The sequence below is a fragment of the Rhipicephalus microplus genome, unplaced genomic scaffold, assembly GCF_043290135.1.
Source record: "Rhipicephalus microplus isolate Deutch F79 unplaced genomic scaffold, USDA_Rmic scaffold_71, whole genome shotgun sequence".
Taxonomy (NCBI): Eukaryota; Metazoa; Arthropoda; class Arachnida; order Ixodida; family Ixodidae; genus Rhipicephalus; species Rhipicephalus microplus.
Genome location: NW_027464644.1, coordinates 290,116 through 414,005, shown reverse-complemented (window position 1 = coordinate 414,005; position 123,890 = coordinate 290,116). Strand labels below are relative to the sequence as shown.

At 47.6% G+C, this 123,890-nt stretch overlaps 3 long non-coding RNA genes across 4 annotated transcripts; 2 read left to right on the top strand and 1 right to left on the bottom strand.

Annotated features, from left to right (window-relative positions):
- The first annotated feature begins 39,236 nt into the window (after positions 1-39,236).
- On the top strand, positions 39,237-42,738 carry LOC142790101 (uncharacterized). Its single transcript, XR_012889377.1, has 2 exons — positions 39,237-39,304; positions 42,476-42,738. It is a non-coding gene; the product is annotated as an uncharacterized LOC142790101 (long non-coding RNA).
- A 919-nt stretch (positions 42,739-43,657) lies between these two features.
- Positions 43,658-107,000, top strand: LOC142790099 (uncharacterized). Of its 2 annotated transcripts, none has more exons than XR_012889374.1 (4): positions 43,658-43,692; positions 68,561-68,644; positions 105,302-105,370; positions 106,942-107,000. It is a non-coding gene; the product is annotated as an uncharacterized LOC142790099 (long non-coding RNA). The 2 variants fall into 2 exon arrangements; XR_012889375.1 differs by lacking the exon at positions 43,658-43,692 and adding an exon at positions 43,746-43,812.
- Positions 101,645-108,703, bottom strand: LOC142790100 (uncharacterized). Its single transcript, XR_012889376.1, has 3 exons — positions 108,583-108,703; positions 102,290-102,766; positions 101,645-101,867 (listed from the first exon to the last, which is right to left on the bottom strand). It is a non-coding gene; the product is annotated as an uncharacterized LOC142790100 (long non-coding RNA).
- Between the last annotated feature and the right edge of the window lie 15,187 nt (positions 108,704-123,890).

Below are 123,890 nucleotides of genomic sequence, written 5' to 3'. Positions count from 1 at the left end.
ACGAGTTGCACAACCGATGTGGCGAACTTTCTGGTATATGATATTATTTTAGTACACGGAGCTCCACGTCAATTTCTCACTGACCGGGGCCGGACCTTCCTATCAGCTGTCGTTGATGAAATCCTGCGCTCTTGCTCTGCAAAGCACAAGTTTGCCACTTCGTACCATCCGCAAACGAACGGTCTTACGGAGCGCCTCGACCACACCATAACCGACATGCTTTCTAAATACGTAGCGGCCGACCACCAGGACTGGGACGTTCATTTGCCATTTGTGACGTTCGCATATAATTCGTCACGTCACGACACTGCCGGCTATTCACCATTCTATTTTCTATATTTTGAGCATTGCCAGTGGGATGATGCAATAAGTGCGCGTCGCCAGATCACGACGCTGTGGCGCGTGCTCTCGTCTTTCACGCGTACTTTGCCCTGCGAAAGGGGGAATGGACGCTCAGGCGTGTGCGCGCTTATCTTACGGTGGTGAGAATCGTATGCCTTGGTCTTCCACTTGAAATATTTTGTTGTATTTATTGGGTGCACAAAGGTCACTACACTCGCTGCACAGTCTCTACGAAAGCGCCATGCTTTTCAGACACTGGGAAGTAACAATTGAGGTGCTTATTTGCGTTCATCTGTACCTGCGCATACGTTTCGTGCGTCATTTGTATGTGAGCAACGTGGAACACCTTTCGATGTGCTTGCCTAGCGCCTTTTTTCAATGCCTGGGTGAAGGAGCAGATTTCAATGGGAAGCGGCCGTCTTAGTGTGGCATTTTGCTGCCAGGCACCACTACCGGAGTAGGCATATCACCGCGTCGTCTCTCGCGCAAACAACGCCGGGGGTGCGTTCGAAGCTGTATACGGTTCGGCCTTCGGCTGTATTGGCATTGTTTGAGGTATAATAGTTGAGATGTGAAACACTTGTTGTTCTAGACACCTAGCTCGTTTCCTAGGCATGTGTCGTTTTCGACTTCTTCATTGAGGCAATCGCTTGTCCTCTGCTAAGCCGATACCAGATAGCTCATGCCAGGGCAGCAATGCGCCGAAAATAATTTTTTCATTGTTTTGTTTGCTCTTCTGAGAGTTGCTTTTTTGACTTACTGAAAGTTGATTTTTGAGAGTATTAGCTTCTGTGCAAGAGGCCAATTCTAAAGCCTTGGGTGCTTTATGTTCTCTGATGCTTGCTACTGTACAGTGGTGTAGCACATTATATGCAACCACGGAGTTCATGCGCTAAATGGCATGAATTGCCACTGAACTGCTTCCAGGAATATAAGTGATCATCCATTTCCTTCGTAACGCTTTTGAGTATTACATGTGTTTACACTGAGAGAAAGCAAGTGCGAGAAAATGAGAAAATATGCCATTTGAATTCACCATTTGACAGAAAGGTGTTGGTACGAAAAACAAACAAAAACAGCTCCATGTACGGCACGATTCCTGCAACCGTGGCCGATGTTTTGAACAGGCGTGGTCGTTAGTGTAAAGTCTGATGCCGATCCACATCTTGAGCCAAGGTGACAGGCGAGAAAAATGCTGGCTGTTGTCAATTCCTGGATTTCGTCTGTGTATTCCTGGACAGATTTATTTGGCTGCTCGGTTCTGTTTCTTTTTTCTTTTCTTCGGCCGTTCAATTCGGTAGCGAGCACAGTAGAGGTTGAATGGCTGTAGACACGGACGCTTTCACCACGGGGGGCACCCTGTTCAGCCTTAGAAGGACGCATTCATTACGACACAGTACATGATAACTGTCGCGTGTTTCGCGTGTAACTCATGTTTTGCCCTAGGGCTCCCATTCAGCTTCGGGGCGTAATGTAAGCGTTGCACTCTGGAGTGATCGCCAGGCAGCGTAGCAACTGATAAGACTCATTCGTTGACTGTTCGGACGTAGCGCAGTGCCGCTTAGTCATACCGATTGCCATGCTTCCAAATGTGAAGTGTAGTCTTGCGCCACCACTTCTTATAATCTGCAAAATATTTGAGTTGTGAATTACGGCTACATATTTGAGTGTAGCACAAATATTGTATTACAAGATCACTTACCTTGCCTGATTACTGCAAGCACCCTCCCTCGTACACCAGTGGCAGCTGCAATTTCGCGGAATGACAGCCATACATTGTATTAAGGCAGAAGCATAAATAACAATAGTATATCCTTTATTTTTCACCAAGACAATGATCGAGGGTGAGATAAAAAGCTGACAAGCAGCTTGACTAGCTCCGCCCTCCCTCCAATTGTACACTTTGGAGCGTTTGCAGTTGCGCTGCACTTATGAAGGAGCAAGAAAAAAAAACTCGCAGCGATATAACATGAGGAGGCAATAATTAACCATGTGAATAAACGGGGCAAATAAACAGCATAAAAAATTCTCACCAAAACAGATGCAAATGCAACAAATTCCTCATGAAAAGCGAAAATGGATCGTTGGCGGCATCCGGCATCTTCTCAAGCCAGCTGCGTTTACACGATATGATGCACCAAATCCTCGTTACATGAAGAAGACGTCATCTTATGACATCACAAATCATAATGTTTTGTGATGAACCCTCCTTTCGCATTCATTTCATTGGCAACACCTGTCTTTGAACGTTAAATTCTTTTAACATTCAGAAAGTTAAATGTTAGCAAGCACACATCGCATGCTTTCATTCTCAGACACACAAAGCTGCATGCTTAACATGTTTTGTGCTAGTGGAGCTCTTGAAAAAGGTCGTTATAGTTATAGTGCGGTACCACTTATAGTGGGGATATTCTTCACTCCCGCGACTTATCTTATAAGCGGTCTATACTGTACCTCCCTTTCTGTTACAATTATTTCTAAGTGGTTGGAGCTGGGATAATAAAAAGACAGAGTCACACATGTGGCGAAGACCATATAGCATCGTTTTGTTGCCACTACAGTCAGAGCCCAGTAGAAACAGCGCGCTGCTATGTTTGTGTTACTTTTCTTCCTCGCTGTACCCGGCGAGTAGCACAAATGCAAAGCCGGTGAGAAGCACAAATTCAAATTAACTCGCTCAAAAACACGAATCCAGGAGCTTCCTTGTACTCGTGGTTGTTCAGCGCCAGCTTCGCGTAGTCTCAGGGAGCTTTTATGCACACACACCTCCCGCCCAGTTTCAGGGTGATGAAATCTGCAACAGTGCAAGCACAAGTAGCCACCGAATTTGACGGGCAACCTAGTTACCATCCATAGCCGCCGCTAAATTGGGCAGGCCGCCATCTTTATTCTCACTTGCGGGTCGGCACCCGTGATATGCCAATAAAAATTTTGGCTAGCATGCAACGCTAGTGTACAGCACTATCGAAAACATGAAGGCTGGAATTTACAGCATCGTGAGCACAGTGCTGTGAGCCTTTGCGGTCTTTTCTCTGGTGATTTATTGCGTATACGTTGGTTATGCATTCGCACATGATGCAGTCGTGTTCTTCGTAAGCTGCTCGCCTTTGCTTTCATGCACGTACTGCCCAAAAGGTTTGCAGATTTCTGGCTCACAACCATTCTGGGGGATTTAATAGGAAATGGGTAGCTCAGAAAAAAATTTATATATTTAAAGGTTAGCGAATAGAATAATTTCTCGTTTTGTACAATAAAAATATTGCTTTTTTTGTAAATTATGCTTGAGAAAAGGTTAGATGAATTTGTTCATACTGAAATAGAAATAAATGAATAATATAGAAATTTTTTTTCTGTAGCTTATGCACAAGTTAGCTAAGAACTTTTAGAATTGGGGTTATTGTGTTTGTTTTTTTGGTTGTTCAATGAAATTTTTTTCGTCAGCGTGCATCCACGTTACATGCATGATGTCATCGCAGAACGCTTCAGTTCTTCTAAGTGCTGCTATTTGACTGGTCGTGTAAGGAAATATTGCTTCTGTGAAATGCTCAGGATTCTATAGAGCAAAAAGTTTTGGGTAAGGGTTTCTCAATAAAAACCGTGGCTTTCGTTCTGCACAATCCAACTTCACAGATATTTTCAATGCATTGTTTCCACTTGCACAAGACATTTCCGCACGTGCCAGCCGGTGGCCAAATAGGCCAGAGTGTACACAGCCTTGATTACTATACATTATTTTCAACATTACATGTAAACTAAGCGAATGAACGGACTTGGAAATCCAAAGGCAAGTCATTTAATTCAAAAGTAATGAATGGATACATAAACATACATGACAGCTCTGAAATAGCATATTTACAATACTTGAATTCATTTGTGATGCTTTTTTGAAGATTAAGCTTACAAGAGTCATGCCTCATGCATAGGCGTATCTCCTGGGGGGGGGGGGCAAGGAGAGTGCTGCCCCCTCCCACTAAGGAAAGTAAGGGAGGCTGAGCTCTCCCCCCCCCACTTTCGGCAGTGGCCGCTGTCGACTGCACACTGAGAAACGAACTCAGACAAAATTTTCGTTCAGCGCAGCTATCACATAAATATATATAATGATATTTAAAGATACTTTTCGTAGAGTTTTGCTCATAGGGGTTCTTTCCGTGTCTTAATTGTGACCGTGCAATGTAAGCTTTTTGCATTGCAGGCCGCTTATGCAATACTTTCGTGCCTTACGCTCGAACATTGCAAGGGAAGCCACGGCTCAGTCGGAGCTCTGGCTCTTTGAACCACTCTGTCGTGCCTTTATTGGAGTTTGTCTGACCTGAAGTTTACATTGAAGGTGACGTAGGTTCAGGTGGAAAGCAAATAGGAAACGCTGTATGGACTTCCTCCCGCCTGAAAACAACATCATGTGTCTTAGAAAATGAATTCAATCGCTGCTGCTCTATATCGCAGCTGCTGTGAGTCGAAGAGGGCGTATAGAAGTGTGTTTGAAGGGGGCCGAGTCGGAAGAACTAAAAACAGTTCGTATTGTTGTCTCCAGTTTACCAGCCTCACCTATATAACATATTGCCACGTTCCATTTCCCAAGTTTTTGTTATCATCCCAAAACACCACACGATTCTCAGCGCAAACCGCGCCTGCAGTTTTCTAGAAGGTTCCGGACTGTAGTAGATCATTTCGATAAGATCACGCCCACTGTGCGAACGGTACAGATTGTTCTGGAACCTACGCCACCGCCAGCGATAACGCTAGAACATTCGACGGCAAGAGTATAAATGCCGACGCGCTTCGCCGCCTGTCAGTTGATGATCGAAGGCCGACGCTGCGTTCGCCGCTATCAGTCCGAGACTGCTATCTGTGCAAGACTGGTGCTGTAATTAGACTTTCCCTTTACCGGGCACAGGTTCGCCCAAATAAACAGTTAAATCACAACACGAAGTTTCCTGTCTTCGGCCACGTCACGACCTCGTGACATCTGGTGGAGGTGCTGCTTCGTTCATGTACCGGACGCCCCCGTCAAGCAGTGAACCTAGCCCCCGTCGCGGAGAAGACACCGACGCCAACCAAGAGCAGCGAACAAGCCGCCGGCAGCAAGGTCTCCCACCGGAGTACGGCCTTCTACAAGACAAGGTGCGGAAGACCAAGACCATGACCTCGACTGCAGCGACAATGACAACCGGAGTGTCCCAGCCCGCGATCGTCATTCATCAACCTAGGGAACCACCAACGTTCCATGGCTCATCGTTTGAAGACCCGGAAACCTGGCTAGAAACATACGACCACGTGGCCGCCCTCAACCACTGAGACAACGAAGAAAAGCTCCGTCGTGTGTACTTCTACCTGGAAGACACCGCAAAGACCTGGCTAGAGAACCGGGAGTCCACGCTCCGAACGTGGGATGTCTTCTGCGGCGCATTTCTGCAAACGTTCGCGAGCGTCGCTCGCAAAGAGAGGGCCGCTGCTCTACTCGAGACCCGGGTTAAGCTACCAAATGAAAAGGTTGGAATTTTCACAGAGGAGATGACCCGCCTATTCCGTCACGCTGACCCAGACATGCCTGAGGAAAAGAAAGTTCGTTTCCTCATGCGAGGGGTCAAACAGGAGCTCTTCGCAGAGCTAATGAGGAATCCACCGAACACCGTCCAAGAATTTGTACCCGAAGCGACCACCATCGAAAAAACCCTGGACATGCGAACCAGACAGTATATTCGTCGCCTGTCTCCAGAATGCGCTTCTGCTCGAGCCAGTGACTCCGACGACCTGCCTGAAACGATCCGAGCGATCGTGCTGGAAGAGCTGCGCGAACTGTTGCCTTCGGCGCAGCCTCAAGTGGATTCGATCGCAGACATTGTGCGAGAAGAAGTCCGGCAATCGCTTCAAATTCCCCACGCACCGCTGCCCGAGCCGGAAGCTATGAGCTACGCCGCTGCACTGCGCCACAACGCTCCTCCCCGTCCACGCCAAAACGCCGCCCCATCGCACTTCCGTCGACAGACGCCACCGCCGCCACTACCCCCACCGACGTCATACCGTACGCCAGCAGCCCAGCGCAGTGCACCGAGGAAGACTGACGTCTGGCGCACCCCTGACCATCGCCCACTCTGCTACCACTGCGGCGAGGCCGGACACACATACCGCCGTTGCCAGTACCGACAGATGGGACTGCGTGGCTTCGCCGTCAATGCACCGCGTCCACAGCCAGGAGAACGACCACGTGACATCGCCGACTACCTGACAGGAACTCGGTGGACACCACGAAGCCCTTCGCGTTCGCCGTCGCCCAGCCGCCGCACGTCACCGCACCACCAGCAGTACTCTGGCCCAACGCGGGGCCGGTCTCCTAGCCCGTATCCGGGAAACTAAGGGCAGCAACCGGTGGAGGTGCGGTTGCTGTGCGACGAACTACCGAAGATCCTCCTCCGACGACGACGCCGCGACGGAGCTTTCCGAACACAACGCCAAACAGGCAAAGCCCTGACGGCGAAAGCTCACTTACCGAAGATGGCCTGACGACGCAACATGGAAGCAGCGGAACAAGCCGACGCAGCCGTGACCCGACGCCACGCCCTAACTGTGATGCGAGACGGCGAACTAGCGACCTCGACGTTCTTATCGACGGCCACAGTGTGACCGCTCTCGTCGATACTGGAGCCGACTATTCTGTCATCAGTGGGTCGTTCGCCGCGAAGTTAAAGAAAGTTAGGGCAGCTTGGAAAGGCCCTGAAATCCGCACAGCCGGAGGCCATCTCGTAACGCCTGCAGGAATCTGCACAGCGAGAGTCACCATTAACGGCCGTATTTATCCTACAGACTTCGTAGTCCTACAGCGTTGCTCAAGAGATGTCATCCTTGGCATGGACTTCTTATGCCTCCATGGTGCTGTCATCAACCTAAAAACAAAGTCGATAACGTTATCCACAGAAGAAGCACTACCGCCGCGCACGCCGTCAGAACACCATGCCTTGAATGTGCTGGAAGAACAAGTCACCATTCCGCCTCACTCAAGAGTCATTATTTCAGTCGGCGCTCCTAAATCACCTGACTTGGAAGGCGTCGTTGAAGGCAGTCGGCATCTGTTGGTCACCCGAAATATTTGCGTCGCAAGAGGGATTGCAGAGCTGCGGGGAGGCAAAGCAACGGTTATGCTCACGAATTTCAGGAATGAGTACAAACATGTGAACAAAGGAACAACGGTCGCATACATCGAAGACATTGTCGAAGCCACAAGTGCTTTCGCCCTCGCCGATTCTGCGGAACCTGCTCTGAGGAACCAAGCCCCTCCCATAGCTTTCGACGTCAATCCCAGACTTCCGAACGATAAGCAAGAACAGCTCAAGGCCCTGCTGCTGCAATACGAAGATTGCTTTTCGTCGTCATCGAAAATTCGGCAGACCCCAATCACGAAACATCGCATCATAACCGAAGAAAATGCCAGACCACTCCGCCAGAGTCCGTACAGGGTTTCGACGCGAGAACGTGAGGCCATGAAGAGACAAGTTGATGAAATGCTGCGGGATGACATTATCCAGCCGTCCAAGAGTCCATGGGCATCCCCCGTGGTGTTAGTGAAGAAAAAGGATGGGACCCTACGTTTCTGTGTCGATTATCGCCGCCTGAACAAAATCACAAGAAAGGACGTGTATCCTCTCCCACGAATAGACGACGCACTTGATCGGCTCCATAACGCCAAGTACTTTTCGTCAATGGACCTCAAGACTGGCTATTGGCAAATCGAAGTCGACGAAAGAGACCGAGAGAAGACGGCGTTTATAACACCAGACGGCCTCTTCGAGTTTAAGGTGATGCCCTTCGGGCTTTGCTCAGCGCCTGCAACTTTTCAACGCGTTATGGATACAGTACTGGCAGAATTGAAGTGGCAGACTTGCCTTGTTTACTTGGACGACGTCGTTGTATTTTCCTCGAGTTTCGACGAGCATCTTCGGCGCCTTGAAGTTGTACTTCAAGCCATCAAGACTTCGGGACTTGCACTGAAGCCAGAAAAGTGCAGATTTGCGTATGAGGAGCTCTTGTTTCTGGGGCACGTTATCAGCAAGTCTGGAGTTCGTCCCTATCCACGGAAAACAGCCGCCATCGCCTACTTCCCGCCGCCCACTGACAAGAAAGCCGTGCGCCGATTTCTGGGCCTGTGCGCCTATTATAGGCGGTTCGTGAAAAACTTCGCCCGCATCGCCCATCCTCTCACTAACCTTACCAAGGCCGACGTGGAGTTTAAGTGGGAAACGCCGCAGGAACACGCTTTCCAGGAGCTTAAACATCGCCTCCAGACGCCTCCGTTACTTGCCCATTTCGACGAATTAGCCGAGACAGAAATACATACTGACGCAAGCAGCGTAGCTCTTGGCGCCGTTCTTGTGCAGAGGACTGACGGACTTGAAAGGGTTATTAGTTACGCCAGCCGATCGCTATCCAAAGCAGAAGCAAATTATTCCACAACAGAAAAGGAGTGCCTCGCCATCATCTGGGCTACGTCGAAATTTCGTCCCTACCTCTACGGCAGACCCTTCAAAGTTGTGAGCGACCACCATGCATTGTGTTGGCTAGCCACCTTGAAGGACCCTTCAGGTCGCCTCGCACGATGGAGCCTGAGACTTCAAGAATATGACATTACTGTCATTTACAAGTCCGGCAAAAAACACTCCGACGCCGACTGTCTCTCTCGTGCGCCTGTCGACCAACCGCTACCCGACGACCCGGATGACGACTACTTCTTAGGAACGATAACTACCGACGACTTCGCTGAACGACAGAGGGCCGACCCGGAACTTAAGACCCTAATAGAATACCTCGAAGGCAGGACCGCCGAAGTCCCGAAGGTATTCAAGCGCGCACTTGCGTCGTTCTCTCTACGAAACGGTCTTCTACAAAAGAAAAACTTTTCTTCGAGCTAAGTACCTCCTTGTGGTGCCTTCAGCTCTGCGACCAGAACTCCTGCAGGCCCTGCATGACGATCCGACGGCAGGGCACCTCGGTGTTTCTCGCACGCTCGCGAGGATACAAGAAAGGTACTACTGGCCACGTCTTACCACCGACGTCACTTGTTATGTGAGAATATGCCGGGACTGTCAGCGACGCAAGACACCGCCGACAAGGCCAGCGGGACTTCTGCAGCCAATTGATCCACCTTGCCGACATTTCCAGCAGATTGGTATGGACCTACTGGGGCCGTTCCCGACGTCGGTTTTCGGAAACAAGTGGATCGTGGTAGCTACCGACTACCTCACCCGCTACGCCGAGACAAAAGCCTTGCCAAAAGGCAGTGCGTCCGAGGTAGCTAAGTTCTTCGTCGAAAATATCGTCCTACGTCACGGCGCCCCGGAGGTCCTTATCACCGACAGAGGAACGGCATTCACTGCCGACTTAACTCAAGCGATCTTGGCATACAGGCAAACAAACCACCGCCGGACGACAGCGTACCACCCACAGACCAACGGCCTCACCGAGCGCCTTAACAAGACGATCGCCGACATGCTGTCAATGTACGTCGATGTCAAACACAAAACGTGGGACGCCATTCTTCCGTATGTGACCTTCGCATACAACACGGCGGTGCAGGAGACGACGCAGATATCTCCATACAAATTGGTCTACGGAAGGAGCCCGGCAACGACGCTCGATGCCATGTTACCCAACGTCACCGACGAAGAAAACCTCGATGTGAGCGAGTACCTTCAACGCGCCGAAGAAGCCCGACAACTTGCGCGTCTCCGTATCAAGAATCAACAGACGACCGACAGCCACCATTACAACCTTCGACGACGCTTCGTGGAATACCAGCCCGGTGAACGTATTTGGGTGTGGACGCCGATACGCCGACGTGGACTAAGTGAAAAGCTTCTGCGACGGTACTTCGGACCGTACAGGGTGGTTCGACGGCTCGGCCCACTTGATTACGAGGTTGTCCCCGACGGCGTCACGAACTCTCAACGACGCCGATCGCGACCTGAAGTCGTCCATGTCGCGCGCCTCAAGCCGTTTCATGCGCGTTAACAAACTGAACCAGTTTTTTGTATTATTGTTGTATCGTAATTTATTCATTGTACTTTCTTGCATTATTATTGTACTTTCATCTTTAGTTAAAGCATCGGGACGATGCCTTTTTTTGAGAGGGGGGCAATGCCACGTTCCATTTCCCAAGTTTTTGTTATCATCCCACAACACCACACGATTCTCAGCGCAAACCGCGCCTGCAGTTTTCTAGAAGGTTCCGGACTGTAGTAGATCATTTCGATAAGATCACGCCCACTGTGCGAACGGTACAGATTGTTCTGGAACCTACGCCACCGCCAGCGATAACGCTAGAACATTCAACGGCAAGAGTATAAATGCCGACGCGCTTCGCCGCCTGTCAGTTGTTGATCGAAGGCCGACGCTGCGTTCGCCGCTATCAGTCCGAGACTGCTATCTGTGCAAGACTGGTGCTGTAATTAGACTTTCCCTTTACCGGGCACAGGTTCGCCCAAATAAACAGGTAAATCACAACACGAAGTTTCCTGTCTTCGGCACGTCACGACCTCGTGACAATATGTATAACTGTTGCACTCGCAGTCGTTTGCAACAGTACGATACGTAAGGCATTTGACTCGAGCACAGAGGGAAGCCCAGCTTAGAGGCTTGCCCCGCAACTTGATCAATCGACCTTAGCAGGGAGGTGGCTAGAGTACACACTTTTTTGGACTAAGAAGAGTGCCCGCCTGCAAATGCTCCCAACTTTTCTAATAAAGTTTATTTCTCCCCATCTGCAAATATTTCCCAGAGAACAGTAGAAGCGTATAAATGGCTCAGCATCGTTATATTACTGAAAATATTAATTAAACGCACATGAATTCATGTTGCCTACTGTTATAGAAGCTGCCGTCAAACTGACCAACGGTCATCTTTTTTAAATTATGCTCCAAAGGAGATACTGTCCGTCAATGCCGAGAAATATCACCTCAGCAATGCACTGGTTATTGTGCACACATAATTTTAACGCAATGAGTTTTCACAGATTTGCGATGTCGCATATCATGCAGGTGATTTTACGGAACGCAAACATTATTTGCAATCAGGGAAGTATCATCTAAGTGAGGTGGTGTGCAAAACAACAACAAATGAGGAACTAACGTGAAATTGGCGCAAACTATCAACTCAGAATTTATTGAAAAGATAACCGAAACATACTAAAATAGATATGCCGGGTTAGATGAATGCAAAAAGACACGAGCAACCAAAGATGATTTGGATGGCGCGCTTCCGAGAAGTCCAAATGTGTGCCAAGTAGTGAGACCGTGGATCTCGCGACGAGAGAATCACCTGCTCTGTAAACGGGATACGCTTGTTCAGTTTCTTGCACTACATTATCCTTCATCCTAGATTGCAATGCCGTGTAAGCAGATAAGAATGAACAGCCGTATTCTCCTCAGTGCAAAGCTTGGAACACGGCTATTTTTTAGCAAAGCTAGAGGGTACTTGAACAGGAGAATAATGCTTGGAACGGCCGCAGCACTATTGTACAGAAAGTCAAGTCCAAACACGGCCAAGCCGCTTGAGGCGCCATGACTGGTAGTCTGCATTGTGTAATAGTTTTAAGAGTTACGCACGGCTCAATTGAAATAGTGGAGAGGTAGACAGGCCACTAAAGGCCCGGGTTCGAATATCCGCTGTGCATATTTAGTTTGAATTTTTTAGTGGAACTTCTTGAAGCTGTGTTTCTTTTATTTGTTTGTTAAGATCACTTTAAGTTGGTACGTGTGGCTACAAAATCTAACTTGAAATGTGATGTATAATTTAAGAAATCAGAAGTTTAGCTTATTTGAAGTGCCGTCGCATGGCCTTAAATGAAAAGGTAAAATATGGTTCCTGGAATTTTTCGTATTCCCAAATGGAGTTGTACTTTATGTTTGTCTCGCACGCCTTACTCACCCTTGCCTCGCTCATCTCCTTCGACCGTCTTCTTTTCAAAGTAACGCAGGCACAAAGAATTATCAAAACAGCGAAAACAAGGAAGCAAGCGCGAAACAGAAAAGAAGAGGTAGGCTATAAGTAGGAAGAAAAATGAGAGCAAGAAAGAGAAATACATAAAGAGGAGAAGAAATAAATAAAAATAGGTACAGAAAAACGGCAAAAAAAAGAGAAAAAGAAAGAATTAGAGAACAAAAGATGCAAGGAAGGTTGTAGTTCGCACTTTTTTGAGGCTTTGCTCCCTAGTACAAGGCTACCTTTTATTTTTCTTGCATAAGAACACCGCAAAAGCCTCAATTTTCGTCATTTGGGACATCGTTCACTATGTGCATATGGCTCCCGATCTCCGTGAGTCAATCCAAAGTGTCCTCTGATCCAATACCTTGTTACTTACCGACAACGCTATTGTGGGTGGTGACTGCGCCTCTCCGAAAGTGTGCACTGATTTCGGCTGTGCCCGAATGACGTTTTCCTACCTTTGCGTCGTACATTTCGAGTGCATCATGCTTGGTGCCCTAAGAGGAACATAGTAACCGAGTTGCGGCCAAATTTCACGTAATCAATGCAGGTTTCGGTACCTTAAATAAGCTGGCTGGGTGAGAGAATAGGCCTGAATTATCCAATTTTTCGAAATAGCGGGGGTCGAATTAACAAGCTTTTGTTATATGAGAACTCTTATGCAGTTAAATATGAGTACACTGCCTATTATTAAGAGTCCTCCGAAATAGTTAGCTTTGTGAACTATCTGATTTATTTAGAAAGTGAAATTCAAGGTGATGGAGAAATAAGGCATTCTCCGTATACGGTCATCCTTTTTACAATGGTGAAATGAGACTCTAGTTTGCACATGGAATGGTCAGTCCAAAAAGAGCTTAAATCTGGCATACTTCGAGGAAGCATTTTGGCAGCCTTTTCTGATTGGAATTGGGGGAATTGAAACACTGATAAATTGGCTTAATTTACAATTATTTTACATGATAACAACTTATCTTTTGTGGAAAAAGTTAATAAAAACTTGACAAGAAGAGCTCATGTAAACCAAATTGGTATAATTTGCGTGAATTAAAACCTCCTCAAGTACCATGCCAAAACTTGGGTGGTATTGTTTCAGCTTGAATTGACTTGTATAGGGCTAAGTACAACTCAGATAGCAAATGTGCATACAGCGGAGGCTCTCGACTAAGAGTGTATTGAGCACAATAATAATGTGCACGCTCACGCAATTGCAGTTATGTATGTCCCTCTGAATTATGATGACATCTTTATCAGACAAAGTAGAAGGTGCGTCGATGGGAGATTATGAAGGCGTAAAAAAACGAACGTAATGATCGATTATCGAACCTGGGAGCACACCAGATAAAGCATCAATTCAAGCAACAATTTCATAATTGTTCCAGTAACCCAGTTATAGAAAGCCAGTGCTCTACTCCTTTAAACAATTTTTTTTATAAACATGTTCTCGTCAACTACAAATGTTACTCTGCCTGTATGACGGAGTGTATATATATATATATATACATATATATATATATATATATATATATATATATATATATATACATACATAATATATTGTGAAGAAGAAGATGTGCCTGCAGCGAGCAGCATCGCCAACGGCCAGTCTCTCTCGGCTCGTGCTTCGATTCGCTGCTGTGCTGCTCTGTGCTGGACGGTTCATCACGCTGTCTTGCCGTTGTCGCTAATGACTAATAAACCTCATCACATTTGGTGGAGGGTGCTGTTTATCCCCGTCGCTACACCCTGGAGCTGCGAAGCAGCACGCTACCGCCAGTCATGACTGACAACGCCAACCCATCGGTGTCGTCGCCCCAGTTCAACATTCCCGGCCATCCTAGGCTGCGGGACTCGAAGGTCTTCAGCAGTGCGGATGGGACCGACGTGAAAGACTGGCTCGAGCACTGCGAGCTGGTGAGCACCAATTACAAGTGGGATGAAGCCGACAAGCAGGGCAACGTCATCTTTTATCTCACTGGCGACGCAGAATTGTGGTTTACCAACCACAAACACAACATTCCCACATGGAGCGTCTTCAAGACGTCATGTGCCGAAGTGTTCGGTTGGCTGGCTGTCCGCAAGCAGCGGGCAGAACAGCGCTTGCGCGTCCGCTCTCAGCAGACTGGAGAAAATTTTACCAGCTATATTGAGGATGTCGTCGACCTTTGTCGAGGCGCGAATGACACCATGCCCGAGTCGAACAAGGTCAAACACACCCTGAAGGACATTGACGATGGCGCTTTTCAAATGCTCTTGGCTAGGAATCCAAGTACAGTTTCTGAAACCACCAGCTTGTGTCAGAGCTACGACGAGTTGAAGAAGCAACGCACTCTGACTCGGCAGCCTCAACCTGGTGGTGAGTCACTGTCCAGTTTCGACTCCATGCCTGACAATCTACCATTGCTTCAGCAAGTCCGAGCCTTCGTTCGTGAGGAAGTCGCCCGCCAACTTTCCCTAGTGCCCTTTACTCACGAGACCACCACCCGTCTACCTGCCCCGCTTCGCACCGCTATATCGGATGAGGTTGCACAAGCTGTTCCCCTTGTGCACTACGAGCCACCTCTATCTACCCGCGGTCACTGCCCGGGTGTCGCACAACCGGTAGGTGCTCCTGTCACCTATCCGCCAGCCGTTCAGCTTGTGGCCGCACCCCTAACCTATGCAGCGCAGCCTGTGGCTCTTCCTGTCGCCTTTTCGCAAGAGATGCAGCCCGTAGCCATGCCGCTCTCATATGCAGACGCTGTACGTAGGCTCCCGCAATCACCCTACACCACGCGCTCACAGCCTGCACACCCGGCTGCTTATACTGCACCTTGGGCGGCCGCACCAGTCGCCAATCCTTGGAGGACGCCCGATAACCGACCGACTTGCTACGCCTGCTTCATTCCGGACACGTTGCCACCTACTGCCGCCGTCGACCTCAGACGTTCGGCAACTATTCCCGGTTGTCGCGACCCGGCAGCCAACCCTTCGCCCGATACGGGCCGGTCTTGTCACCTCGCTATGCCCCTACTGACCACCTTGACTTCCAGCCGCAACGCGCACCCTCTTCTCGTCGGCGATCGCCCTCCCCGATGCGTCGCCAGCCCGGACCTTCCGACCAGGAAAACTAAGCACTGCAGTTCAAGAGGCAAGAACTGCGCCGTTTTCGAACTGTCTGAGCCCTCGCTCCTCTCCTGCTAACGCGGTTGCAGTAACTGTTGAAGGTTATTGTACTTTCGCCCTTGTGGACACCGGTGCCGCCGTTTCTGTCATTGCCGCTAATCTCTGCCGTTTATTCGCAAAGTGAAGATGCCGCTTTAGGGCTGGTCGCTTCACACCGCAAGCACGCAGCAAGTAACGCCTCTCGCAGCCGGCACTGCAAGAGTGTCCATCGAAGTCATTCTTTACATCAGGAAGTTTATTGTTCTCGCTGTCTGTTCGCATGACGTCATCCTCGGGTGGGACTTCCTATCCCGCTATTGTGACGTCCCCGCAAACACGGACTAAACCCCGCTCCTTTCAAGATGTTTTCGTTCGTTTCTCAAACTCACGCATAAAAAAAGGAAAAGAAAACCTTCGGTGTAACAAATGGGCATTCCGGAGTGAAGTACCAGAAGGATTATTTCTACTATTCTCACGGGCTCCCCCGCGCAAACACGAGGACCGGGCGGCGCCTTGTCGTCTACAGACCGTGTGACAGTGTACGGTGGAGATAATCGGCGCGCACCCTTCAGATTTGTGGCATGGGGGAGCAGCAGAGCACCTTTTGTTGGTTCGGGGAATGCGACGTTGCCGCGGCGCTTGTGCCGGGTTCAGTTTGACTTTCCGTCAGCCTCCGGGGCTCCAGGGCTCATTACTACGTTCTGCGCGGATGGCCGCCCGCGGCGGTGAATGACGAAGAAGCGGCGGCTACGGAGCATTTCGCGGGAGACAGCGAGCTACATGGAAACGTTGAGACTTGGTCTGGACATCGGCTCACCAAGTACCAGAAGCATCTGGATCATTGTTCGCCCGTAATTAAAGACTCTTAAGACGGCTCGCCCATCACTCTCCCTGAGGCTTGAGTTTGTACATTGTTACTTGCTCGGCTTTGTTTGGGAGAGGGTTGTCTACTGGTGCGGGCCGCGGGAGCGGCCGTCGGAGATGACACACACCGACTGACAGAGAACTATGCCGCGTGGATAGTGGCGATTGGTTTGGTGCCCCGGTAGGGCGGAGTCGGGTCCTATAAAAAGGGAGTCCGAGATACGATGTGAAGGGTCAGAGAGACGATGCAATGAGCTCGAGATGGTAGAGAAGTTAGGATGGAAATCACTGAGAGGCACGACGTAGGCGACGATGACGAAGACGACGAAGACGCTGACGAACTGGACAGATCAGACCTTGATGCCAAGAACCAACCTTCGGCCCCGACTCAAGCAGCCAACTCCGAGGCTCCGACTACATGGACATTCTGTGAGACGAACTTCACCTCCTTTACTTAAACGAGCTTTGCGGGAAGAGATGCGGCATATTGAGACATTGCGAGGTTTTATTAATTTATCACTTTATCATTTGTGTCGTCGTATGTTTACTCTGTATTGAGGCACCGTTGTATTGTCACCGTTACTCGCTTCTGTATCCTGTTTTGCGTGTCGCGAGTATTTGCTGATGTGTTACCATTTCGTGTAACAGAGATGTCGTTCACGGACAACATGTGTGTACGCCATTTGCACTTGTTATTCAACTAAATGCGTCCATGATTAAGAAAAGATCGTGATGTCTCTTACTTCCCGGCCCCAGCACGAATCCCTGTATGTGACAAGTGTTTGAGACACGTATCCAAGAGGGAACCGGATAAAAAGGGGTTGAGTGGTCTTCCCTCTCTTTGGTAATCCATGGCGTAGCGGGGGACGTCTCAAGTGGTGGCAGCGGTGGGATTACTGCTGGGGCAACGGTGGGAGATTTCACCCTCGTACAAGGGAAGGAGAGGCGGCAAAATGAACGAGCAGGCTACCAAGATGACCGACAGGGACGACCCACTAGAAATGAGTGCGTTAATGTGAGCGGACATGATTCCGTCGTTTACGGGAGGTGATACGGGTCCGGATGTTGGGGTCTTTAAAATTTTGGAGCAGGTTGGTCGCTTGGGTAGTTGGCGGGATAGTGAGCTGCTCTGCATAGCACGATGCAAGATGGTAGGCGCGGCGCACGATTTTGCGTGGTGGGATGATGGCGTCGCTGCGGCTACAACTTTTTCTGAGTTCAAATATTTGGCCCTCCAAAGGTTCGATATGGAGCGACTTATCTTCAAAATGGAAAGGTTTTTAAACGCGAGGCAGAAGGCAGATGAGGAAGTGCGGTCATTGGCAAGTCGCTTGCGCATCCTCGGGACCGCCACCCTTGCGAGCTCCGATAGTAAGGATCCGGTGAAAGCTTCACTGCGCCACGAAATTCTAGATGGACAATTGCTCTCCCAATTTTTATTAGGCCTGAGGGATCCGGTCCGCAGATTTGTTCTCAGTCAGGACTCGAAAATGTTTGACGAGGCCATTGCCATAGCGGCGAAGGAGGAACAGAATGAGAAAGTGTCCTGGAGCCCTTCGTTACCCGTTCGATGTGTAGAAGAGGACATGGATATTCATGAGATGCATTGCCGCCTTGACCGCCTCGAAAAACTTGTGGAGAGCTTGGCAGTACACAATAAGGTGAAACAAAATTGGCAGGAATTCCCTAAGCAGCTTCCTTATTCCGGCAGGTGCTATAACTGTGGCAGAGTTGGTCACTTTTGGCGAGAATGCTATCGGTAGCGGCGACGAAAGTGGAATTCGACGGGTGGCAGCCGCATTCACAAAGACAAGGAGATGGTGACAAAATCCGAATCGGGAAACCTAGACGCAACTCCTCCTCATGACGTTGACGCGCAGAGGTAAATCGCAGTCGTAAATATTCGCGAGGAAACAAGCTCCGTAAAAATGAGTCGCGGTTCACCGTGTGCGGAAGTGGTTAATGTAAGTTTCGTGATCGAGAAGGATGTTCCGCCATTGAGCGAGTGTGTGTTTGGGGGGAACGCTCCCACGCCGGTGCCACTGGGTGAAACAAAACCTGTTGAGGTTGCTGGAGCGGATACAGACGGTTTAGCTGCGGTTTCTACCACGAAGGTCCCACGAGACGATGAGGCATATCCAGTAGGAGTAGCAGATATGGAGTTGGATGAGAATGGGTTTTCTGAGCATGCAGCTGTTGGAGTCTTGGTCGACACGGTTGTAGACCGAACGTTAGAGGGAGAAGATGAGATTGAGAACTGCCTAGATCGAAACGGGGTGGTTTTGTGGGGCCAAAGTGGAACTGCAGCACACTCGATGTACACCGCACCAAACCCGGGCAAGCGCAGCAGTGGCTTTATAAGATAGCTTTGCACATGCCCCAGTCCGCGACTGAGTTGAGTAGGTTGAAGTTCGGACCATCTAATGAGGGTCCGGTACTCGGAGTCGGGGAAGAGGTCTGCATACGGGTAGACGCTGAGCGCTCGGGGATCGGCTAGGGTCATAGGAGTCCGCAATGTTATATGCCATTTTATGTTTTATAATTTCTACTTGGTCATTGTGCATGTTACTTTAGTAAGGACTTTCTGTCGAAGTTTAAGTTTTTTATGTTGTTTTGCTTTGGCTTGTACACTTGTTTTATATTGTTGATTGTGTTTTGAAATGAGGCCAGGCAGGAGATGGTACGCGAGGGTAATTCAGTGTTGCTGCCTGTATGACCTATGTTCTCCCGCCATCCCGCTTTTCGTTTGGTTGGAAATGTTCGATAAGATCTTAAAATTGTGTGCATGTGTGGAATGAAAGCGTAATGAAATGTGTGTATACTCTGCTTGTTTGTGCCGAGAGTGGACAGTGCAGGCGAAGTGTGTGTTGTGCTCGCATGGTAGTGAACCTTTTGCACTCATGACTGAACGCTGCGTGCTAAACCATCCGACGAGCAGCTGTGAGCAGTGTGCGTTTTGTTCACTCGTCTTCCACGAGTTTCTGCAGTGATTCTGAAGGTTTCATGTGTGTTGTGCGCAGTAGAAATACGGAATCAAACTGCTTCGTGGTGGGTGATGATTCAGCGACAATCACAGATTGGTTCCTCTCAGCGACGCGCTACCGCCAGGGCTGAATCACAAGTGTGCTGTGTTCGCATATCGTATTCCTAAGACTGCCACAATGTCTCAAATTCGCTGCGCAACCCAAAGGCGTTATGCGCCCGGAATTCTCATGTTTGAATTTCCCCGCTGGGAAAATTATTCTGCAAGATGAAGGGATTGTGACGTCCCCGCAAACACGGACTGAACCCCGCTCCTTTCAAGATGTTTTCGTTCGTTTCTCAAATCCAAGCAAAAAAAGGAAAAGAAAACCTTCAGTGTAACAAATGGGCATTCCGGAGTGAAGTACCAGAAGGATTATTTCTACTATTCTCACGGGCTCCCCCGCGCAAACACGAGGACCGGGCGGCGCCTTGTCGTCTACAGACCGTGTGACAGTGTACGGTGGAGATAATCGGCGCGCACCCTTCAGATTTGTGGCATGGGGGAGCAGCAGAGCACCTTTTGTTGGTTCGGGGAATGCGACGTTGCCGCGGCGCTTGTGCCGGGTTCAGTTTGACTTTCCGTCAGCCTCCGGGGCTCCAGGGCTCATTACTACGTTCTGCGCGGATGGCCGCCCGCGGCGGTGAATGACGAAGAAGCGGCGGCTACGGAGCATTTCGCGGGAGACAGCGAGCTACATGGAAACGTTGAGACTTGGTCTGGACATCGGCTCACCAAGTACCAGAAGCATCTGGATCATTGTTCGCCCGTAATTAAAGACTCTTAAGACGGCTCGCCCATCACTCTCCCTGAGGCTTGAGTTTGTACATTGTTACTTGCTCGGCTTTGTTTGGGAGAGGGTTGTCTACTGGTGCGGGCCGCGGGAGCGGCCGTCGGAGATGACACACACCGACTGACAGAGAACTATGCCGCGTGGATAGTGGCGATTGGTTTGGTGCCCCGGTAGGGCGGAGTCGGGTCCTATAAAAAGGGAGTCCGAGATACGATGTGAAGGGTCAGAGAGACGATGCAATGAGCTCGAGATGGTAGAGAAGTTAGGATGGAAATCACTGAGAGGCACGACGTAGGCGACGATGACGAAGACGACGAAGACGCTGACGAACTGGACAGATCAGACCTTGATGCCAAGAACCAACCTTCGGCCCCGACTCAAGCAGCCAACTCCGAGGCTCCGACTACATGGACATTCTGTGAGACGAACTTCACCTCCTTTACTTAAACGAGCTTTGCGGGAAGAGATGCGGCATATTGAGACATTGCGAGGTTTTATTAATTTATCACTTTATCATTTGTGTCGTCGTATGTTTACTCTGTATTGAGGCACCGTTGTATTGTCACCGTTACTCGCTTCTGTATCCTGTTTTGCGTGTCGCGAGTATTTGCTGATGTGTTACCATTTCGTGTAACAGAGATGTCGTTCACGGACAACATGTGTGTACGCCATTTGCACTTGTTATTCAACTAAATGCGTCCATGATTAAGAAAAGATCGTGATGTCTCTTACTTCCCGGCCCCAGCACGAATCCCTGTATGTGACAAGTGTTTGAGACACGTATCCAAGAGGGAACCGGATAAAAAGGGGTTGAGTGGTCTTCCCTCTCTTTGGTAATCCATGGCGTAGCGGGGGACGTCTCAAGTGGTGGCAGCGGTGGGATTACTGCTGGGGCAACGGTGGGAGATTTCACCCTCGTACAAGGGAAGGAGAGGCGGCAAAATGAACGAGCAGGCTACCAAGATGACCGACAGGGACGACCCACTAGAAATGAGTGCGTTAATGTGAGCGGACATGATTCCGTCGTTTACGGGAGGTGATACGGGTCCGGATGTTGGGGTCTTTAAAATTTTGGAGCAGGTTGGTCGCTTGGGTAGTTGGCGGGATAGTGAGCTGCTCTGCATAGCACGATGCAAGATGGTAGGCGCGGCGCACGATTTTGCGTGGTGGGATGATGGCGTCGCTGCGGCTACAACTTTTTCTGAGTTCAAATATTTGGCCCTCCAAAGGTTCGATATGGAGCGACTTATCTTCAAAATGGAAAGGTTTTTAAACGCGAGGCAGAAGGCAGATGAGGAAGTGCGGTCATTGGCAAGTCGCTTGCGCATCCTCGGGACCGCCACCCTTGCGAGCTCCGATAGTAAGGATCCGGTGAAAGCTTCACTGCGCCACGAAATTCTAGATGGACAATTGCTCTCCCAATTTTTATTAGGCCTGAGGGATCCGGTCCGCAGATTTGTTCTCAGTCAGGACTCGAAAATGTTTGACGAGGCCATTGCCATAGCGGCGAAGGAGGAACAGAATGAGAAAGTGTCCTGGAGCCCTTCGTTACCCGTTCGATGTGTAGAAGAGGACATGGATATTCATGAGATGCATTGCCGCCTTGACCGCCTCGAAAAACTTGTGGAGAGCTTGGCAGTACACAATAAGGTGAAACAAAATTGGCAGGAATTCCCTAAGCAGCTTCCTTATTCCGGCAGGTGCTATAACTGTGGCAGAGTTGGTCACTTTTGGCGAGAATGCTATCGGTAGCGGCGACGAAAGTGGAATTCGACGGGTGGCAGCCGCATTCACAAAGACAAGGAGATGGTGACAAAATCCGAATCGGGAAACCTAGACGCAACTCCTCCTCATGACGTTGACGCGCAGAGGTAAATCGCAGTCGTAAATATTCGCGAGGAAACAAGCTCCGTAAAAATGAGTCGCGGTTCACCGTGTGCGGAAGTGGTTAATGTAAGTTTCGTGATCGAGAAGGATGTTCCGCCATTGAGCGAGTGTGTGTTTGGGGGGAACGCTCCCACGCCGGTGCCACTGGGTGAAACAAAACCTGTTGAGGTTGCTGGAGCGGATACAGACGGTTTAGCTGCGGTTTCTACCACGAAGGTCCCACGAGACGATGAGGCATATCCAGTAGGAGTAGCAGATATGGAGTTGGATGAGAATGGGTTTTCTGAGCATGCAGCTGTTGGAGTCTTGGTCGACACGGTTGTAGACCGAACGTTAGAGGGAGAAGATGAGATTGAGAACTGCCTAGATCGAAACGGGGTGGTTTTGTGGGGCCAAAGTGGAACTGCAGCACACTCGATGTACACCGCACCAAACCCGGGCAAGCGCAGCAGTGGCTTTATAAGATAGCTTTGCACATGCCCCAGTCCGCGACTGAGTTGAGTAGGTTGAAGTTCGGACCATCTAATGAGGGTCCGGTACTCGGAGTCGGGGAAGAGGTCTGCATACGGGTAGACGCTGAGCGCTCGGGGATCGGCTAGGGTCATAGGAGTCCGCAATGTTATATGCCATTTTATGTTTTATAATTTCTACTTGGTCATTGTGCATGTTACTTTAGTAAGGACTTTCTGTCGAAGTTTAAGTTTTTTATGTTGTTTTGCTTTGGCTTGTACACTTGTTTTATATTGTTGATTGTGTTTTGAAATGAGGCCAGGCAGGAGATGGTACGCGAGGGTAATTCAGTGTTGCTGCCTGTATGACCTATGTTCTCCCGCCATCCCGCTTTTCGTTTGGTTGGAAATGTTCGATAAGATCTTAAAATTGTGTGCATGTGTGGAATGAAAGCGTAATGAAATGTGTGTATACTCTGCTTGTTTGTGCCGAGAGTGGACAGTGCAGGCGAAGTGTGTGTTGTGCTCGCATGGTAGTGAACCTTTTGCACTCATGACTGAACGCTGCGTGCTAAACCATCCGACGAGCAGCTGTGAGCAGTGTGCGTTTTGTTCACTCGTCATCCACGAGTTTCTGCAGTGATTCTGAAGGTTTCATGTGTGTTGTGCGCAGTAGAAATACGGAATCAAACTGCTTCGTGGTGGGTGATGATTCAGCGACAATCACAGATTGGTTCCTCTCAGCGACGCGCTACCGCCAGGGCTGAATCACAAGTGTGCTGTGTTCGCATATCGTATTCCTAAGACTGCCACAATGTCTCAAATTCGCTGCGCAACCCAAAGGCGTTATGCGCCCGGAATTCTCATGTTTGAATTTCCCCGCTGGGAAAATTATTCTGCAAGATGAAGGGATTGTGACGTCCCCGCAAACACGGACTGAACCCCGCTCCTTTCAAGATGTTTTCGTTCGTTTCTCAAATCCAAGCAAAAAAAGGAAAAGAAAACCTTCAGTGTAACAAATGAGCATTCCGGAGTGAGGTACCAGAAGGATTATTTCTATTATTCTCACGGGCTCCCCGGCGCAAACACGAGGACCGAGCGGCGCCTCGTCGTCTACAGACCGTGTGACAGTGTACGGTGGAGATAATCAGCACGCACCCTTCAGATTTGTGGCATGGGGGAGCAGCAGAGCACCTTTTGTTGGTTCGGGGAATGCGACGTTGCCGCGGCGCTTGTGCCGGGTTCAGTTTGACTTTCCGTCAGCCTCCGGGGCTCCAGGGCTCATTACTACGTTCTGCGCGGATGGCCGCCCGCGGCGGTGAATGACGAAGAAGCGGCGGCTACGGAGCATTTCGCGGGAGACAGCGAGCTACATGGAAACGTTGAGACTTGGTCTGGACATCGGCTCACCAAGTACCAGAAGCATCTGGATCATTGTTCGCCCGTAATTAAAGAGTCTTAAGACGGCTCGCCCATCACTCTCCCTGAGGCTTGAGTTTGTACATTGTTACTTGCTCGTCTTTGTTTGGGAGAGGGTTGTCTACTGGTGCGGGCCGCGGGAGCGGCCATCGGAGATGACACACACCGACTGACAGAGAACTATGCCGCGTGGATAGTGGCGATTGGTTTGGTGCCCCGGTAGGGCGGAGTCGGGTCCTATAAAAAGGGAGTCCGAGATACGATGTGAAGGGTCAGAGAGACGATGCAATGAGCTCGAGATGGTAGAGAAGTTAGGATGGAAATCACTGAGAGGCACGACGTAGGCGACGATGACGAAGACGACGAAGACGCTGACGAACTGGACAGATCAGACCTCGACGCCAAGAACCAACCTTCGGCCCCGACTCGAGCAGCCAACTCCGAGGCTCCGACTACATGGACATTTTGTGAGACGAACTTCACCTCCTTTACTTAAACGAGCTTTGCGGGAAGGGATGCGGCAAGGGATGCGGCATATTGAGACATTGCGTGGTTTTATTAATTTATCACTTTATCATTTGTGTCGTCGTATGTTTACTCCGTATTGAGGCACCGTTGTATTGTCACCGTTACTCGCTTCTGTATCCTGTTTTGCGTGTCGCGAGTATTTGCTGATGTGTTACCATTTCGTGTAACAGAGATGTCGTTCACGGACAATATGTGTGTACGCCATTTGCACTTGTTATTCAATTAAATGCGTCTATGATTAAGAAAAGATCGTGACGTCTCTTACTTCCCTGCCCCAGCATGAATCCCTGTATTTGACAAGTGTTTGAGACACGTATCCAAGAGGGAACCGGATAAAAAGGGGTTGAGTGTTGATGAACTCGGTAATCGAGTCCCAAAAGATCACTGTGCTTCATTACTGAATGAAACATTCGCTTCTTCTTTCTCCGACTTCATCATTACCAATCGTCCATGCATGCAGAATCTAGGCGTTCTTCCTATGGATCCCATTACCTTTAAGACAACCGGCATTGCGACACTTATTGATAAGCTAAAGCGATCATCATCATGTGGAGATGACTCAATTAACTCTAAATTTCTTAAGAATACTAAGGAATACAGTTTAATTATCTTAGGCTGCCCCGCCGCGGTGGTCTAGTGGCTTAGGTACTCGGCTGCTGACCTGCAGGGCGCGGGTTAGAATCCCGGCGGCGGCGGCTGCATTTCCGATGGAGGCGGAAGTGTTGTAGGCCCGTGTACTCAGATTTGGGTGCACGTTAAAGAACCCCAGCTGGTCTAAATTTCTGGAGCCCTCCACTACGGCGTCTCTCATAATCATATAGTGGTTTTGGGACGTTAAACCCCACATATCAATCAATCCAAACTCTTAGGCTGCCTCTTTACTAAATTGCTCCAAGATAACTGTCTACCTAAAGACTGAAAAACCGCTAAGGTGATCCCACTCCATAAGTCTGGTGAAAGACATAACCCCCGTAATATCGTCCTATTTCTCTCACATCGGTCCCTTGCAAACTAATGGAGCACATAATTTACTCAAACCTCGTTGAACATTTAGAATCAAACAACCTGTTTCATAACTCTCAGCATCGTTTCCGCAAATTTTTCTCTTGCGAAACACAACTAATACTATTTACTAATGATCTCCACGCTGCACTTGAATCAGGTGCGACTAATAATTGTATTTTCCTTGATTTCGCCAAAGCTTTTGACAAGGTTAACCATGAACTGCTCCTACTAAAATTACATTGCTTGCGCATAGACCCTTTATTACTTGACTGGATAAAAGAATTTCTTTCTAACCACACACAGTTTGTTTGCACTAACAATATTAATTCCTCTGAAGTGCCCGTACGTTCAGGCATACCTCAAGGTTCTGTTTTAGACCCACTACTATTTTTAATTTATATTATTGACTTGCCTAATAACATATTCTCCCCTATTTGCCTCTTCGCTGACGATTGTGTCATTTACCGTACAATTACTGACCATAACGACAGCGAAACCTTACAAGCACACCTAAACAACATTTTACATTGGTGTAACTTTTGGAAAATGGAACTTAACATTTCTAAAAGTAAAGCAATGAGAGTTTCACGTAACCACACATCTATCGATAACTATTCCTACAGCCTGAACGCAACCCCTCTTGAATATGTCCGGTCTTATAAGTATCTTGGTGTTCACATTACTAACTCGCTATCATGGACCACAATAATCACGTCACATCCAAGTCTAATCGCATGCTCGGTTACTTAAAACGAAACTTTCCTGTTGCGCCGACTTTTTTAAAGAAACAGCTGTACATCATTTACATCCGTCCTCTACTGGAGTACGCCGCATGTGTATGGGATCCCGGCCACATAACACTCGTTAACAAATCAGAGGCAATACAAAACCGGTCGTCACGTTTCATTCTTTGCAGCTATAATCGAACATCTAGTGTAACTGCCATGAAGGTCAGGCTTAATCTCTCTCTGCTTGTCATGCGTAGAAAAATCGCTCGCCTTTGCGCGTTTCAATAAATATACTATCACAATCACGTTCTAAAATCGCGCTTAATACAGCCTGCATCTTTCATATCATCCCGCATAGATCACCCCCACAAAGTGCATATTACTCGAAGTAACACCGTCACCTTTTCCCGAACTTTCCTTCCTAACACATGTCGCGACTGGAATCTTCTGTCAGCATCAACCGCCAGTATTACTGAACCTGACGCGTTCCGTCAGGCCTTCACATGTTGAATTCATTGACGAATTAAATTTCATGTTGCGCACGCGATAATTCCTCATCGTTTTCGTAACTTGTATTTCACACCGCATTCTCTCTTTTTTTTCTTCTCGTTTTCTTATTATTGAATCTTTTGCATCTTTTTTGCGTTGCCTAGCTTATTACGTGTATGTTTTGCTTTTTGCCCATTTCGCTTTTGCCCGTTTCGCTTTTGCTCGTTTTCTTATTATTGAATGTTTTGTAGTTTTTGTGCGTTGGCTGACTTATTACGTGTATGTTTTGCTTTTTGCCCCTCCCTTTTACAATGCTGTAAATTCCTGAGGGTAAAATAAATAAATAAATAAATAAATAAATAAAGACGAGTGGTCTTCCCTCTCTTCGGTAATCGGTGGCGTAGCTGAGGACGTCTCACTCTAAGGCCGTCATAGACTGCGCACGTGCCGAAGTTGAGATTTCACCCTTGTGTGATGTCCCATTATTCGACACTCTTCATCAGCCGCCGAAGTTGCTAGTTCATTAAGATACCGATATTCAGTTTGAAAATTTTGCACTTGTTCCCGTTTCATGCAACGCCTTCGCTGACGCTACAGTCCTTTTTATGCCTTCCGATATCTTCAAATGTCGTCGAGCTTTGCCGCTGCCTTTCGCAACAATTGAGCTTGCCGCCGGAAGAAGCAACATGTTCGTAAGCAATCCGCTTTCCACACCTGTCACTTTGCTTGCGGGGGAATGTCTCGGCTGCGTGCAGGATCTTGACCCTTCGTCTTTGGTTGATGTCCCAGATAACTACTGCGACCACCCAAAAGCACTGTCCGCAATCGGGGAGTCGTCTAATGATACATTTTCCGGTGCCATCGCCGACACTCTCACTCCCACCGAACATGCCGACCTGCTGGATCTTCTGCATGAGTTCAGGAGTTCTTTCGATGTGTCGCAACCTTAACTGGGCCGGACGTCACAAGTCAAACATCATGTTGACACCGGCCTACACCAGCCACTGCGTCAAAGACCATACCGTGTCTCCGCTGAAAAGCCCCGCGTGATTAATGATCAAGTCGAAGATATGCTTTGTGGAGACGTCATTCTACTATCTCACAGTCCCTGGGCATCTCCAGTCGTCCTGGTGCGTAAGAAAGACGGATATATCTGATTTTGCGTGGACTATCGTCGTTTGAATAAGATAACCCGCAAGGACGTCTATCCTTTGCTGCACATCGATGACGCCATTGACACCCTTCACGGAGCGGAATTCTTCTCGTCACTAGATTTGCGGTCTGGCTACTGGCAGGTCCCAATGGCTGAAGCTGATCGCCAAAAAAACGTCATTTATTACACTAGACGAACTATACGAATTTAACGTCATGCCCTAAGGGTTTTGTAACGCGCCTGCCACGTTTGAACGTCTTATGAATAATACGCTACGTGGCCTCAAATGGAATATGTGCCTCTGTTACCTCGACGATGTCGTGGTATTCTCCCATGACTTTCCTACCCACCTCCTTCGCCTCAGATACGTTTTGACTTGCCTGACCAACGCTGGCCTGCAGCTTAACCTGAAAAAATGCCGCTTTGCTGCACGCGAGCTCGTTATCCTAGGCTACATCGTGTCCAAGCACGGCGTGTACCTGACCCAGCAAAACTTCGAGTAGTCGGAGAATTTTCCAAGCCGACGACCATGAAAAAACTTCTCAGTTTTGTAGGCCTATGCTCCTATTTCTGGCCCTTTGTTCGCAATTTTGCATCTATCATGTCACCGTTAACCGAGCTTCTTCGCGGTGACGTGAACCTCTCCTCCTGGTCCCGTGCATGTGAGGCTGCCTTCACAACTCTGCGCCGTCTGCTCACCTCCGCACCTATTCTTCGCCACTTCGACCCGACAGCTCCTACCGAAGTGCACACCGACGCCAGCGGCGTCAGGCTAGGCGCTGTCCTCGCTAAACGAAAGCCCGGCTATTCAGAATACCTTGTAGCCTACGCTAGCCGCACTCTGACGAATGCCGAAACTAATTACAGCGTGACAGAAAGGGTGTTTGGCTCTGGTGTGGGCGCTTGGAAAGTTCCAGCCGTACTTATCAGCCGCCCGTTCGATCTAGTAACTGACCACCACGCACTTTGCTGGCTCTCCACGTTGAAAGACCATTCTGACCGCCTTGCGCGATGGGCATCCACATCCAGGAGTGCGACTTTCGCGTCGTGTATACCGCTGTGGACGCAAACACTCTGATGCTAATGCCCTGTCCCGCTCACCTTTACCACCAGATCCGACGTGCGGAAACACTTGCCTCCAGATCTTGTCATCGCTAAATCTCGACTCGAATGCCACCAAACAACATCATGACCCATGGATCGCCTCTCTTATCGAATATTTATCTGGCACGCCCAACCTTCCAATATCTCGATCCCTTTGACAGTTTTCCATTTCGCCATCTGCGATCAACTTCTTCATCGACGCAACTACGCTCCCGATGGCCGCCGGTGGCTACTGGTCATTCCATGCACTTTACGATCACAAGTATGTGCCTCTCTTCACGAGGATCCGCAACGTGGTCACGCCGGGGTGTTCAAAACATATGAACGCTTTCGCCATCGCTATTACTGGCGCGGCATGTACAATTTTGTTCGCAAATACGTGCAGTGCTGTCCTGACTGCCAGCGACGCAAATCAACACCGCCACGTGTGACTGGCGCATTGCAGCCACTTCCATGCCCTGCCAAGCCATTTGATCGCTTCGGCGTTGACCTCTACGGCCCCCTTTCATTGACATAAGATGGTAATCGGTGGATTATAGTGGCGCTTGACCATCTGATACGCTACGCCGAAACAGCCGCTTTGCCGAGTGCTACAGCTCAGAATGTCGCCTCTTTCATTTTACAACGCTTTATCCTTCGACAGGGTGCACTTCGAAAACTCCTTAGTGACAGAGGCCACGCTTTCCTCTCCGAGGTCGTCGAAACTCTGATTTCGGAATGCCACATCATTCATCGGAAAACGACAGCATACCACCCGCAGACTAACGGGCTAACGGAACGGTCCAACCGCACGCTGGGTGATATGCTTTCAACGTACGTGGCATTTGATCATAGCAATTGGGACCATCTTCTCCCATACGTCACATTTGCATATAACACCGCAATACAAACCATCACGGGATTCTCACCTTTCTTTCTTCTTTACGGACGCGAGCCTTCCCATACAGTTGATACCCTACTTCCCTACCGTCCTGATGCTTCCGAGTGTCCACCTATCTCCGATGCTGCTCGACAAGCCGAAGAGTGCCGCCAGCTCGCCCGTGCGTTCACTTCGGAAGAGCAACAACGCCAGAAAGAAAACCGTAGCACCTGTCTTCCACATCCCAACTATGCCCCAGGGTCTCTGGTGTGGCTTGCCATCCCATACCAAACTCCCGGACTCTCCTCGAAACTTGTCCCCCGGCACGAGGGGCCTTACACCGTTTTGGAGAAAACCTCTCCGGTTAATTTTCTAATTGAACCAGGTTCCCGATCAAACGACATACGTCGGCATGCACGTGACATCGTTCTTGTTTCCTGACTGAAACCGTACTATGAGCGTCTGCCTGAAACTTCTTAAGTCGCCAGGATGGCTCCTTTTCAGCGGGGGCGATTGTGAAGAAGAAGATGTGCCTGCAGCGAGCAGCATCGCCAACGCCAGTCTCTCGGCTTGTGCTTTGGTTCGCTGCTGTGCCGGTCTCTGCTGGACGGTTCATCTCCGCTGGACGGTTGCCGGTTTCGTTAATGAATAATAAACCTCATCACAATATATAAATATATATATATATATATATATATATATATATATATATATATATATATATATATACATATATATATATATATATATATATATATATATATATAATTCGAAAAGTAGTTCTTTGGGTCACGTGCACATATAATTAAGAAATAAAGGAGTACACTTAAGAAAATTGGATACTTTTTTACTTTACGTTTTCGCCGTAGAGTAACAAATGGGGCAGCTGTGTCATTGCTCAATCTCCAAGATTATAAGACGAACTTTTCACATATCAAGTTACTACCTTCGCACCTCGTTCTACAGAATTACTCGGAGCAAGTTATAAAAAATCATGGCTATTTCAAGGCAACAGTCTCGCACAAAGGCAACTGTGCCACGATTCCCTTCTCTGTCACCGACAAAAGAAACTCGCTCCTGGGATTAGTTGCCATCCGAGCTCTAAAAATAATCATCAGAGGTGAGACCCTCACTTGTTCTCTCGTCGACTCCTCGGCGGTTCTGGCGAATGCGCCACCGAAGTATCACCACCTGTTTTCGTCGGACATGGGCACCGTTCGGAATTACGTTCATCGTGCGTAACGTCGACCTCGTGTGCAGCCAGTGGCAGCCAAACTGGGTCGTCTTCCCTTCTTGCTAAGGCAACAAGTTTTGGACTAGCTGTAACGACAAGAGTCAACTGGCATCATTGAGAGGGTAGATGCTTCAGACTGGGTGTCTCCCTTGCTCGGTGTCTGCAACAAGGACAATTACATCCGACTGTGTGTCGATCTCTGTGAGCTGATCTGCGTGAGCCGAACTTGGCCATTGTGGTGTACTGGTTCCCTCTACCTCACATCGAGGAACATTTACAACAGTTAACAGGTGCTAAAATTTTTTTCTAACTTGATCTTGCGTCCGCATACCACCAAGTTGAGTTAGCGGAGGACAGTCGTTATCTTACTGCTTTAGTAACACATCAAGGGCTTTACAGATTTCGCATAGTGTGCTTCGGGCTGGCATCTGCGCCAGGGATTTTCAAAAAAATTATGAGCGATGTACTGAAGGGGTGTCCAGGTGTTGTCTGTTACTTGAAGGACAATATAGTTTGGGGCCGTAATTGGGAAGAGCATGATGTGCACTTGAAAGGTGTCTTGTCTAAAGTAGATTCCTGTGGCATGAAGCTTAATGACAAGTGTGTATTTGCTACTACTGAAATTACATTCTTAGGTAATAACATAAGTGCTCACGGGTTATTGCCGGTTGAGTTTAAGGTCGCTGTCATACTTGATGTCCCTGCTCCCACTGATGTTAAAGCAATCCAATCCCTCTTGGGTTTGTTGGATATTATGCAAAGTTTCCACCGCATTATGATGACGTTATTGAGCCTCTGCGCCGCATCTCCGGCAAGGTCTAAGTTTTAACTGGTCCGCTGAGGCCAATGCCAGTTTCAACCAGGTTAAAAAACTCTTGCTGACCGCCCGGTCATAAATATTTTTGATAACAATCTTCCAATGGTGGTTACCACCGATGCAACCAATGTCGGCATTAAAGCAGTGCTCCAACAACAAAGAGGAGATCAGCTGCTAGCTGTTGCTTTTGCATCTAAAACATTGTCCCCGGCGGAATGCCGGTATTCAGCAGGAGAGCATGAAGCTCTTGTTTATTTGTTTGCGGTGAAAAAATGGCTTGTTTATCTTTGTGGTCGGCATTTTAGATTACAAACTGACCACTAGGCTTTAACTACTTTGCTGTCAGCTGGCGCGGTGGGGTGACGCCCCTTGCGAGTTTTTTGATGGTGCGCCCGGCTGTTATATTAAAACTTTTCTGTACAATATTACAAAGGTGCCGATAATGTTGTAGCAGACGCGTTATCTCGGCTGCCAGCCCACCTTTCGCCAGCACAGGCGCCAGAAGAAGAGACAATTGCTTCAGTTGCTGCATGCTTAAATAAGGACGAGTTACAGGCAGCCACTGCTAATGATGGTACTTTCCAGCAGCTTATTCAATACATTGCTGAGGATTGGCCTCGAAAGAAGCCTTTGACTTCAGTACTTGTACCTTACTTTGCAGTGAAAGGCGAACTGTCTTATGCCGATGGGCTCCTTTTCTGCAGGGAACATGTTACAGTTCCAGAGTCTTGCAGGGGGCAATTGATTCAGTTAGCCCATGAGAATCATCCAGGCATAATTCGTACAAAGCAGCTGCTTCGTGACAGGTATTGGTGGCTGTGCCTTGACAAACAAGTAAAAAGTGCGGTTCGGAACTGTTGCATCTGTTAGGCTGCCAACGAATCGGCGAAACCTGTCTTTGCACCCCTACAACCAATTTCTTTTCCTGACAAACTGTTAGGCAGTTAGGCATGGACATTAATGGTCCTCTTTCAAATATTTCTTCAGATTGTCTCTTTGCAGTCAGTTTGACGATTACTCCAAATGGCCTGATGTTTGTTTTGTTCGAGACGATACGTCTGATGCAGTCATCACCTTCTTGACTTCAGTCTTTTGCCGTGAAGGCTTTCCAGCATACTTAGTGATAAACAACAGTCCCCAGTTTAGGTCTCGTCAGTTTGAAACCTTTCTTTGCGAAGGAGGTATTCAACACATCTGTTCTTCCAAGTACTATCTTTAAGCCAATGGGCAGGTTGTGCCGTTCAACAGGGTCCTGCAAGAGTACATTCAACTAGCCCAACTATAACAACATCCTCTAAAGAAGGCAATTACAGAGTACTTAGGCGCTTACCGTTTTTCTGCTCAGGCAACTACGGAATCGTCTGCCGCAATCTTGCTTCATAAGCGTCAACCTCGCACAGCGGTTGATGTGATTGATCTGCCGTTGCCTTCTACTTTGCAGTCAGTTTTGGACAATATCTTAAGGATGCGAGATTTTCATAAACGGGAGTACATAAACAACTGTGTGGATTAGAAGCGAGGAGCCAAACCTCCAGTCATTCAGGTTGGCCAAGAGTCAAAGTACGTGTTCCAGGTAAAAAACACAATATTGAGGTTCGTTTACCGTTACGTCGGGAGTGGGATCCCAGGCATTTATGCTCAGTGATGGATCGATTCGGAATGCTTCTAAACTTGTAATCGTCCGTTCCGAACGGGAACCATCTTTACACTTGCACTCTTCAACACCTTTGCAGAACCAGTCGCAATACTCTGCCTCGATTCCACCATTGGTTTCTATACCTATTCCTGCAGCATCACCATCTGTCCCTGGAAGAAACGGTATTCAGGCACCGGTTTCAAATCCAGCTGTGGTGCCCAGCCACCATATTTTACCGTGCACTGAGCACGCTTCAGAGCCCTCAGGTATTCAGGCACCGGTTTCAAATCCGGTTGTGGTGCCGAGCCACCATATTTTATTGTGTACTGAGCACGCTTCAGAGTCCTCGGGTATTCAGGCACCAATTTCAAATTCGGCTGTGGTGCCCAGTCACCATGAAGTTTTACCGTACACCGAGCATGCTTCAGAATCCTCGGACTCTTCGCAGGCTTCGTATCAATACTTGACTGACGAGCCTAGTTCCCATGCCAGTATCCTCCCTAAGACTGATGAACATGCTTCCGAACCTTCAGGTTCTCATGTTTTGCATCAGGGTTCTTCGTCCATAGCTACAGCTGAGGGAGGCTTAAGCGAATCATCAGACTCTTCAATGCTCTCAGAAGTGCCTGAGCAGCGCGTAAGCGAGCCAGTAGGCTCATCCTCACATACCGAACTTGCTGCTCGGCCAGGGAGTACTTCAGAGCGCAATGAGCTTCGGCGTTCGAAGCGTTCGCATAAGAAACCGTCCAGGTTTAAGGACTTCGTGTCCTAAATTCGTTCTTACTCGTATGTTGGAATCTCTACCATACGTGTGCATCGTTGTGTGTTGGCTGTAGATTTATTTATTGTATAAAGTTATAAGGGATACGCTGTTATGCCATGATTTTTTGTTGTATGTTGACTGTGTAAGTGCGTTCAGCTATGGTGGACTGTGTACATAGTTATGTTTTTTTCTCCTTCTCATGCCGCTTCTCTGTTTTTCAATTGGTTACTTTAGGACAAAAGGAGGGGGGATGTTGAGGTTTTAAATACAGTTCTATGTGTCAATACATTGTCCTAAAATTGTATAAGGTTATAAAAGTTACTCAGGTTTTGTTAATCATTGTATAAAGATCTTAGAGCCATATTTCCTGTTCTTTCTTGGGGGGATGGTGTGGTGTTTCAGTTCTGATTTCTTAGTTGCCAGATTCAGTTTCATGTGAAGTGTTTTCGCCCTCAGGGCGTGCTACCCTGTGTGTATATGTGCGGCATTGTACAGAATAAATCATTTCCTGTTTGGCTACCGGCAGCAGCGTACCTCGTGTCGGCCGGTGCTTCACTGTCGTGCCCTGTGTGTTCCGTGCGGCGAGTCGGCCTCACGGTACAACATATTCCAACATGAAAACTAGAGTTGAACAGAGGTAAAAGTTTCTTTCAAAATAGCATTGTAGGTCCGGTGAGTTGGAACTAGTCCACGTTATGATTGCACACGCAAAAGTCCACATTCGTGTTCACCCATGCTTGCGACAGCCCCCCCCCCCACCCCCCTCCAGCCCTTGTTTTTTTTTTTATCCGTCTAATGGTAATCTACTTTGATTGATGCACAGCAGCTTGCAGTACGTCAATCGTATAGTGTACAAATCACATCCATATGTAACTGTGGCACAGACAGCATTGCAAAACACAGTACTCACCATGCATACATGTGACGATGGCGTCACCACCAACCAGTCTCGCTTGATTTGGGTCAGCCAACTTTTCTTTCGCGTTGAGCTCGACAGGAAGCGAAGCATTCTCACTCTGTTCTGAGTGTTGTTTGAAAATTGTGGAACACAACAGCCTGTTATGCTTTGTTCGCTGTGAACAACCGTTGATGCAGTGCTAGCGAACATTGACGCGCACCACAAAGAACGTAGAATTTGCGGCATCAAGTTCCACTCAAATAAAACCTTGTTGAAACGCACAGGTAGGGCACGTGTAACCACTGTTTCTATGTCGTCACAGTGCTACATAACTAACACCGTGTGCGTGGAGACAACCTGTAACCACCTGAACATTGACTGCACTGACGTTGACCACGTTGAACCGGTTGAGTTGAAAAACAAAATGGCAACAAAAGAAGTTGGCAACAACGGCGACCATCAAAACTTGGGGGCGTCGGCATGTACGCTTTGAAAGGCTGACATCACCCTAAAACCGGGTGGAAGGCGTGTACGTAGTTTACTCGAGCAGCGCTTCCATGTGGCAACGGGGAGTGGAGGGAAAGCGTGCTGGACGGCCTGAAGAAAGCGTTTGCCCAGGCCTGAAAAAAATAGGCAGGGCGCTGGCTTGTCATTCACAGTGGGATATTCCAATTTGTTGCTATTGCATTCATTGCTTCACCTTTGTGACAAAAGTGTGACGTCTTTTTTATTTTTAAATTTAATGTCAAACTTAGGTTTTTGTGGTCCTCCTGAGACGACTATTACAAATGTTGACTAAAGAGTAGGAACGAGCAGGGGTACGCTATCTAGCGGCTGTTCAGACCCTTTCTTGCTCGGTTGCGGAAAGGCTCAAGTGGCTACTCTTTATGAAAGAATATTTCTCTATGACTGTATCACGTAAGAGCGGGAACACAGCGGGTGCAGAAGAAGGCGATACTCAACAGTGGAGCAAGCGAGTTCTAGCCGGGGCGTCATTTTGCCCCAACCAACGTTTTTAGGCCCCAACTGCCATGCCGCCAGTGGTCATTCTCGGAGCTATACTGTACATTATGTAGTGATGATAAGCATACGTACAATTGTTATATGCACAGATATGTATGTTGAACATTCGCACATGTTTTATATGACTACATGTTTGCAGTTGCATATTGATGCCAAGGGCGACATGTGTATCACCGACACCTGAAGCGGTAAGCTAAAATGCAGCGCTTGTGCTTGCGAGGATGGTAGCCCTTCATAGTGCTATGTAGACTAACTTCGGTGTTTGGTGCCTAAGTTCAATTGACACAAGCCCGACGTGACCCCTGTAAGATTGGAGACCATATGTATATGTTTTGAAAATTTGAAAATTAGGTGGGCAGCAGTGCAACCACGATTGATGTTTCCCAAACAATACGCCAGCATAGGGTCTTTTTTCACGACCTGCTATTGCTTGCCTCTCTATTAGAATACTGTGGTAGAACTCTTGGTCGCCATGGGTTCCATTGCTGCTGTGACCGTAACAAATATTATTTTTATTCGTCGCATCAGTGGTGCCAATGTCAGTTTTTTCTTAGCGCCCTTGCATTTAAATTGCCAAGGTCTGTTCTTGCCATTCCTCAGTAGATATAAACTGCCAAACACCTGTGGTGCATACCCTCATAACATGACTCGTGATGTAAGCATATGGGTCTGGAGGAAGGGGTTTGACATCGTACATGACATAATTTTATCATTATTTTTGTTTTGACCATATATTTCATAATTGTCAAACCCTCTCACCCTAACATCATAATTTGGATCCACACCAAGTTAAGGGGGAAGAACAATGAGAGTACCCAGATGAAAACAGCTAAATATATAGACAGACACACATGCTTAGTGTCTAAAGTTCCCAGAGAAATGCTTTGCATTTAAAAGAAGTAATAATCATCTCCGATGAACCATACGTCACCCTTACAAAGCCTATATTTGACCAACGAAGTGAAAAAACAGCGCGTAACACAGGACACAGGACAGAGAAGAGACGGACGAGGCGCTGACTTATTTGGGCCGGTTGGTACATGGTCAACGAAGTGAAAAAACAGCGCGTAACACAGGACACAGGACAGAGAAGAGCCTCGTCCGCCTCGTCCGTCTCTTCTCTGTCCTGTGTCCTGTGTTACGCGCTGTTTTTTCACTTCGTTGACCATGTACCAACCGGCCCAAATAAGCACTTTAGTACAGTCCTATATTTGAAGATCTTGGAATAACGTCATTGCCAATCTTGTTCAAAATACTTCTAATAAAATTATATCATGCCTACCGCAGATTGATTGACGGACTGTTTTTAAAAAGCTTGCCACTCCCCACATGCTAGAACATACACTACACAACGCAGTCACACGTGGAACTTTCTATACGCTCGTACAAACAATGGCCACCGAGTGCTGATGTACTTGCAGCCACAGGCTCTCCATGCTTAGACTAATATGTTAATCTAAGCAACTAAATAGCCTTGAAGTAATAATGTATGCACTCAAATTAACAGAGTGGCCTCTTAAACTAAAGTAACTTCATTATAACCAGAAGTTTGTTGTAAAGGTCTATTCCTAACACGATTTCTATTGCAAGACTATTCTTCAGTTACTTCGTTATAACCGATATTTAGCGAAATTCAGGGCAATGAGATCTAGGTTTGAGTGTAAGTACGATTCTGCCTTTACCATTTTCAGTCTTGTCATCTAAATGGACTTCGATTCTTATTTAAAATTGTCACCAAATTTACAGGCCTTTTTTTGCAGTTATTTCTTGTCCGTTGCTGTTTTGATTGTATAGTATTGTGTGTGACATGCTGGCCCTTTTCATGCTGTTAGACGCTTTTTGCTAGCACCCTGTCGCATCACGAGCTTGGCATTCCTTCTTAGTGAAATTTGCTATGTTATTATTATTATAATTATTAATATTATTATTAATATTATTATTATTATTATTATTATTATTATTATATATTATTATTATTATTATTATTATTATTATTATTATTATTATTATTATTATTATTATTATTATTATTATTATTATTATTATTATTATTATTATTATTATTATTATTATTATTATTATTATTAGGAAATGTGCTTGCTTGGTACATTAACACTGGCAGAAAACAGACACACATTAAATTTCACAGTCAAGGTATCAGACTTCTTTTGTGACAATGCTACTAAGGGGGCGTTACACACATATCCTGAAACTTGGCTATCACCTGAGCCTCCTGTATGTTGACGATGCTTGCCAGTCTCACTGCTATTTTAGTACATTGGTTCACAAGGTTCACAGACGCATGCGTATGCTCACTGTTGCGCAATGTGGCACACGCAGCCACTTGTAGCCGTGTGGCCTAACATTGTGACGCTGTAACAGGAGATATAAAGGAGGCACATGGGATATCGAAGTTGTCGGATATGTGTATAAGCTCACCCACAGTATCACTGCCCCCACTCTCCCCCACAAAATCAAATACCTTCACGGTGAAATATGATGCATATCTGTTTATTGCCAGCACTTATGTTACATCCAAGCATGTTTCTTGCATGTTTCTTCTGGCCGTCAGTGGTATAAAAAAGCTTGCTGCTGTCAAAATATCAGTTGTCATGCTTGTGTGTGCCAGGTTTTGAGTAAGCTAGGATTATCGGCAAAAGCAGGAACCAGACTGTAAGGGAACTGCTAGAGGAGTATTATACTTAAAGTAATGAGTGGGCTTGTGCCCACTCATTACTTCAGTCTGAGTTGTCTTCATTTATTCTATCAATCTGAGTTGTCCTTGTTTAATCGAATGCTCACGTGACGAGATGTTTGTGGTAACTATTTCACTCCAGTGTACGTGGGTGGAAATTTGCCCGTTTTTCAGCCTTTACCGGCAATAAGCAGTTGGTAGTTTGGTGCCTGTCTGTCTCTTTCCTCACCACTTTTTCTCATGTTCCTGGTATAGCGCCTGTCACGAAATGTTCAGCAAATCAGTTGTCACTCGGTGCTCCAGGTGTGTTGTGTGCCGTTTTTTTTCTGCTTTCGTCTCATGCTGTAATCATGGAAGTGGGCTAAACCTGTCTCGGTTTGCGTAAATTTCTCACTACATATGAATGTGTGCAGGTGTGCCTGCAAGACGCACTGTTTGCCTTCCTGCCACGCATGATTTTCGGCCTGTACTACAACTTGCTTTCGGTGAGTTTTCCTCAGCTACTGTGGCCCAAGTTGCCACCTTGTCAACTGTGATAAGCTTTCAATCATTAGCGAAAAATAGCACATATTTTATAAGTAGGCATAAGGCCATGTTGATGTTTCTATGCCATGTAACATTGTAAACAAGTCATGGGAAAATATGAATCTGTTTACCGCTGTATGGTCTGAGGGACATGCATCTATAATTAGGGGCCTAGGCTTACTCAAGAGATTAGAAGCCAAAAATATTTACAAGAAATGTTATTTGATGCTATCTTTATTTTACAAGCTACTGTTTATAAAGTAATTATGCAGATGTGTTTTCTATGCAATTTTTATGACCATTTCGCTTGACTTCATAGAACTAATGATTATATAAGGGATGAGAGCATGCTGAATGTGTTGAACAATCTTTTCTGATTTAAGTGCACGCTGTGCTGCATTCAAGATTTTCAGTGGTAGAGCTGCTGGGCATTGACATTTTCAATGATCACTGTTTTTACTGATGCTTTATAGTGACACACTAGCATGTTGCGCACTACTCTCGGTGCATTCTTTTTAGGTAGCAGTGTTGTGAACATGCAGGCATCTTCATAGAAGAGACTTGTGTGATTCTGGCAGCCATTAAACACTTCAAAGAATAGAAATTATCAGATACATCTTTATATAAAAGGACTCCTCAAGTGTCATAAACGTTTTAAAAGCTCCAAGGAACCACATAGATCATGTTATCGTGTTGCTGCACTCATTCCTATTCACCATTTATGCATTAAAGCATATGCTAATAAGGGTAAAGGAAACAACCGCCCTTTTATCGCATGGAGCCGGATTTCTCAGAAAGAAAAGCCTCTTAGCAAAAGTTTGTTCTAGTTTGGGGTTCGCACCCAGAATCAACACTTTTTTGGGGCGGTCCCTCTGCCAATTGAGCTAACCAGAAAACTAGCAATTGACAGGGCCAGGGCGAAGTCATTGAAAACTTGAAGCACAAGGACATAACTATCGTAAATCAGTTCTGTGGGAATCTACATGTGGCAGAAGGTTCAAGAAAGGGACAGACAACCACCATTTTGCAGCACGAAGCCACACAGAAATTCGTACGATTTCTCAGAAAGAAAAGCCTGTTAGGTGTTGAAAAATTCGTGCTGGATGTTCGAACCCGAGACCAACGCTTTTCCATGGTAGTTGCTCTGCCTTGAACGTTTCTCGGACGAAACAAGAAAACTTCTGGAGTACTTGCACGCGCCCAGTTCGCATCGAATACATGCTAAGTCGCAGTCGAAGCCTTCTGGCTTGCTGCGAATTCTTCGGGCCCTCTTTATTATATTATTAAAGAAAAGGCCACAGACTGTTCGTGGCTGAGAGAATTGACTGACGCGAAATGAAGATAACGCCCACTATTTGTGTCTTTCCTAGGAATTTTGAATACCAGACGTTGTTGGTCCCGCTGTACCACTACTTTAAAAAACGTAGACGTCCAGAGCTCTTCTCTTTCAAGGGGTTCTTATAGCTTTCTCAATGGTATTCAAGTGGTTGGTGAATGCGGCCAGGGTGCTTTTTAAGATGCAAAAGCGATCATCAACATATCGGAAGAATACTTTCAGAGAAGGGTCGAAGGAAGCCAGAGCCTGGCTTTCCACTGACTCCATAGCCAGGTTTGCCACCGTTACTGAGATCGAGGCGCCCAGAAAGGCTCCATGCAGCTGCTGTAAATCACATCACGTAAAGTAAAGTAGGTATTGTTCAAACAGAAATCCAGTTGTCTTAACATGGTGCGTTTGCCCAGTTTTTCATCAGCCTACAGGGCAGCTTTACAGGCACTTACAGCAAGTGGCACAGGAACACAGGTAAAAATGGAATTGACGTCGAATGTCATTATGATTTTATTATCGTCCACAGTGAGATGACGCACTTTGTCAATGATGTCTTGCGAGCCACGGATGATTGTGGGGCCACTTTTGAGCAGCGGAGCATGCATAGTGAAGGTGGCTCGAAAGCCTGCAGAGAGGCGAACGCGTGACAATCACGATGGGCCGTATTGGCGTGCCAAACATGAATTTCGAATAAGCTGTACAGTGCCGGCGCAGAGCCGTTGTGGCAAAGAAGCGAAAACTGAAAATCCTTGTGTTCCGGATACACGTATCAGAAAAAGTCTACCAGAAGATCCTGCAGTTCCTATTTCAACTTGAGTGTGGGATCACGTTCAAAGACGGCATAGGTGCTGCTATCCCAGACGATGTCTGACGTCTTACTGATGTGGTCAGTTGTGTTCATAATAACAGTGATATTCCCTTTGTCAGCTGGCAGTATCACTATACCATAATTCTTGGGAAGATTCCTCATTGAGTTGGGCGGTTCGGGCAATAGGGCAGTGTGCTTTTTATGCGCGAACTTGGTGAGAATTCTGATCGCACAAGTACAGGCCTTGTCTCGTTCGGCGTCATCCATCTGATCAATGGCATGCTCTACGGTGCATATCAGTTTCTTTGGTTCAAGTGGGCCACTCATGCTAAAGTTCAGTCCAAATTCGAGCACACTCATCTTGAGCTGACTAGGAGCTTACGAGGACAAATTTCATACCACTAACCTTGCTTGGTATAACGTGTTATTTTTACGACAAGGCTGTAGGTGATTCAGTTTGTTCTGATGCGTGTGTTCACAGAGAAATAACTGTAGCTGAGCCTTGCAGTTTGCGTAAAGCTCAATACTGGTGAAAACAAACGGGCACTTGTATTTAAGGTAATGGTGAGCAAAGGAGAGCTGTAATTAAGGTGACGGTGAGCAAAGGAGAGCTGATTCTGGAAGTCCAGAACTGCTCTGCAGTTCATGACTCAAGTTTTAAGTAACTGCCACTTAGCTTTCGATACTACCAGGTGTCCGAAAGCCATGTGCACCAGTCTCAGCATGCACAATGACTTCAGAATCAAGCCTTGGCCTTTGCAGAACAGGTTGAAGTTCAGGTGACCTTTGAACAAAGAGGTTCGAAATAAACTGGGAGACTTGGGTAATCTTTGGTTGGCCATATACGCCTGGCGTAGATAAACGAAGTCAAGAATTGGACGAAATTTCATGCTTCGGCCTCCCAGCATAGTGAACAAGGATACCGTCTGGAAGTACAAACATCTTTTTTGTTATATTTTCGACACCCTCTTGATTGGCGTCCTTTTTTTTCTGCAGTGTCATTACATCTCGACCGGACGAGATTGACAAGGATATTTTAACAACACTCGTTGATGAGTTGGTTGGTGCTTTGCTTTAAAAAAGATTCCAGCCAATAAAATGATGAACACAGAAAACGAAGCAGGAGACAGGAAAGCAGCTCGACTACCAACTGTTTATTCAAGTACGCGTGGCTCAAGTATATGTACCCATGTGGTCCCGTGGTGATGCTACAAGCTTCTAACAGAAATCGCATAATACAATAAACTGACGCCCAATCACTCTATGCCTTCTTCGTCCTACTAATCACTCAAGATTACAAAAAAGATTCCAGGAAAGTTTTTTCCTTCCTGTGCAACGCCATGCAGCTATCACTACAAGATGCTTCGCCAAGAATTCTTTGGAATGTGAAAAGATTAAAGTACAGTCGAATCTCGATAATTTGAACTCGAAGGGGCCCGAAAATTTGTTCAAATTAAAAGAAGTTCAAACTAATGAAAGCTAAATAAACCGAGGGCTCTCCATGCAGTGGTGCATGTGCATTGAGCTAACACACGGGGGGGAAGTTTCAGAAGACTTACATTTATTTACAAATCACAGGACATCCATTATTATTTCAAGTATTCGGTGATGCGCGTCTGCATGCGTTTGCCTTGCAGCAAGTCAATCAATTCCGCACGCAGCTTGCAAAGCATTTCTACTTCGGCTTCAGCATTCTCCTGGCAAGAGAAGTTGCACGCGGAAATGTCCAGCACCGACACTTTCTAAAGACGACGACAACAACGGCTGCGTAGTCTCTCCGCTGCGCAGCCGTAGCATGGCTAGCACATGACGAGAAAGGAGGAGCATCTCCGTCCAGGCGGAGAGAAGCAGACGGCATTTGAGAGAAAACCATCACTCCACGGCAGCTTTTTTTTCACTCTTTTCGCGCGCGTCGTTGAAAGGAGAAGGGTTATGTGGCAGGGACAGGAAAGAAGGGGGACGCGTGGCATGGGCGCGTGAAAGACCCCCCCTCCTTCCTTCAAGGCGCAGAGCCGTGCTTCCGCAAGGGGCAAAGGCCGCAGAAGATAGTGCCTTTTTCCTTTCCTTCAACCACACATTCATTCAACCCAGCAACAGCCTTTTTTTTTCCTCTCTCTCTTCGCAAACGGCGTTGGAAGGAGAAGGGTCTTTATGTGGCAGGGACGGAAAAGGGAGAACCGTGACAAGGGCACGTCGCAGATCGGCATTAGAGAGTGAGCAAACATTCCACCATAGCCTTTTCTTGCCTTTTCATTTCCTTTTCGGGCAGCGCTTAGGTGTCGCAGGTGCCGCCATGGGATTGGGCAGGGTGCTGAGAGCATTTTCGGAGCACGGTATGTTCAAAATAACCGTCGCAAGTGTCTGCACGTTCGAATTACCGGGTGTTTTTGTCCATTGGAATACACATAGCTTTGAAGAGACCTTATCATGAGTTCGAACTGACCAGAAGTTTGAATTAAGCGTGTTCGAATTAATGAGATTCAACTGTATTTCATGTGCCATTTTTTCATGGCTTCTGCCCAAAATCCTGAGTTTGTTCAGCATTGGCTTACATTTGCACTATTTACAATGAAGGGCTAATTTGGAGCCTGTTCCTTTCTCTAATAATTTAAAATGTTTCCATGCTCTAAAATTCACACAACACCTGTTTGGCTTATGTACACCATCCGGAAAGTCAGTGGAACTTCATATACCACACCAACAACACAATTCACACAAATTTGCCCTTGCTTCACTTCGTACTGTGGCTTCTTTTTTTTGCCGATGTGTGCACATAAGCCATTCAGTTTCCTTGGCGCGGAAAACACCACAGACTCATTGTACCTGGAGGCAACTTTTTTCAGGCCATGCCCAACATGGTGCGCATAAGGCACCACCTGTAGTCTTCTCTGCTCTGGACAGGTCTGTGTGTTTTTCCTCTTTCCTGTCATTTTTCGTAGCAAATATTTAGCTACAGCAGATAAAACAAATTTATTTACTTATTTATTTTATTTTCCTCAAGGGTCCCTAACAGAAGGTAGATTACATGAGGGGTGGGCATACAAGACATGGGTAAAGGCAAAGTTGGATGTGCAACAAAACATAAAACAGAAATTTCAGGCCATATCTGAAGTGGCAGAAACAAACAAAACAAGAAAAAAAAGGGGGGGGTAACAAGTACATTTGTTTGTGGACTCTAGATAAAAACATTTTACAGTGACAAAATATACCACTTATAGGGTGCAAATCATTGCCAAGTACACAAAATATACATACACGCCATACTAGGAAGATGACACTAGAAACCATTACACAAGAATTAGCATGGCAAGTCACACGAAAAAAAATTATTATGGTTCAGTGATGGTTAACAGGGAATTTTGAAAGGCTTCTGCATCCTGAATGCTAACAATGGTATCCTGTAGGGCGTTCCATTCCTCAGCTGTCCGAATGAAGAAAGATTCGGCCAATGCGGTAGTTCTGGGACGAGGGTAATATACTCGCATAGTGTTGCAACATCTATCACAGAAATAGGGGTGTTGCGTGACGCAAATGCTGGATGGGGATGCGTGATGGAATTTGTGAAATAATACGAGCCGCGCAGTTTTTTGGCTTTGACTAAGAGAAATTAATACGGCACGCTTCTTTAAGTCTGCTACACTGGTGAACGATGAGTAATTGGGAAAGGTGAATCTGGCAGCGCAGTTTTAGATGGCTTCTAGGTTTTGGATGAAATAATGCTGGTGTGGGTTCCAAATTGCTGCGGCATATTTTAATTTGGGGCGTATTATTGTGGTGAAAGCTACTATTTTTAAGTGGCTGGGAGCAAACTTCAGGCTTCTTTGGATATAACCTTCAGATCTACTCGCTGTTGAAATGACGTGATTGATCTGGAGGGTCCATGATAGGTCACTTGAGATATGTATTTCAAGGTATTTATACGAGCTAGTCGGTTATAGAAAACTGTTATATAGGGCGTAGTTGTACTTTAACTAATTAGTACGTCTGTGAAAAGACACTGATCTACATTCAGAAATGTTTAAACTCATATGTCACTTGTGGCACCAATTTTGAACGGCTGTTAGGTGTGCTTGTAAAGCTATTTGATCTTCATGACTAGTGATTTTTGCGTAAATAATGCAATCGTCGACGAATAATCTTATGTTGTTAGTAATACAGTGTGGAAGGTTGATGATGTAAATTCGGAAAAGCAGGGGGCCAAGTACTGTTCCCTGGGGAACACCGGAGAGGACGGGAGAGATTTGAGACCTAGCTCTATTTATGACGACAAACTGTTTTCTGTCAGTGAGAAAGTTATTAATCCCGGACAAGAGGAATGGGTCGAGATTAGGCAAAGAAGGTTTGGTCAAAAGGCGGTGGTGAGGAACTTTATCAAAAGCCTTTTCAAAGTCAAGAAATAAAGCATCAGTTTGGATGTTCCGGTCAAGATTTGTGTGCAAGTCAGGGATGAAGGCAGCAAGTTGCGTTTCACACTACAGGCCTTTTCAAAAACAATTTAGGGAAGGGTGAATGAAGTTGTGCTGTTAGAGGTGATTAACGATGTTGGTAAATAAAATGTGCTCCATAGTTTTGGATGGGACACTTGTAAGCGATATGGGCCGGTAGTTATATGGGAATGCTTTGTTGCCATTTTTGTATAGTGGAGTGATTTCACCGAGTTTCCAATCACTTGTCACCTGTCCCTGTGAAAGTGATTCAGAGAAGAGCAGCTGAATTTCTGTGCTAATTATCAATTGTGTGTTCATTAATATTTTGCCGTTGATGTTTTCCACTTGCAGATGACAGTTTCATTTTTCTAATTGCGTTATTTATTCTATTTGCAGATATTTCAATAGGTGACATTAGCTCACTTATATAGGCTCAAGGTTCTCTCCGGAGTTCGCAAAAAAGCTATCTTCACGCGTGAAAACAGAACAAAAGGCATTGTTTAGGGCATTGGCCGAATCTACGTCACTTAGCGATTTGTTATTAGTACCAAGAGAGTTATCGGCGAGATGTTTCATGGGTTTTTTGTTTGCCAGAATTTCTTAGGGTTATTTTTGAGCATGTCTGGTAGTGTTGATCGAAAAAAATTGCGTTTCGCGTTTTGAATGTTAATTGAGAGGCATCGCACAGAGTCGAAATATTCTTTTCATAGAGACGGTCGGTTTTGTTGTTTGGCACGTCTGAACAGGTGTTTTTTCCGGCTCATCAGTTTTTAATCGCGTTGTTAAACCAAGGGGCGGATGTTTTGTTTTTAATTTTTATGCTCTGTATACATGCATCAGTTAGTTGATTGAGTTTTTCGACTAATAACTTCCAATTGTTTTCTATGGTGCGCTTGTTCAATCCCTGGTGGTATGAATTGTAAAATTGTTCAAGTTCGGTGTTAATATTTTCATAATTGCCACGACCGTAGAGCTTTATCTGCTTTGGTGTAAGCTTATTTTCTGGAAAAGTAAAACTGAGAGAGGCAAAAATAATTTTGTGATCACTTATTTCTTTAAGGTAATGGAGAGAATGCAGGCTACTTGGATCCGACATTAGTATAAGGTCTATTATAATAGAGCTGCGTAATGTTTCTCTGGTGGCATGGGTTATAACTTGTGTTAGTTGGTAGTTTTCTAAACAGGCTAGGAAATCGCCGCATTCACCGCTGCGAAGGGAAACATTGTTTGATCATTTTCTGGATGGATAATTGAAGCCCCACAAATTATAAACTTTCTACGGGGATACATTTTGTGTAGTTTGTCGAAGGTGTCGTTAAAGCTGATGTTAAAGTTGGGCTCTGATTTGGCGGAGGGGGGGGGGGGGTGGCGGTAACAGACACCTAGTATGACCAGCCCATGGGAACTTTCGCAAGTTACCCAAAGAGCTTCCAGTGGACTGGTAATGCTAATAATGAAGTGAAGGATTGTATGTTGAACAGCGATGAGCACGCCACCACCTCGACCGGATAAACGGTCCTGGCGATGCAATGTGAAATTGATTAGGTATGAAAGAACTTCAGAATCTTTGATGGAAGGTAAAAGCCATGTTTCTGTCAGCATCCCGACGTCACAATCAGATGATTCAATTATGGTACATATTTTGTCGTGTTTCGGCATGATGCTTTTTATGTTTGTGTAGAGAATAGAAAAGGTGACATTATTTGCATGTTTAGAGGGGTGATTCTGGATATGGCGAGAGGGTGAGGTAACTGGCGATGCATTTACTGGGTTGCGAAATTGTTAGCACGCGGAAAAATTCCTTCGACTACTTTTCGGGTTGCATTATAGTGGCACGATTTTTTCCCAATAACTACCTTCTTGTAACGAAGGTTGAAAGGGTCGCTGTGCTCACATGCAAAGCGTAGAAGCTCTCTTTAGGCAGTGCGGGTAGCGAAACAATAATCCGGAGCTATACTGTACGGCGTATCTTTCAGTTTGAAACCGTTAGATAGGATTGCTTCTTTTATTTTGAACTGGGAGAAGTTAACAATTACCGGGCGTGGTTTTTCCGGTTGACCTTTTGCGATTCTGTGCGCTCTTTTTATATCGTTTGGCACAAGATTAATTTTGATGTGCTTCTTGCAAATGTTACCAACAAACCCTTCACTGTCTGCCCAAGTTTCTTCTTTTTTGTGTGTGCAATGTGTATAGGCTAAAGCTGTCTCAACTGGCGTCTGACACTGAGCGCTGTCTAGCGAGGCGAGGAGGAATCACAATGGGAGTGGCGGCGGGTGCTGCCATCTATCGGGGGGTACGCGAGATGGGCACTGCGGTATGGCTGACAACTCATGTGCCACCCCCTGCTTGACGACCAAGTCCAGGGGTCGAGAAGTTCAGCGCTAAAGATGTCTTGCCACGCGTACGCATAGCTAAGAACATAATGAAATGGCTTGCATTGGCTTGAATGTACATCTGTTGAAGATGGGCTGGCAGGCTGAGAGGTAGATTCACGAACCACAAAGGTCTGTTCGTTTACAAACTTTAACTTAGTGTTCTTGGGTTTGGTGGCCTGAGGCTTGACAATCTTCTTGAAAGGCTTACCATTTTCACTTTGCAGAGATGACTCCCTGTCATCCTTCTAGAGTTTAGCCGGTGTCGCATTTGGTGAAGCAATAGGCAGAGCGGCAGCACTACTTGACATCAGTGCCATCACCTTTGTCTGCTCAGGCTCGTCGGAACTGACTGAGCTTAAAGACTCGTCCCACTTCACAGCAGCTTTCTTGGCTGACGCAGCATTTTAAGCCTTTTGTGTCTACTTTGCGGTTGCTTGCTTCTTGGCAGGAGGCGATTTCGGCGCACTGTCCTCAGGATAGTTGGAAAAGGTGTCCTGTTGCTTCGATTGTTGGGGCTTCATGGTAGCTGCCTTGAGCACAGGCTTCTTACTCAGTGGTGCCACGGCTTTGAAGTATGGGCTGTCGGATGCGTTGGTCTGAGGCTTTGCTCGCTTGCTAGGGGCTCTCGAACGAACAGCTCCCTGTTCTCGTAAAGAAGCTGATGTCTTTCGTTTCAATGTTTCATCTTCGTAAAAATAGGAGTTGAGATCCGAGTCCTTGCTGTGTCGCTCTGGTGCTCTGGGCTTAGCATTTTGATGTGAGGCGGGTGTTTGGGCGTTTATCTTGGCATTCATGTTGCATTTCGGCATTGCCGAGTTTATCGGCTTTGCCGGCTTGGCCTCTTCATTGGTGAAATATTCACTGAGTGGCACTTTACGAAGGATGAAACATATTTTATGGACCTCGAGGTCCGCTGGTGTGAGGATTCGAGAAAAAACGACAACGACGAAGGTGCGGGACAAGGCACGTGCGATTACGAGTGTGAGGATTCGAGAAAAAACGACAACGACGAAGGTGCGGGTCAAGGCACGTGCGATTACGAGGCAACTGTGCGCCAATCAGCTGATGACTAGCGGTGGCCCACAGAGGTGGCATGCCACGATTGGGCCACGTGCGACGATTACGTGGCAGCAGGCTTTGTGGCTGGGGACGAGCCGAAGCAGCGGCAGACGGAAGACAGCGGGCTGAAGCGTCGGACGCAGGCGATCCAGGTTCCGGCCAGGGAACGCGGTCGTCCACGCTTCTGCCGTCCAACCACCAGCTGGGTCGGCATTGCCGGCACGAGTACTGCATCTCGGGGCGTGGCCTGGCCTGCTGTTCTCTTCCTTGCCGAGGGCATCGCAGATCTCGGCGAGGCGTGTCAACCGTCAGCCGTTCGGCACAGCGATGGACGTGGCCTGGCTAATGGTCACGGTTGCGCCGGGCATCGCGTCTCGACGCAAGCTGTTCGCTGGACGGGCTGGCCATTCCCCGCATGGAGCATCGCGTCTCCGATGCGGGCTGACTGCTCCGTAGCCGCACTCATGCCATCAAGTGCCGGCGTCACCAGCGTCGCACATCGACAACAGAACAAGGAACGTGCGGAGAAGAGAGCTCGAAGGTTGAGGCCACGAAGGCAGAGGAAGCGGTGCGCCGCTCGAGAAGACGAGTTCCTGGCAGCGTTCCTGAGCCGGACGTGGGACCCGTACGTGTCGGCCAGGTCGAGCTCCGGTGTGTCTGTTTGAGGTCGAATCCGTCAGCCTGTACAAGGTCCATGGACGGGGCCTGCTGAACGGCTCCTGCCTGGGTGCAGTGGCCGGGAGCAGGTTCGTGGGCGAGGCCTACCGGGTGTGGTCCTCGTGAGCCGTGGCCAGATCCTGGACCTCCGGAGTTGCGACCCTGACTGCTGGGTTGGCCGCGACGTCCGACTCAAAGGCGCTGCACACGGTAGCGTATCCATGCACCATCAGCCGTTCCACCCGTGCCATCAAACAAATTGTTCATGTTAATCCTTTCTCGTCCGCCATCAACAAACATAGTGACGAACGTCCCTTAATCATTACAGCTGGCTACCTGGCTGTTGTGCAAGAACGAGAGACGGCTCGTCCAAAAGAAACACTCTTTAATGGAACAATAATAATACTAAAAAAAAACTGATGGCTTCGAGCCCTCGAGCGAGCGGCAGCTCGTGAGGAGCACTGGTGATAATGACGAATGGCGTCTGCTCTGTGGAGAAGACGAAGGCATGGTCGCTACAATGACGGGAACTGAAAAAATTAAGCACATTCTGAAAGGGATTTACAACGACACTTTTCAAATGCTCTTGGCGAAGAGCCCAACCACGGTTAACGACGTCATTAGCTTGTGCCAAAGCTACAAAGAATCGCGGAAGCAGCGAGTTCTGACAAGACGTCCTCCAGCGCACGATTTGGCATGACTGTCCAGCGTGACTAACGGTCATGACCAAGCGTCGCTAATAGCCGAAATAAAAACCTTTTTCGGCGATGAAGTCGCACGACAGTTTTATTTGGTACCTTCACCCTGAATCCTACCACAACTCTACCATCGTTTCTCCATGGTGTCATTCAAGGAGAGCTCGCGCAGGCGCTTGCAGCTGCCTGTGAGCATAATTTTCTAACTGCTTTACTCACTTACGCTGCAGCTGCAGCCATGCCAACTCTCAAGTGCCTGCACCTCCATTCCAGTACCCTGCGAGCTATCCCCCACTTACTGTCTCTTGGAGTGGCACTAACACCTCCAATCCAATGCGCGCTTTCACAGTCGCCTGATATGTTTGGTATGTTGATACCCCGGACCCGTCGCAAGGTATTGCCGCCGCCGGACGTACATCATCGATGAAAACTGCCGAGAGCCCTTCTTTCTACTTGACTCCAACGCGCGTTACGGTTACTACACTCTAACGCAAGCTCGCTATCAGGATAACCACCGCCCTCGGTTGGGACATCTTTGCTCGCCCTCTCCGCACCGCCGCTCACCTTGTCCTATGCGTTGACAGCCTGTGCCTAACGAACAAAGAAACTAGATGCAGTTTATGAGTCAAGAACTGTGCAAGTTTTGGTTTGCCCAAGTCCTCATTCGTCACCTGTTTATGTTATTATAGTTTGCATAGAAAATGTCGCTGCAATCGCTTTTGTAGATATTGGTGCAGCTGTTACTGTTATCCATGCTGGATATTGCCGCTCAGTTCGTAAGGTCATGACGCCTTTCTTCAGATTGTCGTTTTGCACAGCCAGTGCTCAACCTCTTCAACCGATCGTAGTCTGTACAGCCCGTGTGACAATTGAGGACGTTCTGTATACAATATAGTGCATCATTCTTTCATCGTGATCCCATACCATTGTCTTGGTAAGAGACTTTTTGTCGCGTCACAACGCTGTAATCGAGTGTGCTTGGGCTGAGGTTCAATTCTGCGCACTGAATGACCGAGCCTCCGTCGACATCCAGTCTACCTCTAAACTAGTCGTTAATGACAACACCGAAATCCCTCCATGCTCTTTCGTATTCGTACCAGTTTCATGCAGTGCCATATTCGATGACACAGTCTTCTTCACACCATCTCAAATATTAGTTCCCCGAAGAGCCTTCCGCTGCCTTTTGCGTCTCTCGACCTTGTCGAAGGCTCTACCACTATGCCAATATATGATCATCAGTCATCACCTTTATCCCTGTTTTATCACGGATGCCTTGGCCAGGTCGAGACGATCAACTCCACCAGAATTATATTCGTCCTTGATGAGGCGCCTTCCACCACTATCTGTGAAGTGGCTGTCATCTCTGTGCCTGACCCAACATCAGCGGACATATCTGGACCGTTCATTGCTGAAGATTTAACACCTTCGCAGTGTTCTCAGCTCCTCACCAACCGTCGAAAGAAAAGTGCTACCGCTTTTTTTCAACATTGCACAAACATCTCTCGGCCGTGCCATAGCAGTCAAGCACCGCATCAACATTGGGTCCCACTCACCGCTGCGACAATGACAATATTGCGTGTCCGCTACAGAATACCGCACCATTGCTAAGCAAGTAGAGTATGCATGCTCCGCAGAAGCGTTATCACAGAGCTCATGGGCGTCTCTGATGGTCCTGGTCAAACAGAAAGATGATTCCATACGTTTCTGTCTTTATTTCCCGTGATTGAACAAGATCACGCTAATAGATGTCTATCCACTGCCACGCATTGTCGATGCTTTGGACTGTTTAGAGAGGGCTGAGTTTTTCTCCTCGTTATACTTGTGGTCAGGCTAAAGGCAGGTGCTATGGAGGAGGCCACTCGCCTCAAAACCACTTTTTGTCATGTCAGACAGCTTATATGGATTCGTCGTCATGCCTTTTCGACATTGCGATGCACCTGCAACGTTCGAATGAATGGTGGACAGCATTCTGCGTGGCCATAAATGGAACATCTGTTTGCGTTACCTCGATGGTGGCATGGTCTTCGCCCCAAACTTCGACACAAACTTAAAGCTCTGCTGCATGCTCGATGCTGCTGCCCCTGTGCCAGAGTACTTCTTCTTCTTTTATATATATATATATATATATATATATATATATATATATATATATATATATATATATATATATATATATATATATATATATTGCCACGTTCCATTTCCCAAGCTTTTGTTATCGCCCCAAAACACCACACGATTCTCAGCGCAAACCGCGCCTGCAGTTTTCGAGAGGGTTCTGGACTGTAGTAGATCATTTCGATAAGATCACGCCCACTGTGCGAATGGTACAGATTGTTCTGGAACGTACGCCGCCGCCAGCGGTAGCGCTAGAACATTCGACGGCGGGAGTATAAATGCCGACGCGCTTCGCCGCTTGTCAGTTGTTGATCGAAGGCCGACGCTCCGTTCGCCGCTATCAGTCCGAGACTGCTATCTGTGCGAGACTGCTGCTGTAATTGGATTTTCCGTTTACCGGGCACAGGTTCCTCTCCCACGAATAGACGACGCACTTGATCGGCTCCATAACGCCAAGTACTTTTCGTCAATGGACCTCAAGACTGGCTATTGGCAAATCGAAGTCGACGAAAGAGACCGAGAGAAGACGGCGTTTATAACACCGGACGGCCTCTTCGAGTTTAAGGTGATGCCCTTCGGCCTTTGCTCAGCGCCTGCAACTTTTCAACGCGTTATGGATACAGTACTCGCAGGATTGAAATGGCAGACTTGCCTTGTGTACTTGGACGACGTCGTCGTGTTTTCCTCGAGTTTCGACGAGCATCTTCGGCGCCTTGAAGCTTTACTTCAAGCCATCAAGACTTCCGGACTCACACTGAAGCCAGAAAAGTGCAGATTTGCGTATGAAGAGCTCTTGTTTCTGGGGCACGTTATCAGCAAGTCTGGAGTTCGTCCTGATCCACGGAAAACAGCCGCCATCGCCGAATTCCCGCCGCCCACTGACAAGAAAGCCGTGCGCCGATTTCTGGGCCTGTGCGCCTATTATAGGCGGTTCGTGAAAAACTTCGCCCGCATCGCCGATCCTCTCACTAACCTTACCAAGGCCGACGTGGAGTTCAAGTGGGAAACGCCACAGGAACACGCTTTCCAGGAGCTTAAACATCGCCTCCAGACGCCTCCGTTACTTGCCCATTTCGACGAATTCGCCGAGACAGAAATACATACTGACGCAAGCAGCGTAGGTCTTGGCGCCGTTCTTGTGCAGAGGGCTGACGGACTTGAAAGGGTTATTAGTTACGCCAGCCGATCGCTATCCAAAGCAGAAGCAAATTATTCCACAACAGAAAAGGAGTGCCTCGCCATCATCTGGGCTACGTCGAAATTTCGCCCCTACCTCTACGGCAGGCCCTTCAAAGTTGTGAGCGACCACCACGCCTTGTGTTGGCTAGCCACCTTGAAGGACCCTTCAGGTCGCCTCGCACGATGGAGCCTGAGACTTCAAGAATATGACATTACTGTCATTTACAAGTCCGGCAAAAAACACTCCGACGCCGACTGTCTCTCTCGTGCGCCTGTCGACCAACCGCTACCCGACGACCCGGATGACGACTACTTCTTGGGAACGATAACTACCGACGACTTCGCTGAACGACAGCGGGCCGACCCGGAACTTAAGGCCCTAATAGAATACCTCGAAGGCAGGACCGCCGAAGTCCCGAAGGTGTTCAAGCGCGCACTTGCGTCGTTTTTTCTACGAAACGGTCTGCTACAAAAGAAAAACTTTTCACCGCTTCGGGCTAAGTACCTCCTTGTGGTGCCTTCAGCTCTGCGACCAGAACTCCTGCAGGCCCTGCACGACGATCCGACGGCAGGGCACCTCGGTGTTTCTCGCACGCTCGCGAGGATACAAGAAAGGTACTACTGGCCGCGTCTTACCACTGACGTCACTCGTTATGTGAGGACATGCCGGGACTGTCAGCGACGCAAAACACCGCCGACAAGGCCAGCGGGACTTCTGCAGCCAATAGATCCACCTTGCCGACCTTTCCAGCAGATTGGTATGGACCTACTGGGGCCGTTCCCGACGTCGGCTTTCGGAAACAAGTGGATCGTGGTAGCTACCGACTACCTCACCCACTACGCCGAGACAAAAGCCCTGCCAAAAGGCAAAGCATCCGAGGTAGCTAAGTTCTTCGTCGAAAATATCGTCCTACGTCACGGCGCCCCGGAGGTCCTTATCGCCGACAGAGGAACGGCATTCACTGCCGACTTAACTCAAGCGATCTTGGCATACAGCCAAACAAACCACCGCCGGACGACAGCGTACCACCCACAGACCAACGGCCTCACCGAGCGGCTTAACAAGACGATCGCCGATATGCTGTCAATGTACCTCGATGTCGAACACAAGACGTGGGACGCCATTCTTCCGTATGTGACCTTCGCATACAACACGGCGGTGCAGGAGACGACGCAGATATCTCCATACAAATTGGTCTACGGAAGGAGCCCGAGAACGACGCTCGATGCCATGTTACCCAACGTCACCGACGAAGAAAACCTCGATGTGAGCGAGTACCTTCAACGCGCCGAAGAAGCCCGACAACTTGCGCGTCTCCGTATCAAGAATCAACAGACGACCGACAGCCACCGTTACAACCTTCGACGACGCTTCGTGGAATACCAGCCCGGTGAACGTGTTTGGGTGTGGACGCCGATACGCCGACGTGGACTAAGTGAAAAGCTTCTGCGACGGTACTTCGGACCGTACAGGGTGGTTCGACGTCTCGGCCCACTTGATTACGAGGTTGTCCCCGACGGCATCACGAACTCTCAACGACGCCGATCGCGACCTGAACTCGTCCATGTCGCACGCCTAAAGCCGTTTCATGCGCGTTAACAAACTGAAACAGTGCTTTTTTTGTATTATTGTTGTATTGTAATTTATTCATTGTACTTTCTTGCATTATTATTGTACCTTCATCTTTAGTTAAAGCATCGAGACGATGCCTTTTTCAGAGGGGGGCAATGCCACGTTCCATTTCCCAAGCTTTTGTTATCGTCCCAAAACACCACACGATTCTCAGCGCAAACCGCGCCTGCAGTTTTTGAGAGGGTTCCGGACTGTAGTAGATCATTTCGATAAGATCACGCCCACTGTGCGAATGGTACAGATTGTTCTGGAACGTACGCCGCCGCCAGCGGTAGCGCTAGAACATTCGACGGCGGGAGTATAAATGCCGACGCGCTTCGCCGCTTGTCAGTTGTTGATCGAAGGCCGACGCTCCGTTCGCCGCTATCAGTCCGAGACTGCTATCTATGCGAGACTGCTGCTGTAATTGGATTTTCCGTTTACCGGGCACAGGTTCGCCCAAATAAACAGTTAAAATCCCAACACGAAGTCTCCTGTCTTCGGCCACGTCACGACCCCGTGACATATATATATATATATATATATATATATATATATATATATATATATATATATGTGTGTGTGTGTGTGTGTGTGTGTGTGTGTGTGTGTGTTGAGATTTAGAAAGGGCTGTTAGCGTTATTGACAGGACACTGCACATTTTGCTAAGTTACTCATGAGTTTGTACGCCGCAAAATTCTGAGTACTAGTATAATAACTGACATCTAAATGAGCTACTGGCAATCATGTGGAATGGTGTATGACATTTTCGCCACCCTTACTCCTCAGTTTTACGAATCTCTCAAATTTCAAAGTTGCGAGTTTGGCAGATCTATATTTAATATCGCAGAGTCTGTCAAAATATTTGACAGGTGCAGCAAATCCTAATATGAACTTCATCACTGTTCGCTCAGTGGGGTAGTTCATCATACTGCGTTCATTGAAATAGCAGGGCTCTATTCACACTGGATAATTTAAAGGATGCTGAATGGTATATACTTCTTTTTCAATATCTAAGCTTTATTTATACTGCTCCAAGTTTAATACAGTTAAATCTCGATATAACGAAACTGATAAAGTCTCGAAAAAATTTGTTATAAAGAGGATTTCATCATATGCTGGTTTGGTACAAAAATTCGGAAAATAAACGCGCAAATTAAACAAAAGGGGTACTTAAGGAGAGCTAACTGAAAACACTTATTTTACAGTAAAAAAAACTGCATTAATATTGCAATATCAATTACATGGACACACTCGGAGAGTTTTTGCATCGCCGCTATGTTACGTAACAAGTCCAAATTGATAAGATGCCCCCGCGCATCGTAATTTCACGAGGGAGTAAAGGCGCGCGAGCGCTGCTGAAGCAGAGATCAAACGAGTCTGCTCTTTCCTATCACCTGGAAAGAGCATAAGATAACATGCATAAGATAACTGCCGTCGAATGCTCAAACAGAAAGTAAACCACCCTTCTTGAACTAGCGTGAAACAATGTGGGGGTTAGGGGGTGGGGGAGGGGGGAGGGGATCGCTTGAGTGGCAATAATTAACTTGGATTTTAAGGGTGGTTGCATGGCTGGTGCGCTTGCTATCTCGGCGAGTATCAGTGCCGTTTCAGCGCGAAGAGACCAACACCACCTAGACTTTAGGTGGTGTTGGAAGAGACTGTGTGGAAAGAGCACTTCCCCTTGGAGAGGCCATATTTGCTCACACCAGCATTTTGTTAGAGTTACGTGATATCCGATCCAAAAGAGTTGGTGCAGCTTTACTTATTATACCATTACAATTTTTTACTATCGCGTTCATTGCATTGCGCTGTCGTGTTGCTAGAACTAATCAGCTAATCGCAAAAGCTACCAGCCTGCGAACTGGCGGCGCTGAGCAAGACGGGAAAGCAAGTGACCAGTCGACCTGCGAAGAGCCGTCGTCACCGTGGTCTCGGAGAGTTTCCATGAACGTGTCATCTGACATCCCCTCGGTGTGGTCGACACGGTTGTCCGAAAGTAGGAAAAGTCACAGTTTCGCCGCAAGGGCGAAGCAATAAATGACTGCAATAGCAACAACTTTCAATGTAACGCTAAGAACAGCAAGCAGATTGAAACGTGAAACGCGCTGCTCTGGCACGAATGACGCACGAGAACAATTAACAGGACGAAGCAAACTAACAATGTTTACGGCTCGACACTTAACACGCTGTTTAAAACGAGGCACGAAACGTAATCACGGGTACAGATTGAGTGCCAACTAACAGGTACCCCAGTTGTTACTTCACTGTTTTTGAAAGGCGCACTCTTTTCGCGAACGGCGCCTTTCCAGCGAGCCAAGTAATCTTTGTGCGCCCGGCAACTAAACGCAATCGTTCCGGTAAAACTCGAAGGTGCTATTTCACCTGTCGAAGGATAAGCGCGCGTGCACAGGCATGTGTCACATATACGTGGGCTGCGCTGCATATGGAAGGCGCTTTATCGAATAGTTTTTCGTGGTTTTCCGCATCTGTGTCTTTGTCCTTCGCTTTTCGTTTTCGACGCCGTGCGCCCGTGCATAGTTTCACTGCGCGTTCATGGTGTGGCCCCTGACGACGTCTTTGTTTTTCTTTTTGTATTGCCATAGCATTTATGCGGAGAGTCCCGACTGATTTATTGCCGTCGCTGCCGCAGCCGTGCTTCACCGTATATGTACGTATCCAATATAAAAACTCAAGAAAGGAAGAAAAAAAAGCCGCCCGCGCTCGGCACCCAGCTTGTCACGATGCGCCGCCGCACGCTCATCTCACACGCGCACTTTACCGCGCGAATAATGAGGAGGAGGGGGGGGGGACATTAAGATCTCCATTTCGGCTGTTGAGAGACTCGTGGGAGGGTTATGAAGAAGACCCGCACGTAGTCAGCTACATTTTAGATCTGTTAGAAAGACTATCTAAAACCAGAGAGCTCGTTGAGGAAAACATGAAGGCGGCTCAGAATTTAGCAAAGACACTACGATAAGTTGTCCCGGAAGCGCATTATTGTGGCACTGCGAACGCGCAAAGGTTTTTTTTTCCTATTTTATTTTTTTGGAGTGTGTGTGTGGGGGGGGGGAGGGGGGGGCACTATTGCGTATGCGCTTGCGGCGGCGAGAACGGCAGCAACGCCAGCTCGTGGGGTGTAGCCGCCTCGCGCTCACCTGCGCGCAATAACGAGCGCTTGCCCTCGCCTGATGCGCGCGCGCCCCTTCGTGCTTTGTCGGCAGAGGGGCAGCCGCGGAAGATGCATGCTTGTAACAAAATGCAGAGCGAAATTCCTAGATTGTCCGTCGGGAAAATTCGTTATATCAAGGTTGTCTACCACTGTTACTTTGTTGCATAGAGGTCACAAATACATGTGCTTCTATGGAGTAACGGCGGGGAATAGAAAAACTTAGTTATACCGAGGAATTTGTTATATCAAGGTTTGTTATAAGCAGGTTTAAATGTATTTCATGATAAAAAGATGTGTGAATTTGTTTCCCTAACCTGCTCCAAATTTGGATTTTAGTGCTCCAGATGTAACATTTTGCTGCGCCAAAAATTGTTTCAAATTGTATTTAAGCTGTTGCACCCTTGTGCACGTTGCTGTACCGCCAACAGCGTCCTGTTTCTGTTTCTCTTCTTGTTAGAGCCTAGTTTTGGAATAGCCAGATTCCTGACTGGCACTTGTACCGGTTCGACGTTCAAACATCTCTCTGCTGGTGACTGGCGCTCTCCGTTCGCTGGGTGATGTCGTATGCCTTGGCGAAGCTGAGACTCGTCTCTGCGAACAGGTGTTGTTGTAGGTCTTCGTCCCGCAGTCCGCACAAAAAGCGGTCACGCAACATTACATTCAAAGTGAATGTATTGGTGTTAGTAGGTTGGCACTTGATCCTCTCTTCTGCGCAGTAGCTGAAGTTGCTGAAGTCGACGTCCCGAAATTGCCGTCAGTCACCACGTAGTTGCTTACTTTTTCGCCTTCCAGTTGGTCTCGACGCTGGAAGCGGGCTAAGCTGTAGACCTCTGATGGCCTTGGGTCATAGCATCTTTGTAGCGCAGTTAAAATGTCGTCGTAGTCTATGATTGCTGGAATGGCTGACTGAATCAGGGCACAGACTTTGTCGTACGTCTGCTTCCCGCACAGCATTAGCAGGTTGGCTCTCTTAATTGCTGCATCAGTAATGTTGTTACCCACGAAGTAAAGCTGTAGGCATCCAAACCGCGATGACCATGATGAGTCGTTGAATTCGGGTATCTAATATTAAAGGCAGTGCGTAGCGCAGGTCTAAATCCACTTCCTCATCGCCACTGTTATGTCCGGGGTTGTCGTCGTCCCAAGGATGTACAGAGCTGTCCACTTCTACCCTGAACACCGTGCCGTGTGGCTGGCGCTCCATGGAGCACCTCTGCCGGCTGCTTCGGAAACTGGTGCGCAAGCTCAAAGACAGCTGTAGGCGGGGCTTTCGCCGCATCGTCTGCTGGAGTGCGGTCGCTCGACAAAATTGGTGCTGCTTTGCGGTGAAGCAAGCATTACTCTTGTTACGTACGCATGCAAATTGAGCAGTTTGTGCGGTTCTCAAGAAGCGCAGACACTGTGGCTTTTTTTTCAAGCCATCGTGCAAGTAATAAACCGTGGCCCTTACACGAGCAAAACTTCGCGCTGGCACTGCCAGAGCTGAGCTGCTCAGTGTAACAGAAATAATATTCTGCAGCTCACACGACTGCTTTTGTTCAGGGCTCGCCGCGGTGGTCCAGTGGCTAAGGCACTCGACTGCTAACCCGCAGGTTGCGGGTTCGAATCCCGGCTGCGGCGGCTGCATTTCTGATGGAGGTGGAAATGTTGTAGGCCCATGTGCTCAGATTTGGGTGCACGTTAAAGAACCCCAGGTTGTCGAAATTTCCGGAGTCCTCCACTACGGCGTCTCTCATAGTCATATGGTGGTTTTGAGACGTTGAACCCCACATATCAATCAATCAATCAATGCTTTTGATCAGCCCAAAGCTTAACATCGCAAAATTGGTGATTAATATATCATGTGAGGCCTGATATAACAGCTTGCAATGTTTGAAAATTTTGATTATTTACTAACCTGTAAACAAGAGATAGTGAGTAGTTCGTTAATCTTATGGAACTGATATAACATTGGTGTGTTACCAATTGCGCTGCTCTCACGTGCTCCAGAATTTAAATCGCCAATATTCTACCCTTATTCACAGCTTACTAGCAGCTGTGTTTCTTCGTACCACTCAGGCAGACAAATTAAGAAACATTCTAATCAAATTTTCAGTGGAACTTGTATGGGGTAATCAGTGCACCAAACAAGCACCGATGACAAATTTTTACTGCTGTGAGCAGTTGCAGATTAAAGCTTCATACTTTTTGTCTCTAAGAAAAAAGGCGCGCTTATCGTTTTATATCTTTTTAGGCTTACAACATTAGTCCACTACAGTAATTTGTTATGACCCATTAATTCGTAGTGCCATCAAAGGTTCCTTTTTTTTATCGCCGCATGATAAAAGGACTGCATACGTTCGATATTACTTCATTCCAGTATTGTCTCCTAATTGAAGGGCCATGCCGAAAGTGCCGGAAGGAGAAAGACGATGTATTGTAGGTTTACGCCTGCGAGAATATTCTCCACGTGCTATATTAGCGATGAAAAACCGTCCTTTTGCAATTGTCAACCGGATCATTCAAGTGTACAGGAATGATGGACGCATTGGAGATGCCTCTCAGCAGCCTCGTTGCCGGCTGACTACAATGGACAAATATCTGCAAATTGTGGCAGCCGTAGCAGAACAGCTGAAAAGTGCAGTCGGAGAAGTACAAACTGAGCACGGACTTGACCAGGTTTTTTCTACAACCATGAAACGCCTCCTCTACGTAGCAGGACTTTGAAGCCGAACCGCTGTCAGGAAGCCGCTCATGCGATCCGAGAACAAGGCGAAGCGGCTCTAGTTTGCTGAATATCGCGCCCACTGGTCTGCATCTCACTGGAAACGCTTGGTAATCATGGACGAGTGCACGTTCAGGATTCGTTGGGATCAGAGAACACAAGTTTGGCGCCCCATGAACATGCAGTTTGTAAAGCAGTGAAATTCACAAAAACACGACTGCTTCTTCAAAGCTTAAAATCTTTCAAGAAGCAGTCGTGTTTTTGCGAACTTCAGCCGCTACTTTCAGCAGCGCTAGTTATCCGTGATATCACTGTGCAGTTCGTGGTTATACTTTATTGATTCTAAGTTAGCAGCTAAATATTGCCAAAATCTTTTTTCATTTAGGTAATGAAAGGTGTGAAAGATATCTAACGGGAAGGTAATTCATTGGAGTTTATAAGACCCTGAGAACTAACCTCTAACTTTCGGTGTTATCTAGAACACTAAACAATCTTTTCTAAAACACTTGAAGGGGCCCTGAAACACTTTTTCAAGTAACCATGGAATGAATTCACTGGAATAGCTTATTGCCTCACGAACTCAATGCCGCAAAATTTTAAGAATTCGTTTAGTGCGAGTTGAGTTACAAAGGTATGTCGCATGCTGCAATCGCATTCTCTCATCCCGACGAAAGCACTAGAAGCTAAGCAGGAAGGGGTGGGAGGGGGCACACAAAACACGTCATGCGCGCCTCGTGACCTTGAGCACTTTTTCCTTTTTGTTCTTCGAATGCACGGCTTTTTCAGTGTGATTACACGCGCACGCGTGGACAAGTAGCGACCTCCCACGCCGATCTCTGTAACAAGCGAGCTTTCCATGTTCAATTCAGCCAATGGCTGATAGATGGGCTTACTACATGTGACTTTCGAGCATATTGCGTGGTATGTCGAGAGATAAGGAAGCACTTTTTAGCTGACTTTGATAGTTTATTGTGAATTCTAGGCCGCATGCTGTGCTATTATGTTTGGCTCGCGTGTTTTCGGGAACCTCTACTACCGATCGGCAGCATTTTCTGACCATGCTCCAAAAAGTGTTGCAGGGCCCTTTTAACTGCCTTTTTCTTTGGTGCGCCTGATGAAAATTATGTCTATTAAGCAAGTTTATATCAAAAATTCTTCGTAAATCTATTTCATCTCATGAGGTAACTTGTGAAGGCGACTTTCAATTTTAAAGTTCATGCACGAGTTACTCAGATTTCGGGAAGCACGCCCGAAAAACTCAGTAGACTCAGGTCACCGACCGTAAAATTAGTCACCGACCAATTGGCCCGCAGGCCAATTGGTCGGTGACTATGGCATCTCAGGCCTAGTCTGCTAAAGGTCACCGTCTCTATTTTTATAGGAACCTCATTTTGCTCTTGGAATCTCTTTCATAATGCCCATGACACAATAAAGTATATGAGTAGCTACTACAAGCATTTGGCCCCAGCGCCTAAAGTCACCAAGGCAACCACACACAAAAAAAAGCCTATCATTGGCTCCGTCAGTACCTTATCACGCTACTGTTTTCCACACGTAAATGTTGCAGTATCATAAGGCCATTTTTCTGTTAATAAACTGTGCTTGTTCATTTGCTGCAGATATATGCCGCGATACACACGTCGAGTAGCTGCCAGTGGCCTAAGTTCACTGACTGTCTGGGGGTGATCACAAAGTATGACCTCAGCCCTCTCTTCAGGGTACACGGCTGAGAGCTACTGCTCCAATCTAGACGTTGTGGCATTGCCATTCCTTTTGGAAGGAAATGTTCCCAGATAGAGAAATCATTGGCCTCAGTGCGAGAATGGCCTCGGTGCCATTCTTGCTCATCGCAAGAATGGCTGCAACGAGTATGTTGTCGCCTACGCCAGTCATACCCTAACGAAGGCAGAGTCTAACTATTCCGTCACGGAAAAGGAGTACTTGGCTATCATTTGGGCTATAGGAAAATTTTGCACTTATCTTTACGGATGCCAGTTCCATGTTGTCACAGATCACCATGCCTTATGCTGACTAGCGTCCATGAAAGATCCTACTGGCCGCCTCGCTCGTTGGGTTTTACGCCTTCAGGAATACGACATCCGTGTTATTTATCTCTCAGGACGCAGCCATTCAGACGCCGATGCACTATCCCGTTCTCCACTGCCTCCTGACCTTGCCTGATTACCAACTGCCATCTGCGATTCGTCATCGTTGAGCATCACTGGCATGCCATCCGAGCAGCGCAAAGATCCCTGGATCAATTCTTTGCTCGACGTCCTCTCTCACAGCTCGTCAGAAACTACTTCACGCTCCCTCTCTCGTCAAGCCACTTTGCTGTCCGTGAAAGCTTGTTGTATCGCCACAATTACGTTACGGATGGCCGTAGGTGGCTCCTTGTCATCCCTCGTCATTTGCGCTCGGACATCTGCGCTGCCTTTCACGATGACCCCCAGTGTGGCCACGCTGGAGTATTCAAGACTTACTCTCGCCTTTGTCTAAAATACTACTGGCGCGGCATGTATCGGCACGTTCGCCAGTACGTTCGGTCATGCACCATGTGGCAACGACGCAAGACGCCTTCTCACAGCACTGCTGGCCCTTTGCAACCCTTAACCTGCCCAGTAAGACCGATCGCGTCGGAATTGATATTTATGGTTCTCTACTCAACACTCTTAGAGGCAACCGGTGGATTATCGTCGCCATTGATCATTTGACACGTTACGCTGAAACATCTGCGCTGCCTGCTACCACTATGAAAGACGTTGCGTCCTTGCTTCTTCACGTTCTCATTTTGCTACATGGTGCACCTTGTGAATTACTGAGCGACCTTGGACGTGTGTTTCTCTCGAACGCCATCGACGAGCTGCTGAAGGCATGTCGCACTGTCCATAGGAAAACCTCGGCATACCATCATCAAACCAATGGCATGACAGAACGCTTTAATCGTACTCTTGGAAATATGCTTGCCATGTTTGCCTCTGAGGACCACACTAATTTGGACCAAGTGCTCCCTTTTGTCCCGTACGCGTACAACTTTGCGGCACAAACAATCACTGGCTTTTCTCCTCTCTTTCTCCTGTACGGACGTGAGCCATCATGCTCCATGGACACCATTCTCCCTTACAGGCCTGATGTTTCTAAAGCGACGCCTGTTTCTGAAGCAGCTGCTTATGCTGAAGAGTGTCGTCAACTCTCTCGTTCATTTACTGCACAAGACAAATGGCACCAGAAAACTGACCACGATGCCTCTGCGTCTAGTGCCCACTATAACCCAGGAATGTTGGTTTGGCTCTGGGTCCCGTCTACCCCTCCCGGTCTTTCCCCGAAGCTTTCGTCGAAATACCATGGCCCCTACTGTGTGGTGCGACAAACATCTCCTGTCAACTATGAAGTTGAGCCCATTGAGCCACCTTCGGACCATTGCTGCCATGGGCGTGAAACACTACACATATCAGGCTTCAAACCGTGCTATGACCCCCTTGTCGTATCATTTCTCTAGGTCGCCAGGTTGGCTCTTTTCTGCGCGGGGAGTAATTGTACCGGAACATAGTGGCGCCAGCTCTGTGCCAGTGTGAAAGAAGATATTTACATCCATGTGTAGCTTGTGCTTGCCGGGTTCCTGCCTGTACCAGCTTGTTGCGGCTAATGCTTCTCGAATAATAACCTGTGTTTTTATGTAACCTCGCTTGTTGCAGTTTATTTGCATTATAGAAGAAAGATAGGAAGTGTACAGAGATCCATAAGATCCCGCGTTATGTGCAACAGAGATTCAGTTCATGATTCCGCACATGACTCTGTGCAGGTTTCGGCATTATTTACAAAAATGCTTTGGCTTTTATAGCCCGCCGTCACTGCCGTACGAAGAAGGTGGTTATCACTCTTGCCACAAAGCAAGGGACGAAGTCTTTGTGGTCCACCCTCCAGAAAGGGTGCAGATATTGCACCACTCGGCTGGGCGAAACGGTCAAATGTTAACAGGAACGCACCATTTACTTTCCTCCTCCTCTACTAGCTTAAACACTAGCTAAGGAGGAAAGATGTTTGAGGTTCGGAATGGGTCCCCTCGATGACTCGAGTGCACGGTAGCTGCGCGAAGGAAGGGCCGTAGTCCGGTGAAGAGACGCTTTATTGCAGCCTCAGGCGACTGCCCGAGTCCAAGCCCGAACCTCCGCCCACATTTCAAATTCAAACATCCTCTTTTCAACCCTTGGTCGAACAAAGAGTCTTCACAAAAACCAATCACGTGTTGGGACTCGCATCATCACAACCAATCACAGAAACACTTTCATAAAAGGCACTACATTTGTAAAAACCTCGTCACCAAATAAAACACGCAAAGGGATAGGTTCTCCGCATGTGACACTCTCTCCCATGCCAGGTCGTGCTGCCCAACATTACTAGTGCTGCCTCCATCGGATGACTTGCGTGAGCGGCTGTTCTCACGCTCGAGCCCCGTCAGTTCTCTCATTAATTGTTGCTTCCTAGAAGCCTCCTTAAGAGCGGTGGGTACACCGTTGGGCTCCGTGCGCTTACCAGGTGTGCATGCGACAGCGAGGCGCCCCGACATCCCAACAACAGTGGGGCAGATTATGGTTGTTTTCCTGCCGCCACTATGTCTCTGTCAGCCAAGTGCTCGCGTCTCCATGTCATTCTCAATGACACGCGTGCCTGCCAACAATGGCTTAAACTCAGACGGTGGCGCCTGACCTGCCTCATGCCAGACGCTTTTCTGAGTAAGCTTTCCTCTTCTAATCCCGAACGGGGCGACCTTGACTGCTCTGCTTGTGAACCGTGAGAACGAAGAAGTCTATTTTCTTTCCCGCGCTTGGGTCTTCCGCGTTCGCCTTCGCAGAATCGATCAGCTTCCTTAGTTGACGGGTTGGGAACTGGCTATGCGCTCTACATTAGCCGCATTAATTGCGCTGCACCCCACATGCTGGTAATTGGTGCGTTATACTATCTGCACCACACAAAGATGCACCCGGCCCACGACTTGAAGGCACCACAGGGCGAGGAGGTGGAGTCCGGAGAGGGAAAGTTGAGCTCATCCGGGGAGAAGGCCACTAACCCGAACGTCAGCAGCAGTCCATGCTGCTTTCAGCTTCAGGCCATCCAAACGCTCGATCCCCATGAACGGCTTCTTCGACGCGTTCCCACGCTTCCGGGCTGTCGGTATGTTGATATGGCCTCGCGTAGATGACAAAAGCTGAGTCAAGAGGTTGACAATGAGACCCGCCACAGTGGCGCCGTTCCCCTGCTGTTCGAGCCCGTTCAACAAAAGGCTTGTTTCGCGAAGCTTTCGTGGAGACCCGACTGCTTCCTGGAACGTCTACCGGACAGCGTCTTGCAGACTAAGCGCCGATGGGGTCGAAAGCCTTCCTAGTAGACCGGCTTACGCACATTGGCGTCGGCCCAGGTGAATTGCCAGGCCAAACGTAACGGTGTGTGTGCGTTTGTGTGTGTAGATAGAGAGAGAGAAAGGACAGAACAAATAGTTTAGGGATTACACTAAATTCGCAAGCTTCCAATGTGCGATGAGAGAGGCATAATGTGGCGTAATAAAAATGCATACAGAAATAAAGAAAGTTAGGCCCAAGAACAAATGCGCGTTCGTATCATTTCATTTCCTGTGTGTTCATTCCATCGCGTTGGTTAAGTACGCCACCAAGCTACCAAGCCAAACAAACAACCAGTACTGTTTCAATGATTACCAGTAATGTTCAAATGGCACCTAATTTTGTTTGAATAAAAAATAAGAGCTAAGAATAGTGTAAAATATAACTTCCATTGGCCACATCGGAATGATCAGTTTACGTTTATGCGTACTGCAGGATGAATTATCCCCAAATCGCTCTTCCTCGCAATGGCCTCATAATTTCTTGATTATGTAGCTGCCTTTTACCCATCACTGCTCACAGCCAGATTAGCGATATCTTGGTATGCATTCCGGCACTCCAATAAACATAGTTTGTCCTTCGCATTATATAACTTGTCCCGATTATAAAATGTTGTAGTGTGTGGCAAAGCCAATTATGAGCTTTAGTGACGAACACTGAATTTCATTGCGCTGTAAAATATTCTTTATTATGTTCCTGTTTTTTCTTTCGTCTTGTTTACAATAAAGTTATTCCACCTGGGCAAAGCACTTATTCTACAAACTTGTACATAGCAAAGTATAAGCACTTCAAACACGGCTCAAGCAAACCACGGCAGTAATTCTTTATTCACGAACACTATCGGCGAATACCAATATTAATGATTATTCTACCTTCCAAGGATTGTCTTTTTTACTGCAAGAACTGCATTTCAATTGCACTGCCATTTTTACACCCCGTATTCTGCTTTTTGTTCATGGATTGAACTGATTGGCACCTGAATTAAAGTCATTGGCAATTGTAATAAACACGGTGGCACTTGGAATAAACTCACTGGTATGCAGCCTGATTGATTCGGGCCTTGGAATAAATGTTTGCCACAAAGAATAAATAGCTCGATGCTCAGATTATTTCAATGTTCACAGTATATTTAAGCTGGCACTTGAATTAAAGTGAGCGGTAAAACCTGTAGTTCATGCTAGCATAGGATGTGTTTGTTCTTCAGCACAGTATAAGCTTCATGTGTCCGCCTTACTTTGTTGATCTCTATTAGATCCCCAGGAACACCCTCTAATTCCCCCAACAGACAGCTAGACTAGCCTCACTAGATAGTCTAGCATTAAAGGAAGCTAATATCTGATAAAAGCCTATACACAAAGCGAAAATTTCATTCCCCTAGGCAATGAAATTTAAAGCAACTTTTTGTTTGTTTTTTCAAATCGCATCTCTCCTTAATATTTAAGTTTCGATTCAAAAGGCATGCTATAATGTTTTAAATATAGCAAGGTTCACAGTAAGTAATGAAACGTGGTTAAAAGTTAATTTTGCGTGAGGCTGTGTTTTGATACTCCAGTTACAGAATTAAGGCTATGTGAGACCATTGACGTGCCACCTGCATGGAGTTAACTGTTTTGAACACCCATCGCAAGGAGCTTGATTAATGGTTTTGATAGAAGTGTTTCAGTTGTGTATACATGTTCTCCTTCAGGTACCCGGTTGCCGTTCAAGTGGGCTTTTCAAAGCTTTCAATCGCCATGTCTTGCACAAGCTCAATGTTAAAGTGCTTTCACCGGTAAGTTACCTTCAGTTACTATTAGTGGTAAGGCTAGTGTTTGTTAATAAAATTGGTAAGGCTAGGTTTCTTCATAGTCATAATAAGACGTAAAGTATGTCTACAGAAGCAAGGGCACCCATCCTGTTTATGTGTTCCTTTTGAGGTCGGGTTTTTGCTACTCAGCGTGTTAATGTAAACTACATACAATCGAGCCCGCTTATAACGAACCTGAGCGTGACGCGGCATTCGTTTGCTGTATCCCGAAGTTCGTAGTAAATTAAACACAGCTTTTAAAAAAAGTTGTGAGTGAAAACACAAACTCTTTATGCCCCAAAAAGTCCGTGATGTACGTGTTTCGAATTTCAGAAGTGATAAGGGCGGTCTTGAGTTTATTTAAAACGGCAGGGTACTTGTTCGTCGAGACCTGTGGCATAAGCTGCATGAGGCACTGACTCCAAAGTTTCGTCGTTCTCGCAATCCGATTCCTCCAAACTGCGCTCGCTACGTACTTCATTCACAATGCCCTAATCCGTGCAAGGTTCCGCAGTGTCGGCATCATCTTCGGCTGTAATTAAACCATCGCAACAAATGTCTCGCTCTTCTAGGTCGGAGTCGGTGATGCGCTGCCACAAATCGTCACCGCAGGGGTCCTGTTCGGAAGCTTCAGGCTTGGCATCGGGCTCGACGGCAACGAAGTCAGTCTCACGAAAACAGTTTTAGGTGCATGTAGCCATCACCACCGCCCAGGAAATATTCACTTTCTCCACAGCTGAATACCGGGTTGCCTGAAGCGGCGAAGTGGCTGCCAGATGGCCAACAGCTATGAGCAAGTGCTCTGCAACGCGGCACCTAACGCGCGGATTACGCTCAAACCAAGCGGTCACACTTTTGACGTTTTCTTGAGCGGCAGGAAAAAAAAGCGTGCTAGTCCTTCCGTCAGCCATTATAACCACACACGCACACCAAGAGCGAGCAAGACGCACACACGCGACACACATGCCAGAACGTGTGGAACAGCTCTGGGCTTGTTTCCAGTCAGAAAACGAAACTAATTCGAGCCAGCGTGGCGGGCGTCGAGTAGTGGGGGAGACGGGCTAAGGGGTTGTGATCAAGAGAAAAGAGTAGACTTGTGAAAGAAGGGCAAAAAGTTGCGATAAAGAGAGGGGAGGATGCGGTGGGAGGGCGACTTTGAAAACCAAAACACACGGGAAGGAGGCAGGTTGGGTAGCTTGCTTGAAAGGTCCGCGAAACTCGCACATAGAAAAACTTGAAAAGAGTGCATGGCCGCCTGAATTGGTGCGCTCGGCGGTGTTCGAAGAATCGGCGGCGGCGGTCAAAAAATCGTTTCGTTGCACCTGCGGGATTGCGTGGCCTCACGGACTTCGATATTTTGTGATTCGTTCTGCGCAAATTAACAGCGATTTTCGCGATTCCGCACGCGCGCGGAATGCACGCTGAGTTGAGTGCGAAGTGAGCGAGAACAAGTCCTAAACACGAAACGAATTGCAAATGATCAAAGTCGGTGTGGTAGCGTACGCGCATGCACTTGACGCAGACTATCGGACACAGTTGGTTGCCGATGATGTTGACAAAGGGTCTGGTCACTCCAGGCCGCCGACGTGAACGACAGTACCAGCGATCAAAAACGGGGTAGATGGTCGACTGGTCTTCGAAAGGTCGGCGGCAGTGTAAAAACACGTGCCTCGTCTGGTGATGCGGAATGCTCAGACTAGCTGGGGAGACAAAGGATGGAGGGATGCTTAACAAAAGCGGTCGGGGAGAGCGGTAACTAGAGGGGCGTGGAGGCAGGGTCGGTGCTTAGCAATAAGAATGTATGGGCATCTTGCCGATGCTTGATCGGTGGTCGAAATTGGTTTACCAGGAAGTCGGCAGACCGCTGATTCAGTTCGCTGTAACCGATCAGCGGCGCTCGGAGACGTTCGTTCTAAGTGCGATTTTGTGCCTTTGAACCAATGTATATTTTCACGGTAACGCGGATATTGTTCGTTTTAAGCGAAATTTCGTTTTAAGTGGGGCCGTTATATGTGGGCTTGACTGTAGACAATGCTGCGCACATTGATTGAGTCAAAGTTTTTTTCAAGACAATTTAAAAGGACTGTCTACGACTCAGAAAAATTTTTGGAATTGATGAGAAGATAGTTCATCACATCGGCAGGGACAAACAGGCTTTTGTCCGTAAAAAAGAAGTTATAGTTTTAACTTGATAATGAAAGTCGGCAAAAAATTACTGCCAGCGTCACCCAACAGCAATGTGGTCACCCTACTGGTAGAAGGAGAAATCCTTGCAGGTGCATTTAATTAGCTTGAAGACATAGATGTATAACTTGAAATTATATTTTACACACTCAAAGCAGCTTTACGTCTTACCAGAAACTAATTTTTGCCTTTTTTCTTCCCTTGCGTTCGAACAGACACCCGGTGGCACTGCGAATGGTGTGTTCGCTTGCCTGCATGCCTGCCTGCTAACGACGCAGCAACATGAGCGCGGCGTCCGCCGCCGCTCTTAAGAACAGGAAAAAAGTGTGCATTTTATACAAGACCTATAAGGCATTTGTTCTATTAAAGAACTAAGCTTGGTGAAGCCTGCAAAAACCGTAAGCTGTTGCAATTCTCGACTTTCGTCATCAGCAGAATCGTCATTCCCTCCACCGACCAGTGTTGTGGATATTCATGCAACCGGTGGAAAGAGACCAAACGCGGATCGAAAAATGTGATTGATGCCTTTGATATAGGAATCGGTATAACACACCAAAGTGAAACGGGTCTTCACAGAAGCAGCTCAATGTTCATTGCACATCGATATATAGTGTCTATTGCTGTTTAGTGAGTACAGTACGCTTAGATACTTATGCACCCTTGTTCATACTTCTTGGCACATCTTCTCCAGCACAACAATGAACAAGTCACGACCAGTATACACTTTCAGTAGACAGTGCACTCACCGGAGCATCGCGCTAATCACACTTAAACTACAACGGTTGCAAACAGTGCAAGGGAAATCGAGCGGGTTTTCGCTCAATTGCTTTTTAACTCACAGTGTGCTGATGCAAACAAGTATGACTTGCGGGTTAACGATTGTCCTATGGATATGTGCTTGGCATGCAGCGTTGTGTTGGTGAGCAGTGTCCTGCTTATAGGTCGCTTCGGTGAAAATACGATCATTTCGGTCCTGCATCGTTGTCTGTATAGCAGCCAGTTGGGTCACGATGCGCTCAACTTCACAAACGCGTGAGACAGAGTTCTCAGTTTGTGCCGTCAATACGCGAAGGCCTCCCGCTCTCCCCTGAAATGTCCATCGCTGCACCGAACTCACTTGCGCGACATTCGCCAGTCGAGGTCGTTGTCTTGAAGCAGTGCCCAATGCAAACAGTTCTCATGGTCAGTACCATCGCAATAATATCGGCAGATGGCAAAGATACGCCATGGTTGCATATGGAAGCTAGACCAAACTGCACACGCAAGCACAACGCGAAAGATGAAGCACGTCAAAAATACAGTCAAAAAGGTGAAGCATGTAACTGAGCTGTCACCAAGTCAAATGAACGCATAGAGTGCGTAGCACTTAAAGACAGTGGTTGTGGCCTGCAAAATCAGCCCCAGAAAACTTGTCAGGGAAGATATCGTAGTCAACCCGAAGTGGCACTGGTGGCAGTTGTGACAAAAGCCGGTGTTACGCAGCCTCTGCAGATTTGTATCGAGATTTTGTAGATGTTGTTTTTTTTTGTTTTCCCGATGACTATAATGTCGTCGAGATAAACAATGTATGCACAGTCTCTCCGTGTGCCCAACACTGTGTTCATAGCACGCTGAAATGTGCTTGGGGCAGTTGGCAGACCGAACCGCATTCGGTTAAACACGTACAGGCTAGATGATGTTCAGAACACTGTCTTAAACTTATCTTCTTCGACCACGTTGATCTGTAAATACCCTGCTTTCAAGTCTAGTGAGGGAAAAACCCTCACGTTTTGTACAGCGCCAATAGCATCGTCAATTGGTGTCAGGGGGTACGAGTCTGGTATACTGTGCTTTTTCAGCTTTCGGAAGTTGACACAAAATCAGATATTGCTGTCCTTTTTCGGACCAGGACAACAGATGCTGCCCATGGGCTATAAGATTGTCTGATAATGTTTGCGGCAGGCATTTCCTGCGCCTGCTAGTCAATTACAATCCGCTCTCATTCGGCATATTCACGTAACAGTATGGACAGCGGCAGGTCATTGTCGGTAGTAATATGATGCCAGCACGCTAGTTTCGAAAAGCTGATAAGTAGTATCAGCGAAGAGCGATGCGTGCCACTTGAGTACAGCCGTATGTGCAAGTAGCGTCGTCAGCTCACCTTGAGGTTGAGTGGGAGGCACACTTAAAGCCACAGAATGGAGGTTGATGCTGCTTCTTTCAACCGTGAGCAGCACTTCGCCGGAGAGAATGTAGTTGGCCCCTAAGACCATGTCTCTGGGCAGGTCGTCGAAGATGGGCACCGAGTACAAGAACTTGCATCGGGCCTCGATGTCAGCCACAGGTTCAGGGCACCGACCTGGTAGTACGTTGCCACAAAGGCCCCGCAGTGGTGGCTCAGTCCAGGGATGAAGGTGTTCTGGGGTGTGGCGATGAAGCAATGATTTATGCTGCGCTCGACGACAGCCGTCAGTGCACAAATGCTGTCAGTGTGAACCATGAGGGTGAGCAGTGGGCGTGCTTTAGATTGCATGACTTGAGGTTGGCTTTGTGTGCAGCTTTTATACCCATGCCTGATGCTCCCACACACACAGCATCCACGTCCAGGTGAAGGCGACTTCGTTGGACAAACTGTAGCTGCTCGGCGATGAGACGTGTCCTGCAACCCGATTGTCTGGCGTACGAAAGGGAAGGTTTCGAATGGGTGGGTGTAGGATGACAAGACGGCTGTGTGCGTCGAGTCATGGATCCCGTCGCTGATGTACTGCAGGCTGCAGAGGAGGTTCATTGTATATTGCAGGGGTGTGGAAGTACCAGCGTGTCGTAGATGTGAGTCGCGACATTCTTAGTTGCACCTTGCCGGCATGACCGCAAACGTTGACATCAGCGTCGCGCTCTATGTTGCCCATGTAGCGTATGCGCTGCTTTGAAAATGATGACATGCTTAGGCAGATCCTCGCAAACGTTCTTCAGCGATGGACTTCTAGATCGTGTCACTCCACGAGTATTTAATGGCAACCGAGTTATCACGCTTACCCAGCTGGTAGGGTCATCTTTAAATACGTGAAAACACGTAATCTAGGTCTTGTTGAACGATCCAAGGGAGGCGTCGCCAAACCCAGATGTCTTGATTTCTTGAGCGATCAAGGAGAAGCTTCGGGTAATGGCCTCACTGCAGTCGTAGTGCGGAGCGGACGTGGAAGCTTGTTTGTACGCGGTCCGTGGTTGAAGGCGAGCCGGAGAGCAGTTGTCCACTTCGAAGTGTAGTAAACGCAGGAATGTCCATGTCAGTAGTTCGCAAGTGCGCTATTGTTAGGGAGAAATGAGACACAATGCTCGAACCCATTTTGGTGGATTGGCCATGAATGCGAGGTTGAGACTTTTAATTTTAGGTATAATAGGAGAATAAAAAATTTAAAAAATGGCAATAGTATGTAATATATTTATTTTAAACTACAAGTATCATGCTTTTAAGCTTGTATTTCATACTGTCGTACTAATTTATTGGAAACAATTTTTGAAAACTTAGGTACTACCTCATTGAAATTTCGAAGAATTCTAAATACCGGATTAAAATGGTACTTGTTGAGTAGTTATAATGAAATTACACATGGTATCAAAGGCATCCCTGTGGCAGTATCCCAAGCCTGAGGCACTGAAGCTTCAAAATATTTTCCTCCGATGAGGTTAAGCCTAATTTAAAAAAGAGTAATGAGAAGTCGTCTTGGAATACGAGAGTATCTTGAACATCGCAAAAAGTAATGCGTAATATTTTCCAGTTCTCCGCAGAATCGGCTGAGGGATGATATCGTCAGAGGAGCCCTGTACAGCTAAAAGTTTGATAGGGGGATGGGGCATCAAAATCTGTGGATCGTCACTTCTGATTGTCGAGAATTGCTTCGCTGCAACATCCATGGATATTTTAGATGATTCTATTTCGTACACTTGCTTCCATCCTATCTGTGTGAATAGCTAATCTTCTGTACTTAATTGTAGTGAAGTATTCTACCACCGGGGAAACCTGAACTATTGAGAGGTCTAGCCTTAAGCGGGCTAAAGCGCCGGCCATTTAATTTAATGTTAATCCTCAGTGATGTGGGACCCATACTAACTTCAGGCACTTCAGATGAGACGGAACCAAAGATCGTAACGTCATTATAGCACGAGAGTTATGAAAAGTTGTAAGAGTTGTGCATACCGAAAACGAATCAGTAATTATTACCGCCTTGTTCTCATTCATCGGAAGTTTTCGCATTGCCATGATGACAGCTCAGCTTCAAAAACCAGAGCGAAACCGGGTAGCCTCAAGGCAAATTACCAGCCAAGTGGTTGGGAGACTATTCCTATGTCTGCCCTTTTCTCATGCCCGCCTGCCATAAAGCCTCGGTTGTGACCACGTTATTTCGGAGAGCCAAGAACATAAGCTCTAATGACACAGAGCGAAAGAAAGTAGAGGCCCGCGTAATGCGGACTTCAGAAAAATTGGATACCCAAAAAGCTTCCTTCGAGCTGCCACGCAGAGCAACAGAGCATACGAAAAACCCAATCAGCCAGCCCTCCGAAACGCATACCTGTCCCATACGTCCAGGGAACCAGCGAGATGTTGGCACGGGTATTCAAAAAAAAAAGGGGGGGGGGGTTCGCATCGCACACTTCATGTATGCTGGGCCGCCTCCTTCCCCGCCCAAAGGACCTGCCAACGATGGACAGGATCCCCGGTGTAATTTACGAATTTCCGTGTGCTGAGCGCCCTTTTTTGTATATAAGCGATACAAAAAAACCTACCGGAACGACTCGAACAACACGCCAACGACGTGCGGAAACTCTACAAAAAGCGCAGTGCTGTCGCCAAGCATGCGAAGACGTTGGACACCCGATAAATTTCGACACAATGACCATCCTTGAAAGCGAGACTAACGGGAGGAGAAGGTTACTGCTTGAGTCATAGCATATACAGCGAACTTCCCATAACATCAACCGCTCTCTTGGAACCCTTCCCCCAGTGTATACACACGGACTGCGCTCCACGGCAAAACGGGAGATTGAGAGAGGGGTCATGAACCGCCCCGCGAGTGCTTTGAAGACACCGCTGCTACGTAGGCACAGTCGCCTTTGAGGAAGGAACCAAGTCGGTGCCGAAATGTCGTGTTTCTTTACATACTTTTGCTTGGAGTTTAAATTATTTTCCAGTTTTCATACCCAAGCAGACAGACATCTGTCAAATGTTTACATTCACCCCTGGCTCTGCACGCGGTTCGCCAGAAAGCCCTGCCGAGCTTTTTCCGGGTCACAACTAATCACTTGATAGAGTTGAGCTCCAGGTTTCATCTAGCCACCTTACCAGCACTGTGCGCAAGCAAGATCTTGTTAACTGCTGCCATCGCACAAATTCTTGAGGCCAGCTCACCTGAGACCCGCCGTGCGCTCTAGCATTCTCTCACGGAGCTATCGGAGCAACTGGGCTGCTTGGCGTGGGCACACTTGGGAATTTCAACCGCCGTCCTGCCATCGCCGGCTCCACGCATTTTAACATTGATTGATTGATTTGATTGATTTGTAGTGTTTACCTTCCCAAAACCACCATATGATTATGAGAGACTCCGTAGTGGAGGGCTCCGGAAATTTTGACCACCTGGGGTTCTTTAACGTGCACCCAAATCTGAGCACACGGGCCTATAACATTTACGCCTCCATCGGAAATGCAGCCGCCGCAGCCGGGATTCGAACCCGCGACCTGCGGGTCAGCAGCCGAGTACCTTAGCCACTAGACCACCGCGGCAGGGCGCATTTTAACATTGTACTTCAGAATCCAGGAGGACGTCTTTGGGTGGCTCGAGACAGTGGACGCACTTGGCACTCTCCATGCCTGGCTGGAATATCGGAAATAGGCAGTTGCCATCGACAGCCTTCGCAGAGCTGCCAAGGCCTGGCATGGCTACCAGGTTGTGAGGCAGCGATCTTGGTCAGAATAGTGCGCTATAAGTTGACCAGTCTGTTTCGCCCACTTTTCACTAACTGCAACTACGCCTTCACTAACTCATTGTCAATTGCGGACACCAGCTGTGAGATGCACAGCATAGACAGTAGCACTAAGGCCTCTACCACACTTCTCTCCCTCGTTGACAAAGATTGGGCGCATCCCGACGCTACAGCTGCACCATGCACCAGCGTTCTGTCTCACAGATACAGAGTTCCTGAGGGGCAGTGCCATGACTGTACATCTGTGTCTAGTCAACACCTTCGAGTAAGCTTCCCGGAACACCCCACGACAAACACCGAAAAAGGCCGAAAGGCGGGTTTCGCTGCAGAGGACCCAAACTCTCCTTTGTGTCCCACTTTCGAACTTACACTGACCAAATCTGTCTCCAAGTCACAACAGTTGGTGAGCCTGCGTCCAAGCAGGCCAGTGCGAGAGTGCTTGAACGCATCGGCCGACAGTGTGATGGCGTCAGCTCCCTCGCAATAAGCTGGACCGTCACCACAGTCATTGGCCGGGCATGGGAAGGCTGTCCACATGCAAAGTTACATTTTACCTGACGACAATGTGATCCACAACAAGGCCGCCTCAACAATAGCTTCATATTCAACAATCCCCACATCTTTGCAGTGACCATCCGTCTTGTTCAAGAATTGCTCATTGATGAATGCTGAAAAGATAGTAACATTGCTGCTGACATCGAAGATATATTATGTGCATTTGATGGCAAAGTAGTGTCCATTGAGGATGCAGCCGGGCGGAAGCTTGATTGTCCACCATGGCACTGGCAATGCTGTCCGCCAGGAACCATTCCGCTAACAATGCCTTTTCGGGATACTCAGCATGTGGCCCTGCTAAGACCCTGTCGCTGATACCGACCGCAGTGCTACAGCTAGTGTCACCATTCAGAAAGCTTTTCATCAGGAGGCCATCCAGCATGCAAACGCCAAAGCTGACTGCTTGAGGCATGGTTCGCAGTTAAGTGTGACCAGCCTCCTTGAGGCAGCCAATGTCGCCTGCTAGAGGCATTTCTTCTATCTTTGGTAGTTCAGAGCTCAAGACCTCTGAATGATGCCACCTTTGAAGCGATGGTCAACGCCACCAGAGAGTCAATTTCGGTCGGATTGCATGCTCGCAGCGGAGCCGAGTGTAAGGAAGACTGAGCGGGGCTCGGGCACGGGCTCACGCTCAGCTAGCATGTAGAGAAAAAAGACAAAGAGCAGAATAAGAACAGCCGGCCTACTGAACAGGCGTTGTCTCTTATTGCTCTTCATGAATATATATATATATATATATATATATATATATATATATATATATAAATATATATATATATGAAAGTAGACGCGCTTTCACATAACAACTGTTTATTGTGCCGACGTTTTGACGAGAACCCCGTCTTTTTCAAGGTATAATACGCACGCAAAAGACGGGGTTCTCGTCGAAACGTCGGCACAATAAACAGTTGTTATGTGAAAGCGCACCTACTTTCATAGTTATAACCTTGCGGCAACCGAAGTTATTCTTCTGTATATATATATATATATTTATATATATATATATATATATATATATATATATATATATATATATATATATATATATATATATATATATATATATATATATATTACTACGTGTAGGCTGCCAGAATGCATACTGTCGAGACGCGGGCGTGCGCCCGACGAGAGGGAGGAAGGTGCCTTGGTGCTCGAGCTAGGAGCCACTCTGGCCAGCGCTGCAACTGCTCTTGCAATTATATTTTGTGAATACCACGCACCTCCACCAAATTCGTTACGTGAGTAACGAGTCACTTTTGTTGCAGGCCATTCACAAAATATATTTCAAGAAAGGTTGCAGCGCAGCCAGTCCGGCTCCGAGCTCGAGAAGCAAGCGACTTTTGTCCTCTTTGTCATGTGCACACGCAGGTGCGCGACGACGATATGCATTCCAGCAGCCTGCATGTAGCATGTAGCATGTAACCACTCTAGCAAATACATTTCGTGAATAGCCTGCAGTGTTAGCCACTCGTTTCTCGCGTATAATATAGCAATGAACTCTAATATCGCTAAGCGTAAGCCATGTACCTCCCTTCCTGGCTTCACTCTTGGCACTTTACAGATGGATGGACGCAAAACTTGATGGTAAGCCCTGAGGTGCATGACTCAACAGGAGAAGGAAAAATAGACTTTATTATTCTGAAAGGGGGAGAAATGGAGAAACCAAGTCTGACGAAGGCTAGGTTGGGGCCCAAGAAGCCGCAACATTACCAGACCAGTCTGCCAGCTTGTCCAGGGTGGCTCAGTGGTTAATTCCTCACTTTCACGACTCTACAGACTTTGGTTGCATTGACATAGTAGCACCCTTGTTAAGATCGTCTCACCTCAAACTACCACCCCCACCTTTTTTCAATACTGTCCCTCTGTCTAGACACGTGGGCGCATTTGCCAGGAAATCGGTCGGCGAAGGTCTGTGAGTGGCCTCTTCTAAGTTCAGTAAACTGCGAGTGGCTGCTGATGCCTTATACTTCGTTTCACAATCTGTTGCCAGGGGAGCCAAAGGTACAGCTCTCTCGTCCAATCAGGACTGTAGAGGCACAGCAAATAGTCCCTAAAATATTTTAGCTGTCCAGTTCTATTTTGCAAGCTATACCCACAGAAGTTAGAAACATCGTTAGGAGTGTTTTTTTAAAAGTGTGTAGAGTGTTTTAATCAACAGAGACTATTAAACCGAAAGCCTGCATGAAGGCATCTTTGCGATGGTTGTTGTGTCGGGGTGATGCGCTGCCTATCAGAAACAAGACGTCATCAGAGTTGGTTGTGTCTGTGCAAGATGTCTGACCATTGAGCCATCCTTCGAATGGGCTTCGTTTTTCTAAGCTGGCAATGCAGGTAGCTTTCAGTGTTTTTGAAGGGCTTTGCGTCAAGTGCGGAGATAGTGCAAGTGTGCATGCACTCATTAAGAGAACTGCAAACTGACCAGAATGAGTGAGCAAATGCTGTATCAGTGGAAAACACAGACGTGGGACGCCAGCAAAGTCCTCCCAGCAAAGAAGCGTTCTAGAGGGAAATGTCGTGATCGGATGAAAAAGTTGTATGATTTTGGCCTCCACCTGTTGCTAAGAGTGGTGCATGGCTTTTCTGAGAAAAGCTAAATGTTTGCTATCGCCAAAGTGGTGCAGTGTTTCAAAGAGGATGAGACGCTACTGACTCTGTCCAGGATGATAGTGCAGATGGTCTGAAAAAAGCTTGCCTTCACAAACCAGAAACGCTCTTGGAACGCCCTTCTAACAGAAGCGACGCAGATTGTCCAGAGTCGCCACCAATATCTGCGCCAAATAGAGGAGCTGTGACGCCAGAGCAGGCCAATCTTTTTCTTTTCCACCGACGAAACGTGGGTCAAGGCCGGTCATACGCATATAGTCGAGTGTGGACTGATGGCACTGTCCTGTCTACGCACAAAGCCCGTTGACCTGGTTTGTCGGCTGGTCCTCGAAACCCCATCTGCAGTGGCACTTATAAAGTATGGAGTGCATTGCTGAGGTTGCTGATCACCTCGTGTGCATTTACCTCCCAACCACTGCCAGATGGACTCCCGTAAAGCTTGTTTGCAGCTATGTGGAGGACTTCGTAGCAGCAAAAAACAGGACGTTTAAGCTTGAAGATATTGATGCTCTGGTATGGCTAGGAATGAAGCAAGCGACCACTGAGAAGTGAAAATAAAGCTTCTGATTGTTTGAGCCAATCAATCCTTCGTTTGTTGATTCAATGCCTGAATTAGATGTTCGTATGCAAACTGCATAAACAAGTAAAAAAGTGGAACGTGACAAGAACTCACAGGAACCGGTTAGGATAATAAATAGAAGAGAATGTGCCACTTTCATTGCAATGCTGGTCCTTTATTTATTGATATTGTGGGGTTTAACGTCCCAAAACCGCCATATGATTGTGAGAGACGCCATAGTGGAGGGCTCTGGAAATTTCAATCACCTGGGGTTTTTCAACATGCACCTCAATATGAGCACACAGATATAGAGCATTTTTGCCTCCAATGAAAATGCAGCCGCCACAGCCGGGATTCGATCCCGGGACCTGCGAGTCAGCAGTAGAGCACCTTAGCCTCTAAACCACTGTGGTAGGGCAACCCTGGTCATCCGATCTGACAATAAGAAAAACGTATCAAAAAGGTACCAAGTGCCATCTGCCACAAAAATCAAAACGTAATTAGAATAGTACACCCACTGCCACACAGATGGGGCCACCAGTCGAATTAACGGACACAATATGTGCATAGGAACACACTTGTGTAGTGCGCTCTGCCATGATTAGCAGAGAGCGCCCGTACCTTCCACAACACTGCCAAAAGTTTGTGAAACAGAGTATAGCTCGGGAGATCAGGTGTTCCTTAGTCTCGAGCTGAGAGCTGATCAGCCTGCATTTCCACTGCTTCAGGATAGGATCATTTAATTGTTGTCTCTATTCTTCTAAATACAAATGCATATTTTAGTCGGGGATGTCAGGCGTCTGTTGGTGTCTGCACCGTGAGGTCTTATTTCTCTGCTCTCATTTCCTGACCTGTAGCCATAGCTGTGGGTGCTTATGCCTATCCTCGCCCCCCAGAAACCGGAGCAAATGATGCAGATGGAGTAGCAGAGAGTGAGTGGAAAAAACTGCACTCATGCGTGTGAGGGTGCTCGCATCGCGAGAGCTCAGCGGAGCTCCTGGGTGTGGGGAGAGAATGTAGGAGAGGGTAGGTGCAGTGCTTCGCTGCTCCTTCTACCGCAGTTTGCTTTCTCTCCTCTCTGCATCCCAATCTCCCGTTCGCTTGCTCGTACATATTTATAGATGGAGTGAAGTGCATACCTGGTTCTCGAACATTCGCTGGCTGATAAATGTGTAAATAAGTGGTTACGGTACAAATCCTCGTCTCGTCACTAATTTTTCACGCCATAAAAATACTACACTGTGTACTCTCAACGCAAGCACGATTCTCTTCGGCGAGGTGGGGGCAGTTTGTTTTCTTTGCATCTTTTATTCCCTCCGTTGCTCTAACTTGGTGCATACTCGTGCTACTTCTCAAATATAAATCTCAACTTAGTCATGCAAGCCCGAGTACATGTTTTTTACGCATTCTCTCTCCACCTTTTGTTATCCCGAGCCACGGGAAGGTGTGGTTAAAAAAGGCAAATGATCTGCCCACGTGTAAAAATAAAACCGAGGCAAAAGTAAGTGTACAAACGAATGCAATATTAGAGTGGATACTGAAGAGAAATAAACTATTCCTGCTGGTTAATTCCCACTAATATGTAGTAGTGTGTAGCCCATCCTCTGTAATGGCTTATGGTACTGAGGGTACTGTGATAAATACAAAATTTTTATACCTGTGCAGAACGCGCGGCACAGTCACAGCAAAAGCTAGAAGAGCGGCCTTTCAGAGCCTTTTCTAAACTCTCTTTGGGATGCTACTGCTGGGTACCCACTATGCCATAAAAATCATAAATTTTGTGTAGTAGGCCAGCACTCACTATGCTATCATTTGTCATTTTTTAGAGAAAAGTGGTATCTGCTACACAGTTGTTAAGAATTCTGGGCAATTTGTTTTATGCATTGGCTAACGAGGATGAAGAAATACACCTTATGTGGGTATGCGCCACAGTTAATAGGTGATCAAGAACAAGTTTTCGGATGGGTTGAAGCATTGGACGGCCCACTAGTTATGCAATTCGTACTGTGTGATGCCTGCCTGTTTCTTTGATGTTCTAAAGCACTTTATTATTCATATTAACAAGATTTTTTTTCTGGCATCAAGCATGCTTAAGGCCAGTTTTAAAACGAGTTCTAAGCACTGGCATTGCTTTGTGGGAGAATACTGGGCTGGCACGCAGTGGACCCGGGTTCGAATGATATTTTGTCATTCGTGTTTTTTATTTACTGCATTTTTTTCGTTTGATACTGATAACGGACACCGGCGGCGGCAGACAACTACAGCGCCGCGTGTGACTCGCATTCTGATCTCATAACAGCTTTCGCTGTAATAAATAAGCACTCTATGCACAGCCTGATCTTTATCTCATGAGCAGCATCATATCTGACACACATAAATACCTTTTAGGGGCAAAGACCCTTCTTGCGGGGGTCTGTCCATCCCTTGTATGTATGTATGTATGTATGTATGTATGTATGTATGTATGTATGTATGTAGGTATGTATGTATGTCTGTCTGTATGTATGTATGTATGTATGTATGTATGTATGTATGTATGTATGTATGTATGTATGTATGTATGTATGTATGTATGTATGTATGTATGTATGTATGTATGTATGTATGTATTGTGGGAATCGAGAGCGCCCTCCAACCTAGCGCCTCGTTCCCCAGCTGCCGCGCGCGCGCCGACGGCGTAGCCCGGGCGCGCATCAACACCGGCATCCGCCAAGATGGCCGCCAGGGCGCCTCTTGGTCTGGGCCAGTTAATCATGGGCTCCTTCCTGCGCTGGCATGTCTGGGCACGCTACGCTGGCATGCTGCGCGGGTCTACGTCACGACGCAGCGCCATTTCCCTTTGGGCGCGCGTGACATCCTCCTCTCCTACGTGCTTTGTTGCGCCGGACGATTCGCTCGTCGCGGCAGATGCTCTTAGGCCTTCACGAGGGGCTGATGCGCTGCTCAGCAGGCGGCTTCTCGTTCGTGCGTTCGACTTCGGCCCTTGTGCTGGAGTTGTCGCGCCCTAGGCAAGCGTACTTGCTCGGTCTTGCGGAGTTCCCTGTACGGCCTGCAAGCCCGCGAGTGTCGCACTGTGTTGCATCTTGGGTTAATAAACCCGTTGTTCTTGTTTTCCTGCTTCGTGCGTGGTTTCTGCGCCGTGCCGGAGAAATCGACGAACTCGGCCGCAGCGCCTTCACACGCAGTGGCAGTGGAGGACGTCGCATCCCTACACGGTTGCGCTTAGTAGGTAAGCCTAGTGCAAACCTATCTCCACATAACTGGCCAACTTGGTTTTGGCATGGCTTCAGAGCAGAGCCCTTCGAGGCGCTAGTTCCTGCTCGATCCTGTGGCGACGGACTTGATCTCGTTCGAGGCGGACGGCTGCGACAGCACGGGGTACGGCCCGTGCTGTGAGCGTGCAGTACAGCGCCGTGCAGTACAGCGGCATGGCCCTCTCGGCGACCCTCGGCTTTCGTTCACCGGGAGAGATCACTTTTTCGGGGCCCTCTACAGTGATGTGAGCCACTTGAACGAGGACCGCAGTCCTAGCCAAGCCAGTAACGGGCTGTATCAGCTGTTAGAAACTCACGCGCTTACGAACCTGTCCCCGCCACAGTCTCCGCTCGCTGGCCTTTCCCCGTCAGCAGCACGGTTGACAGCTCAAATCGCCGCACCCAGTCCTTCCTACCGGGGCCACTCAGGTGTTGGCGAAAACGCGCTTACTGACCCATCGTGGTCGCAAGGGCAAAGGGTTGACGAAGTTGTTTGCGAGCCTGCTCGCTTAACCGACAACGTCGCCGCGTTCACCGACACTCGCTGGCCTGAGACTCGCGTGGGCGATGCTTTCGAGGGACGTGGGCCACCGTGCTCCGCTGTCGACCCGTTTGCCAGTCGCGTGAAGCCTCAAGCACCAGTAAGAGCGCAAACCCTACCCTCCTCCATGTCGTGTACTGGCCCTTTTCAGTCGGACGCGCATGTTGGGGAACAGGCGCACGCACCTGTTACGGCCGCTCCCGCGCCGGAGCAGTCACCGCTGCACGCAATTGCGGCACAGCTCCTAAACGTTCTGTTGGAAGCGGTGCGCTCACAGTCTTGTGCTTTAAAGGGAGACCCCGAGTCACCTTAGCCAAGCGTTCCGAGTAGCTTAAGGGTACCTCTGCCTGAGTACAGCGGTTATTCGGACCGCATCAGTGCCACAGAGTACCTCGAGGTGCTGCACCGCTATCAGCAGGCTACGCGGCTGAGCGACAGCGTTATGCTAGGCTCCGTTTTGCCCGTGTCGCTGAGAGCCCAAGCGGCGAGGTGGTACCGGCTCGTCGGCCACCAAGCTCGCTCAATAGAGGAGTTTAGGGCGCTCTGCCGTACCGAATTCCTTCCTCCTGAATACGAGCGCCACATGCATCACGAGTTAGAGCTTCGTACACAGCATCCCGACGAATCTATTCTCGAGTACGTTCGGGCTTTACCTCCTTGCCGATCTTATGGCATCAGACTCTGAGAAGGTGGAGCGAGCCATACGCCAGGCTCATCCAACCTTCGCCGCTTACCTTCGGAGCGCCCGTTCTCGTGACCTAAACAAGCTGGCATCCGATGCGAAGCGTATTCAGGGCGACATACTGGCGGCGTGAGCCTATCGCCCGCCGCCACCGCCATCTGCGTCTCTCGAGCCTCGTTGCGCGTGGGCTGATCGTGACTCGTCACACTGGGGTTCCCCGAACCGTGAGGTGGCCTCTGCCGCGAGAGACCGAGACGCGCTCGATGTGTCGGACCGCGCTCTGGACCCGTACTTGTACGCCCGGGCGGCCACCGTTGCCCGGCAGCGTGAACAAGAACGGAAACCCCGTCCCGTGCTTCAGTGCACGAAGGGATATCTGATCGTGGAGCCCCCAGTGTGGCTAGCCAAGAAACACGTCGTTGCTCTAAAGGATCGCCAAAATCCCCCCCTGTTGGAGGAAAAGGCGTGGTCTGCTTTCGTTGCCGTGAGCGTGGTCACACCGCGCGTGAGTGCAACGCGCCCCTACCAACACAAGGGCTTGCTTGCCCGTCGGGAAGCGGGGTGAGCCGTCGGTGAGCTCCCCCTTGCTGGCGGCTGCAGTAGTAAAAGAGCACGGGAGTGTAACACAACCTCTGGCACCGATGGCGTGTCGCGCTGGGCATGACATTCCAGCCACGCCGGCGCCATTCATCGCCCTTACGATCGCTGGTCGAGAGTTTGCGGCGTTGGATAGTGGGGCTTCTATCTCGCTGTTCGGCGAAGAGGTTAGGGCTCATTTGCGCGACTGCTCTGTCCGCATTCGAGCTTGCGACACTGCCTTCCACCTCGCCAGCAGGTACCGCCACCTCGTGCAACGCTGCCCGGTTGGTTGTGCGTTGGGAGAATCCTGCACGCTGACAGCGCTTTGTGCATCTCCCTGGTCTTTCCGTGCCTATGATTCTCGGTCGCGACTTTCTCTGTCACCTACAGGTATCGCGATTGACGTCGCAAGCGGAGGCTACAGGGACGGCCCTTTGGCGCCCTACAGTCTTTCGCTGCACCTCCCGTGGTCTCGGCTGCCAGTAAGTCGTCGGATGCCACGAGGAAGAAGAAGGAAAGGAGACCAAGCGTTGCCACCGCGGCCCGCGTCTCCTCCTCCGACGCCAAGACTGGTCCTTTGGCCAGCGCGGCAGAAAACGGTCCGTGCGTACAGCTTTCCCTCGAGCATAATGCTAGCGCGGTGAATGAGGTCTCAGCTATGCTGGTGACCTCCCCGCTAAGCAGCAACTCGAATGGCTCGCTGCCGCCTTTGCCGGACAGCTTGTCGAAACGTGAGAAAGCACGCCTGTCGTCGCTGTTGACACGTTTCAGCGATACGTTCACGGAACGCCCGGGTTGCACCTCTCTGGTGAGGCACCGGATTGAAACAGGTGACGCACAACCGTAGAAATGCAATCCTCGCCCTGTTAGTGCGTGCGGCAAAGAGGAAAGCAATTGACCAGGCACTGGATGAGTTGATGGAAACCAGAGTTGTTCAATGCTCAAACAGTCGTTGGGATTCACGGGTGGTAATGGTCCCCAAAAGATACGGCTCTCACCGGCTCTGCGTGGACTACTGCCGGCTGAACGAGGTCACGAGAAAGGATGCTTATCCTATGCGTAACGTTGACTCGATTGTGGTTGCTCTAGGTGGTGCTTGCTACTTAAGCACCTTGGATGCTAGCCGCGGTTACCTACAGGTTCAGATTGAGCAGACTGACGCGCAGAAAACTGCGTTCACCTCTCACAGAGATTTGTATGAGTTTACCCACATGCCGTTTGGCTGTTCTGGAACTGCAGCTACGTTCCAGAGATTGATAGACCGCGTTCTAGGGGACGCTAAATGGCAACACGCCATGGCGTACCTCGACGACATCGTCTTCTCACGAACGTTCGAGGAACACCTTCACCACTTGGGGGATGTCCTTGGGAGGTTGCGTGCCGCCGGGTTGACTTTTAACCCGAAGAAAGCTCAAATAGCTGAGACTCGCATCTCACTATTAGGCTTTACCATTCAGAGCGGTCGTGTTCTGCCGTGCGAGGAGAAGGTACGTGCCATTGTGGACTACCCGACGCCGGCAAACATTCAGGGCCTGAAGCGCTTTTTGGGCATGGTGAACTACTATCGACATTTCATCTCAAACTGTGTGGCCCTCCAAGCGCCCTCGACTGCACTCTTGAAAACGTCGGCACGATGGAGCTGGGGGCCAGAACAAGAGCGAGCCTTCAAGGCGCTTTCGGAAGCTGTAGTGGCTACAGCCGAGTTAAAGCTGCCGACCTGAACAGGGAGTTCGTTGTCCAAGCTGACGCGAGCGACCTGGGTCTCTTCAGCACGACGGCGTCCTCCAGCCAGTGGTATTTGCGAGCCGGTCACTTAACGCCGCCGAGCGCAACTATAGCGTCACAGAAAAGGAATGTCCCGCTATAGTTTTTGCTCTCCGGAAGTTCGACTGCTATGTCAACAGCGTGCCATTCGTGGTGGAAACAGACCACATGGCACTCACCTGGCTTAAACGCTTGCGCGAGCCCTCGGACCGCCTCACGCCCTGGGCATTGACCTTGCAGCGGTACAACTTTGTTTTGCGCTACCGGAAAAGAAGTTTGAATGTCGTTTCTGACGCTTTGTCGCGTGCCCCCGTTTTGGTGTCTGGCACTCGAGTCTGCCACTCTCGAGAGCAGTCGCATCAAGTAGACACCGGGCCCTCTGGCTCCTAAGGGTCGAAAGGCGCGAACCCCGATGACAAAGTGACTTTCGTGTCAACAGCCTCGGGTGAGGACGCATACCTGGTAGACCCTGTCACGTCCACCGGTATCGTCTTTAGCAGAGAGGAGCTGCTGAAGGCACAGCAGGACAATCCGTTTTGTCAACACATCGTTGATGAGCTCAAAGAGCTGAGCTCTCAAGCGGAGCGGGGCGGCCAAGCCGCCGGGCGCGAACAGACAGCTGGTATTGCTGTCGGCGCCGAGCGCAGTACGCAGGCTGGTATTGCTGCGGGCACATTGGACTCGTACCTGCTTGATGCCGATGGCGTTCTTTTGCGCTACGTCTCATCTGAAGAAGCTCCCCAGGAGTCTTTCAAAGTGCTGATACCCCGCAGTCTAAGGAAAACCATCTTAGGTTATTTCCACGACTCGCGGTTGGCCGTACAACCGAGTGGCCTTAAGACTTTTCAAAAGTTGTATCGCTCCACTACCTCGCCTGGCATGAAGCGCGATGCCCTTCACTACGCCCGCTCATGCCGCATGTGCCAATGCGTGAAGCCTCGCGGGGGCAAGCCTCCCGGGCTCATGCAACCGATCGACAGGCAACAACCTTGGCAGGTCGAGGCCTGTGACATTATGGAACCTTTCCCAAGAAGCCGGAGAGGCCATGTTTTTCTCTTGTCGGCCACAGATCACTTCACGAAGTGGGCCGAACTGTTTCCCTTTCGGAAGTTAACGGCACGCGTAATCTGGGACAAGTTGATTGAGGTCTTTACCCGCTTTGTTTTTCCGGCGGAGTTGATCACGGACAATGCGTCCTATTTCACGGCAAAGGTGTTTGTGGATGCGTGTGCTGCCTTTGGCATTAAGCACCATAAAACAACCATGTATCACCCACAGGCCAACCCGACCGAGCGGATCAACCGGAACCTCAAGCCCTTGCTGACAGCCTTTGCGCAGCAACACAGGAATTGGGAGGCTTGCCTTAACGAGATCGACATCTCCTTGCGGTCTACGGTCAATCGCTCGACAGGGTACACGCCCGCTTTCCTCAACTTGGGTAAAGAGCTGCCTAACCCCATGGACTGCGTCCCTAGGGGCGGCGGCGGGGCAAGTGCCGCGAAGGTCAGTCCGTCTGGCTACGGGGCGAAACTGCGCTCACGGGTGGACGCGGCCCTCGACCTGGCGCGTTCCAACCTACCAAAGCGCAAGCTGGTCAGAAGGCTCAATATGACCGGTCGCATCGGGATGTCCGTTACGATGTCGGCGATCTCGTGCTCAGGTGCAATCACGTCTTGAGTGACGCCGCCAAAGGCATCTCGGCCTCCTTTTCGGCCAAGTGGTTGGGCCCATACCTAGTGCGCACCAAAGTGTCGCCCCTGGTATACAAGCTGGCTGACTCCCAAGAGGAACCAGTTGGCGGTCCAGTTAACGTCTCCGACCTCAAACCTTTCGTTGCCCGCAGCAACGACTGCGGGGAGAGGGAGGCGGTCACCCAACCGCAGGGAAACCGGGATAAGGCTGGTTCTAAACCACGCCACCGGTACAACTTGCGAAAACTCACTTAGGCTGATTTTCGCCTCCGGCATGTAGCGGGACGTTATCCCCTCCATGTAAGGGAGCGTAGGTTTATAGCTGCTGTGCGAGAGCCTATCCAGCAGCAACAGTAACGGCTACCTGGTGAGCTTTCTCCCTGGGAACATCATTACACGCGCTGGGCACGGAATAACCACCCAGTTCCCAGCGCTCCCGGCTGCTCGAGAGAGAAAAACCCTTTCCCCGGTGGCCCACCCTCTCACTGAGTATCTTCTGCGTAGTCGGCGGGAGAAGGGAAGCGTGCGCCCTATTGGCTGACGGAACCTTCAATCTGACGGAGTAGGCTCCCTTTATTGGGCCAGCCTGTCGCGCCTCCGAGGCCTCCTTTTTAGTTGCGTTTCGGCTTTTCACCGACACCCCAGCTATCGTTATGTCCTCCTCGATGACCCGTTCTTCCAACAAAAAGCCCGGGAGACCAGCTGCGTGCTCGGTTGTTCCGCTGGCACCGGCCGCATCTCTGCCACCTTCGTCGAATGCTCCCCCGGCCCCGGCCAACAAGACACCGCCTCGTCGTGAAGTCGCTACGTGGAGATTTCAACAAGGCACTGAGGCCCCAGTCGCCTTCCTGTCGACTCGACGCTGGTCCAAGCAGCGCAAAGTCTGGGTGAGGGTAGACCCCGAGTGCGTCCCGCGTCCTTTCTGCGGACGCACCCTTTCGGACCTGCTCGACGCTTCCGGAGGTGCCCCAATGCCGCCTGCTTTTGAGGCCTCCTACTGCGACGCTTGTGGTGTCGTGCTGGTGCACGAGGCTACCCACCTCCGTTCGCGGGTTCACCGAGCGAAGTCTGGCAGTGTCTCTGCGATCCTGTCCGCTCCGGCAGTGCCACCAGGCCCTGGCCTTCAACCTGCCCAGTCGACCTACTCCGTTCAGGCGGTCGTGGTGGCGCTCACCACGGACTTTTCATTCAAGTCAGCCATCGCTGCTGCGGTGTCTGCCGCCCTCCCGCGGCCCCAGGTTTCTGCTGACACGCCGCCGAACGAAGAAACCGGGGCCCCCGTCGATCTCGTGGACGGCACTGAGTGGCACTGAGCTTTCAGGCCTCCACGAGGGTATGAAGCGTGGAAGCTTGGGCAAGTTGGTAGGACATAACTGAATGCAGAAACAGCGCAACCTAGAAGTAGTTACTTCCTAACTACGGAAGCGAAAAAAAACAAGGACAGAAAAGAGCGCTGCCCTTGTTTCTGTCCTTTTTTTGCTTCCGTAATTACGAAGTAACTACTTCTAGGTTGCGCTGTTCGTGCATCAGTTATCTCCACGAGGGGTTGAAGCGCTGCTCAGCAGGCGGCTTCTCGTTCGTGCGCTCGACTTGGGCCCTTGTGCGGGAGTCGTCGCGCCCTAGGCAAGCGTACTTGCTCGGTCTTGCGGAGTTTCCTATACGGCCTGCAAGCCCGTGAGTGTCGCACTGTGCTGCATCTTGGTTTAATAAACTCGTTTTTCTTCTTTTCCTGCCTCTTGGGTGGTTTCTGCGCCGTGCCGAAGAAATCGACGAACCCGGCCGCAGCGTCTTCGCACACAGCGGCAGTGGAGGACGTTGCATCCCTACAAGGTTGCGCTTAGTAGGTAAGCCTAGTGCAAACCTATCTCCACAGTATGTATGTATGTATGTATGTATGTATGTATGTATGTATGTATGTATGTATGTATGTATGTATGTATGTATGTATGTATGTATGTATGTATGTATGTATGCATGCATGCATGCATGTAAGTAGCCACTCACCTAAGGCACATACCCGCTCTAGAGCAGGTACACGCCACAGGGGTTGCAGGATCGGAGATGAGGGTACTGGGAGTGTTCACTAGATCGACGCACGAACGGACGGACAGACAGACTAGCAGACCGAAAGACGGATGAATGGACGTGCGGACGTATGGGCCGATGGACGCACGAGCAAACAGATCGACAGACTCACACAGACAGACGGAAACAGGAACGAACGGATGTACGGAAGAATGGAGAATGGACAGGCGGACGGATGCTTTGCCCCACTCATCATCATTCACTCCGTGAATATGCTGTGATTTTTCGCACAAGGAAAGCAGTGCATAGCTATGCTCAAGTAAGCAAACACAGATCATTCTCACCCCACCCATGCTTGCGAGATGCAATTTACAAGCGTGAATGCTGAGAACCAGTGCGTCCCAGTGTTCTGTATTAAATGCAGATGCAGAAGGTGCTCGAGTGCTGCACTATTTCTCGTAATACCAGTAAATCTAGAGAACTTTGTTCCCCTTTAACCGAATTTTAGTTGTCTCCATGTTCACGGCCACTCCAGACGTGCGGCAAAACTGCTTTATCTTCTTGAAAACTACATTTGTGGGCATGAAAATGAGTTATGTTGTCATTTTAACATTAACATATTTCAGCATAAACAAAATAAAAAAATGGCATCATTCGTTCAAACTTGCGCACCTTGTAAATACTATAAGTAACGAGAGAACGGCCTTTGTGGAAATTGGTATGCTTCTGCGCAAAATATGTCACCAAGCTATATATTAGCCATCAACCTTGGTAACGTGTCTTGCGTAATTTCTCACTTCTTATCATCTGTAACATTAGCTTTTTGGTGCATTCATTCTTAACCCGATAATATCATGATGCCTTTTCTACATTGGAGAATTACAGGAATAGAATTGAACTATCTGGCCATTCCTGGAGTTGGAGTGGACTGTTCTTTTTTTCATTCCGAAGAATACAAAGAAGTTGAATTGTTCCAAGTTCTCATTCCCTGGAATCAAGTTGAAATGAAATTAAGGCACTCATTCTGCAATACTGCACCACAGTACCCTGCACTGTCGATGCTGATGCTGTAAGCGTAGCGCCACTTGAGCCTGTCTAAAAAATCCTCCTACTTGTGAGCCCCGTTCTTCCTGCCCCTTCACAGCACTTATCAGCGATGACTTAACGGCTACGCAGGCCCAGTAACTGCATTGCTCTCTCAACACTACACGGTCCTTTTGACGCCTGCTCCCGGACGTTGAGCCAGACTACCACTGCAGTGCATCGCTTTCAGACAGAAAGAACATCTGTTGTGCCCATACCGCATGTCTATTGCTGAGCAAAAAATTATACATGAAGACATCGCTGGCATGCTCCAGTGAGGGGTAATTCGTCGATCAGCTAGCCCTAGGTCATGGCCTGTTGTTTTGGTACGAAAAAGCATGGTTTCATGCGCTTTTGCGTCGATTACCGGGCACTTAACAAAATCACACGTAAGGACATGTACCCCATTCAACGCGTCGGCAATGCCCTTGATTCCCTACAAGGCGCCGAATACTTGTTGAGCCGTGATTTAGGTTGGGGATATTGACAAATTTTAATGCACGATGACGATAAAGAAAATATGTCATCTGCAACTCCCGCCAGACTATAAGAATTTAACGTGATGCCTTTCGGGCTCTGCAATGCACCCGCGACCTTTGAGAGCATGATTGACACCGGGCTTATAGCCTTGGAAGGAAGATCTGCCTCTAGTACCTTGATCACATTATTATCTTTCCATGAACACTTTCTCAACACCTGCAACGCCTCGATGAAGTCCTAACATGCCTCACCGACATGGGTCTGCCATTCAGCGCCAAGAAATGCCGTTTCGCCAGCAAATCCATCAAAGTGATCGGCCATGTCATGAGCAAAGATGGAATTGGCCCTGACCCCGACATTATTGCTGCTGTCCTTCGCTTCACATGTCCAGAAGGCCGAGGAATTCGCGAAATGTTTGTGGACTCACATCCTATCTTCGTCATTTGATACCGTACTTCGCTTCAGTACGTGCGCCGCCACACCAGCTAGTTTCTTCTGGCATACCCTTTGTGTAATCCGAAGTATGTCAATCGGTATTTGACCTGTTGAAGGAAAGCCGTCCTGTCAGAGCTTGTACTGAGACTGCCCGGACACTCCTGCATAGACACCAGCGGCTGTGGTGTAGGTGTTGGTCTGCAACGGAATGACTTCACAGGAGAGATTCGTTGCATACGCTGGTCGAGTGCTCACCGCTACTGAGAAGAACTGCACGATCGCTGAGCAGGAGTGCCTCGCTGTGGTTTGGTGAGTAGAGAAGTTTCGTTTTTATATCTGTGTGGCCGTCAATTCACAATCGTGACGGAGCACCATGCCCTATGCTGGCTTTCTACTCTGAAAAACCTGTACGGACACACTGGTCGATAGATTTTACGCCTGCAAGTTTAACAGTTCGAGAATATCGTTGCAGGTGTATTTACTACTTTCTTGTAGAAAAATAGTCCGGCAGCCAAGCTGGCAGCTGTTGTATCTTTCGAACACCAACATGTCGTTGTCCTCATCTTTGCACAACCCCACGTAAAGATAGCCGCAACCCCGCAACATCGACCTCCGGCGGCAAGATCGCTGACCCGGCGGTGTGTTTGTCAACCCTATGCTGGAGAACACGTGAGAGAGAGGGGAGACGCCCATGTTGTCTGCTACGGCAGCCAAGGCCGCAGCGGTCTCGCTGGTAGCGCCGGTACTGAGAGCAGCTGTGTGTGGTGTGGTGTGTTTTAATTGTGAATCAGGTGGCTTTTCGGTTGTTTCCGAGCTACTGAAACTTTATGTGAACAGTCTCGGGCAAACTGCGTCAGGGGTGTACTTAGAGCAGCTGTGTGGTGTGGCGTGTTTTATGAATCAGATGGCTTTTGGATTGTTTCTGAACTACTGAAACCGTAAGTAAACAGTCTCGGGCAAATCACTAAGACAGACTGCACACAAGACGCATTTTTTTGCCGCAGCGTTGCTTGCATCAGGGCTCGCATTTGCCCATAGATCCCACAGCATGTTCGTCACGTCTGTTAAACGCATGTCAAGTTTTGATCTGGATGGCTTATTACGCTGTTGCAGGGACGGTTGTATATCACTGTTCATGCTTTGAGAAATCTCGAGGCTACCGACAGTCTTGCCAACACGATCAGTGTACAGCCGAAATCCACAATAACGAAACCCCGCGAGTACGAAATCCCCGCGGCAACGAAATATTTCCGAATCTCCGGCGAACGTTCATAGAAGCCCATGTATTACGTATCTCGCGACAACGAAATGTTTTTGGACAGCGATCCCGCTATAATGAATTTTCCACCACGGTGCTTCGCGATAGCGGGGCCGGGAGCCGGCATCTTGGGCTCATCGGAAAGAGCATTTCTCCGTGTTTAACTTTCCCGCCTCAGCTGGCTCCTCCCTTTAAAAACAAGCGCACAAAAAGCAAATGTTTGAAGGTCGTTTTGAGGCTCTTGATTGGCTGTGGCCGCCATGTTGCCTCAGCTCGCCTCGCCATTGGCCCGATGCTCGCTCCGGGAGATCATCTTCTGCTGCTTGTGCGTCGCGAATGAATTAATGAATGCAAAACATTATTATAAATAGTTTTTTTTCCGGTGAAGGTGGAGCCCTCAGTCCAGGGCCCCTGTCGCCTTTGCCATCTTGCAAGCTCTGTCGTTCAGCTTGAGCTGTTCTTCAGGCTTAGAGCAAGACAGCGCAGCCTCCCTTTGCTCCAATGTTGGTGTACAGTTTCTTGGCACTACCTGTGTGTGTTGGCAGGCCCATGTCACGTGGTAAAGTGTGGAGTGTTCTCTGCATAGCCGGCGTTGATGTATATTCCCGGATAGATTTTACTCAGAAGACTGAGATTGGGGCACGTATTAGTCTGCAGCTGTCTCTAGGCAACCGACTGCTGTCTGTTGAGGTCTTTGTGGGGAGGGGATATATCCTCCTCAGGGCTCTCTGGTGTTCTAAAATTGCTCCATAGCGTCTAGTAACTGTGGCTGGTTTCTCATCATTGTGCGCCCCCCGGTCGGCGTATTCTCGGGCAATGTCGTCGGCATGCTGGTTCCTTGTCACAGTTTCATGGCCTGGTGTCCACGTAATGGAGCAGCTTGAGAAGTTCATTTTTCTTCCCTTGAGTATGCAGATGGCAGCACTGGATATGCGTCCACTGCTGTACTATCGACACGCTTTTTGCGAGTCAGTTACTATTTCTGTAGTAGACTCTTCGCTCTGGTGTGTGATGGCGAGCGCGATCGCTACTTCCTCAGCCTCGAGGATGTTGTTGCTTTTGATCGAAGCGCTGTTGACTTCCCTAAGTTGTTGATCAACAACGCTTACAACTGTCCCGGAGTGCTCTTTGTATGTGGTCGGGACAATGTACAAAATGTCGGTTCTCGCCTTTAAATTTTTTCTTGTGCTTCTGATCTGGCTTTTCTTCGGGCCTTATGGATTTCTGGATGCATGTTTTGAGGTATTGGGCTGACTTCAATGATCTGGTGAATGTTCTTTGGTATGTTCGCCGTGTTATTGATTTCTCCGCAAGCATCCCTCATGCCCAATGTCTGCGACGTGTACCTGCCCGTAGAAGTCAACAGTAATCTCATTTTCTGCGCAATAAAATGCGCCTCTATGTGTTCTTGCACTGTGTTGTTTATCCCGAGTTTAAGGAATTTCTCTGTCGAGGTGCTGACAGGTAGACCAAGGGCGCACTTGTAGGCTTTTCTAAGGATTGCCTCTAATTGTTCTTTTTCCTATGGGAGTGGTGTTTGGTATGGGACACTATATACAATCCTACTGACCACGAGGGCCTGTACAAGCCTGCAAGTGTCCTCCTCCTTCATACCCCGTCTTTTGTTAGAGATTCTGGTGATCATCTTCGTGATTTGCGCTGTAGTGTTAGACAGCTGTCTGATGGTGTGTGTGGTCTCTACAACATTTGCTTTGTATCCACGTGCCGAGAATCTTAATTCGGGACACTTCTGGAATCTTCTTCCCCCATTATATAGACATCTATGGAGTTTTGCAGATGGTATCCTTATGTGTAGACTCTCAGGATTTCTGATTTCTCCGGAGAGCAGACGAGGCCACATTGACGCACGTAGTCATGAACTGTATCAGCTGCGTGTTGCAGAAGATCTTTTTTGGCCTAGAGATCCTCTTGTCACTCAGATTGAAACATCGCCTGCGTAGATGGCATGTCTGAGTCCTTCAATGTTTTCGAGGTTCTGAGCTAAGCCGATCATACTGATGTTGAACAGCATCGGTGATATCACAAAACCTTGGGGCGTTTCTTCTGTGGGCGTATGAAACGTATCAGTCCGGATGCCTCCTATACCAATTGTGGCGGTTCTGTTACTGAGAAAAGCTTTGATGTAGTTGTGTATTCACTTTCCACAACCTAATTTGCTAAGCCTCTCTAGCACAGCCTTATGACTGACATTGTCGAAAGCAGCCTCGAGATCCAGTGCAAGTAGTACGTTTTCGCCATATTTTGGGACATCGGTAAGCACCTCTTCCTTGATTTGTAGAAGGACATCCTGCATTGAGAGGCATTTTCGGAAGCCCAACATGGTGTGCGGCATGAGTTCGTTGTCTTCCAGGTAGGTTTCCAGCCTCTGAAGCACGATTCTCTCGTATACCTTTCCCAAACAGGAAATCAACGAAATGGGTCTTATGTTTTCCAAGCTTGGAGCCTTTCCAGACTTTGGAATCATTATTGTTTCCACATGTTTCCAGTCGTTTGGAACGGTACCCTCTTCCCAATGTTTGTTGACAAATTCTGTAAACCTTGTGATAGATTTGTCATCGAGGTTCCATATCATAGCGTTGCTGACGCCATCCTTTCCTGGCGTAGTGTTCTTTGTTGCCGACAGCAAAGCATGTCGAACTTTTTCTGTGGTAATGGGTTCGCCCAGAGCGGGATTTGCTACACCAGTGTATGCCGGGTTGCAGTCAGTATTTGTTGTATCGCCAGTATAGCGCAGCTTTATGTGTTCTAGCAGTTCCCGATCTGTGCCTTTGAACCAGTGTGCAATTGTTTGAGTCACCTTACAAGTTTCAGTTTTGGTCGTGGTTGGGTCTATGAGGGCCCTCAGCAAGGCCCATGTTCTTTTCCAACCTAGTGTACCTTGTAGCTGCTTGCATTTTTGGTCCCAGTTGCGCCTTGACAGCTCTGTCGCATACTCTTCAGCTTTCCTGGTGACTGCGGCGATCCTAAGTCTCAGTTTGCGATTGTGTTTCTGCCGCTTCCATCTTCTTAATGGGCCCCGGCGGGCGTCCCAGAGGTGTAGGAGATGCTTGCCCACCTCGGGCGTGTTTGTAGATAGGGTAACTTCTCGAGTTAATTGTTTCCAGTCTGCCTTGATTCCCGAGACCCAACTCTGAATGTCCGCAATTTCTTTATCCCCGAATTCTGCCCTAGTTTTTCTAAAATCTTCCCAGTCTGTAAGTCGAGCCAGGCCATGTCGTTTCTTAACAGGGAGGGTTTCTATCTGGATACGCAAAATGCATTGGTCACTGCCAAGGGTTTCCCCGCCGTTTTCCCATCGGGCCTCTCTGACACCTTTAACAAACGCCAAGTCCGGGCACGTATCTCGGTTGATACTATTCCCCACTCACGTTGGTTGAGTGTGGTCTGTAATGAGGCTTAGCCTTCTGCGATAAGCTTCTCTGGCCAAATCCCTGCCTTTCTGAGTTTCCTTGACATATCCCTAGCTCTTGTGCCACGCATTGAAGTCTCCAAGGATGACAAGACCCTTTTCGCCTGCTGCTTGTTCTGTCTTTGCAGAATGTGCGTCGCGAGGACATGGCTCTCGAAAATTGCTACTTCTTGACGTGTTCGCGGCTCGATGATGACTTAAGATATAATTACGCTTTACTTAGGAGCAGTAAGCGGATGCGCGATCAGGTAACTATGAGCGCGGCGTGTCATCGCAGTCGTCTTTAGCCCTCACTCCGCCAACAGCGAGACTGTAGGCAGGAATGACGCGCTAGCGCACTCGTAGTGACGTGCTTCGTCGCATGCAACGAAGCTGTAAGCGGCGGCTTGGTCAGATTACTACGAGTGGCCGCACTAGATGCACAGTCAGATTACTACGAGCGGGCGCGCGGTCTACGAGCGGGGCGTGTAACCGGAGTCGGCCTTAGCCCTAGCTTCGCTGACAGCGAGACTGCGGGCAGGAACAACGCGCTAGCGCATCCGAAAAAACCGGCGCGTTGTTTTGGATCCGCAAGACACCCTTCGCTCCTTCGGCCTACATGATGACGACGTAGCAATGGACCACTTTTTCCAGTGCGAAAGCAGAGCTTTGAAGTTGTTGCATGGCAAGGGCCGGCAAAGTAAGTTGACTGACATCTTTCAATAAATTTTCGTCCTGCTGGTCGTATCACTGTTTTTATGTCTCATACTCGCGGCAACAAAATTCCCGCGAAAATGAATTTTAGCGGTTTTTACGGCGATTTCGTTATTACGGGTTTCGACTGTGTATCGTTAGTAATTGCGAGTTCAAACTATCAAATTAAGTGCTCATAATATGCTACGATCGGTGTTTGACCTGCAGCGAGAGCGACGTAAGAACGTGAAACAGTTGTTGATTCCCTGAGTATGTCCTGCTTAAAAATAGACCAGCTGCCTGTTACTTGACATTGCAGTGTCGGTTCGTGATGCCTGCAGCAGTTTTGGGAACTTTGTGTAACAGTGATGCTCCAAAATACTGCACGTGTATAACTTGCAGGTGACTGTTGGCAACATTTGAAGCAAAATCAGGGAGATATGGGGTAGTTGTAGTGCGAAACAAAAACCAGACTTGACAACGTGTGCATGGCTCCCAACTGTATCACTGTGAAGGTACTGAGTAGCCTACTGCAATGACGAATAGAAAAAAAGATCCATCACAGGCAGATGGTGCAAAAGAAAACTTAATGATGGTTAAGGGAGACCTTAGTTTTTGATAAATTTCTGCAAGAGTATGTTTGTTTATGCTGGATATTTCATTTGTATTACTTCCAAGGCCTTAGGGCATCACAGGAGAGACTAGAAAATTCAATGCACACAAAGTAAGCATTAGTAATTTCTAATTTTACTGTGGTTCAGGTGTTTATTGTAAGGATCAGGCGTTTTAATGTAAGTAAGCAAGTACTCATGGACCGAGAAAGTAAAAATCCTGTGAATAATTTCATCAGCTTCCACCTGTTTCAGGACTTTGTTTCTTTAATTTTTCATTGCAGCCGATTCACTTCATTATTTCTACGCTTCCACATTAAGCCTTCACTGTGAGTTACTCTTCCTGCTTTCATGTGGAGGGCTTCAGACAAGCAATATGCATTTTCACAATAAGCTCCCAGCAGTTTCTCAGAACTCTGGGACCTGCTAATGGGATATTTTTGCAATATAGCTCTTCCATAACTGTTTTAATAACCTTGCCATATATTGACTTGAGCATGTAAGCTGCGCTCAAGTGTAAACAGTGTTTTCAGAAACAGAATGAAGAAAGTTCACCTGCCTTAGCGAACTGAACCAGGCCGGTTGGTAAGTACATTACAAAATGTTGAATTTAGACAAGTCTGTACCGATCTGTTTAAAACTCGCAAGTACAAGCAAGCACTGGAAACTGCTCAAAACATGAACAGCAGCATACGACCATTAGAATGGGAATTAAAACTACTACTATGGGGAATTAAAATTTAGGAATTAGTTAAAGACGCGTGGCGAAAAACAAGCTCCCCACACTATGGAACCCCGCGGCCACGGCTGTACGTCTCGCTCCAACGCGTAAATCTTGTTCGTCTGCTACTTGTCGTAACGCCACGAGTGTGCAGATGCCGCCTGTTTACGCAGTCAGCCCTCACTGTTTACTTTCAGCTTCACTAGTTCGGAAACAACCCCGAACCAGTCGTGTCACAACGCAGCACCGCAATCAGCCACTCCTCACCCCGGGAGCGCGGCCGCGGCGGTAACAGAGCCGAGGACAGACGAGGGCATCAGGCATTGCGCGGAATTGACATTTGCAGCAGTGGTAGCCAATTAGAGCTGTGGCAGACGACATGGGCGTTTCCCCTCTCTTGCATGCGTTCTCCAGCAAATGGTTGTCAAACAAGCGACCCGGCGCTTGTTAGCAGGTGTTGTACGAGAGGTATGGCTTCAGGCGAGCGACGCGGACGATGTAGGAAGATGTGGAGGGCATCAAAAGGTTTACAAGGGCTATTTTATATGTGACATTACCTGCTGTAGCACACGGTAAGGACCGGAATACTTGGGTAGAAGCTTTTTGGCCGGGCCACCGTGCCGTGGTGGAGCCCACAGAAGAATGAGGTCAGCCGTGTTAAAGAGGATGTTCCAGTAGTGGCTGTTGCAACTATGTTTCTGATGGAGCTGCGAGTCTGAAAGGCATCGATGGGCAGTCTGACGGGCATTCTTGGCTGTGCGAATAGCGCGGCGAGCATATGCTGTGGACAGGTGGGCAACGTTGGTTACAAGCATGTGGAACTGCAATGTCGGGTATTTTCCATACAGAAGGTAAAAGGGAGAATATTCATCATTGTCGTGGCACGAACTGTTGTAAGCTGAAGCGACGAAGGGTAGCGCAATGTCCCAGTCGCGATGATCAGTAGACACATACATGGCAATTGAGGATGATAGGCTGTCATAAACTTGTGCTGTCGTAAACATGTGACCCGCTGATGAAGAGTGCTGTAATGTAAGATGGCGTCTTGAATCAAAAAGTCGCCGACGTCTGTAGTGCAGCTGCTTAGGAGAGGTCTCGTAGTGGCAAATTGGTTGATTAATCTGTAGCGATGGCGACCCACCTGTTACCATTGGTAAAAAGAGAGAAAGGGCCCAACAGGTCGAAGCTGACACAATAGAAAGGCTCGGCAAGTATGTCGATCGGTTAAGAAGCCTGGCTAGCGTCAACTTTTGCAGCGTTGGTACTTCTCGCAAGAAGCAACATAATGTGCGGAACCGTAGAGGCCGGGCCAGGAAAAGCGTTGACAGGCACGGTCGTACGTTCTGGCAACATTAAAGTTGCCAGCTGTTGGTACATCATGTAGTTGCTGAAGTATGGTCGAGCTCAGATGAGTGGGCACTACGAGTAGTAGTTCCTGTCCCACGAGGTGCATATAGCGGCGGTACAAGATGCCATCTATGACGACTAAGATTCGAAGCGAACTGTCTGTAGAGCCAGTATTCCGGTGGTCGATTAGATCTCGTAAGGACACGTCGCGCCGTTGCTCACTTCCTATGTTGCCGAAAGCGGAGAGCGAGGAAATACAGATGGACGCGCAGTCCGTTACATAGGGAAAATCGTTCTGGAAAAAAGGCTGACGTTTTGCCCGCGAGACCAGCCTTCGTCGGAGTAATGCACACAGGCGACAATAGCGTTATGTAAGGCAATTAATGACATAGTGTTGCACTGTTACTGGCTGACAATCTATTGTTAGAAGCACATAGGGAAACAATACGTGCAATAGGACAAGAAAAGGAGAATTCGCGTATGCGCACTTGCACAAGAAAAAAGAGTGAAAGAATGAAGTTGCAATACATGGGTCATCGGCACAAACAATAACGAATCATAGGTTTTATTGTGAGCAGATTATTAATGAACATCGGCGTGTGCACAGCATCCTGTTTTCACTGGTCCCTTTATTTAGGGAGGCAATCGCCGGTCTGATTCCAAGGGCGCACATATCGGCCCCCAGAAATGCATCACGAAGCATGGACAATTGGAATTGATCCCTTTTGCGCACCAGCGAACGCTGGCTGTGGTCGGAAGAACGAGACAGAGCCTAGAATTGATCAAAACCAAAATATAGTCTCAAATACGGCAGAACAAACAACACACAAACACGCACACTCGGCGAAAATCATATACAATACGTCAACAATCATAAGTTACCCAGAACAACTGGTTACACCACACCAGATACACTCAATACAACAGGCTCAAACAACAACACGCACTACAATGCAATCTCATGCATTATAGTAACCAAGACACTTATAGTCTAAAATGTTCGTCAAACATATTCAGTCTAAAGTTCGTGGAAGAAAGCTTGAATGCTTCTCTTCAAGGCAAGACTCACTCAAAGTCCAGCATTGGTTGTCAACCCACCGCGTGCGAGGTTTCTTTTCCAGGAAGCTTTCACGTTGTCAACTGATTGCACTTCAATAACTAAATCCCTTCACCAGTAACACGTCGGTTACTCACATGCTGGGACTGCAAAACACGTCTTGGCCAATGGGTGGTAGACACACATTCTTCTCTTGCTTGTGAGACAAGCTTTTATCTGCAGGTGGAAAACTCTCTTCTTCTCCTGGTGTGACTTCCCCCGCGGCTGGATTATATACTCTAGCTGCTGGGTTCTTGAAATTTCTAGGTGTTTGGTCGGCGCGCCACACAGTTATGGCTGTAGAAAGGGCGAGACCGCTCTCGTAACGTGACGCCACTCTACATCATTTTGCCCCTATCCTTTGAGAGTTTTCCAGCAATCGCCCAGGGATAGATGTGGTGAGGTGGGTCGGTGTAGTAGCGGTGCCTTTGAGGGGGAAAGAAAGCACGCATGTGGCGTCGTTTAATATTTGTTTCTACGTTGCGCCAGCGTCGGTCGTGTCCGATTGGCGCCTGGTATTGTCACCGCTGCTAGAATTCGAAGAGCCGCGCTTTTTTGAGTGCTCATTTTGACACCTGTAATCATTCGACAAGAAAAATAAAATTAAACATGGACCTAATTTATCTGCTTGCAAGAGTAGCAGTAAATGAATAGCGGGGAAGATTGGGAGCAGCTAAATGGGTAGAAGGGAAAGTTTGCCAGTACTTTTTTTCATAGCACAAGTAACAGCTTTAAGGGGGCACTAGTGTTTTAAAACAGCACAAAATTGTAAAGAATGGTGACTGAAAAATTGCTATTTTAAGTACTTATAGTTGAAAGTATGTTTTGAAATATTTTTATATAATGGCAAAATACCATTTATCTTCGTTAAAAGTTTTATATATGAAGTCACAAATTTTTTAAAACTGGAAATGCAATTTTCTTGGCATTGTTACTTTTGTGAAGTGAATCTGCCTTATGGAAGTTTTGACCAAGTTTCTGTGAAGTTATCTGAACAAACTTAGTACCATTCTTTTTCGCAGGACTTCCACTCAACTTTAAGGGAATTATGATTATATGATAAAGGCCAGCTAATTACTGGAAACTCATTTTTTCCTTCCAAAATTAAAAATTATTTCTGATCAAAGAAATAGCCATTTTGTCATCTAGTTTGCTTCAGCATGTGGAAAGAACATTTGAGAGGAAACTTGTAGTTTTGAAAGCTAACTTCTTTATTGCGAGTTACCATACCGCCCGGTAAGAAATTTTTTAATTTAAATGTGGAAACCTGTCATTACTTCTTTTTATAAATAAAAAATTTGAAATATGTTTGCAGATTTGAAATCTCCATTCAATGGTATGCATGCATGGTAATTTTCATGACAGTAGGATAATAAACAAAGAACTTCTTTTAAGACCCTCGTCCCCCCTTCAGTTTATGGATTAAATATGATTTTCAAAGCTCTTTTCATGGTGGGAACGAAAACCAGATTGACGATTGTAGCTTTTATTGAATTAGTGGCCCGGAATTCGCACGTGTTTTGATATTGAAAGGTTGAGAATATTGGCAGCATGACACTTGTGGTTGTTAAATCAGTATCTGAAGGGCGTTTCGCTTTGTCCAGAATACTGTAATTTACAGATGGAACACTCGAACAAATAGATGCGGTTGTGTCAAGCATGAAACTACTTTTAATCTTACAGAAGAAATTGGTAGGAGTGCCTTTAGCGATCTCTGACGTCATATGCGCTCAAATATTGCATCGCAGCTGCTTGCAAGGTCAACAACCGACATTAACGGAAACCCTTAGCCCTCGTCTGGCTCTTCCTTGTTCTGTTTTTTTTGTGCACTCTTAAAAAAGTTATTTTATGTATACATACCAACTCGCCCAGCTTTTATGGAAACTCTTGTTTTAGATGAAGTTAGGATGTCATGCAGATTACGAGACCGTCTGAAGACTATCCGAGGTGGCACAGGAAAGACTACTTCACGAAGAGAGCACTGCGCTAGTATGTTGAAATGTTTTTTAAGAAATGAAGAAACATTTGGAATCGATGCTGAATGTGCTAGTCCCAGACTAATTTGTGCCTGAACTGACGGTTGCTTTTCAGTATGGATTAACTTCTTTCGATTTAGTGCATTGGCTCTTTTAACTGCATCCTCAACAATGCGGGGTAAGTATTCCTACTGCATTAAAGCTTTGTGGAGTTGTCGACACTTTTTATTAAAGTCTGACTGTTGCGAGCAAATTCTCTTGAAGCGGAGTGCCTGACTATAAGGTATACTTGTTTTTCAGTGTTTTATATGCCAACTTTTAAAATGAAGATAGCAGTGCCTGTCAGTAGGTCTCCTGTAAAGTTTAGTGATTAGCTTGTGAGTTGTGGAAACTGTGACGTCATGAAAGTTAACGGTAAAACGAAATTCATGAGAAAACGAAATGGACTGGTGAACAGTGTTGAAATCGGCAATAAAGGATAAAAGTTCAGTTCCTCTATAGGACCAGATAAAAAAAAATGTCATCTATAAACTGCGTATAATAAAGAGGCTTTATTGCCAGATTGGGTGCTTTGCTGCTGACCCGCAGGTCGGGGTATCGTATCCCAACTTCGGCGGCTGCATATTCAATGGAGGCGAAAATACTGTAGGCCCATGTGTTCAGATTTGGGTGCACGTTAAAAAACCCCAGGTGTTCGAAATTTTCGGAGCCCTCCAGTACGGCCTCTCTCATAATTATATGGTGGTTTTGGGACATCAAACCCTTCATATCAATCAATGAATTAATGCACAATTTCTAATAAAGTCATCGTCCAGAACAGACGTAAAGTAACTAGTTAAATTAGGTCCAGTGCAAGTGCCCATTGATGTTCCACTTACTTGAAGATGAGAAATCAGAATTCAAAATTTCTAAGCTGTAAGAATAATTTCAATAATGGAGCTAACGTGTTACTTACAATGGAAGTAACCTCAATTTTTGTGCTTGCATTTCACTTGACAGGAGAATGTCAGTCTGACATGAATGTCACACAATGTTTGAAAAAGAGTCTTTCTGTGGATCCTTCAAAACTGTGTAATGGCTTGACTGTCACGAATCTATCAACATATTAGGCTGCTAATGTTTTCTTCATTTCAGAAACATGATGTACGTGTCACGCTTCTGTCTAGAACAACTAGACACCGTCGAATTTTAAATGAAGACGAGGTATGTGAAATACGCGCTTTTTTACCAGCGCAAATATTTTATCATTAGCTGAAGTGTGCATTTTTTTATGTGTGAGCTTGGTAGTTGGGGTAATGTTGGATGTGTTTTATGTAATTTGCCTAGCGGACATGTGACATTGCATGAGCAGCAGCACAGTGGTGAATTGTGCCCATTTACCGTTGTACGGGCAAATAAGTTTTTTACGTAGAGCAGCCAAACTCTGTGAATAAAAGTGTATGCAACTCTGGAAACATGCTACAATCTTTCATAAAAGTTCTCGTTGCTTAAGCAGCATTTAAGTCTTGTGTCTTAGTTCTACTGACATAGCGATGCTGCATAACACGTCTCCTGAAAGTCTTTCAGAATTTTTCTTTCCAGATGATTGAGATCATGTTGCGAATGCTCATTTCAGCAGAACCTGTTACATGGCCGCAATAGTGATGCATGATTTCTATGATTATTGAAAAAATGGCCTAAAACTTTCGAGTATGAAAGCTTCATGTAAGAACGCTTGCATTTTTACAATAGCATCTTTTGTTCATTTAAGTTTGCTCACATCCAGGGGTGCAACAGCTGCGCCAATTGCGCCAATTCTCCATTTTTGCGCTGAACTATGCCACAACCACGAAATATGCCTAAATTGTGCCAAAATGCCCGACCAGCCTCAAAGTTTTTTTAATTTGTGCTAATTTCAGGGGGAAACGGTGGCCATCTTGGTTATCTGCAGTTTGCAATGTCAATCAATCCAAGTGCGCAAACCCTAACGCTAAACCATGGTGTAAAATATAATCCTGTTAGGTCAGGGCACTCGCAGCTCGTGTTTTACCAGATAAACTAACAAAGCCGTGCACCATCAGTCCGCTGACTGCTGCGGATACATATCGGCGGGACGATGCAACTTGAAGACAAAAAGATTGGCAGATTGGCACAAAACGAGACAAAAAGACTGGCAGGCAGGCAGGCAGGCGGGTGGGCCGGGCGTGCGGGGCAGGGCAGGTCAGGGCAGGGCAGGGCAGGGCTCAAAGTCACCGAAGTTCGCTAAGAAATGCTTCGCATTTAAAATTGTTAGAAAAATTATGTTTACATATGTACAAAGACTGCAACGTACACAGACACACCAAAATTTGTTACAAAAAGATATGTTTACATAAGTTTTACGTCATGGTAAACAAAGAACACACAAATGAAACGTAAAGGTTCGTACCTTCAGGAAACCTCATCTGTAAAACTTTGCCTCTTGTGCCAGAAGATTGCACTACCTAATGGCAGGCGGAGTGGACAATGGGGTACCAACTAGCCCAAACAAGCATCTTGCTAACGCATATATCCTCAAATTAACCTAGAAGTGGTAGTCAGCACCACTGATACCCATGACAGCGAGCAACAAATGGAAAAGTACTAGCTTCGAAAATGTTGAATAAATTGAACTTGTGGCTTATTTGTTTTAAGCTATTGCAGCCAGGCTCTTGCCTTCTTGTGCAAGCAAAGTGCCGCAGGTGGTATGCAGAATGCTGTGACATGCGTTTTTCAGATAGCATAGGTACTGATTATTTTTTGCAATGCTGTTGCAGCTGCTTGCAGCAGCCAGGAAACTTCCAGGTTTGTCCGTGCTGTGAGTTCACTTCAGTCATGCAACAGAATTTCGTCACCAAATTGTGGTTAGTTCACCAAGGTTATTTAAAAAGCTGATCTCTTTTATTTATATTTCCGACATCCCATTATGAATGGTTGAGGGTATAGAAACCCAGACAACTAACCAAATGTTAAACATTTCTTGCCACTACCATCTTGAAAAGTTCAGAAACATTGTTACAAATATTGAACATAAAATATTAGTGCGTTATAGGTTGTGTGAGATGATAAAACCTACTGTAATTTACCTTGTCCTCATGATGCATGAGGTTGAGCTCAGCACGAAAAGGATATTCCATGGTCGTCTATTATGAGGGCAAGTGAAAAGTGTTTATCACATCTTAGGTAAAATAATGTACATACTACCTTGCTCTGTACTTGCTAATCTCATAAGTGCCATTCATGATCTCATGGTGTGGGCAGTCCTTTTGTGTGGTATAGCTTGAATTTTAAATGTGGAGCAATTATTAGTCGCATGACGTCGCGCTTCGGCATCGGCGGTGGTGCTGCCTACACACCCCCTCTGTGAATTATAGCATATCGTGTCTCGTGCCCGCCCAGGAAGACACCTGCAGAACTGCTGCTCGCTCCCCCTCTCTCACCTCGCAAGGCCGACGCAGGCAGCGTCTGCTAGTAAAAAAACTACTGCTCGCGCTGCACAACCGTTGTGCAGGTTGTGCAGTGCGGAGAGTCGCGACACAATTTAGCCACTCACACCCAGACGACCTGCCACGGTGTAACCCGGTGAGAGCGCGCGCACGTGTCGCTGCAGTGCTTTATTTTGGAACGGACAGCTCGAAAAGGCATTGCACAAGTAATGCTGCACTGTGGTTTAGGAAAACAACTTTGTCCAAAGGCTACTCTCACCTACAAAGCACTAAAAAAACGGAAAGAAGCCTGCAAAGTGGCCTGCGTCCATGCACATGGCATTGAAAGTACAGTACTGTGCGGTGATGGCAACTCCCTCATCCTGATTTTTTGGTTGCGTGCTCTGTTTTGTGTTAAAGCTAGTGCAGGCTGACATGCTCCCAGTGATAAGCGAGGATACCACACTGCCCACATCTGTAGTAAAACAAAACAAAACAAACAGAAACAGAGTAAGTGGTAGCTGCATCAATTTTTTTTCTAGCATCGTATGTACGCCCTGTCAGTGGTATGTATGCACAGAGACGTTGCTCGAGCAAACCACCGTGGCAGCATAGCACTTGTATCCCGCTACTATGCTGAGGGCGCGCGATAGGTTACCGACCACGGCAGCCGCACTTCAATGGAGGTGAAATACAAAGAACACACGTGAAGCAAGATATATCTGTGCATTGGAGAACCCCAACAATCACAATTAATCCTGATACCCGCACTACAGCGTGCCTCAAATTGATATCTTTTTTGGCACATGAAAGCCTAGCAATTATCAATGTTGAACAGACACCATTACTTTAAGCACAAGCAAGCGGACAAACAGAAACTGTGCATTAAGCGAAATAAAGGACAAATAAAAATCGAAGACATTTTATAATTCTCTCGCAAGGCATGAATTCTGATGTTACTTAGCCACGGCAGCCACTGAAAAAGAAGCTTACCGCATCGGCTGACTCTTGAAAGCTAAACTTAGAGTAGTCCGCTATCTTGTTCGTAATTAGAATCCTGTCTTCAGCGTAAATTAAGTTAAACAGAGGCATCTCAGCATCGGGTATTCACTGCGATAGTATCTTTTATAACAACTTAGGGGCGTAGGCAAACGTGCCCCCACAGAAATCTTGTGGACAAGGCAGCTGTCCTTTATATGCCTAACTGTTTACAAATAATGTAGACAACCTGCCCATCGTGTCAATCACTTCACGTGCTGGCATCAAATGGAGCTTTTAGTGACAATGGTTAGATGGATGAATATATGAGAAACTTTGTTTGTCCTGAGGTGCACGACTCAACATTCAGCGGTACAGAGAAAAAATTACATATGCTATATGCTGCATAACATTCTCATTTTATTTCCAGCAAAATGCCGTTTAAATTCGATCGCTTGGCTCTGGTTTTTACTGGCAGCCGTCTGCACTTTTGAATAAATATAGCAGACACGTGTCGTTCGGTTAAGAAACCAGCCCAATATTACTATAGACAGGAGAGCGAAAACAGAGCATATTTTGCTCGCCTGACCGCTTGAATGCAATGCTGCCTGCTCTCTTATTGATATGATTAAAAAAGAAAAATTGTAGACGGATACGTCCTCTCTGTTTCTACATATTGTTGTACTTGAATACGCAGCAGTACTGCAAACGCCCTTTGGTTTCGTTAGTGCGATGCCAGCTGCCACTCTCTTCTGCGGCAGCGGCTGAGAAGTGCGCGCTTTGACCGCCAGAGAGGCCGTGGAAGCTCTAGCTCTGGTTCCCTTTATGTAGGCACTGGATAGCACTTTAGGAATTCAATCAAGAGTGTGTTTAATATTGGCTTTCGCTTGACGTTAAAGGCAACACATTTTCTTCATTCAGTAAATAATAATAATGAAGAAGAAATACCAAATAAGCATCCCACACCATACACAATTATGCAATATTCACGCGGTACCCCCACCACTCTGCAACGCGAATACTTGAGTGTCTCCCCCTCCCCGTGGGGAGATGCGGGCGGCATTTTTCGTCTTTATTCTAGCGGTCCATATACCAAAGTTGTCAGTTTTGTTGATAATAAGCGGATGGGGTTTCTTTTCTTGCCAAGTGACTTTTAGATTTTTTCAGGCAGTTGTACTTTTGAATTATTTGTATTGTTGCAGCAAAAATAGCTATTTGAGTGATCATCACGTTCAGCAATAACACATTTGCGATTACTTTGGGTGGTTAAATTTTGATGTCAAACTTTTCTCTAATCAACAAGTAACTTTATTCATGTACTGAAAAATGTGCATTCAAGTAAATGAAGATAACCTTGGAGACAGTGTTAAAGGAGTGCAAAAACAAAAATTTTGCATGCTCTTTTATTTGCAATAAGTAGCTAAGGACCAACTTAACACCACTGGCAAAGTTCTTTGCTCGAGAACGTGACAATTAATTTAGAGATGCTTTTGTCGTGCCAATGCCCAGTTTCGGTTCAGAGAGTGCCAAGTGACGCTTTACTGAGAGTGGTTTTTGTGTAAACATGTGTGGCTACATGAGCACACAAAACTGTGTCAGGGATGCAACAGCTGTGCCAATTTGACGCTATTTCCCAATTTTGCGCCGAGCTGTGCCAAAACCATGAAATTGCCCCACGCTGCGCTAAAATGCCCAACCAGCCTCAAAATTTTTTCAGTTGCGCTAAATTCAGCGAGAAATAGAGGCCACGTTGTTGCCCACCTCCAGTTTGAGTTGTCAATCAATTCAAGTGCAGACCCTAACCTTAAACCACGGTAACCTAACCATGCTAACCTTAATCCCATTAGGTCAGGACACTCGCGAGATGCGATTGACCATATAAATTAACCAAGCCGTGCACCCATCGGTCCGCCTACTGCAACGGATACATATTAGTGGGACAACACAACTTCAAGACAAAAATGCGTTGCTGTAACCACGAATGCTTCGCCGGAAATATGAACTTCCTAGTCAGTAAAAGCAGCTGTGGCATGTCAGTAACTAGAGCTGGGAGTGCATACCATGTTTTCTGTGTGTGAACAGTCGACTTGCTGAGGATGCTGAGGTTGCCGGCTACCATGTTGGTCGCCATAGCAACGACACGTAAAACATTTTTCTCTCTTGAAGTTGTGTTAGTTGCGTTGTCTCGGCGATAGATATGCGGTGTTGTCGCCGGACCAATGGGCGTGCGCCGCTGCTACTCTATCTGGTAGAACGCGCCTTGCAAACGAGCCGAGATATGCCCTAAACCTAACCCCCATAGTAAAAAAAGGAGGGGGTGGGGATGTAGCAGTGTTCGAAATTTTATTGGCCTTGTTCTAACCTGTGCATAACGCTGCTTAAACCGCCTTCGCCGCAGTACATTGGTGTCCTGCAGAAAAGAGTAATATGATTTGGAAGGGGCTGTTAGCACTTCCCACGGAACAGCAAATTTCGTTCAATTACTCATGTGTGTATACTAGAGCATAATTTTGAGTACTATTATGATCGCTGACGTCTGAAAAAGTTACTGGCAATCATTTGGAGCGGTGTATGACAATTATGCTGCCCTAAAATAACAAAAGGAAACTGCGCTAGTTTTTTTTTTTTTTTTGCCATCCCTGTTCCTCAGTTCCACGACAGCTTGGCAGATGGACATTTTAATTCACGGATTCTGTCAAAGGATTTGACAGACACGGCAAGTGCTAATGTGGACATTATCATTGTTTGCTAAGTGGGGTAGATCCAAATACTAGTTTTATTGTTGAAACAGCTATGGTCATGTTAACTCTGCATGACTTAGGTGATGTTGAATTTCTTGAACATACTATTTTATTCTAAATGCAAGCCTTTCTTCCTCGAAATTTTGTCTTTTGTGATAAAAAATAAATTTTTATTTTTCATAACCTGCTCTAAATTTGCATTTTACTGCTCTGAAACTAATATTCTGCTCCTCCAAAGATTGCTCCAAATTCTATTTCGGCTTTTGCACTTCTGCCGTGTGCATATGTGAGCAAACATTGACAACTCCTTTCAACAAAAGCACCCTCCCAGACGTAAACATGCGTCTTCCCCCAAATATGCACTGCCGAGCAAAGACATAAGCCTTTGTACCCCCATTCAAGCTTGCACCCTCTTTGTGCTGAAACATCTGTTGACGAAGAGTACTCTTAAAAATCGCGGCAGCCAACAGAAATTTGTGATAAAGGTAACGGCTGCTGTTCTTAAAGCAAATAAAAGATGCGCTTTGCACATGTTGCCATGACATATGCATTAAAGTTCAATATAAAAATGTTGTAGGCTGATATTTCTTAGATGATGCACGTGCATCCACACAAGGTTCCTCGCCTTCAGTGTTTTATGTCGTTATGCCTTTAAAGTGTAAATATGTGCTGTCGTTCATAGCTGTGCATATACATTTTTGCTGTGAAAAAGAATTGAAGAGATCTTTCTCAACTATTCTTCGTATTTGGGTGATAATTTTGTTAAAATAAAAATATGTAAAGAAATTGTGAATACACTCTATTCACGCTTCTTTTTGGTTGCATCGCGAAAGTTGCGTCACTTTTTTACCTTCTTTTGTGATGATTCATTGCTTGATAGCTCGGTATCATCTGGCAACTATATATTGACTAGCATGATCAAATGCTAGATGCATTATGCAAATGGTAGTGCTATATCAAGTGCAACGGAAATACTTTTCACATGTCTCAAGTATATATTTTTATTAGGACTTGTTCAGACTTCAATTTACGCTGTTATACTTTTAAGCGTGCATTAGATAAGGTTGACATTGTTGCCACTCAAATCACTTATTGTAATTGTACGAATTTTTCGTGCTCATAATTGGTTTTCATTGATTTGAGCATTGGGCATGAAAACTGAAACAGGCGACTGCCAAAGAGTAGTGTTGCTTAGCAATGCTTTTCATTCGGCTTCACGCCACCATTCATGGCCAGGTGAGCCCATCGGTAATGACAGCAGTGATTGGCTCAAGGTAGTCATCATGAAGTTCTGCCATTTCAGGGCAGCACTCACGATGCTGCCATAGTCTTGCCGTTAACAGCTCTTGTATTGCTGAGGACATGTTAGTCATAACACAGTACATCATTAGCAGCAGCGTGCAACAGATGATAATTTACAGGCTCCTCATTGCCAACCAGTCTCAGTTTTGTGGTGACATCACGGAAGTAGGGGGGGGGGGTCACCGTGGGGTCAATATTTATTAAATGTAAAATACCTTCCAAGCTATATTCATTGTTGATATTTTGCAGATGATATACGAATATTCATGCATATTGATCCTGCAGGCTATCTTTGCCGCGAAATTTATTTTCAGTGCCTTCTTAATTATTCTTTTGCTCTTGTTTGTATGCTTGTCCTTAGTCTGTGGGCACTTAGTGCCTTTTATAGGGATTCCGTATGGCACATTTTGCATAACTAAATAGATCGTATCTTAGGCTGTACTGTGCTATGTTTAATGCTTTTTATCGCAACAATGTCTATATTGTCTTATGGTTGTGCAAGGGCACAGCGAAAATATGAGTTAATCAGCGAATGCACATTACAGGTAATGGCAAACACTGACGCCCTCATCGGAATGCATGGTGCTGGGTTGACTCATGTGCTCTTTCAACCAGATTGGGCTGTCCTTTTTGAGATATGAGTGCAAAGACAAACTTACTACTCTATCTATGTGTGCGAATAAATTGCAGTGTGGTGCGAATACTTGCTAGAGGTTATTCACACAAGAGTCACGCAAGAATGGAATTTTCACTGATAGATTTAGTGTGTCCGGAGGGGTGCAGCCCGTAAGCACAAGAGCGGCACCAACTAATTGCATCTGGGACTAAATAAAAGGTCGTATTCACACACTCTGCAATGTTCTCCAAAGGTGGCATAACCGGACTGCTTGTATATTGGTGCAGGCTTGCATGCAGCTGCCTTTGAGGAGGAAATGTTGCACACTTCTCAAGTTGCAACCCATTTCAGTGCACTATAGTGCTTCAGTCAAGGTCTATGTCAGCATCTTGTCAGTGTCTTTCGTAGTGAGAGAAAAATCACCACCTTATTCATTACCAAAAAATCGACAAGCATGCAAATAAAATAAATAATGACAATATTTGATCTGAGTGAGAATCGAACCTAGGCTGTCCGCGTGGCAAGCAGCTGTCCTACAACCGAGCCACAGTATTGCTTCAAACTGCTTTGGAAAAAAAAACACTCCATGTCATGTAGTGGAAAGATTCTCCTTAAGGCATGTAGTACCTAATATAGCATGGAAGGAGCGTAAAATCATGCCAAGAGTCAAATATGGCAATGGCAGAGAATGGTAATTTTAAAGGCCTGCCCATTACAAAGCACTCAGACGCAGTTATCATCAGCTGCAAAAGCATCAGTAAGAGAAACAGCTGAAAGTCGGCACTCTTTTCTGTCCTTGTTTATTGCTTCTGTAGCTACGCTGTAACTACTTCTAGGTTGCACTGTTCGTATATTCAGCTGCGTAAGTTCGCGTGCTGCCGTATGGACGCATAGTGGGCCTTTTGCTGATTTGTGTGACGAATAATTATAACCAATTGCGCAACTGTAGTTGCAGTAGGCACTCTTGAATGACATGAAACATCCAATCTTACACACACTATAGTTCGTTTCCTTATGACACCGTTGAGGCATGCACCGAGAAATAAGGCCAGGCCAGCTCAGAAGGCGATATGCACAAGGCCGACTTACGCTGTCACTCTTGATCGCAAAGGTCAAGTGTTCACAAGTTTTTGAAGTCCTGTCAGCATACTGTCTGCACTGCAGCCATTTGTCTTGCATCAGACATTTCTGGCTTTGCAGTTGTGTTTTACGAAAAAAATCATATCAACACAAAGGAGTGGTGTCTTGGGCTGGTTAGTATTGCATTTCGAAAGAAAAAGAAATATGTATTCTTTTTTAGTGTTCAGGGAACATTTCGTAAAGAAGGCAGATAGCACAGAGCACACATCGTGAACTCTGTGATTTCCTATATGTCTTCTTTTTTAAACGTTCTCTGCGTACTAAGAAAGTATATTTCTTCCAAAAACCTCATCACCATGTGATAGGCGCTGAAGGACAGTGATGGAAGGTCAGTATGGAACACCATTGTCCGCCCCGGTGGAACAGTGGCTAAAGTGCTCGGCTGCTTAACCGAAGCTCGCAGGTCCGATACCGGCCGTGGGGGTCGCATTTCGATGGCGGCACAATAGTTGAGACCCGTGTACTCTGCGATGTCTGTACACGTTAAAAAGCACCAAATGGTCAAAATTTCCGGAGCCCTCCAGAAGGCCGTCACTCATAGTCATATAGGCGCATAGTCGTGACGTTGACGAAGGCAACATTTGGCGTGTCAAAGAATTTATTGGGCTGTACTTGTAGCCGGGAAACTGAAGTTCAGATTACAGTGATACACACTGGCACTGATAGTAGTGAACAAAGCATCGGCCCTCAATGAATTCACAAAGAGTGATGCGCATCGGCATTTATGCATGTGCCGTAGAATATCCCAGAGTTATTGCTTGTGGCCTTGTAAGTTCCAATAAGAATCTGTAATGTTCGCGTCTTGCGCGAAATCTGAACAGAATACTCAACTACAGTCCTGAAGCATCTCGAACACCGCAAGCACGGTTTGCGCTGAGCATTACTGACAGCCTTAAGGAGACACAGCAGAAGTGAAATAAGGCACACCTGTGAAAAAAGCTTAAAACAAAATACGGACAGGAATTGCTTGCAAAGAAATCCTAATGTTAAAGCAGGAAAGTACAATGAACTATCAGTGCAAACTAGAAAGTATAACTAATAAAGTACTGTCGTCAGGTCAACTGACACATGTAAAATGGCTTGAGGCGCACGACATGGATGACTTCATGACACACTCAGCGCTGTTGAGAGTTCATAATGCATAATGCCGGCCATGATAACCTCGTAATTAAAAGCGATGAGACGTCAAAGCACTTTACATGGACTGAAGTATCGCCGAAGAAGGTTTTCACCAAGTCCATGTCGGCAGATAGATGTCGACATCCAAACCCAATCACCGGGTTGGTATTTCAAGGAGCATTGTCGAAGGTCCTTTCGATGGCTCTTTGTCATCTGCTGATTCTCAATGCACAAGCGAATGAGTTGACAAGCTTTTTCAGCACAGTGATGTTAGCCAAGTACGTCGAGGTTTTCTTCATAGGCGGCGTTTGGCAGCATGGCATCAAACGTCGGTCCTGGACTCCTTCAGTAGGCTAACTTTAGTGGTGTCATGTGCGTCATTTTCTGCACTGCGATATTGTTTGGTCACGTACGGAAGAATGACATCCCTCATCTTGTATTTGACAACGATGTACTCAGCCAGCATGTCGGCGATAATCTTGTTTAGATGGTCAGTGAGGCCATCGGTCGGTGGCCGGTAGGCAGCGGTCCTCTAGGGACTGGTCTGGCCGTATATCAGGATCCCCTGAGTTAGCTCCGCAGTAAAAGTCGTACCTGTGTTGGTAATGTGAACCTCGGGGGTGCCATGACGCAGGACAATGTGCTTTATGCAGAACTTTGCTGCCACAATGTGGTACGTAGTAGCGCCAACTTTGGAAAACAGAGATCAGAGAAAAGAAATATGAGGGAGGAGAAAGGTCGGGCACTGCCTTTGGCCAGCGCCTTTGTCTTGACGTAGCGGATGAGGTATTCAGTAGCTACGACGATCCATTTATTCCCGGAATTCGACAACGGGAATGGCCCGGTAGGTCCTAGCCGATTTGCTGCTCAATGGGTAGCTCAATGGGATGCAAAAGTCTAGCTAACCTAGTTGGTGGTGTCTCCCGTCGCTGACAGCCTTGGCAGGTTTTGAAATAGTGGGTGGCAACGGCAGTAAGACGTAGCCAATTGTACTTTTTTGTATCTTCGCTAGTGTAGGGGAAAATCCAAGGTGTCCAGCTGTCGGGTCGTCATGCAGAGGATTGAGAACTTGTGGACGTAACGCCAAAGGTACTACAAATAGGTAGTTGGCCCGATGTGGCCAGAAGGTTTGCTTAACGAGGATGCCATTATGGAAGAAAAACGACGTCAGTTCTCGCTTGAGTACCTTGGAACAATGGCAGCCTTGTTCTCGAGGTATCCCACAAGGACCTTGATTTCAGCGTCGGTTGGCCGTCATTCTGCAATGTCGTCAACGCTTAAGGTTCCTAAGAAGCATTTGCCGTCATCGTCCTGAGGCGGTAGGTCAACAAGGGCGCGGGTCAGTAGTAGATGTTAGAGTGCCTTCATCCAGACTGTTGAGGAACGAGAGATGAGACGATGGCAATGGGGCCGTGCTGTAGTCGCAGCTTTATTTAGGGACATGGGCATGGAAGTGGTCGCAGCTGCAGCGTCCAGCCAGGTCAGAAGCTAGGCTGTTGTCTGTTTCTCATGGCTCGTGCATCACGAGTGGTGCATCATGAGCCACACGGCTCTCTTTAACATGGCAGCTGGCCACGATTGACGCTACGCTTCATTCCTTAGCGCTTTGCGCGATTTCCGACGTATAGAAAAGAAAAAGCAGGAGGGACGGACACTATGTACATGAGCGGAAGTCCATGGTGTGTCCGAGGGAAAGACGAGTTGTTACCGTGAAAAATGTTGGGTATCAGAGAGTTCTGGCAGGTGACACTGGGAGCTGCGGATTAGGCGAGGTGCGCATCGAGCAGTTGTTGTAGGCAGTGGATGCAATCTAGCGAGGCCCTTGTGGCAACTGGCATCAGCGGCACCAGCGATCACCACGCAGAGAACGGGTCAGGGCGGATGGTGCAGAGTGTGGTGATGATTCGTGTGGGCAGGCGCCAAAATTGGTGTGTGATCGGAATAGGCGTGAGTTTAGGTGAGAACTCGACGCTTGCTGCATGTGGTGCAAGCGTGAGCATGCAGGCCAATGGTCACCAAAATGCCCTGCCAGAAAAAATGCTTTGCGACGCACACTGTGATTTCCAAAGGGCTGTAGAGGTGGCAGCAGGCGCATTGAACAAAGATGAGCTGGTGGCACTAGCACAAGGTGTGCATGGATGCCACCAACGTTGGCACATCTCTGTCGCGTGCTGAAAAAAAGGCAGCAGACTCGAGTAGCACTGATCAAAACCGCTGCTTCATCGAATGTCGCGTGGGAAGGGCTCATCAGGTTCAAGCTCTTCAGCGTTGTCTCCGGCAATGTTTGGCAGCAAGTCGGGATCTGCAGGAGACTTGGACTCTGCCAGACCTTGTGACGCCACGTATGTTGCTTCGTCACCACCTATGGCAGCTGGCACAGGAGATCTTGGTAGATGGATGGCACGCTGGCCATATGCTTGCGTGACCCATGGGTCATATTCGGGCCTCTCTATTACGGGCATAACTGGAGCATCACCTGCAGTCATTGCCATGCTGGCGGTGGATTTGCTGCTGGTGTGAGAGATGGCAGCTGATTCAGTTAGATTGCTGCCCATGGTGTCAACGAACACTTGAGTGGTGGTGCCGGTTTGGTTGTCGCACACAGAGTCAGTAGCACTCAAGTCGTCATGATCACCGATGTGTCCATACGTGTCGACCGCTTAACCAAAGGCCGATATTTGGATGGCTTATGCTGCGACACGTCAGTGGAGTTGTTTGTCGTAGGAAGGTTGTTGTTGTGGCATAGCGCTGGACAAGATGCGACCAAGGGGAACCGCAAGGAAAGCTTGATCGGCGTAGGTGAAGAAGCGGCTTCCATGTGGTTGGTCCTTTGACAGATGCAGTATTCAGTGCCGCCGAACCATAGAACAGCGTCTCGAAGTTCGTCATATGGGTGGGGGCTCCAGGAAAAATAGGTTAGGCGTCGTTTGATGTCAAGTGGGAGAACATACTTCAGTACCTCAAACATGAATACGTGGAGCCAGATGCTGTTGAGCTCCAAGGCTGCCTCGATCTCTGGGAACCATGACTCGATGCAGGCTGTCCGTAATGGTGGTAGAAGTGAGTCAAAGTGCGGCTGCAAGGCTTGGGCTGGCCACGAAACTCAGTGGAACCGCTGCTGCGCCGGTCGCTTGTCTGTTGATCTGTGGTCACCAAATTGGCGGGGCAGCTGGCCAAGACTGGCACGACGCTACAGGACTTATGAATGGCAGTGATGTCGAATTCCTAAAGTGATGACAACTTTGAAAGGCTTCCCGTAGGCGTAGGGTTGAAACTTGGGTGTAGACCAAATGATGGCAAGGCACTCTTTTTCAGTTGTGCAATACTTGGCTCTTGCCTTTGATAGCAACCGGCTAGCATACGTGATAACACTTTCCAGCCCATCAGTCTTGTGCACAAGGATGGCCCCAAGTCCTACGCTGCTTGCGTCTGTGTCTAGTTCTCTGTTTAGGTGTATTTGTCGAAATGTGCAGTATTATTGGTGTCACCAGGCATCATGTAAGTTCCTGAAATGCTTCGTCTTGGGGTGTTTCCCACTGGAATTCGCTGTTAGTCTTCGTGAGTTGTGCTAGCAGCTTGGTGATAAATTTTTTGACGAAACGCCTGTAATAGGCGCACAGTTCGGGAAATTGGCATACTGTCTTCATGTCGGTGGGCGGCTATGTCAGCGATGGCTGGCAGTCGGTGATGGCGGCTGTTTTCTGCAGGTTGAAACAAACTTCAGACGTGCTAATAATGTGTGCCAGGAAAAAGAGCTGCTCGCACATGAAGCCACGCTTTTCTGACCTCAGGGTGAGTCTGGAGATCTTGGTAGCTTGAAGTACAGCTTGTAGATGCCAGAGGTGCTCATTCAAGCTTGAGGAAAGCATGACACCATGGTCTAAGTACACGAGGCAAATCTCATCCGGTTCATCCGGTGAAAGGGGCACGGGGCATACGTCCGTGCATCTTATCTTTTTCTATGCGAGTTTACGGGTTGATCATCCTCCCGCAGCCATCTTGGATTGCACGGCGCGCCACCTATAGACAAGAGCACGCCTATCTCGCACCCAGGCGTCTTCAGCGCTATACGCTCACTCCCAGAGACGCCATAATTTGTTTGGAACTGCCAAGGCGCGCCTCGCTAGCATGGCATGCACTGGTTCTGGGAGTTTAAAATGTGAAAAAGCGCCTGTTCACGCTGCGCCCGCTTATGAAATGTCATCTGGGTACCACTGCGCTGTCATCGTATGCGGCAAAAATCAGCGGAAGAGGAAGAGATTACTGAGCACTGCCTGTGAAGTTCACAGCGCATCGCAGGAATTATGCCGGTCCTGTGTTTCGTGATTGCACAGATTTTCAAAAAACGAAAAATGCTGAGCTCCGCCGCCTTAGGATATAATCGCAATCAGCAGGAAAAACTACCAGCCCAGTGAAGTGAACGAAAAAGTGTACTTACTGCATTTATTCAAGCGCGACCCCAGCTGTTCCAATTTACAGCGGCGGTTTGCATGCAGTATGTCTGTGGTATGCGGCACAAAACTACTTCCGTGGTGTTTTGCAGGCTGCATGTCAATAATATGATATACGTATTACGACTCACATGTGGATGCTCGCACCGCGCATGCTTACTACAACTATAACGACCTACTATCGCGATGCAAAGAGATGTGAATGGCGAGGAAAGTATGGCTTTCGACTCAGTCGAACTGCCACATGCCTTGACTGTCACTAGGCACTTTTCTACATGTGCTTTTGGTCGGCGTCACCATAGCATTTTAAAGTCTCTTTCTGGCAGGAACTTTTGCACCACCTGTGTTTTCCGAGTGATCGGCAGGACTGGCAATTGATACACATGTGGTGCATAAGTTCGAGCCAGATTCTAGCGCTACGTTGACGCCGGCTTACAGCACAAATTCTGCCTTGTCACAGCCAAGGTATGCAGCAGTTAACGCTTTCCGCTGTTCCCGTTTCTTTCAGTCAGATAATACGTACCTGATGAAGTTGCTTCCTCAGTCTGTATTGCACGTGCTGCAGACATTCTGGACTGCTGAGGAAGGTCTTCTCATTGTTTCACACGAAATCGGCATAAAGTTTCAGCAAAGGAATAGCGTGAAACAGGATTACAACCGGCCTCTGGTTGTGAAGTTTCGCGTTTAATTTGCAGAGCGTCTGCTCGCGTGGCAGTTGAAGGAGTTGCTTTGCTGTGCTTGCAACAGATGGCGGCACGCGCTTTTCAATATGGCAGCAAGGACTGGGCTCGCTGTGTTCTGGCGTATGGCCCGTGGGCACTGCGAATAGTCAGCTCCAGTGTTGTCGAGAGCGGAGACGTTGTGGCCGTCTAATGTTACGTCGAGGTCGCCAGTTCATCGTCGCGCACTGCACTTAGATCATGGCATTGGCTACGTTGTTTTGCTTCGCTGCTTTTACGTCATCGTCAGGTATTCTTCCAGCCGTGGAGTTTCGACTTCATAGCTCTGTCTGGCTTGCGGCGTGTTTAGGCTTTGTCACAACTTTGTTAGTGGTGGTGGAGGGTGTTCAATAGTTCGTCGTACAGAAATCGCACCTGCATCAGTTGCTGCTTTCTGTTCTCTCAATATGGGCTAGGCAATCAGTGCCTAGTTGAACCAGTGCATGTCAAGCAGTGAGGCGACAGGTAGCGGATTGGTGATGGTGAACAGTAAGACAGGATAGAAAGGTGGTCTAGTTGGTTGTTCACAATTGTTCAGCGAACTGGGAGTGTGGGGGAACACACACAAGAAGCAAAGAAACACATTGCACGAGGGCTCACTATCAGTGGGCCTTTCGTAATAATAAATTGCTGTGTGCCTCTTTGCTTTTTGTGTGTGTTCCCTCGCGCTCCCAGTTAGCTGAACGATTATAAATGGCAAGATCCTCAGGGTGTCCACTGCACTTCTGCTGGGTAGTCGGCGGTGTCACGTAATTTTTCAGCCCACTGTGGGCGTGGCGCGTCGATGGCGAAACCACGCATTCCCATCGGGCGGTACTGGCAGTGGCGGTAGCTGTGTCCAGCTTCCCTGCAATGGTCGCAGGGACGTCGATGGTCGGGGCATGCCACGCGCCAGTTTGCACGTAACATATCGTTGGCTGGCGTACGGACGGTAAAGCGTCTGTGGCGGTGGAACTGCGACGATGCGGACTCTTGAAGTTGGCGTGGAGGGGAGCGTAGTGTCTGGCTGCAGCAGCATAGCTCATGGCTTGCTGCTGAGGCTGTCGCGGTTCACAGGAGGCAAGTGAAGGTATTTGTATCTGCGATCTGCAAACGGTATCTGCGATCGAGTCCAATCGAGTTTGTGGTGAGGGCAACAGCTTGTGCAGTTTCTCTTTTACGATTGCTCAGATCGTTTCGCCCAAATAGTCGGAGCAAGGGCATGTATGCAGCTGCGCTGTATGGAGTTAGGTGACAATTGTACTGTCAGATGCGCATTTCTAGCGTGTCCTAAAAAAATCGTCGTTTCCGACACAAATTCTTCGACACTGTTTCATGGATTCCGCCTTAGTCCCGCAAAGAGTTCTCACTTCACTCATAAGGAAATGAACTTTCCTGTCTTTGGGCATGCCTGAATCGGCGTGGTGGATGAGCCTTCTCATTTCCTCTGTGAATAGCGCCATGATTCTATCTGGCAGCTGTACGCGGATTTCAAGCATGGCCTTGGCCCTCTCCTTGTGGACAACTTTGGTGAGTCTTGCAAGGAACTTGATGCAAAAAGTGTGCCATCTTGTTAGGGCTCGCTCTTGGCTTTCGAACCATGTCCTGGCTGCGTCTTCAAGGGCAAAATAGGCATCTCGCAGCATGTCTTCACTGCTGCAGACGTTGGAAGCGGCCACGCGGTCGTACGGTTTGAGCCAGCTTTCCAGATTCTCAAGTGATCAACCATGGAAAGTTGGCAGTTCCCTGGGTGGCCAGAGCAGGATAGCTGCAGGCAGCACAGGATCTGTTGTCGTCCCTGTGGCTAAGGTGAGGGTCGTGATCTGCCGGGTCTTTCGAGGTAGAGACATGAACACTGGCGGTAGACCTTGCTGCATCCGTCTTGCTCGCTGCTCGGAGTTGCAGTCGGTGTCTTCTTTGGCACTTGAGCTGGGTTCTTGGCTGGATAGAGGCATTTGGAACATGAAAGAAGCAGCACCTCCACCAGATGCCACGTACTGGTGACGTCGACAAATGCAGCAGTCGGCGTGTCGAAGGAACGCGTTGAATAAACTGAAAGTCAGATTACAGTGACACACACTGGCACTGATAGAGGCAAACAGTGTCGGCCATCAGTTACAAACGGTGGTGCGTGTCGGCATTTGTATGCATGGGCGGTTGAATATTCCAGTGTTATCACCACCGGCCACTTACGTTCCAGAAAAATCTAATGTTCGCTTTTTACAAAATGAAATTTCTCGAACACTGCAGATGCTGTTTGCGTACAGTTTTTGTATGTGGTAGCCGAATCAAATAGAGCAGAAGTGAAATACGCATGGAAATATCATTGTTTTGGGGCGATGAAACCAAGATATTCCTATTGTTAACACCATTCCACATTGCTCAGGAGCAGGTCATTTCTATCGCACCTGGGTTATGTGGAACCTTGAACCGTGATTTCCTCTGTTAAAAAAACACTGCGAGGTTTCTGCAGCTATTCGTGTCAACTTACTAATTCAATTGTCTTTAGTGTTTGTAGATGGGCAGATGCTTCCGAAAGGCGCTAAATTATTTCTTCGCATTTGCATTACATGGTATCTTCTACCAGATAGTATGAGTTGCTTCAAGTGGCAGAGAAGAGTGTCCAACATGCTGGTTAGATAAAAAACATTTAGCATATCAGGCAAAACATGTTGGTATGGCGGTGACAGTATCAATTTCGAAAATTGAGAGACAATTCGTCATGTGGTGGTGTCTACCACACAAACTAGAATCAAAGCAATAAAAAAGATGCAAAATTAAGAAGCTCTTGTCATTTTTGTAGATATTTCTGTAGGTCTGGTAATTATACATCCATTTCAGTTGTAACGTAAATATGCTCAGATCTTGACTAAGGTCTATTTTGCAGCTACAACTGCGACGATCCTGTGTGCTACAAAGACTTGGCTCGGCTTCGTGGCATCAAGTGCTTCACATGGGAGGACAACACAAAGCTTCAAGCTGAAGATGAAGTAAGGGCATTGATGATTCATAACAGATTACTTCGTACTCAGGGCTGTCCACCGTGGTGTGCTGTTCAAGGGAACCCCTAACAAGTGGTAACGCTGACAAGAATGTGCTTTATTATAAAAAAGAAATGTACTTACATCTGTATTAGGCTTGCATATTTACATTCGAGATGTGTTATCTTGCCATATTCAAGCGGTAGTTGATTATTTAGTACTAAAGGAATTTTATGTTAAAAAGTGGATCATTGGCGTATTAGTGAAGCAGCAAA